This window comes from Rana temporaria, chromosome 4 (genome assembly GCF_905171775.1).
Source record: "Rana temporaria chromosome 4, aRanTem1.1, whole genome shotgun sequence".
Taxonomy (NCBI): domain Eukaryota; kingdom Metazoa; phylum Chordata; class Amphibia; order Anura; family Ranidae; genus Rana; species Rana temporaria.
In genome coordinates this window covers 272,250,827-272,395,005 of record NC_053492.1, presented here as the reverse complement: position 1 = coordinate 272,395,005, position 144,179 = coordinate 272,250,827, and the positions used below count along the sequence as shown (strand labels likewise).

Sequence of the window (144,179 nt, the reverse complement as noted above, 5' to 3'; positions counted from 1 at the left end):
CCATACTTTGGAGCAAAAAAGGCAGCACAGGTATGGGTATTTATTATTGGAAACCTGTTTAAAGACAACAAGGCCAGATTCACAAAGCACTTACGCCAACTTATCTCGAGATGCGCGGCGTAATTGAAAAATGCGCCGTGCGTATCTTTGCGCCGTATCCTCAAAATGAGATACGCCTGAAATCCATTTTTTTCCGTCCTACCTAAAAAAATTACTTCTTCTTCGAGCGCAAAATACGCTAGACACACCGCTGTTTTGATAGGCAAAGATGCAAATGAGGGAGATAAGGCGATCCACAAAATTAAGTGTGTGCGGCGTAGATTACGCCCTGTGCACATCTGCTAGTTTCATGGTGTAAAATTACACTTTATAAAAGGTGCCCTAACTTTACACCAGCCGTGTAAATGTCAGCTAAAGCAACACCATTAAGGAAGAGCTGAGCACACACACTTGCAGGACAACAATCTGAATGCCACCATGCCAGGGGCATCCATGCTCATAGCTATACTAGTGACTTTAGTAACCCAGGGTACCCCCTCTTCTGAGGGCACAGCAGCCAGGAGACGCCTCGCAGAATGCATCTTTGCACAGTAAACACACACATTAATCATGTCACAATGAGAATGCATGCATGCACACCCACTGTGGTCCCTAGCACAGACACATCACATGCACATCTAATTGGATTAGATCCAAGTACTCCCAACGGTACTTGGGAGCAGTAACGCCACGACTCCAATTATGTCACTGTGCATTCATACACCTTTCACACGGACCTGGGATCACTTCTCCCTGGTCCTGGGGATCCCTACTCCACCAAAACTGAGGGTGACACCCCTTTTTTAATCAGGAATGTCACCCCCACATTCATACATCTTTCACAACAAATCATAAGTACAGTATAATAAAAAAAAAAAAAAAAAAAAAAACTCAAAAGTACCCCAAAACTTAACGGCGGCGGCGTGAGCTACGCCTGGGCCGGCCACGGCCAACCAGGGGAGACTCCTGGGGGGGGGGGGTGAAGCAGGGGTAGGAGGAGCCTCCCCTGGTGACTGTCCTCCTGCTGGCCTGCCCTCCAAGGCCACGGCTATCCTGGTCAGACTCAGTGTGTGGGCTGCCGTATTGACCTGGACAGCCCGGGTGTTGTCCTGGACAGCCTGGGTCAGGGCACTCACCTCCTGGGCCACGCCTGTTGTGGCGGTCTGCAGGTCACAACTGCATGTGATGACCGCCAAGGAGTTTGTGGCCACATCAGTGAGTGACTCCTTAATTGAACCCAGGCTGTCCTCTATCTGGGTCAGAGTCTGGTTGATCTGACCCAGATGGCAGGTCTGCCGGGCCTGGTCCCTCTGCAGATTGGCCGGCAGACACTCGGCCACCCCCCTGGTCTTATGGGTAGCCTTCCGGCCTGCAGCTGAGTTTTGTGGCCTGGGAGGAGGGGAGAGAGAGACTCTTGTGGGGGAGGCCTGTTGGGGGAGTAGTGGGAGGGTAGCCTCAGGGTGAAACACATCCGAAGCCAAAAGGATTTCCCTGGCAATGTCCATATCTTCATCCTCATCCTCCCCCCTCATCCTCCTCCTGAGGTGAGGTGTGGCCACTCCCCTCCCCTGGGGACTCCTGCCCTTCTTGGGGCTCTTCTGCAGGCTGTTGTCCTGGGGGTGGTGCAGCCTGGCCTGATGGCCCAGCAATCTCCTGGCCTGATGGCCCAGCAATCTCCTGGCCATCTGTGGAGGACACAAAACATTCAAAGGTTGGAGGATCCACACACTTGGCACATATTCCCTTCCCCCACCCACACATGCTACTCACCAGATAGGAAAACCAAAAAATTACCTGGTCTCACAGGAGCATCAGATTCAAAGCCAGGCAGGCCCACCACCTGCTGTCTGTGGAAGCACCGGGCCACTGCCCATTCCTCCTCAGTCAGCCTGACGGAGCAGGGTGGTCCTCCTCCAGTGCCTGTGGCATGGGCACTTATCTTGGCCATCTTGTCAAGGACCAGGCTCCTAAGATCGTTGATCTTCTTCTGAATCCCACTGGGGGTCCTCGTCTCCCCCCCGCATTGATCTTGTCAGTAATACGCTGAATGATCTCCTTCCTCCTGGCCGGGGTGGTGTCCCGGCTCTCAGGGCCATGCAAATAACGCCCGAAACGGGTGATGGCCCTAGCAAGTATCTGCTTTTCTCTGACAGAAAAATTCAGCTTCCTGCGCTTCGGTGCCATAACACCCAACACTCAGCACCAACAAAAAACAAACACAACAAACAAACACAAATACTCACAGAACAAACAGACACAGATACTCACAGAACAAACAGACACAGATACTCACAGAACAAACACACACAAAAAGACACAGAAGAAACACACACAAAAAGTCACAGAAGAAACACACACAAAAATCAAACCACACAAGCAGACAGCTAATTCAAATTAAAAAACAAACAGAAAAAACACTCAGAAAAAAAACACAGCTACTACACTCTACTACTCCTCCAAATCTTTTATCTAACACTAAACTCACCAACACACACCAACAGACGACAGAGCAAAAGCAACTTGCTTTAGGAAGGGGAAAACAGGGATGTACTTTTGCAAGGGAAGTGTGTTTGTCTGGGGCTATTTAAACACAGGGCGATTCTCAAACTAAGTACGCTTGGCCTTTTACCTATCTCACTGATTGCGCAGAGCCAAGTTCTGAGCATGCCCAGTGAGGTGCAGATTCGTGCGCGCATGCGCAGTACGGCCGGCCCTTCATTTGCATGGGGTCACGGCTCATTTTAATGGAGCACGCCCACTTCCTTCCCACTTGCAATAACCCCGCCTTATGCCTCGGGATTTAAGTTACGCTGGCGCAAATTTGGGCGCAAATGCGCTGTAGATACGGCACTTACGACACAAAATTAAGGCGCCGTAACTTAAATGACATACGTTTGGAGTAACTTAATTTGCGCCGCTCTACGTGAATCTGGCCCAACAGTGTATACCTGTATGTGTCAAAGCTATGTCTAAAAAAGACATATCTGTGGACTTGTAGTGTGATACCCACAGCCAGTGGAGGCTGGTGGTATACTTTTTGTGTGGGGCTGAAAACATACCACCCTTTGCCACCCCCGGTGGGTCAGGTCACAGACACCCCCCAGTCAGTCGGCCGGTCGGTCAATGGCCCCGCTTCTACCCCATCGAGATCGCGGGCAGTGTTTCCTCCAGGCAGCGGGCGGCGTCTTCTCCTCCTGGTGCTTCACAGTGGTTTGTCCTGCGTCTCCTCCCTCTTCCTCTTCAGCTGCCAATAGAATCGCTTCTCCTCTTGGCCAATCAGGTGATGGGTCTCAGGACCGGCTTCCTGATTGGCCAGGAGGAGGATCAGGAAGACAATAGCCAATAATAATTGGCTATTGTCACACAACTGGGTGGGCCTTTCTTTTTATGTGCGTTTAATATTTGGTGTTGTTTAGGCACATTTAGAAATGATTCCAATATATTTTCCTCACTTCACATCTACTTTATATTTACTACTCTTTATTCTCCATATATTTTCTCTGTTATGTTCTGTTGTCATATTTAGAAATAACTGCTTAACCAATTGGTCAAATCTATATAACATATTTGAGATTTGTGTCTTATTATATAATGAGTGTAATCATATATTCTATCATATAGTTAGGCAATTGCAACATAATAAACAGAATGTACTGCAATGGATACATAGACATTCTAGAATTTTGGATTTTATCCACATTTATGCACAGTAATTTGAGTAATTTGACTTTTACCAGTAGAATCTTTTGTTTGCTGTACATGCTGACCAAGGATGTCCTCAACTTTGAGAGCTCTCAACTTGAAGCTGAACCCCCACAATATATATACTGTAGATATATCTATATATACTGTAGATATATAGATATATCTATATATCTGTATATAGATATATCGATATATCGATATATCTATATATAGATATATATCTATATATAGATAGATGTAGCACCCTGGTGTTTAGGCAGGGTTGCTCCTAAATTTACCTGCCAGGCAGGCCCGGACTGGCCATAGGGAAGACCGGGCATATGCCCGGTGGGCCGCGGCGGCGCGCGGGCCATGGGTCACGTCTCTGAAATGTAGGGGGGGTCTTTATGGGCTGTATTGTAGAGGGGGTCTGTAATGTAGGGGGGATCTGTACTGTAGAAAGGGGGTCTGCACTGTAGGGAGGGGGGTCTGTACTGTAGGGAGGGGGTCTGTACTGTAGGGAGGTCTGTGTAACATGCAGGAGGTCCAGAACTGTTAGGGGGCATCTGTGTAACAAACTGTGGGGGGCTGTGTAATGTAAAGAGGTCCAGAGGTGCAGTGCTATGTAATGTAAAGGGGTCCAGAGGTGCAGGGTGCTGTGTAATGTAAAAGGGTCCAGAGGTGCAAGGTGCTTTGTAATGTAAAGGGGTCCAGAGGTGCAGTGTGCTGTGTAATGTAAAGGATCACATAGGTGCAGGGTGCTGTGTAATGTAAACGGGTCCAGAGGTGCAGGAGGCTGTTTAATGTAAAGGGGTCCAGAGGTGCAGGGTGCTGTGGAATGTAAAGGGGCCCAGAGGTGCAGGGTGCTGTGTAATGTAAAGGGGCCCAGAGGTGCAGGGTGCTGTGTAATGTAAAAGGGTCCAGAGGTGTGGTGCTATGTAATGTAAAGGGGTCCAGGGTGCTGTGTAATGTAAAAGGGTCCAGAGGTGCAAGGTGCTGTGTAATGTAAAGGGGTCCAGAGGTGCAGGGTGCTGTGTAATATAAAGGGGTCCAGAGGTACAAGGTGCTGGAACCCCACATCCCATCATTAACCGCCGACGTGAAGCGCCGCCGTGCCCCCCCCCCCCCCCCCGGGCTGCTCAGTCTAAAATGCCCGTGCCTATTTTTTGTCCCAGTCCAGGCCTGCTGCCAGGTATAGCTGCCTTGGCTAATTGTTGAGGGTCAATTGATTTGATTCTAAGTCTGTAATTGCTGCACTTCTTTCTTTTGCTGCTAGATGGCTAGGTACCTGATGGCATTAGATAAGAGAAGGGCAATGCAAGGTCAGATTATGGATATATGGTGTATCTCAGCCAATGGGCAGGGGTTTTCTTGGATCCTTTGGCCTGCTGGGAGACCCTATATATTTGGATGGAGTCAGATGATCAGTGTTCTGTGCCACCTGGACAGCTGTCTGGGTGGACGTGTATTGTATTACCCGGGCTGCTAGGCTGTCTGAGGGCCTATCCAGAAGCAAGAGAGCAGCGCAGGGTTAGGATTGCAGCTTGCAGTCTAAACAGAAGTGATGGTTCTGCCGGCCGGAGAACCTGCCATGGTGGGAGGTAGAGGGGAAACTGTCACCACTAAGGGACCTTATTACCAGGGACCACAGTGAGTAGCTGAAACAAGTACCGGACCAGTATTCTCACCAACCAGGGATGGTGAAGAATTTTGAAACCTCAGTGGGTATCAAGCCAGGGACCCAGCCAGCGGATGTGACGCTTGCAGAGCAGCCATGTGTGTCAAGCCAGGGACCGAGCAGGCCAGTGGGGTGAAGCTTGAGAAGTATCTTGAGTGCCAAGCTTGAGACCCAGCAGCGAGGTGGGGGTAATGCTTGAGGAAGATACTACCGTGAAGATTGGAAGAGATCAAGTGATTCAGTGGCAGTGAATCAACTAGTCTAGTGAGAGAGACTCAGTGGGCTGAAGAACTACAAGAAGTGGATGTACTGAAAGTAAAGGAACTGTTACACTTTGTGTTAGGAACTGTTAAAGACTATTGCCATAGGAGACAGCGAATCTACATGTGCAGATGTGGCATCTTGCTGAGTGCTTTTCCCTGCAAGGCTGTCCTCCTGTCAGTGGCGTTGCTAGAGGGTGTGGGGGGTGCGGTCTGCACCTGGGTGAAACCCTAGAGGGGTGATACCGTCCCGAGGCAGCGGGCTGACAAAAGCCATGGGCATAGTGGCAGCAATTGATGGGCACAGTAGCGGCAATTGATGGGCACACTGGCAGCAATTGATGAGCTCAGTAGAGACAATTTATGGGAACAATGGCAACAATTGATAGGCACAGTAGCGGCAATTGATGGGCACACTGGCAGCAATTGATGGGCACACTGGCAGCAACTGATGGGCACAGTGGTGGCATTTGATGGGCACAATGGCAGCAATTGATGGGCACACTGACAGCAATTGATGGGCACACTGACAGCAATTGATGGACACACTGACAGCAATTGATGAGTACAGTAGCTGCCTTTGATGGCACAGTGGCGGAAATTTATGGGTACAGTGGCTGCGTTTGATGGCACAGTGGCTGTGTTTGATGGCACAGTTGCATGAGATAAGAAAATATCCTGGACTGCTGCACTCCGGAGAATGACGTCTTTATTGAATAAAATCTGGCCCTGGAGGTACTCATTAGACCGAAAGAGGGCTGGGACCTCACATTTTTGTAAATATTTTATTATATCTTTTCATGTGACAACACTGAAGAAATTACACTTTGCTACAATGTAAAGTAGTGAGTGTACAGCTTGTATAACATTGTAAATTTGCTGTCCCCTCAAAATAACTCAACACACAGCCATTAATGTCTAAACTGCTGGCAACAAAAGTGAGTACACTCCTTAGTGAAAATGTCCAAATTGGGCCCAAAGTGTCAATATTCTGTGTGGCCACCATTATTTTCCAGTACTGCCTTAACCCTCTTGGGCATGGAGTTCACCAGAGCTTCACAGGTTGCCACTGGAGTCCTATTTCATGACAACATCACAGAGCTGGTGGACGTTAGAGACCATGCGCTCCTCCACCCACTGTTTAAACATGCCCTACAGATGCTCATTAGGGTTTAGGTCTGGAGACATGTTTAGCCAGTCCATCACCTTTACCCCCAGCTACTTTATCAAGGCAGTGGTCGTCTTGGAGGTGTGTTTGCGGTCATTATCATGTTGGAATACTGCCCTTTGGCCCATTCTCCGAAGGGAGGGGATCATGCTTTTCTTCAGTATGTCCCAGTACATGTTGCCATTCATGGTTCCCTCAATGAACTGTAACTCCCCAGTGCCAGCAGTACTCATGCAGCCCCAGACCATGACACTTCCACCACAATGCTTGACTGTAGGCAAGACACACTTGTCTTTGTACTCCTCACCTGATTGCCGCCACACACTCTTGACACCATTTGAACCAAATAAGTTTATCTTGATCTCCTCAATAGGGATGAGCTGAACATCCCCCGGTTCAGTATGCAGCAGAACATACCATTACAGTCTATGGGACTCGAACGTCAAAAAACAAATAGCTAATATGCAAGTTATTGTCCTAAAAAGTGTGTGGGGACCCGGGTCCTGCCCCAGGGGACATGTATCAATACAAAAAAAAGTTTTAAAAACTGAAATTTTTTCGGGAGCAGTGATTTTAATAATGCTTAAAGTGAAAAAATAAAAGTGAAATATTCCTTGAAATATCGAACCTGGGGGGTGTCTATAGTATGCCTGTAAATTGGCGTGGGTTTCCCATGTTTAGAACAGTCCCTACACAAAATGACATATCTAAAGGATTAAAGTCATTCAAAACTGCTTGAGGCTGTAATGTAATGTTGGGTCCTGGCAATATGGATGAAAATGATTGAGAACAATGTCATAGGTACCCCCCTCTAGCACATTACCAGGCCCTTTGGGTCTTGTATGGATATTATGGAGAACCCCGCACCCAAATAAAAAAAAGAAAAGGCGTGGGGCCCCCAGGCCCTATATACTCTGAGCAGCAGTATACAGGCAGTTAAAACAAGACAGGGACTGTAGGTTTGTTCTTAAGTTGAATCTGTTTGTAATTTGGAACAGGTACATTTTAAGCTTTTTGGATAAAATAGGGAAGGGTTATCATCACCCCTGCAACATTTGTTTTGCTGTTTGTGCCCCTGTTCAGAAAATTTCACCTCACTTTCTGTTCCAATGACAATTGGATTTAGAAAATTTGGAGTTTTTAGGGAAACAAGGATTGGTGATTAAGCATTAGTGGAGACACCTTTTTCCCATATTAACTCTTACAGGAAAGAATTTCCCTTTCCTAGGGGTAGATTTCCTCTCACTTCCTGTTGTCTCTCTCTGTTTATAAGTAGGAGTCGTTTGTAAGTCGGATGGTTGAAAGTAGGGGACCGCCTGTATATACTATATGACCTGCCTTATATACCCTGCAGAAAATTGGGCCTTAGGTGTTGGTGGTACCAGAACACTGTAAGCCCACTCTTGGTGGGCACTGGAACGGGCCCTGCTGTGAAATATTTTAACAAGAATTGTAATCACATGCCCCTGTTGAACAGGGGCAGAAAAATTGGGCCTTAGGCAGTGGTACAACACTGTAAAGCCTCACAGATACTCTTGTTGAGCGCAAGAACGGGTCCTGCTGAGAAATATTAGATCAAAAATTGAAAATTACGCCCCCCTGTTAAAGGGGCAGAAAAATTGGGCCTTAGGCAGTGGTGGTGGCGGTGGCACAACACTGTAAAGCCTCACAGATACTGTTGTTGAGCGCAGGAATAGGCCCTGCTGAGAAATATTAGATTAAAAATTGTAATTACGTGCCCCTGTTAAACGGGGGCAAACAAATTGGGCCTTAGGCACTGGTGGTGGTGCCACAACACTGCAACCCCTCATAGATACTGTAGTTCAGCGCAGGAATGAGCCCTGCTGAGAAAAATTACAGCAAAAAATGTAATTACACGCCCCTGTTAAACAGGGGCAGAAAAATTGGGCCTTAGGCACTGGTGCTGGTGCCACAACACTGCAACCCCTCATAGATACTGTAGTTCAGCGCAGGAACGAGCCCTGATGCGAAATATTACAGCAAAAAAAATAATTACATGCCCCTGTTAAACAAGATCAGAAAAATTGGGCCTTAGGCACCGGTGGTGGTGCCACAACACTGCAACCCCTCAAAGATACTGTAGTTGAGCGCAGAAACAAGCCCTGCTGCAAAATATTACAGCAAAAATTGTAATTAAATGACCCTGTTAAACAGGGGCAGAAAAATTGGGCCTTAGGCAGTGGTGGTGGTGCCACAACACTGCAACCCTTCACAGATACTGTAGTTGAGTGCAGGAACCAGCCCTGATGCAAAATATTACAGCAAAAATTGTAATTACACGCTCATGTTAAACATGGTCAGAAAAATTGGGCCTTAGGGAGTGGTGGTGGTGCCAAAACACTGCAAACCCTCACAGATACTCTAGGTGAACGCAGGAACGAGCCCTGCTGCAAAATTTTACAGCAAAAATTGTAATTACATGCCCCTGTTAAACAGGGGCATAACAATTGGGCCTTAGGCACTGGTGGTGGTGCCCAGAAACAAAAATGTTCTTAGAAGCTATCAACATGAACATTGAGGAGGAATAGGATAGTCACTCAGCATAACAGGATAGTCATTCAGCATCAGCATAGGCAGTCTTCAAGGGATCTCACATTCATAGTAAAATGATTTGGTTACTTCAGCATCAGATGCTTGGTAGCTGGTGATCCAAGACTAATCCATTTTTATGAAGGTGAGCCGATCAACTGAGTCTGTGGACAGGCGCACTCTGTGATCGGTTACAAAGCACCCAGCAGCACTGAATGTGTGTTCGGATAGAATGCTGAATGCAGGACAGGCCAGTAGCTCAATTGCATACTGTGCAAGCTCTGGCCAATGATCAATCCTCAAGACCCAGTGGATTTTCGGTTGGAAAGGCCTCCAAGTCTGATCTTGCCCCTAGGTATTCCTGCACCATGTAAATATGACGCTGGTGATGGTTGCTGGAACCGGTCAGACCTTGGGGCTGCGGACTAAAAAATTGTCTGAACACATCGGTCAGACGGCCACCTTCTCCACCGCTCCTTCTGTGACTGACCGAAGCCTCAGCAACACGTTGTCCAGAAGGACCAATTGGAATTGGAAATTAAAACCTCCCAGGCTCTGGAAACTCATTGCACAAACCTTTCTGCAAGGCCTCCCGAAGATGTTTCATCCTCTGCTCCCTCTGCGAAGGCTGGATAAGTTCTGTAACCTTACCCTTGTAACATGGATCAAGAAGGGTTGCCAGCCAGTAATGATCCCTTTCGCAGGCTTTGCAGGATCAGGGAGGCCTTGCAGCATAGATTTGCTGAGGCATTTGGTCCGGAGTCCTCTGGGTCACTAAGGACGACATGATCCACAGCCACCTCCCAGTCACGTACAAGTCCATGGGTTTCCGGGGACTGAAAACGATCCCTTGAAGACTGCTGCTGATGCTGAGTGCTAGGCTCCACCTCCATGCTGACACAATCCTCATCCTCCTCCTCCTCTTCCTGTGTGATTGGTGGGCCCGCAGGAATACTGTCTGGATAAAGGAAGAGTTCTCCTCTCCCTTCCTCTGTTCTGCCTCAAGTGCCCTGTCCATTATTCCATGCAGTGTGTGCTCCAACAGGAAGACAAGAGGGACAGTACCACTGATGCATGCACTGTCACTGCTCACTATCCTCATGGCCTCCTCAAATGGTAACAGGACAGTTCATGCATCCTTGATCCGTAGCCACTGGCGTGGCAAAAAAAAGCCAAGCTCCCCTGACACTGTCCTGGTGCCATACTCGCACAGGTACTCAATGATGGCCCTCTGCTGCATGTGCAGTTGCTGCAGCATTGCTAACGTTGAGTTCTACCTGGTGGGCATGTCACAGATGAGGCAGTTCTTGGGCAAGTTGCAATCCTTCTAAAGGTCAGCCAGCCGAGCACTGGCATTATATGACAGGCGGAAATGCCCACAGACTTTCCTGGCTTGCCTCAGGAGATCCTGTAAGCCCGGGTACCTGCACAAGAACTGCTGCACCACCAAATGACTGTGGTGACTGTGGAGGTTATTGTGAACTCATTGTCATGTTCAAGAAACTAGTTTAAGATGATTTGAGCTTTGTGACATGGTGTATTATCCTGCTGGAAGTAGCCATCGTTCACTGTAAACATAAAGGGATGGACATGGTCAGCAACAATACTCATGGCCATGGCCAGAAATTGCAGACATTATGCAAGGCATGGCCTGAGACTACAGACATGATACAAGGAATGGCCAGAGACCGCAGACATGATACAGGAGAGAGAGACACAGACAAAGAGAGAGTCCCTGAATACCTACTGCTTGCCTCCCTCCCTCACAAAAAAAACCCAGAGACAAAGTGCAAACTGTAAGGTACATACATACCTCTGCTTGGATGCACACATGCCACAGTTAAGCTCAGGTCAGGCTGCAATATTCTTCTTCACCTCCCAGTGGCTGGCCACACCCCCTCTCTGAGTCACGGGCAATTGTGAGAGGCAAGAAGTCCTCCCCACATATTAATTCATTGGAGAGGAGGAAGAAGGTGGAGGGTCTGAGGAATCTGTCTTTTTAACTTGTGTGTTACCCCGGTTTTTGCAATGCAGAGTTTTGGCTGGCTGCTGCCCGGGAAATAGTTAATTTTTTAAGATTCTCGCAGGGACAAAGGCTCCACGGGAAATCCGTCAGTTTCCCGGGAATGTCCCAGGAAATCCATGACTGTTGGCAGCTATGAATTTGCTGTCAGTCAAGCCCTGATGAAGGGGGCACTTAGACCCCAAAACACTTTGGCTATTTCTTGAATTGTACCCTTGGAATAAAGTTGTATCTGGACCTCTTAGCAGTGGTGTGGCGCTTAAATTTCAACCCCTCTCACATTACACTACAAGCCACAGAGATGGTGGAGTTCCTCTGGGGTGAGAAGCTGCCTGCCCATGAGCCAGATTATTTACACCAATATTAATACCTTAAGCTAACAATACCAGTAAAATAAATCTACGGGTGTAGTGCTATATTTCCCATTCTCTCTTCTGGCCAACATTGTATCCTAGCCTAGGCCAACAAGGTCCAGGCCTAGGGCAGCACTTTGCATGGGGGGCAGCACGGAACGAGTCCCCGCCGGCTTGCGCTACACTGTTAGTGTAGTACCAGTCTTATGGGGTGGACTGGGCATAGAGGCAAATTAGTCTAGCGCCCCCATAAAGCGGCCGCACTGCTTCCGGTATGCAGGTAACACTGCTTCTAATTTCGACTGTCCTATCATCCTGGTCCTGGACCAAAAACCTTCCTCACTGTGCTGTTTTCTACTGCACCATTGGCATGGTTATATCTTCTTAGTCCTCTCCATAAAATTATCAAAAATTTGTGCTTAAAGTAGAACTTTTTTTTTCAATTTGGATAGAGTAAGGGAGGGTTATAGCCCCTGTCAGTTTATTTTTTACCATCCCCGTCCCATTGCAGAGATTTCCCTTAATTTCCTGCACCTTAGCCAAACAGAAAGTGAGAGGAAATCTATGCAAATTAAGGGAATCCATCCCCCCAGGCCCTCAGAACTAGTGTCCCCACTCGAAAATTTCAAGGTGGGTCTTAATCAGAAAGGAGTGTGGCCTTGACAGAAAGAGGTAGGTCATATTTAAATTAGAGGGTGCACGAGTTTAGTCAGGCCTAGGGCAGCACAAAACCTAAATACACTACTGCTTCTGACCCATTTGTCTCTGTCAATCAAAGCAGAGCCAGTACCGTTTAATGGAAAAGCACGTGTTGCTGCTAAAACTATTAAGCCAAGCTAATTGCAAAATAAATAAATTCCACTGCCAAATTTGCACTGCCAGTGTACACTGTTGTTGAGACTATCCATAAAAATCACTACAAAACACACTATTATGTAATACCACGTACAGCTTGAAGACATCCCCCACCATCATTTTTAAAGGGTTTGTGTATTTTCAATGTTGCATTTGAAGCTGCATGAAAAGACCTTCTCCCCATTGTACGGTTTTCTTTTTTTGCATTGTTACATTTCCCCATGGCAGTACCGACCTTCCCTTTCTTTTTTTGATAGCAGTTTGCCTATTATCCTTAGAACTGATCAGAATTTATTAACAACCCCCCCAGACTTCAATGTAATTCACAGATACATTCGGGTTCACTGTATTTCAAACTGCAAATTAAATAATAAGAGTATTCATACCTTTTAAATTTAAAGGTCAACTATGATAGGTGAGCTGCCATCTTCTGTCAATTTGGTGGCGGAGCTTTCGTTTACTTTCACCTGGGATTCACAGAGGAGTTCTTGAGTGAAAATTTGTATTCACCATGTTGTGATGTAGACTAATGCCGCGTACACACGATCATTTTTCGGCAGGAAAAAAAAACTATGTTTTTTCGGCATTTCGAAAAAACAAAGTTTTTCCCACTTCATAATTAAAACGACGTTGCCCACACACCATCATCGTTTTAAAAAAAAATTCTAGCAAAGCTTGGTGACGTACAAAACGTACGACGGCACTATAAAGGGGAAGTTCCATACGGATGACGCCACCCTTGGGGCTGCTTTAGCTGATTCCGTGTTAGTAAAAGACGATTCTTGCTTTTCTGTCTGTTACAGCGTGATGAATGTGCTTACTCCATTATGAATGGTAGTTTTACCAGAACGAGCGCTCCCGTCTCATAACTTGCTTCTGAGCATGCGCAGGTTTTTCAACGTAGTTTTAGCCCACACATACTTTTTTACAACCCGAAAAACTACATTGTTTAAAACGTTGTTAAAAAATGCAGCATGTTCGAATTTTTTTTTGTCGTTTTTCAGAACCCGAAAAATGATGTGAAGCCCACACACACTCATTTTAAATGAAATTTTTTTAAAACAGCGTTTTTTTCATGCCGAAAAATTATCGTGTGTATGCGGCATTACACTTTGATGAACTTTGCACATCTTAGATTTTGGTATTTTATGTGAATATAAAAATTGTATTCTATCACACAAGAGCTGCTAATACTTGTAGTGCCGTCCTCAAAGCCGGAAATGTGTATAATCCCGCTGGTACTAAGAAATAGGGTGCCGGTTGAAAATATCACCATCCAGTAGTGTTAGCATACTAAAAACGCCACAGTCTCTATCCAGTCTGTGAGGTTAAATATGTGAGATGGCTTCATACTTGCACCACTCCACGACCCTCTGACATGTTTTGCCCCACCCACCGGGGCTTAGTCATAGGGGTCCTCTATAGCTAAGCCCCATCTCACACATTTAACCTTACTGACTGGATAGGGAGAGTGGCGATTTTTCTAAATATGCTGTCACACAAGAGGACATTAAATGTATTTGTATTCATATATTGGTTCTGTACATTTGGCATAATAGCGTGGCACTGTTTTAACATTATAGAAACTCTCAATATCTCCTTCTCACTTATTTTCATGTTGCCAAAATGGTGAGTTTTTGCCAAAATGTCCTGATATTCACAACAATTGTGTGTGTATATGAGAATTCTCAGATTTCCTTCTGAGATGATTGAGATCTTCCTGAAATGAGATGCATTTAGCCATTGGTGTGCGCAGACTATTGCATTAGGGTGTGCACCCTAGAGCACAAACACACATGTGTGTATATCAGCAGAACAGTGGACAATGTTAGTTGAGCAGAGATTGGTGTCAGTAGGGCAGTAAAAGGCGTTAGTAGTTTTTATTTTTATTATTTTGTACAATTTATTTATTTATTTATTTTTTATTATTTATTTTAGGATCCCCGTTGGGAGGCTTTGGTGAGATATCAAGGGTCTAAACAGAGAAAAAGGGACTGAGGACAGAGCTTCCCCAGTCTCTTTCCCTGCAGCCTCAGCTGCACTGGACAGTGACATATCCCCCTTAGCAGTCAGAGGGAGAGGAGAAGAGGGAAGCTGGCAGTAATTCAGGGGAGAGACAGGGGAAGCCAGGATACAGGGGGAATCGGCACCGTACAGGGTGATTAGAGTGTGCCCAGCCACACCCAGCACACCCTGTGTGCACGCCCATGAACTTAGCACAATTTTTATTTATACAAAGCTCATCTGAAACTAATGATACATAAGGACAAGTCATTAAAAAGCAATGATAAAATAGACGATGAATCAAAAAGAAGAAAATGGCAACAAGATCAGTGGCAGTTATTTGAAGTGGGTAAAACACTTTAGGCACAGATCTGAAACTAAAAAACATATTCCAGAATGAAAACAACATTAAGGGAACACTAAAGGCAAACTTTCTTTTTTTTTTTTAAATAGCAAACATGTTATACTTACTTCCACTGTGCAGCTTGTTTTGCACAGAGTGTCCCCTAACCCTGTCTTCTGGGGTCCCTCGGCGGCTGTCTCGGCTCCTCCTCGCAAAAGCTTTCCACCTTCATGCGAGCGAGCGAGGATCACATGGACGCGCGTGGGACTTTCGAGGGGTCAGGTAAGTAAAACAGGGGTTCGGGGGGGTCGGTACCGCTGGATGTTTTTTCACCTTAATGCATAGGATGCATTAAGGTGAAAAAACATTTACCTTTACAACCCCTTTAAAGGTATAAAAGCTTTGAAAGATTTTAGGCAGCTGGCACCATAAATTGTTCATACAAAGTCCACAATGAGGATTTTGAAGATAAGACTCAAGTATGGTCATAACAGACTATTAAAAACACTATTAAAGTAGAAGTAAACCGTCTTATTAAAAAAAAAAAAAATTACAATCTATACCACTGTCCTATGTTTATAAATCAAAGAAGTAAAAAAAGCTTATACCTTTCAGAATCAAGTGACCATAGAAACAAAAATCAATTCACACAGGTTTATGGGGGTGATTTTATAATGTGTGCAGAGTAATTGTTTGCTGTACCCATGGAAACCAGTTAGGTTTTATTTGTCATTGTTTGTCTGTGCTGTAATACTGAATGGAGGCTTCTGATTGAGTGCGCTATGCACCTCAGCCCAACTAAGGCTAACAGGAAAGAAGCAGTTTCAGGCCCATTGATTGCTGTGGACAATTTCTAACATAGAAATATAATTATAATTTTTCAAAAGTTATATACAGGGCTTTTTTTCTCAGAGAATAGGTGCAGGAACTCCTCCTTTCTGAGTCACCCCAGTACCCCTAACCCTAAGCCCCCCTACCCACCTCCCAGTACCACCCCTTTTAGAGAATACAGAACCAAGTATCATTTTATAGTGCTAAGTATTTTGTATGTCATTTTGTTAATGATAACAAGAAAAGCAGTAAAAAGGATCTAGCAACAATGGAAACCCCAGTGACAATACACTCCCAGCCAGCATCAATAGACCCTCCAGCAGCCAGAAATATTAGACTCCTCCCTCAACAGCAGATCCCACCAGCAATGATTGACCCCCTGCAACATTAGACCCACCCCAGCAACAATACAACCCCCACTGGCAATGACAGACTTCCACAGCAACAAAAATAAGTCCCCTCCAGCAAAAATTGATTCCCCAGTAGCCAGTATTAATAGACCCTCCAGCAGCCAGCAACAAAGACACCACCTTCAACAGTAAATCCCCCCCAGCAACATAAGGCTCACCCAGCAACAATAGATCCCCCATGAACAACAGAAGACCAACCCAGCAACAATAGATCCCCTGTCCTCAGCAAATAGATTCCCTCCAGCACCAACAGATTCCCCAGCACCAGCATCAATGAATCCTCCAGCACCCCTTGCCATTACATATATTCAGTTCTGAAGGTGCCGGAATTGCGTTCCCCCGCGTTCCCACTGAAAAAAAGCCCTGGTTATATATATGTATATATATTTAGATGTTTCGTTTACACCAACTGTGGAATTCTCTATATTATGCAAGGCATCCAGAGCCATGTAGTCTGTGATGATTTGAGCCATAGGGAACTTATCACAAATATCGCCTATAGGGGTAAGTACGATAGCTGAAACCCAGCCCTTATTCTACCTGTATTAAACCTAAAATACTGCCACTGCTGTTTGGGAAATGGGGTTATAATGAATACTTTGCAGAAACAGGGTCTATTAAGCAAACCGCTATTGGTTTGGTAACATTTTTATTATTTAATTTGTTCCCATTTATTACATATGCCTAATCACCGCTATTATATCTGGTTTATTTTGAAAATGAATCACGCCTTCAGCTTAATTCAGAAGTCTTTTATTTTCTACTTGTTTCTCTAATTTGTTTCCACGGCAAAAGGGATTCAATCTGTGAATTTTATTCATGTCTGTACTGTCTGCCTTACCTTCCAAAATAATTAAGTAACTGAAGAGGCTGTCAATTAAACAGTGATACTAATCAAAGCAGAATAGATCCTTTAAGAATCCCCAGGTTTGTACACATTTCCTAACATTGTTAGCATTGACTTCATTCAGTCCAATTCTTGCACAATGAGTGCTCCACATGTTTATGTGTCATCAAGGCAACATTTGTAACGTGGATGACCCTTTCTATAGCAAAAACAGAATAGAAGTCACCTATTGTGTGTCCATGCTGTATGGCAGAAATAAAATGTGGCTATTTTGATCATTAATTAACGCTAGCTTTTTTAATGAGGACACTGTCAAGGACAGTTAAGAAAATGGCTACAAGTGTCCTTGGCAACTTGAATGTAGCATTGCTGAATTTAACTTACTTCCACTAAGTGTGACATTAATGTCAGTTTCTTTGGTGTATGAGGAGCAGCATTCCTTGGATCACACAATCACAATAAATGGAGGAAGCATCTGTCATCTTCTTCTTCAAAAAGGATATTTTGCCATTCTTTTTCAACAAAATAAAACGTTGTGTTCTTACATTTTTCTTACACACGGTTTAATTGAGATTTTATAGCAGAATGAGGAGGTAATATATGAATTGCAACAAAAAGCAATGTAAATCAACCAATACAATGATTAACAGGTGCATGCACTGTAAAAAAAAAAAAAAAGGAAAAGATAATACAGAGCAAGTATAAAGGATTGCAAGTAATTGGCTATAATAAGTGTTCTGATTTCAAAAGTAACAGACATTTGTACCGAACATGAACAGAATACAACTGATTGGTTGTGCTACTGTATATAAGATACATCAACCCTGTTACATGTTTAGTTGTGTAGCAGATACCATATATTATATGGTCATAATAATATGTTCTCAAAGGTTGTAATGCATAGAATAAAACTTGCTTGGCAATTTAAACAGGTCATATGAAAAGAGTATAAGCAAAGGTTACCTAGTTACCTTTAGTGAAAAATGTATGACAATGATCTTTAGATCCAGAGATAAAAACAGGTGGTGTTATATGCAAATTGTGACTTTTCTTGTAAAGTAGAAATTACCCCTGATGTCTCTGGATTTTCAGAGCTGTTCAGAGTACTGTAGACAAAAAAAAAAAAATGAAATGTGACCCTATATTGTTTTGCGCATGTGTTTAAAGCTGAACTCCAAAGTAAAAGTAAAGATACCCTAGCAGTGGGCTTCCCCCAGGGATGGACTGGCCATTGTTTCCCGGTGGGCCGATGGCTCAGTGGGCCGGTTTCAGTGACAGTCTGTCAAATCAATGGCTGCGCTACTCGTGCAGCCATTATTTTGAGCACCGCTGTACTGCCCATGGCTAGGTATCGAGCTTTGGAAAGAGCCGGCCCACACTCGCCCTTTTCTACCCCCGCTCAGAACTGCACACATCTTCGGCCACCTCTGGCCCACACTCATCATTTTCTGTCACAGTTCGACTTCCCCCGCCCTCCTCCTCTCTGACAGCTCTTCAACTTCGTCCACTCCAGCAACACTCGGCTATCCCTGGCAGCCACTGCGCACCGCGGTAACGGTCGCTGTAAGTTTAAATGAGTCGAACATGCCGACAGGCAGAAGGGTCCCCAGAGCAGACAAGGGAGGCCGGAGGATGACGGTGCTGCATAGCCATTGAATACTGTAGATGGCAAAAGATGTGGCCCTAACTAAAATAAAATAAAATAAAAACATTTTGGTGCAAAAAATTATTCAAACTATATGCAAAATCCAACATAGCTAAAAGTTAATCAAAAGTGTCAATTAATATTGAAGTGTACAAAAAAATATTTTCAGCAAAAAACATATATAAAACATGCTTATTAAAACCATTATATCCAAACTATGTCCATGGTATTAAAGTGCAAAAAGAGTGCAAAAAGAGTGCAAAAAATTAGTTTATATATGATTTTTTTGCTGAAAACTTTTAGCTACGTTGGATTTTGCATATTGTTTGAATCAATATTTGCACCAAATGGATTTTTTATGTTATTTTAGTTAGCGCCACATCCTTTGCTATATATTCAGTTTATCTGTGGGTTTGTGGTAACCTGTTTGATGTTGCGCATTAGTTGTTTATTTTAAAATATATAATACAAAGCCAGGCTTCGGGCCTAGTCCTAGGGGGCAGGTGACTGCTGATGGGGGCTCACCCCTTCACCCGGTCTTCCTTCTGGGTTTGCGTGCTCCTGCTGTGTGGCTAGCTGGGCTATGATGACGGCACTCTCGTGCAACTGCACAGGATACTGTTTTTATGCGTGTTTGCAAAATTAAAGTGGGCCGGTCTGGATGAAGTCCAGGGCCACTTTTTTGTCCAAGTCCAGCCCTGACTTCCCCTGTACTGAAAGAGTTAAACCCTGTTTTTTTCTAGAATAGCTTTAAAATCATGTTTTCCTTGATTACATTATCACTTGCTCCTGCAGGCTTCTTCCTCTTCATGTGAACAGTTCTTCAAAGCGACTTTTCTTGGTGCTTCATTTGGCTGTTGAACTCTGATGTCCTCATGTACCAGCAGTCCTGCATTGTCCCACCAACAACTGGAGGATTCAGGAATGAGGTAAGTAAAAATTGAATTTAAAGGTACCGTAGACAAAAATGGAGCACTGGAAAACCCAATGCAAGGATAATTAACATTTTCCCCAGCTTAAAGAAAATACTGTATTTATCGGCGTATAAGACGCACATTCAAATAACATGCTCCCTAACTTTAAGAGGGAAGTTTCAGGGAAAAAACTTTCCACAGCCCCCTGCGCATAGGCGTGCGCACAGGGTGTGCCAGGTGTGCCCAGGCACACCCTAATCACCCTTCACAGCACAGGTTCCCCCTACTTGCCTGGCTCCCTCCTTCCCCCTGCAGTGCTGCCAGCTTCCCTCCGCTCCCGCCAGCTGTTGCTGCAAGGATGTTTTAGGATGAGTGGAGGAAGGGGCTGGTGAATATGTAATTGGCCACCTCCTTCCATTTCTGAATGAACATCATGAGTGATCAGTAGTGTGTGTTTGAGATTTGGGGTGCACACCCTAATGCCATAGACTGCACAGACCTATGCCCCTGCGTATAACACACAGGCACAGTTTACCCTCTATTTTCAGGGTAAAAAAGTGAGTGTTATACGCCAATAAATACAGTAATTAGAAAAAAAAATGTAAGCAGTCATTGTGGACCTCATTTTGAAAATTCTAGATGCCTGGCTGTCTCTGGCACTAATTCTTTATGAATCACTAACCTGGAACAAATATGTAGCAAGTAATCTCAAAGCAGTGTCAGAAGTATTTTACCTGCACACTTGTTCTGTGTCAGAAACTGTTAAGACCCAGAAAAGTCTTTGGCTAAGCATGACAGTCATGCATTCAGTTTTCAGATGGAGAGATAAGCAATGGCAGTCTATATCCAGTGCCGGCCCAAGACATTGTGCTGCCTGGTACCAAGAATCAAATGCTGCCCCCCCCCCCCCCAAAAAAAAAAATCACGCCCACCAAAATGCCCCCACATCCATTATTTTATATCACGATAACTAGAGTGGACCTGTCATGGCACTCTACATGTTTATAGGAGTATAAAGAGGACCTGTCATGGCCCTATACATGTGTATAGGAGTGTAGAAGGACGTGTCAGGGCTCAAAACATGTATGTAGGAGCATAAAAGGACCTGTGTGTGGCCGGGGGACGCAATGTCAGTCGGCCACCCGCGATCGTTCCACAGAGAGCCAGAACGGGGATCTGTCAATGTAAACAAACAGATTCCCATTCTAACAGGGGCGGAGAGATAGATCTGCTGTTCCTAGTGATTAGTAACAGAGATCTCTCTCCTCCTCCAGTCAGTCCCATCCCCCCGAGTTAGAAACACCTCCCAGGGAACACATTTAACCCCTTTCCTGCCAGTGACATTTAAACAGTAATCAGTGCATTTTTATAGCACAGATCGCTGTATAGATGTCAATGGTCCCAAAAATGTGTCAGAAGTGTCAGATCTGTCCACCGCAATGTCGCAGTCTCGCTAAAAATCACAGATCACTGCTATTACTAGTAAAAAAAAAAAAAATAATAATAAAAATGCTTGAAGCACATTATTTCTATTATTACATTGTTATATAAAATAAAAAAGTTCAACTCACCATAATGCAGAATCAGTGGGAGCCACGAGCGTGTCACTTGCCGCGTCACCTGTCACCAGATGCAGATTGTCACCTGCCACACATTGCAGATTGTCACTAGCCACGATGTCACACATTGCGGATTGTCACTTGCCATGACGTCACCTGCCACACATTGCGGATTGTCACTTGCCACGATGTCACGCGTAGCGGATTGTCACTTGCCACATCACCTACCACACGTAGCAGATTGTCACTTGCCATGATGCCACCTGTCACACGTAGCGGATTGTCACTTGCCACGTCACCTGCCACAAGTTGCATATTGTCACTTGCCACATCACCTGCCACACATTGTGTATTGTCACTTGTCACAACGTCACCTGCCACGCGTAGTTTATTGTCACTTGCAACGTCACCTGCCACACATTGCGGATTGTCACTTGCCACGTCACCTGCCACACATTATGTATTGTCACTTATTACAACGTCACCTGCCACACGTAGTTTATTGTCACTTGCCACGTCACCTGCCACACATTGGGGATTGTCACTTACCATGATGTCACCTGCCACACGTAGCGGATTGCCACTTCCTGAGTAAAGGCAGGCAGAAGAGAGATAATTTAATCTCTCTGCTGCCCGCACATTGGGGGCAGAACTGCAGTAATGCAGGGCGGGCAGTGGGAGATGATCTCATCTTTCTGCTCCCCCACCCGCTGATTGGCCGGCAAGCCTGATCACCTGCCGACTGTCCCGCCCACTCCATTCACCTGGGCCTGGCGCGTGCGGGTGGTGGATCACTGCTGCATGTTATAAAAAAAGAGAGGGAGGGCTGAGAGAGGGGGGGTTGAGAGGGGACGGACTGAGAGAGAGAGAGAGAGAGAGAGAGGGGGGGGAGAGAGAGAGGGAGGGAGAGAGAGGGGGAGGGAGAGAGAGAGGGGGGAGGGAGGGAGAGAGAGAGGGGGGAGGGAGAGAGAGAGGGGGAGGGAGAGAGAGATCCCTTGCCCTGTCCCTATCTGCAGTCCCTCCTCTATCCCATTGTCCCAGTCTCTGTCTGCAGATGGATCTGTGTATGTTTTAACCAGTACGGTACCTTCCATGCCAATGGTTTTTTTTATTAGACCATTACATTCGGCATCGTAGCGCGAGCTACGGTATGCCGGTCTTACATTTTTTATCCCCGTACTCACTGTGCTATGGCTCATTGAAGATTCCGGGGAATGGGCGTTCCTATGGTGAGAGAAGGTGATTGACGGCCGGCCCTGGCACGTCACGCTTCTCCGGAAATAGCCGAAATAGGCTTGGCTATTCACGGCGCCTGCGCATAGCCTGTGCGCACGCGCCGTGAAGAGCCGAGACCTACTCCGGCTGTCTTCGGGGAGCGTGACGTGCCAGAGCCGGCCGTCAATCATCCTCCCTCTCCATAGGCACGCCCATTCCCCGCGGGAGTCGGATTCTTCAATGAGCGATAGCACAGTGAGTACGGGGATTAAAAATTTAAGACCGGCATACCGTAGCTCGCGCTACGATGCCGAATGTAATGGTCTAATGATGTGAAGGAGGGTGAACCACCGCTTTAATATATTATTGCAGGGTTTTGGCGTTTTTTTTTTAAACAGGAAACTTTAAAACAGGTCCCCCTTACCTGTTTCTGAAGCCTTGCAAGTCGCGGCGGCGGCTCTGCGGACGTGTGTCCGGCCTGTGTGGTGAACGCGGCGTGGTCTGGACTCGTCCTTCAGATGCCGCCCGCAGCGGCAGCTCACACACACTGCTGCCCCCCAGGACAAACCACCCCCCCTCCATTAGTACAGACCCCCCTCAGGACAAACCTCCCGCTTCAATTAGTACAGACCCCCCATAAACCACCCCCCATTAGTAGAGACCCCCCATCCATTAGTACAGACCCCCGGACAAACCACCCACTCCATTTGTACAGACCCCCCCACAAGCCATCCCCCACAATTAGTACAGAACCCCCCACAATTAGTACAGACCCCCCCACAAGCCATCCCCCACAATTAGTACAGACCCCCCCTACAAGCCATCCCCCACAATTAGTACAGAGACTCCCACAAGCCATCCCCCACAATTAGTACAGAGCCCCCCCACAAGCCATCCCCCACAATTAGTACAGAGCCCCCCCATAATTAGTACAGAACCCCCCCACAAGCAACCCCCCCCCGCAATTAGTACAGACCCCCCCACAAGCCATCCCCCACAATTTGTACAGAATCCCCCCACAAGCCACCCCCCCACAATTAGTACAGACCCCCCCACAAGCCATCCCCCACAATTAGTGAAGAACCCCCCCACAAACCACCCCCATTAGTACAGACCCCCCCCCACAAACCCACCCCCCTCCATTAGTACAGCCAACCCCTCGGGACAAACCCCACCCGGGCGGCAGCTGGAGAGGACAGTGTGCAGCTGCGCCGCCGGGGTGGAGAAGATGAAGATCGTGACACAGGAGGGAGGACTAGGAAACACCACGGCGGTGGGGAGCGCGGCCTCAGACAAGGAGAGGAGGAAGGAGAGGAGGAGGAAGAGGCGCACTCTGGCGCTTGAGTGCGCTCCACCTCTGTGGCGCCTGGGTGAACTGTACCCCACGCGGCGCACTCAGTCTCGGCCAGACAGTGGAGCGGGAAGCGGAGCTGGCGGGCGGGTGGAAATATGCCGCCCCCTTGAAAGTGCCACCTGGTACCATGGGACCAGCGGGTCCCATGGTAGGGCCGGCCCTGTCTATATCTGCTCTCTTTACTTCCTTTACAAGGTTGTCTGAATAATCCCTTATCATTGCTTCACTATATAGATAAAAAAAAAACGTGTGTACACCCCTTAGAAATGTTTACTATTTCAACATATTTTGGTCAAAAAACTTATGAAAAGGCAGCTCATCAGTGCCACATCCATGCCACAACAGTGTTAAAGCGGTTGTACACCCAATTAAAAAAAAAAAAAACTGCAAGACAAAGGCATAATAAGCTAGTATGACTAGCATACTAGCTCATTATGCATTACTTACCTTAGATCAAAGCCCCCAAAGCCGTCCTCGTCTCCCCCTCCGGCAGCAGACATCTCTCCGCAAAGTTACTTCCGGGTATCGACGCTCCGGCGCTGTGAATGGCCGGTGATGACGTCACTCCGTGCATGCTCGTGGGAGCCGTCAAAGCCGGCAGATCCCATTGAGAAAAACTGCATTCTCAGTGTGCCTGCACCATAGACTACGGCACGCATTCGCCGTAGACAACTGTGTATTCTTTTTGGCAAATATCTCCTAAACCGTGTAGGTTTAGGAGATATTGCAAACACCTACAGGTAAGCCTTAATCTAGACTTACCTGTAGGTACAACTTGGCAGAGAGGGTTTACAACCACTTTAACCTGTGCCTCATCCATGCCACATCAGTGCTCATCCTGACGGTGCTCCCTGCATGTTTGTGTAAAAATAAAATGTGTTTTCATTTTCTTTCCACATTTTCCAAAAACTTGTGGAAATAAATGACATGTTCGAAAGACTCATTATGCCTCATAGAATATATGTTGGGGTCTTTACTTTCCAAAATGGGGTCATTTTGTGGACACCTCTGCTGTCCTGGTGCTCTAGAGCCTTCAAAAGTGTGATAGATTTTCAAGAAATTTTATTTATAATTTATGGGCCAGATTCTCAGAAGAGTTACGACGGTGTATCTCAGGAAACACCGTCGTATCTCTGTTTTTGGCCCCGGGTATCTATGCGTATGATTCATAGAATCATTTTCGCATAGATACGGCCTAGATCCGACAGGTGTAAGTCACTTACACCGTCGGATCTTAGATGTAATTCGACGCCGGCCGCTAGGTGGCGTTTACGTTCAGTTCTCATTTGACTATGCAAATGAGCCTGATACGCCGATTCCCGAAAGAATTTGCGCTGCGTCGCTGTCGTTTACGTCGTTTCCGTTTATGAGGGGTAACCTTACACCAGTCTGCCGTATGCCATGTTAAGTATGGCGTCGGGTCCGCATCGTCTTTTTCCGTCGGTTACGTTGTTTTACTAAGTCGTTCGCGAATACGACTTTACGTCAATGACGCTCACGTCGGCGTCATTGACGTTTTCCGTCGTGAGCTGGAGCATGCGCACTGGGCTTTTTTTCCGCCCAGCGCATGCGCAGTTCGATCGGCGCGGGGGCGCGCTTAATATGAATACAAGCCGCCCCCTTTGAATTACGCGGCCATACGCCGGGCCATTTACACTACGCCGCCGCAAATTACGGAGCAAGTCCTTTGCGAATACGGCACTTGCTCAAGTAATTTGCGGCGGCGTAGTGTAAATGGCTTACACTACGCCAACGCGGTATCTATGAGAATCTGGCCCTATGTCCCTAGAACACCCGATGGTGCTCCCTGCATATTGAGCCTCTGTGGCCTGACATACTAGTTTTGGCCCTGGTGCATGATACTCCAGAACTTTTTATGTGGGTGGAGGGCACAGATGCACCATCTATCCCTGTGCCGTGTAAAACTGGATGCAAAAAGCCCAAGGCCACTTGCATGCTTGGCTTTTAGCACTGGGGCATGAGACTCCAGCGTTTTGGTGTGGGCGAAAAGCATAGGCGCACCACCAAGCCCTGCTGCTGACAGCCTGTAAAGCTTTATGAGAGGTTGGCAGCTTCTGCTCATTTAGGGAAGTATGTGCTCAGGGATGAATCATTGAAATGTAGACTGTGTGCATTCCGGGTATTTGGCCCTGGGTTTGCATACTGCTCTAAATGTCAGTTTACTGTCCAGCCCAGTACAGCTGCTGCAACTGTTTGGCTGCCGTCTTCTCCTCCTCTCCTCCACCTCCTCTCCAGCCCGGGTCATCGCCGATCATGTCCCCCCATCAACAGGCAGCCTTGCAGTGTGACAGGTGGCGGCGCAGAGGCAGAGAAGATGTATGAAAAAAAGGTAAGAGACTCACTCTTTTTTTTTTTTGTTTTGTGTTGTTGCTGGCGGCGGGGGTCGAGTAGATATGGTCTGGGGAGAGGGAGCAGCTGCAGCCAGAAAGTCAGCGTACAGTAGTGTAATGTATAGTGTTGTGGGTAGTGTATAGTGTATTGTGTGTAGTGTATTGGTCTGTGGGTAGAGTATTGTGTAGTGGTCAGTATAGCAATCAGGTGGTCAGTGTGTAGTGGTCAGTGTGTAATGTAGCGGTGTGTAGTGGTCACTGTGTAATGTAGCGGTGTGTAGTAGTCAGTGTGTAGTGTAGCAGTGTAAAGTGTGAACAATCTGCGCTTCCCCCTCCTAAGTAATCAGTGCAACCTGTGCTAATTGATACAAGTGAGGTCTACATATATCACCCAAGACTTATATATAACCCACCACACAATGATTATATACTAATATAAGTTTCCCAACCTAACGAGAGGGAAAATGGTGTTACAAACAGAAAAAATGACCGGTGCTGCAATAATACAAAAAAGCTGGAATACACAGCTATACAAACATGTCAAAAATAGGTAAAAAAAAGCGCAACCAAAATAAACAAACAAACAAAGTGTCCTGTGATGAAGAATAAAAATAAAAAAAATTAGGCGATGGCATAAATAGCATATGGTGAATCCCACGAATAAGGTGCAAGTGGTATTAACAGAAAGTAGTGTCCACTGCAGCTGATGTTGGTTAGGTATAATCGCAGGGAAAAAACGTTATCCAACAATATCATCCAAGAGATTTTCCGCCGTTGATAAACATTCAGACAGAGGTACTGCTTACCAGATCCGATGGACCTCTATTACGGAGGTCTTATGGGCTCATCAAACCAGGGGTCACTCACTGGGATCCTCATTGGCTAGGCATCGGTATAGTAGCGTATCATTCTTCCTTCAAGCTTCACAGAGCTGTAATGGATCCTATTGCAGATGATCTCAACTTCCAGTGGATTGGCGTGGTGTGCGTCTATATTAGAGGAAGAGCAAAAAAAGCTTCATAGTGCAGTATGATTTGGGTAATCAAAAAAAAACCTTTATTGAAAAAGCAGGTTTACTGACATCAGATAAAAGCTAATTCCGCAGAACAGTTTAAAAGCAGATAAAAACTTCCAGCAGCGGCTTCAGCGTGGTGACGTCAGGTATTATTGCTCCGCCCAACGCTGTGTTTCTCCTCACAAGGCATCAACAGGGATAGGAGGCAATACCCCAGACGTCACACACCACGCTATTTATAGCTACTAGCAGGAGAGTGGTACTGGAAAACACAGGCAGCACTCCCGTGTCCCCAGGTAGCCAAGACCCGACTTTTCATTTAAAACATTCCAGCCGTGTATCTGCAAACACAGTTGCATGGATTCCTTTAAAACCGAATCATAGTTGCATCTATACCAACAATAATACCTGACGTCACCACGCCCCAGCTGATCGACTGAAGCCGCTGCTGGAAGTTTTTATCTGCTTTTAAACTGCTCTGCGGAATTAGCTTTTATCTGATGTCAGTAAACCTGCTTTTTCAATAAAGGTTTTTTTTTTTATTACCCAAATCATACTGCACTATGAGGCTTTTTTTTGCTCTTCCTCTAATATATCCGCACACCACGCCTATCCACTGGAAGTTGAGATCATCTGCAATAGGATCCATTACAGCTCTGTGAAGCTTGAAGGAAGAAGGATACGCTACTATACCGATGCCTAGCCAACAAGGATCCCAGTGAGTGACCCCTGGTTTGATGAGCCCATAAGACCTCTGTAATAGAGGTCCATCGGATTGGATCTGGTAAGCAGTACCTCTGTCTGAATGTTTATCAACGGCGGAAAATCTCTTGGATGATATTGTTGGATAAAGTTTTTTCCCTGCGATTATACCTAACCAACATCAGCTGCAGTGGGACACTACTTTTTGCTAATACCACTTGCACCTTATTTGTGGGATTCACCATATGCTATTTATGCCATCACCTATTTTTTTTTTTTATTCTTCATCACAGGACACTTTGTTTGTTTGTTTATTTTGATTGCGCTTTTTTTACCTATTTTTGACATGTAGTGTAGCGGTCAGTGTGCAGTGTAGTGGTCAGTGTGGAAGTGTAGTGGTCAGTGTGCACTGGTCAGTGTGTAGTGTAGTGGTCATTGTGTAATGGTGGTCAGTGTGTAGTGGTGTGTAGTGGTCAGTGTGTAGTGTAGCGTTCAGCGTGTAGTGTAGCGGTCAATGTGCAGTGGTCAGTGTGTAGGGTAGCGGTGTGTAGCGGTCAGCATGTCGTGTAGCGGTCAGTGTGTAGTGTAGCGGTCAGTATGTAGTGCAGTGGTCAGTGTGTAGTGTAGTGGTCAGTGTGTAGTGCAGTGGTCAGCATGTAGTGTAGCGGTCAGTGTGTAGTGTAGCGGTCAGTGTGTAGTGCAGTGGTCAGTGTGTAGTGTAGTGGTCAGTGTGTAGTGGTCAGTGTGCAGTGGTCAGTGTGTAGCGGTCAGTATGTAGTGTAGCGGTCAGTGTGTCGTGCACTAGTCAGTGTGTAGTGGTCAGTGTGTAGTGCACTGGTCAGTGTGCAGTGTAGTGGTCAGTGTGCACTGGTCAGTGTGTAGTGTAGTGGTCAGTGTGTAGTGCAACGGTCAGTGTGTAGTGTAGCGGTGTGTAGCGGTCAGTGTGTAGTGCACTGGTCAGTGTGTAGCGGTCAGTGTGTAGTGGTCAGTGTGGACTGGTCAGTGTGTAGTGTAGTGGTCAGTATAGGAATCAGGTAGTTTGGTGTGGTGCTTAGTGGTCAGTTTATTGTGTAGTGGTGTGTAGTGTTTGATGTAGGAATCAGGTAAGTTAGTGTAAGGATCAGTATAAGAATGAGGTAGGTCAGTGTGGTGTGTAGCGTACAGTGTTTAGTGGTCAGTATAGGAATCAGGTAGGTTAGTGTGGTGTGGTTTGTAGTGTAGTGGTCAGTGGATAGTGTATTGTGTAGTGGTCAGTATAGGAATGAGATAGGTCAGTGTATTGTATAGTGTAATGGTCAGTATAGGAATTGGGTAGATTAGTGGTCAGGTTGGTCAGTACTATTGTAGGAAGGGAAGGGACTAGGGGAGAGCGAAAAGTCCACAAGTTAGGGGGCGCAAATTACTTGCCTTGCCCCGAGCGCTGACAACCCACGCTACGCAACTGAGCGGGGCCACTTGCTGACGTAACCAGTTGACCCCCTCTAACTTCACATGACATCTCATAATGTCAAAGGGGGGCAGGGTCACTTGGTTGCCTATATAACAGCTGTCAAAGCCAAGAGACAGCAGTCACTGGGAGGCCTCCCATTGAGGCAGAGTTGTTTTATTCATTTTTTTCTGTTTTTTGGGTCTATCAACATGGCACCCCAAAGTACCCTCCCCATGTTGAGTTTAAGCCTGGTATGGTTCAGGAGGAGGGGGGCCCTCGCTCATCCCCTCCCTTTCCTGGCCTGCCAGGCTACATGATCAGGTAAGGGTCTCATATGCATTTTGGGGGGACCACATGCCATTTTTTTAAAATTGGCATGGAGTTCCCCTTAAAATCTATGCCAGACCCCACGCTGTTTTCTTTTTAATTTTAGTCTGGAGTTACCCTTAAAATCTATATATACAAAATAGGTGCAGCGCTAGTGCAATGTGACAAATCCTTAAATAAAAAAGAATAATATGTAAAAAATGTGAATCAATCAATAAATAAAACAAATAAAGACTCTCCACAGTGCTTCAGCCCATAGTATGATCAATGAAAACATGAATAGTGACCAAAAAACACTGAGAAAAAATTGTGACAAAAGAAAACTAAGGCAGAGTCCTATTAGTATTTTTATCTGTGTATTAGCAGATAACGAACACCCATTCGTGTGGAGAGATAAAAAACTGCAGGGAAGATGTGCAATTTCGCAACCAGATAAAAAGAATGGCCTGCTTACCAGGCGGAGATCACTACTAAACAGCAGTCTCGCCCAGCATAGGGAAATCGGTCTCCCCAAAACCTGTGCAGTCTCTGGAACAGCCGCTAAACTCTAATGCCGCGTACACACCATCACTTTATGTGATGAAAAAAAATGACGTTTTTAAAAACGTCACTTTAATTGACTGTGTGTGGGGGAAGACGTCGTTTTATGTCTTGTAAAAAACGACCAAAAAAAATTGAAGCATGCTTCAATTTAATGTGTCGTTTTTCAAAAGTGCACTTTTTACTTCACAGAAATTGACCGTGTGTAGCAAAAAACGTCGTTTTCTAAGACGTTTTTTCATCCACGCATGCCCAGAAGCTACTTATGAAGCAAGCTTCAATGGTAAAACGTGGTGGAACGTAACCTCACTTTGCAAGAACATTGTGAGAAAAACGATGGTGTGTAGGCAACTTCGTCTTTGAAAATTGAAGTTTCAAAAACGTCATTTTTTACTTCACAGAAAGTGTCGTTTTTTTTCATCACATAAAGTGATGGTGTGTACGGGGCATAATAGTACTCAAAAACAGAAGAAAGGAAAACTTCCATGGTGGAGTACGTTATGATAAAAAAATGGATTTTAATAAAAATAATCGCACTTACAATGTTGCAGTAAAATCAGGCAATGAACATGAAAAAACAACAAAGCTGCAGTATCCTCCTTAGCTACGCTCCACTTCCTGGTTAGTTATTTTACCTATCCACTTCATGAAAGGAACCACGTGATGACATCACCGCTGCAGACTCCACTCTACGTGGGCCAATGCCCAGACAACGTTATTATTCTTGTTTATTTAAGGATTTGTCATATTGCACTAGCGCTGCATCTATTTTGTATATTTTGATCTTTTTGAGTTTGGTACTGAACTTTAAGGTGCTGGCAGCTTCTTTATATTAATTTTATATCACGTTTTATATATATATATATATATATATATATATATATATATATATATATATATATATATATATATATATATATATTTCTAGTGCATCTTCATCCTTTGGGCTTTTTTTCCCCCCCTTAAAATCTATACTAGACCCGTAGGGCCTAGTATGGATTTTAGGGGGGATCCCATGCCATGTTTTTCTTAATTCTGTCATAGGGTTCCCCTTGACCACTTTGATACACTGTATCATATCATCTTCAATGCTCTATATCCCCTGCACTGTATTATATATACTACACTGACTGCACTATATATTCTCCACTTACTCTGCAATGTATTATATATATATACACTACAATGACTGCACTATATACTCTGAACTGTATTATATATACTACACTGACTTCACTACATACTCTGAGCTGTATTATATATACTACACTGACTGGCTTCCTTTGGCTGTCTGCTAAGAAGGCAGAAGCTCCGGATTGGCACCATGGCGGCTCTTAGACCTCTGATAAACCCCAGAATTGTCAAGAAGCGAACAAAGAAGTTCATAAGCCACCAGTCAGACCGTTATGTTAAGATTAAGCCCAACTGGCGCAAGCTTAGAGATATTGGGCCGGATTCAAGTAGATTTGCGCATTTATTATGGAGGCGCAGGGCAACGATTTTGCCCTGCGCCCCCGTAATTTTTTTGCGCTGCCCTCAATTCACAGAGCAGAAGCTCCGTAAATTGCGCGGGCGCGCCGGCAAAATGCCCGGCGCAAGAGCGCGCAATTTAAATGATACCGTAGGGGGCGGGAATCATTTAAATTAGGCGCGTTCCCGCGCCGATCGTAGAGCGCATGCTCCGTCTGGAAACTTTCTCGATGTGCATTGCGGCAAATGACGTTGCAACGACGTCATTTGCTTCAAAGTGAATGTGAATGGCGTCCAGCGCCATTCACGATTCACTTACGCAAACTACGTAAAATTCTAATTTCGCGACGCGGGAACGACGGGTATACGTAACAGCAGGGGCAGCCTTGCGCGAAAACCGCCGTACGTAAACTACGTAAATTGCGTACGCAGGGCTCGCGCAACGTTGTGAATCGGTGTTAGTATGCAATTTGCATACTATACGCTGAGCACAACGGGAACGCCACCTAGCGGCCATCGCAAGAATGCAGCCTAAGATATGCGGGTATAAGAGCCTTATGCCGCGCAGATCTTAGGCTGCAGTCGGCGTAACGAGGTTCCTGAATCAGGAGCACTCGTTACGCCGGGGCAAGTAAGCAATTGCACTGTGTAACCTATGGTTACACAGGCGCAATTGCTTCTTGAATCCACCCCATTGACAACAGAGCCTGCTGAAGGTTCAAAGATCCTGATTCCCAACATTGGTTACAGTAGCAACAAGAAAACCAAACACATCCTGCCCACCGGCTTTAAGAAGTTCCTTGTACACGACATAAAGGAACTCGAAGTTCTAATGATGAGCAACAAGTCATTCTGCGCTGAAATTGCTCATAACGTCTCCTCTAAGAACCGCAAGACTATTGTGGAAAGAGCAGCACAGCTCGCCATCAAAGTGACAAACCTCAACGCCAGACTGCGCAGTGAGGAGAATGACTCAACCTGTTTAACTTTGTTCAATGAAAGAAAAAAAAAACTACACTGACTACATTATATACTATTATATAAAGTATATACTACACTGACTGACCACACACTACCAGGGATAAGCAATTAACGGACCTCCAGCTGTTGCCAAACTACAAGTCCCATCATGCCTCTGGGTGTCATGCTTGATGCTGTCAGAGTCTCGCTATGCCTCATGGGACTTGTAGTTTGGCAACATCTGGAGGTCCGCTAATTGCTTATCCCTGCACTACACTAACTACCCTGCCTAATCTACATTCATTCACTATATACGGCGGCCGTGTAAGCAGCAGCCTTATATAGTGTGGGGCCAATCTCACAACACATCACGCTGTGATTGGCCAAATCATACAGGTCAGGTGCATGCTTTGGTCAATCGGCAGCTGTCAATAAACTGTGATCTCGCAGTGCATTATGGGACACTCCATGACAGGCGAAGGGAGAACATCCAAACTCCAGGCAGGTAGTGTTGAGGTTGAGATTTTGTTTTAGCCCAGGTTCACACTGGGTACGATTTGATTCGATTTGAGATGCGATTTCTTTTTTTTTTTCACAAAGAGTCTTTATTGGGTGACAAATAAAGCATAATACATCAAACACTTACAGAAGCACAATAACTGTGAAGGATTGTATACATCAAAAAAAATGAACAATCATAAAGAGGTTGCAAATAATCAATTTCATAAAGGCATATATGTAGCAAAAATGCTTTCATTATATAACTAACATGAGGGAATATAGTTGCTTGGTCAAGCAAATTTGTGAAGGGGGGGGGGGGGAATGGGGACAGGAGGGGGAGGGGGGGAGGGATAGAAAAAAAAAAAAAAAAAAAAAAAGTTAGAAGTCCTGAAATGTTTCAATATCTACTCCTATCTATAACTTTATTTTATAATAGATTTGTAATGTTGAGAGTCTTTGAATGTTGACCAGTTAGACCAGGTTGCGTAGAATTTAGTAATTCTTTCTTGGGAAATACTAATGAGTTCCTCAACTTTTTCCATGCTATTTATTCTCCTAAACCACTCAGCTTTTGTTGGAGTGTTAGAAGACCGCCAGTGAGAAGGGATACAGTGCCGTGCTGCATTAATCATGAACATGGGGAGTGATTTCAAATACTGATTGTTATGCAACGAACTGAAATGTAATAGATACTGGGCCAGGGTAAAGCTTAGGTTTGACGATGTTACTAATTTAACTGTTTCATGTACCGATACCCAGAAGGACTGAATTAGAGGACATGACCACCAAATGTGTAGCATAGAGCCCTCCTCTCTTTTACATCTCCAACATCTGTCAGACACCAGGGGTGAAATTTTATGAAGCAATGTAGGGGTTCTGTACCATCTGGTGATGATCTTGAAGCCACTTTCTTGTGTGGCCACATTTAGTGATCCTTTGTGTGCGTAAAGATAAATTGTCTCCCAGTCATCTTCAGTCAATTCTATGTCGAGGTCTCTTTCCCATGCTTTACAGGATGAGCTGGAGAAGTCATTGTCGTCTTCAAATAGAGAGTTGTAAACAGTCGAGATAATATGTCTGTGTGGGGATGTTTTAGTGCAGAGATTTTCTAGCGAAGTGAGGGGTCTTTTCCAGTGAAGGATGTTTTCGTTATTGGTTAAAAAGTGTCTAATTTGAATATAATTCCATTGAGATAAGAGAGACGGATTGATATCTTTTAAGATGTCTTCTCTAGAGAGTAATTTTCCATGTTTAACAAAGTGTTTTGCTAGGATCTCTTTGTATGGCCATTGATGTGTTGGAAACGATTTTTCCATGCCTGGGGGAAAGTCAGGGTTGTGTCGTAGCGGTGTAAGGGGGCTGAGCCATGGAGAGTGATTTTTTGCTTTAAAAGTATTACGGAAGCTTTCGAGTGTAGGTCCAATAAGTGGATGCGTTTTTAGGAAGTTTGGGTGATACTTAGGGTTGATCCATGGTAAAGTTTTTAGCTCATGAGGGTATTGCGCTTGTTCTAGGGATACCCAGTCTTTCACTGTGTGATGTATATTCCAGTCTACAATTCTCGTCAGTAGGGCAGCTTGATGGTATTTCCTAAGGTCAGGTAGGGCAATTCCACCTCTGCTCTTGGGTAAAATTAGTCGCGAGAATTTGATTCTAGGGGGTTTACCCCTCCAAATGAATAAGGAGCAAGTTTTTCTGAATGCGGCGAAAAATGACAAGGGGATTTTGATTGGGATTGTCTGCATAATATAGAGAAACCTTGGTAGAACGGTCATTTTAATCAGGGAGGCTCGACCGAACCAGGATACATTTAGGGCATTCCATCTTTTCAAATCTTCCTGTGTTTCTCTTAGAACGGGCTCGAAGTTGAGGCGGAAGAGGTCTTTCATGTTTGATGAGATTTGTGAAATCGCATCTCAAATCGGCGGCATTTGCCGGCAATTGTCGGAAATGACACCATCCTAATCGGTGCGACGCCGCATCTGCGGCGCTGCACCGATTTCAAAAAGTAGTTCCTGTACTACTTTTTGCGATTTAGGGCCGCGATTTACATAGACATCTGTGCAGAAACCTGCACAGATGTCTCTTAAATCGCGGCCGAAATCGGGACTGCCAGCGGGAGTGAAATTGTGCGAGTTCAGCTCACTCCCGCAGCCCAATGTGAACCAGGTCTTAATCAAACAAATATAACTAAATGTTTTCCATTACATAAGTAAAGACCAAAAGGGAATAAATAAGACAATTAAATTGTTAGAATTTACATATACTTCAGTTTTAGCCTACAATAAATAGGCAACACATGTGTTAAATCTGAATATGTTCATATACATAATATAAATATAGATAACATATGTGTCTTACTATCAGAAAACCATTATTAGTTAGTGATGATGTACAGAAAATAACATATTTTCTGCAGCATGCTCTGTGATGACTTGTTGACTTGGATGTTTTATTGTGTTTGAATAGCTATGTTTATTACAAGTGCTACTTTCATGTCAGGATACAAGTGAATGCGTTTTTACTGTGCCAAAAATGTAGTGAGATTTCTTAGATATTTGCCACCAATGAGAGAAATGCCTTCAATGTCTGTTAGAGGAGTCCACACACAGTATTACATTGACCTTTTGCTCCATGGAAGTTCAGAGGCATGCACTTGTGGAATTCAATGCCTTGGCAATAGCAAAGCTTCATAAAACGATGGTCATGTTCTTCAGAATATTACGTCTTTCCCTGTAAGATGGAGCTCTTTGTACTGTGAATGCAAGTGCAGGCAATAATACTGAGGATGATAAATACATTGTAAGTAACCATTTTCCATTTTATTATTATGAAAAGTCAGAAACCTCTTTGTGAGGGTATTTATTAACTGAGCTCAATGGAGATAAAGGCCATGGCAACAATTGTTCATGTCTTCTATCTTGCTGCCATGCTTAACAGGCTTTAAAATAACAGTGCCGAAAGTATATATATATATATATATATATATATATATATATATATATATATATATATAATATATATATATATATATAGGGCCGGATTCAGATACATTGGTGTATCTATCCGCCCGGCGTAACGTATCTTAGATACGTTACGCCGCTGTAACTTTGGGCGCAAGTTCCATATTCAGAAAGAACTTGCGCCCTAAGTTACGGCGGCGTAACGTATGTGGGCTGGCGTAAGCCCGCCTAATTCAAATGGGGATGTTGGGGGCGTGTTTTATTTAAATTTGCTTTGACCCCGCGTATTTTACGTTTTTTTGAACGGCGCATACTCCGTTCGTGAAAAAATCCCAGTGAGCATGCTCGAAAATCCGCCGCAAAACGTCATTGCTTTTCGACGTGAACGTAAATTACGTCCAGCACTATTCGCCAACGACTTACGCAAACGATGTAACATTTTCAAAACTCGACGCGGGAACGACGGCCATACTTAACATTAGCTACGCCTCATATAGCAGGGGTAACTATACGCCAAAAAAAGCCTAACGTAAACGACGTAAACAAATGCGCCGGCCGGACGTACGTTTCTGAATCGGCGTAACTACCTAATTTGCATATTCCTCGCGCAACTATACGGAAGCGCCACCTAGCGGCCAGCGTGATTATGCAGCCTAAGATACGACGGTGTAAGACACTTACACCAGTCGGATCTTAGGGATATCTATGCGTAACTGATTCTCTGAATCAGGCGCATAGATACGACCGGCCGGACTCAGAGATACGACGGCGTATCAGGAGATACGCCGTCGTATCTTGTTTCTGAATCCGGCCCATAGTCTCCTTCTATAACTTCTTTCAACAATAATTTCAAGGGAAATGTTTGATGTGTAAATTCAGTGGTTTCTCGCTTGTGCACAACTTTGTCAAGTGTTCAAAAAACAGTTACGGTAGTTACATCAAATTGTGGCATCTTTAATAAATCAAAGTCTATGTTGTATACTTTTTTTTTTAAAAAACAGGTCTTTAATAAATCCTGTACTTATTGTAAACCAAAAAAAAAAAAAAAGGAAGTACAATGGAATTTTAGTTTCCCCTTAGTTCCAGCCTAATAAAGAGATTCCATGTGCCAAATAATAATATAGAGCAGTGATGGCGAACCTATGGCACACGTGCCACAGCTGGCACGCAGAGCTCTCTCTGTGGGCACGCAACTTACAAAGCCAGCGCCGCCAGGATAGGGGGATCCCCAGCCAGGCAGTCACTTTTGCGGGGCAGACATGGAGGAGCCGGCTCCCTTCCTTGCATTAGTGCGATCGGGCAGCGGGGCGGCTGATGTGTGTAAATCCCTCCCTGCATGCACTGAGCACAGCCCAGTGGGAAGAACTTATAGTGTGTCTGCTGCTGTATGCAGCACAGCGATGCCTCTGGAAACCAATGAAGGGAATAGTGACTCCTCCTTTCCTGGACTTTAAGAGCCAATAGGAGAGCGGCTGCCTGTGCAAGGGCTCAGGTGCTGAAGCATGACCATGTAGAGGACTGTGTACATACACAGGTATAACACTGCTATGGAAGGGAAGCCAAAGGTCACTGCTATAGGGACAAAGAACACTGCATTGGGAAGGGCCACCCCATAGCAGTGTCCTCTACTGGGCTTCACATCACCCCCATGAATCCTGCATTCTGAGCACAACACATTACTGAACCCTGTATTCTGAGCACAACGCATTTCTGATCCCTGTATTCTGAGCACAACTGTAACGGTCACCACCGTTTACGACCTTCCATCAACCCACGACAGCTTATCTGACACACAGACAAACCAGCAGACACGATCCATATCAATTCCCCAGAAAATGAGACTGACCGCTCTATTCTATGCTTCAAAATGTATGAACACTTTTAATGGTTAGCTCTTAAGTTTATATACAGTTTTCAAGGCATGTTTCAGTGATCACAGGAACAATCAAACTCTCCACCCACACACTGGGGGGGGGGGGTGCTTCAATACACCTTCAGATGGCTAATTGCTAAACATTCCAGACATCTCGGCATCGGTCTATAATTAAAATGACCTAATCACTGCACCTGAGAAGTCACATTTATTCATTAACAGAATTCAAACAAAACACCATCACACAATGAATTCCCCTCAATCCACATCTTTAGACAGACGGTCTGTCTCCGACAGAAAGGTATTCGCACCTGAGCATCAATAGGCTTTAAACAGTGTTATCACACAATGAAAGGCCTTTCAAGAGCCAGCCTCATTTAACATGTCACTAGCCAGGGCTAATCATTAAAAAGAGTCATTATTGACCGGTAGGGTCAAAATATTCTTTACAGACATTAAAGAATATATTGTAGATTACTGTCCATGTTAAAACAATCCAACATCGGGGGCGTGGCCAGGCAGCGGATGTAGCCGGACGCACCTTTCGCTTCTCTCCGCCGAATCTCCTGCAATCCATCCTGATACTTACCCGACGGACCCGTTCTTCACGCCAGCTTGCTGCAGGAAGGTCCCCTGATCGCTCCGGTGTCCCTAGTTCCCTGAAACGAACACGATGGCGGCGGCTAGGAGACAAAATGCGGCCCGTTCCCCGGACAGCATGGGGATCCAAGATGGCGCTCAGGCCCAGCGCACGGCCAAGGAGAAATACAGGGATGGGGCAGAGAAGTTATTCTCCAGGGTGCTGGCCGCCGACCCCAATGCTCGATCGGGAGGCCAGAACGAGATCCCGGGTGCTATGTCTGACGTGGACGATACGGTCCCCCTGGAGGATGGTGGAGGCCCGGACTTTCCATGGAGTACAGTGAGTACCCCTAACGGCAATACCACTAGGCCGCAGGCCCTCACCAGCCCAGCCACTAGTCCTACTACTGACAATGAACCTTCACTAAGAGATATATTTGCAGCCATAACTACATGCAATACCTCCCTAACTGCCCTGACTGCTGATATTAAGGGGGTGAAAGCAGAAATGTCATTTATGAGGCAGGATGCACAGAAACTAAGGGAGAGGACGTCTGCTGTGGAGGGGAGAGTGAGCTCCATAGAGGATGATATGGCCCCCATGCAAAGGGATCTTTCCTACAATAATCATCTCCTTGCACAACATTCCTCGCGTTTAGAGGAATTGGAGAATAGAATGAGACGAAATAACGTGAGGCTGGTGGGTCTACCTGAAAGAGCTGAAGGGAAGAATCCTGTAGAATTTATTGAAAACTGGCTGGTGTCTGCTTTTGGCAAAGAAGCTTTCACTCCATTATTTTCGGTGGAGAGAGCTCACAGGGTGCCTTCCCGACCCCCTCAGCCGGGAGCCCCTCCGAGACCCTTCTTATTTAAACTCCTGCATTACAAAGACAGGGATGCCATACTGCGCAATGCCAGGATCAAACCCGAGGCCATGAAAGTTGATAATGCTAAAATCTCCTGCTTCCCTGATTTTTCTGCCGAGCTGCAAAAGCAACGTGCAAAGTTTCTGGATGTTAAACGTCGCCTCAGAGTATTAGATGTGAAATATGCTATGCTGTACCCCTCCAAGCTAAGAGTGGAAGCACTGGGATCTGTACATTTCTTTGATCTTCCGTCGTCAGCCGCACAATGGCTAGACAGAGAGGAACATTCAATCCGAGAAGATCGCAAGCGTCACCGTGCTCAACAAGACGGGTAATACCTAGATGAACTTATCCTGCCAATTACCTACTATTCCCCTTTACCAAGGCGGAGAAGATGCTGAGATTTTGCTCATACTAGACTTACTGGGCTATTTGTTCTTGCTGTGGAGAAGTTCAGACACTTGGTGCACTTCCACTGTTGCCCCCATGCAGGCCTGGTACAGGCCTCGCACTGCCTGTAGGCAAACAAAGTTGGCCATGTTGGCCTGTTATTTTTTGAATATATCTTTTTTTCTCTTTCTTTTAATATCCCTTTTTTCATCTGCCAATGTGTCTGTGGGTTCATCGTCCTTTACATTCTACCTGCTTTTGGGGTTGACTGTCCCACCTGTGACTGCCTATTCTATTTTGTGATGTTCCTCGGCCTGACCTCATCAACTCGGCTGGACCGTCTAGCCCTGTTATGCGCGCCTCTGCAGGTGACTGAGGACATACTACTGAATCCTCCCCCAAGGGTGTCTGGTTGTCCTGTTTTTTGCCGCTGTGTGCTTGCCATTGACTCCTATGTTTTACTTACCCATAATATGCAATGTCTAAGATAACCAGATTTGTGTCCTGGAATGTGCGGGGATTAAACAATCCTGTTAAACGCTTGGCTGTGCTCCGCACGATCAAGCGTATAGCCGCTGATATTGTCTGCCTGCAGGAGACTCATCTCCCCCCGACCTCCACGCCTCAATTTGCGATTAGGCAATTTAGCCACCAGTATCATTCCACTTTCTCAGTGTACTCGAGGGGGGTGAGCATCCTAGTTAAACAGGGCACGCAATTTACGGCTCTGGAAAAGCTAATTGACCCCGAGGGGCGCTATGTCATTATTCTATGTTGTATATGTGGCACTAAATGTCTACTTGCAGGTATTTATATTCCCCCTCCCTTTTCTTCCAGCATACTGAAAGTACTGTCAGATTTTGTTGCCCGTTTTCCGGGTGTCCCTGTGTTGGTTGTAGGGGATTTTAATAATTGTCTGGACCATACTAGGGACAGGTTGTCTGCCCAAGGGGAAGCTGGAGTACAAAGGGGAAGTGGGCCTACCCCGTTCGCTCGATTACTAATGGAAATGGGCCTAACAGATGTCTGGAGGGTCCGTAACCCGGACGCCAGAATCTATTCGTGTCAATCTGCCTCGGTAGGGGGCCTCTCTAGGATAGACCTAGGACTGGGAAATGCATTACTCCTGTCATTGTTGGAAACCTCTCAGTACCACCCTAGGCAAATTTCTGATCATGCTCCCTTATCAATTGACATCAGGTGTGGGGCTCGCAGGGGTAATACCCTCTGGAAGCTTAACCCCTTTTGGTTATCACTTATTCCGGACCCTGATCCTATCCCAGAACTCCTCCAAAATTTTTTCAGGCAAAACCTAGATACGGCGGCATTAGACATAGTCTGGGACACAGCCAAAGCCTTCCTCAGAGGGCAATTTATTAGAGTAATTTCCAAGATAAAAACCTCTACTAAGGAATGGGAAATGTCGGTCCTAGAGGAAGTACGATCCTCGGAGGCCAGGTATATTGCTGACCCCACAGACGATACGAAACGTTCGTGGCTAGCATCCCAAACCTTACTTAAAGACCTAACTATGCAACTAGCTGAAAATAAGCGTTTTTTCCTACAACAAAGTCATTTTGAGGAGGGAGAGAACACCGGGCACATGTTAGCGCTACTGGCCAAGTCACAACAGCCGTCTTCGCATATCGCATCAATAACAAATACCGAGGGGAATTCCTGCCACTCTACTAGGGAAGTTACTAGGGTATTTAGTCTTTTCTTTCAGGATGTTTATTCCTCCAAGGTTAACCCCACCCGGGATGACATACATTCGTTTCTAGACAAGTATCCTGTGCCATCCTTGTCTGCTTCAGATGTTGCCCTTCTTAATGCTCCTCTGACTGAGGATGAATTACTTGAGGCCCTGGCCCATTCGAAAAATAGTCGGGCACCCAGGGCTGATGGGTTACCCTCTGAGGTATACAAAAGATACTCAACTCAACTCCTCCCCATTCTTCTTAAAATGTATAATCATGCATTCGAAACAGGGTCTCTCCCACCTTCCATGAATGAGGCACTCATTGTGGTCCTGTTGAAGCCCGGAAAGGAACCCTCGTCTCCGGACTCTTACAGACCGATTTCACTTCTAACCTATGATGTCAAGCTGCTGGCCAGGATTTTGGCTAGTAGGTTGGCTAGCTGTATACAAAAAGTGATACACAGAGATCAGTCTGGGTTCATTCCGACGAGATCCACATCTCAGAACTTGCGCAGACTTTTCCTGAATTTACAAATCCCCCCGGACAATGTAGGTAACAGGGCAATACTATCGTTGGACGCCGCTAAGGCGTTCGACAGTGTAGAGTGGCCGTACCTTTGGGAAGTTCTAACCCGATTTGGGGTGGGTCCCTCATTTTTGAAATGGGTGCAGTTATTGTATAGCTCCCCGTCGGCGAGAATGCGTATTAATGGAGAGGTGTCGGAACCCTTCTGTCTGGCTAGGGGCACTCGGCAGGGGTGCCCTTTATCGCCCCTGTTGTTTGCCCTGGCTCTTGAGCCACTGGCCATCCACATTAGAAACAGGCAGGATATAGCGGGGTTTCAGAGAGGTCCCAGAAAAGATGTGGTTTCCCTGTATGCGGATGATACGTTGATATATCTGGGGGACACGGCAAGCTCCCTGCAAAATGTAATGGGCCTGATTGCTGACTTCGGTCGGCTTTCGGGGTTCAGTATTAACTGGAACAAGTCAGTTGTTATGCCTCTAGACCCACTGCCAGGCCCTCTGCCGGACTGTGCAAAGGACATTGCAGTAGTAGATGAATTCCGTTATTTGGGCGTACAGGTCACGCCAAGTCCGTCCCAGTACCTTGACAAAAACAATCCAACATATGTCCCTTTATTTCCTGGCTCAATCTGTGCCCAAGAGTGACTCAGGAAACAGACCCGGCTTGATCCTTTTCGGGTCAACTTGGGGATGTCCGGAACTAACCATCAGCATTGCCATCTGGCTTACCAGGTCGGTAGCTGATGGTGAAGGTGAATAATGGTATTTAGTTCTGGAACAGTCACTTACTTTGTTCTCTCAATGGCTCCCAAAACCTGTTGCTGATGCTCTTGGGAGAGATAAGGCACAACCTGAGCGCAAATCCCATTTAACCTTTCGACAATTTCAGCCTGTTTGTGCATTTCAATGTTCAAGCCACGGGACATCTCATAATACATGACGTAGTGTCGTTGCATCTCCGATTTCTCACTGGCCAACTTGTCACATTCCCATTTTAGACTGTAATATTGTGCCAGATCTACAGTACATGTCGGGGAAGGTAGTCTTACCCGGGTCTCAGCAGCAAGCGAGTTGGTTCCAGCAACGCGGGTCGGGGCACAGGTAGTCACTGTGTGGGCTTCAGCGGGGCACATTGGGGCGTACGCAGAAACAAGGGGGGCCAAATCATTCCCCAGTAGTACATCCGCTGGCAAATCCTTCATCACCCCCACATTCACATGTCCCGAACCAACCCCCCAATCCAGGTGAACCCGTGCAACGGGTAGCCGGAAGACGGTGCCTCTCACTACTCTTACGGCTACAGTGTCTCCGGTGTGCTGGCTCTCTGGGATGAGTTTCTTCTGTAGCAGTGTCATTGTGGCCCCAGTATTGCGTAGCCCATTGGCTACCTTTCCATTGACCCAGACAGTCTGCCTATGTTGCTGCCTGTTGTCCTGGTTAGCTGCTTGTATCGATCTGCCTCGTGCAGAATGCCCCAATGTTCTTCCTCCTCAACGCAGTGGGCCGCAGGCATGGGTGTGCGCGGGTTCCCCCTTTCTGGCTGTCTCCATGACTGTGACTGCCTGGGTGGATTCAATGGACAGTCTAGCTTTCTGTGTCATAGCTGTTTACACCCAAAACACCTGATGGGCTGTGAGTAGTCCTGGGAGTTGAAACTGGGCTGCTGAGGATATGTAGCCGCTGGAGGTGGTGTTGTAGGACGGTCCGACTGGGGTTTGTAGGCAATAGCTGGCGGGGGTGCCGCTGATCGATAATCCACCCGAGCTGTTGTCTTGACCACAGAGTTATCCAGTTTGCGGGCGTCTGTGTATTCGTCCGCCAGGTGAGCTGCTTCAGACAAGGAGAAAGGGTTCCTGTCCCAGGCCCACTCTCTGACTTCCCGGGACAGTTTGTCAAAGAAGTGCTCCAGCAGGAACACCTGCAGCACCTCTTCCCCGGATTCTGCTTGGCATCCATCGACCCAGTGGGATGCTGTGCGGTGTAGGCGGCATGCCCACTCAGTATATGAGTCTCCAGTCTGCTTACTCGTCTCTCGGAACCGCCTGCGGTATGCCTCTGGTGTGACGGCATACCTGGCCAAAAGTGCTTCTTTTACCAGTCCATATTTCATAATATCCTTGTCTGGGATGGCCCTGAACGCTTCACTGGCCCGGCCAGACAATTTCCCAGACAAAATGGTAACCCATTCCTCTGTGGGCACCCGGTGTAGGGCACATTGCCGTTCAAAACCAGCAAGGTACCCATCAATCTCCCCTTCAGTTTCAATGAAGTTCTTAAAAGCAGCAAAATGTATCTTTCTCCTTTCAGTTGGTGCTGCTGTGACTTCTGCTGCTGCAATCCTCAGCAGCTATAACTCGGTCTATGATCTCCGGTGGAGGGTTAGGACCATATTGTGCCAGTCTTAGTTTAAAGAATCACTAAAGGATTTTTTTTTTTTAGCTAAATAGCTTCCTTTACCTTACTGCAGTACTGGTTTCATGTTCTCATTGCTCGTTTTTGCTTTGATGTTGCTGTAAAACTGCTCTGATCTCCACACTTCCTAGTTGCCTGTTTCCTTAAAATCATCATACTGGGAGCTTTTCACTGTAGGTCTAAGCTGTCATTACTGTGTGTCTAAAACTTAACAGAACCAATCAGATTCATTTTAAAAACAAAACACTGCCCTGGATTTGTTTGTTTTTGTTCTGTGTGTCTCTTTACTTCACATAAACATGAAACCAGTTTAAAAGTGAAACTAAACTGCAGGCACATTATATGATTGATTTTAAATTATTTGTAATCATTTTTAAAAGGAATCAGTTAACTTTTATGTCTCTATATCCTGTAAACAGTAATTTCAGCAAAAAAAAATGTTTCCTTTAGTGACCCTTTAACAGCCCGATCAAAACTTGCCTCTTCGGGTGTCCTGTCTGTTACGCTGGGCCTTTCCGTTAAGTTGGGTCTTTCAGCTCCATCCATTTGGACAAGTTCTGTGATCACGTCCATCTTCTTATGGTTGCTGGCCGGTCTGCCACGGTTCTCCAGTAAGTCCTTGTAGCTGTCCTTTAAGCAATGGAATTATCCCACTGCTGTGCCACCACTGTAACGGTCACCACCGTTTACGACCTTCCATCAACCCACGACAGCTTATCCGACACACAGACAAACCAGCAGGCACGATCCATATCAATTCCCCAGAAAATGAGACTGACCGCTCTATTCTCTGCTTCAAAATGTATGAACACTTTTAATGGTTAGCTCTTAAGTTTATATACAGTTTTCAAGGCATGTTTCAGTGATCACAGGAACAATCAAACTCTCCACCCACACACTGGGGGGGGGGGGGGGGCTTCAATACACCTTCAGATGGCTAATTGCCAAACATTCCAGACATCTCGGTGCCGGTCTATAATTAACATGACCTAATCACTGCACCTGAGAGGTCACATTCCTTCATTAACAGAATTCAAACAAAACACCATCACACAATGAATTCTCCTCAATCCACATCTTTAGACAGACGGTCTGTCTCCGACAGAAAGGTATTCACACCTGAGCATCAATAGGCTTTAAACAGTGTTATCACACAATGAAAGGCCTTTCAAGAGCCAGCCTCATTTAACATGTCACTAGCCAGGGCTAATCATTGAAAAGAGTCATTATAACCTATGGATTGGTAACCGATAGGACAAAACCGATCGTTAATAGGCACAACCATCGGTTAAAAATCCATGCATGCTCAGAGTCAAGTCGACGCATGCTTGGAAGCATTGAACTTCGTTTTTTTCAGCACGTCGTTGTGTTTTACGTCACCGCGTTCTGACACGATCGGTTATTTAACCTATGGTGCGTAGGCATGACGGACCATCAGTCAGCTTCATCGGTTAACCTAGGACAATGGTCCTTCAGACCGCTGTCCTTTGGTTAACCTATCGTGTGTACGAGGCTTAAGACCTCTATTGCAGAAGAGACTTTGTCTAGCCTTACATGGATCAACTTGCTGTACCAGTTATAGATGCTTTTAGGGCTTGTGCTGCTGTAAAGATATTCCCAATACACGCTGTATTAAAACGTCTTTCTACAAGGACTGAGAACAACCCATGCTCTTTTGGCTTCCTCCTGTCAATATCATGCAGATTTTTCACTTTGCTAAGGAATTTACTGCTAAATGGTCCCCATGTTCTTACCTTTAGGGATTTCACAGACAGATAGCTCTCTATTGAAGTTTCAGATTGACTTAACAAGAGTTGCTGTCTGTACCCTGTTGGTGGTGACCTTGATTTGTAAAACATGCCACAATGCATTATATCCCTTAAAGTAGATGCTTCCAACGCTAGGCCAAACCTTTGTTTCTTGGATTTTTTTTTTTTACATATATCTTGAGCCCTAATTCGGTGGCCTTTTACAGGCATCTGAGTTTGTTTCTTGAATGGGGATGATGTTTGTTCTAATGTGTAGAGTGCTTTGACTGTGTTTATAGGTTATAGTGGATACATTTAAAGCGGAGGTTCACCCATACATAACTATTTTTCCCCTTAGATGGATGCTCGTTTTGTCTAGGGGAATCGGCTAGTTGTTTTAAAATATGAGCCGTACTTACCGTTTACGAGATGCATCTTCTCCGCCGCTTCCGGGTATGGGCTGCGGGACTGGGCGTTCCTATTTTGATTGACAGTCTTCCGAGAGGCTTCTGACGGTCGCATCCATCGTGTCACGATTTTCCGAAAGAAGCCGAACGTCAGTGCGCAGGCGCAGTATAGAGCCGCACCGACGTTCGGCTTCTTTCAGCTACTAGTGATGCGATGGATGCGACCGTCGGAAGCCTCTCGGAAGACTGTCAATCAAGAAGGAACGCCTGCTCCCGAAGACCCATACCCGGAAGCGACGGAGAAGATGCATCTCGAAAACGGTAAGTACGGCTCATATTTTAAAACAACTAGCCAATTCCCCTAGACAAAACGAGCAGGAATCTAAGGGGAAAAGAGAAAAAAAACTTAATTGGGTGAACTCCCGCTTTAAAGAACTCTTTTTTCACTTACCATTTGATATTTCCTCAGTCATGGCATTTCCAGTCCCGCTAGTGCCTGCACTATGTCCCTTTTTTAAAACTAAGGATCTTTACATGGGGTAGAAGTATCCCAATCTATATATAGTATCTATCAATCTATAGCAGTAGTTAGTTGTAGATGATCAGAGTCTAACTCCCAATGACACCACAAATCTCAAAGCTAGAGGACTTGCTCTTGAAGGTATATCCCTGTTTCCCAGTGGGTTCTTATTTGTTCCTTCTATTAGGTCCTCTGCAAACCACTTTCTCTTTGTTTGGCATCTTGTTTAAAACCCAAACTGCATTGTTTTTACCTTTAAAAATTCTTCTTTAGCTTTTCTCAGCATTCATAAAGTCACCGGTCTGTGGGTGTGGCTTAGTACAGAAGATTTGGGAGACAGAGAAATGATGTCACAAGATGCCCTCAAGCTATACCTGTCCTCCCCAAAAGAGACATGTGCCACTTCAGGAGACTGCACAACACGGCTAACCAGTGTCTGCATCACTATTGACATGTCAGTTAAATCCAGGGCAACACACAGGTACCAGTAGCTGTGTCAGCTCTGCTTTCTGTACTGTACTTATAGCACACACACAGCATTATTGGGAGACTCATGCATGTGTCTCCACTACACATTGGGTAGCTCACTCATTGGCTATTTATTTCCCCTCAGTTTGACTGCTTTCTGATGTCCCATCTTTCTAAAGTAATCCACAATTCCCATGTCCCTCAATGGATGCTAAAAGTTTTTTTTTCTTGAAGTACACTAGTCTTGCCCTCTATGTCATTGACCTGCTTGATGTTATGGCATAATGGTTGGAGGTGAGGTTATACAGGGAATTCTATTTTCTTGCCTCCACTGGAGTAACACACCCCACACTACTCTCTGCTGTTTCCTAATAGAAGGTCATGTAAGGACACAGAATTTAGAATTAAAGAGTAACTCCACTTTTGTTGAGAAAAACAACATTCCCCTCTGAGTGATCTATGTACATTACAAGGATTTTGACAAACTTTATTGCAGATTCCTACCTTTTGTTATTCTGAGGAAATCCCTGTGTATTTGTCTGTGTCCATGGGCACATGTGAGTCTAATGGAAGTGATTTTATAATTATCAATCAGCTGCTGCACCTGCAAAGCTCTAATGAGGAATATTGCTGGACATGCATCCCTTTAGATCTGATTTCCTATTGGGAGAATCTTACCAAAAATGATATTTTTGTTGCGGGGGATGTCTAATATCTGGCTTGTATCTTAGTGCAGACTTCTGGGAAAATAAATTCTAGGAAGATGCAATTACTGATGTATTCATTTTATTTTTAAAGACTACTAGATACACATTATTTATGTTTACATCTAGCTTTAAATCAAGCTAAATGCATTTGTACTTTTGTCATGGCTTGAGATTCGAAAGACAAAATAGAGAAAACTGAGGGCTATTCTTGTTCATTTAGAGACTTCCCAGGTAAAATGTAATGATAAATCTCCCATTTTCTCATGGAATAGTTTGTCAAATGTTTCACTCTCTGCCACAGTCATTACGTTTTTCCAGTCTCCAACTTGGCCTGAAGAGAAAGTAACACAAATCCATCTTACATTATTTAGCTCATTTACTGTACATTATAAAGTAATTCAGAATTATAATGCCTTTAAGTGAGTCAAAGAAAATGTCAATAGATTAGTTGTTATCAAGTGATGCCCACAGATGACAGACATTATAGACATAGACGTTATCTGGGTCTATCGTCAGTTTACAGTAATATTACTTGAGGCACCATACACACGACCGAGTTTCTTGGCAGAATTCAGCCAGAAACTCGATCGGAGCTGAATTCTGCCGAGAAACCCGGCCGTGTGTACACTTTCGGCCGAGGAAGCCGACGAGTTCCTCGTCGAGCCAAATAGAGAACATGTTCTCTATTTCCTTGTTGTTCAATGAGAAAAATTGGCTCGCCGAGATCCTCGGCGGCTTCACACAGAACTCGACGAGCAAAACGATGAGTTTTGCCCGTTGAGTGCCTCGGACGTGTGTACGGGGCCTGAGAGTTCTCTAAGTGATGGGTTCATTTGATGGATGATAGGGATAAATCTAAACTCTAACCTTATACATAAACAGGTACGTAGGTTGATTCATATTATAGACAGAAACAGTTTTTTTTTACTCATCTGGAAATGCCTGTTGCTATGCAGTCCCACAAAATCTGCCTTTGGAATCACCTAGGATCCTGACATCATCTCCCTCTAATGCTCCTGGGAAATGTGTGTCATCATTTCCCAGGATGCAGTGCGCTACCCAATTATCACTCCCCATGCAAGGAAGTAAGTGCTTGTGGGCTTCACAATGCCCTCAAGCAAAATGACAACGGTGTGGACATAGTTTTATAAACTATCTTTTTTGAATAACTATGTGGAGCGGCGGCGGATTGTTAAATAGTAAGTGACCGGATTTATATTATAAAAACGCATGATGAAAGGACATACATTTAAAAAATGCTAATTGTGGTTGGAACCCCGCTTTAAGATGCAAAGGCAGAGAATGGGGGTGTTCACATGTTGCGGTCACAATGCTTTGCTTCTCGCTTGCTGCAAAAATGATCAGTCATGCCTTCAGCAAGGTTTTCTTAAGTTCCTTTGTTTAATTGTTGAATATGCTAATGGTTTGTAAATACATTGTAATATTGCCATCTAGTGGCTCTTTTACATATTTAGTAATTGTGAATAATTTACTGAAGGTAGATAGAGATTGTTGCTTAAAAGCAACCATAGCTTCCCATAATTCCACTGGTCTATACCATGAGGTGTTAGAGACAGCCTCCAGTATCCACCTTTCTTCTGCAGATATGCACGTTCTCCAGAGGACTCCACCGGCCGGATTCAGATACAATGGTGTATCTATCCGGCCGGCGTAACGTATCTTAGATACGTTACGCCGCTGTAACTTTGGGCGCAAGTTCCGTATTCAGAAAGAACTTGCGCCCTAAGTTACGGCGGCGTAACGTATGTGGGCCGGCATAAGCCCGCCTAATTCAAATGGGGATTTTGGGGGCGTGTTTTATTTAAATTTGACTTGACCCAGCGTCTTTTACGTTTTTTTTTAACGGCACATGCGCCGTTCGTGAAAAAATCCCAGTGCTCGAAAATCTGCCGCAAAACGTCATTGCTTTCGACGTGAACGTAAATTACGTCCAGCCCTATTCGCGAACGACTTACGCAAATGACGTAAAATTTTCAAAACTCAACGCGGGAACGACGGCCATACTTAACATTAGCTACGCCTCATAAAGCCTAACGTAAACAACGTAAAAAAATGCGCCGGCCGGACGTATGTTTCTGAATCGCCGTAACTACCTAATTTGCATAGTCCTTGTAAAACTATACAGAAGCGCCACCTAGCGGCCAGCGTGATTATGCAGCCTAAGATACGACGGTGTAAGACACTTACACCAGTCGGATCTTAGAGATATCTATGCATAACTGATTCTCTGAATCAGGCGCATAGATACGACCGGCCGGACTCAGAGATACGACGGCGTATCAGGAGAGGTCAATGAGCAGCGACTTGGTCGCTATCGCCCACGCAAAAGCAGAAGCTGCAAAAGTAAAGGCTGCCTTGCTGAAAAAGAGATGCAAATGAAATTAGAGAAGCTACGCATAGAAGCTGAGTTAGAGAAATTGGCTGCAGAGAATGAAGCAGCAGCTGCAGTCGTTGAGGCAGACATCTTAGAGGAACTTGCCATCCCCACCTGTGAGAGACTCAGCAACATACTTGAAATTAAACCTGATTAGCATAACAATTCACAGCGTACTTCAGACTATGTGCTGCAACATGCCAAGACCGATGACTGCCTGCATTCAGCTCCAAGAGTCAACTCCTGCCGTCCATACACCCTACATTAAACAAGAAATGAATCCCATACTCAGTCAACCTTCAGCGCAACTTGCATCCAAGCTATCAAACCCATATGATGCAGTCACCCACTTCAGAAAGGAAGGGTCGTTGGGTAGAAATCCATTTTTTTTTTTGGCACAGGGTTCCCCTTAAAATCCATACCAGACCTGAAGGGTCTGGTAATGGAATTTGGGGGGGCCCCCAAGCATTTTTTTTGGTTCGGGGTTCCCCTTAATATTCATACCATACCCAAAGGGCCTGGTAATGGATGGGGGGGGGGGGGCATGTTGTTTTTTTCAATTACTTTTATCTGTATTGCTGGGACCCGACAATTCATTATAGCCGCAAAAAGTTTTAAATTACTTTTTTTCCTTTAGAAATTTCATTTTGTGCAGGGACTGTTATAAACATGGGAAACATGCACTACTTTACAGGCATACTATAGACACCCCCCAGGTACGAAATTTAAAGGAACATTTTTATTGTTTCACTTTAAGCATCATTAAAATTATTGCTCACGAAAAAAACTGCAATGTTTAAAACTTTTTTTGCATTGATACATGTCCCCTGGGGCCCGGGTCCCCAAACACTTTTTTATGACAATAACTTAAAATTAGCACTTTTGATTTTTCATGTTCGTGTACCATAGACTTTAACGGTGTTCGCATGTTCAAACAAATTGTTAGCCTGTTCGCATGTTCTGCTGCGAACTGAACCGGGGAGTGTTCATCCCTATTGAAAATACACTTTCAAGTGCAGTCGCTGTAGATCTAAGGGGGACATGCAAGGAAAATAAAAAACAGCATTTTAGCTTTCACATGATTAGATGATAAAATCAGCAGAGCTTCCCCTCAGATCTACAGTGACTGCACTTACAAGTGCACTTTAAGTGCACTTACAAGTGTACTTGCAGTGCACTTGTAGTGCAAAGTGGATTTGCCTTTCGTAAAAAAGAAAAAACAATGTTTTAAGAGGAATATTGAGCTGTGAATTCCTGCCATGCACTCCCAATGACCAGGCCTTTATGCATCGCTATTATATGCCCCATGTTGGGGAGTTCAGATCATTAAGGGTTATGGACCACACCTTACCGAGGTGCCTTCATAGGCAATGCAACAAAAAAACGTTTTTTACCTAAAACACACACACATACATACACACACACACACACACACACACACACATATATATATATATATATATATATATATATACACACAGTCATGCTCGAAATTGTTGGCGCCCCAGGAATTTTTCCAGAAAATCAAGTATTTCTCACAGAAAAGTATTGCAGTAACACATGTTTTGCTATACACATGTTTATTCCCTTTGTGTGTATTGGAACAAAACAAAAAAGGGAGGAAAAAAAGCTAATTGGACATAATGTCACACAAAACTCCAAAAATGGGCTGGTCAAAATTCTTGGCACCCTTAACCTAATATTTGGTTGCACACCCTTTGGAAAAAATAACTGAAATCAGTCGCTTCCTATAACCATCAATACGCTTCTTACACCTCTCACCTGGAATTTTGGACCACTCTTCCTTTGCAAACTGCTCCAGGTCTCTCTTATTGGAAGGGAGCCTTTTCCCAACAGTAATTTTAAGATCTCTCCACAGGTGTTCAATGGGATTTAGATCTGAACTCATTGCTGGCCACTTTAGAACTCTCCAGCGATTTGTTGCCATCCATTTCTGGGTGCTTTTTGACCTATGTTTGGGGCCATTGTCCTGCTGGAATACCCAAGATCTCGGACACAAACCCAGCTTTCTGACACTGGGCTCTACAGTGCGACCCAAAATCCTTTGGTAATCCTCAGATTTCATGATCCCTTGCACACATTCAAGGCACCCAGTGCCAGAGGCATCAAAACAACCCCAAAACATCATTGAACCTCCACCATATTTTACTGTAGGTACTGTGTTCTTTTTTTTTTTTTTAACCTTTCGGTAAACAGTAGAATGATGTGCTTTACCAAAAAGCTCAATCTTGCTCTCTTCTGTCCACAAGACGTTTTCCCAGAAGGAGTTTGGCTTACTCAAGTACATTTTGGCAAACTGTAGTCTTACTTTTTTGTGTCAGCAGTGGGGTCCTCCTGGGTCTCCTGCCATAGTGTTTTATTTCATTTAAATGTCGACGGATAGTTGGCGCTGACACTGATGCTCCCTGAGCCTGCAGGACAGCTTGAATTTCTTTGGAACTTGTTTGGGGCTGCTTATCCACCATCCAGACTATCATGCGTTGCAACATTTCATCAATTTTTCTCTTCCGTCCACCCCCAGAGAGATTAGCTACAGTGCCATGGGTTGCAAACTTCTTGATAATGTTGCACACTGTGGACAAAGGCAAATCTAGATCTCTGGTGATGGACTTGTAACCTTGAGATTGTTGATATTTTTCCACAATTTTGGTTCTCTAGTCCTCAGACAGTTCTCTTCTCCTCTTTCTGTTGTCCATGCTTAGTGTGGCACACACAGACACACAATGCAAAGACTAAGTGAACATCTCTCCTTTTTATCTGCTTTCGGGTGTGATTTTTATATTACCCACACCTGTTACTTGCCCCAGGTGAGTTTAAAGGAGCATCACATGCTTGAAACAATCTTATTTATCCACAATTTTGAAAGGGTGCCAAGAATTTTGACCAGACCATTTTTGGAGTTTTGTGTGACATTATGTCCAATTTGCCTTTTCCCTCCCTTTTTTGTTCAAATACACACAAAGGGAATTAACATGTGTTACTGCAATACTTTTCTGTGAGAAATACTTGATTTCTGGAAAAATTCCTGGGGTGTCAACAATTTCGAGCATGACTATATATATATATATATATATATATATATATATATATATATATATATATACACATACATATATATATATATATATATATATATATATATATATATATATACATACATATATATATATACACACACACATACATACATACATATACACTGTTTTAAAGTTTTAGGTTAAAAACAGATTTTTGTTGCATGCACTTGTGGCATTGCCTATCAAGGCACCTCGGTAAGGTGTAGTCCATAACCCTTAATCATCTGGACTCCCCAACATGGGGCATATAATAGTGATGCATAGATAGCGATGCATATATATATATATATATATATATATATATATATATATATATATATATATATAAATATACATACATACATACACACAGTATCTCACAAAAGTGAGTACACTTCCTCACATTTTTGTAAATATATTTCTATATCTTTTCATTTGACAACGCTGAAGAAATTAAACTTTGCTACAATGTAAAGGCTACAGCTTGTATAACAGTGTAAATTTGCTGTCTCCTCAAAATAACTCAACACAGCCATTAATGCATAAACCGCTGGCAACAAAAGTGAGTACACCCCTAAGTGAAAATGTCCAAATTGGGACAAGATAACCATTTTCCCTCTGCGGTGTAATGTGACTTAATAGTGTTACAAGGTCTCAGGTGTGAATGGGCAGCAGGTGTGTTATATTTGGTGTTATCATACTCACTCTCTCATACTGGTCACTGGAAGTTCAACATGGCACCTCATGGCAAAGAACTCTCTGAGGATCTGAAAAAAATAATTGTTGCTCTACATAAAGATGGCCTAGGCTATAAGAAGATTGCCAAGACCCTGAAACTGAGCTGCAGCACGGTGGCCAAGACCATACAGCGATTTAACAGGACAGGCTCCACTCAGAACAGGCCTCGCCATGGTCTACCAAAGGAGTGCAAGTGCTCAGCATCACATCCAGGGTTTGTCTTTGGGAAAAAGATTTATAAGTGTTGCCAGCATTGCTGCAGAGGTTGAAGGGGTGGGGAGTCAGCCTGTCAGTGCTCAGACCATATGCAGAAACACTGCATCAAATTGGTCTGCATGGCTTTCGTCACAGAAGGAAGCCTCTTCTAAAGATGATGCACAAGAAAGCCCGCAAACAGTACAAAGACAAGTGTGTCTTGCCTACAGTCAAGCATGGTGGTGGGAGTGTCATGGTCTGGGGCTGCATGAGTGCTGCTGACATTGGGGAGGTACAGTTCATTGAGGGAACCCTGAATGCCACCATGTACTGTGACATACAGAAGCAGAGCATGACCCCCTCCCTTCAGAGACTGGGGCAGTATTCCAACATAAGGACCCCAAACACACCTCCAAGGTGACCACTGCCTTGCTAAAGAAGCTGAGGGTAAAGGTGATGGACAAGCATGTCTCCAGACCTAAACCCTATTGAGCATCTGTGGGGCATCCTCAAACTGAAGGTGGAGGAGGTCAAGGTCTCTAACATACACCAGCTCCATGATGTCGTCATGGAGGAATGGAAGAGGACTCCAGTGGTAACCTGTGAAGCTCTGGTGAACTCCATGCCCAAAAGGGTTAAGGCAGTGCTGGAAAACAATGGTGGCCACACAAAATATTGACACTTTGGGCCCAATTTGGACATTTTCACTTAGGGGGTGTACTCACTTTTGTTGTTAGCTGTTTAGAGATAAATGGCTGTGTGTTGAGTTATTTTTTGGGGACAGCAATTTTACACTGTTATACAAACTGTACACCCACTACTTTACATTGTAACAGTGTAATTTCTTCAGTGTTGTCACATGAAAAGATATAATAAAACATTTACAAAAATGTGAGGGGTGTACTCATTTTTGTGAGATACTGGGGCAGATTCATAAAGCACTTACACCGTTTTTTTGGTAGATGCACGGCGTAAGTGCAGATTTGCGCCGGCGGATCGCTGCGCCTTACCCAGAGAACCATATTACGCCTCCAAATAGACTTCATCGCCTCGGTGTAACCTTTCCACGCCGGCGCGGCGTTGGTGCAGATTTACGCTGGTCCGATCTGGCTTGGCCATGTTTTTTTGGTTTTAAATATGCAAATTAGGTTTTTGGGCCAATTCATAAACTTAAGCTTGTCCGGCGCAGGCTACTCCCGGTGAGCGTAAGAGAAAATTCCGGCGCCAAGTTACCCCTCATAAAAGCAGGGGTAGCTTTGCACCAGACTTGCACAGGTCAGCTGGAGAGCAGCTAAAGCAGCAGCGTTACACACAACCTGAGCAACAACACTTGCTGGACAACACATCTGTGTGCCAACATGCCAGGGGCAGCCGTGGTCCTTGCACTATTGCGTCGACGGGCACGTAGGAGGGCACGGGAGAGAGTATTCCGCACGCGCATTGACGTCTTTGACATGGGGGAATTGGAGGTGTTTCGCATCTACAGATTCAGCCGTGAAGTCATCCTGGAAATAACCAGAACCCTGCAGGATGACATCACCAGCAAGACACACCGCGTACATGCAGTGCAGCCACTGGTGAAGGTCATGGCAACACTGCATTTCCTGGCCACTGGATCTTTTCAAAGAACAAGTGGATTGTCGGCTGGGATGTCACAATCCACCATGAGCAGATGTGTGCACCAGGTTATCCCTGCAATCCTGAGACGCATGGCCAACCAAATCATAAAACCCACCCAGGAGGTCCAGCGGCTGAAGACAATGACAGATTTCTACCAAATTGACAGATTCCCACGCACTGTGGGGGCCATTGATTGCACCCATGTGGCACTACAGCCCCCCCGTGACATCGAGCACATATACTGCAATCGCAAGCATTGGCATTCCATCAATGTACAGGTGATTGCCGATGCCCAATGCCTCATATGGCACGTCCGTGCCAAACACCCAGGATCCAGCCATGACAGCTTCATCTACCGGCAAAGCAACATCCCTACAGAATTTGAACAGAATGTGTACGGGAACAGCTGGCTGGTTGGTGAGTGACATGGGTGTCAGGTATGACTGTCCCCCCCCATGATGCAGACATCACGAGGGGCACATGCATGACTAACATCCTCCTGTCTTTTCCCTTCCAGGTGACGCGGCATATGCACTGGGACCCCATATGATGACCCCATTCCGGAACCCCCAGACCCCAGGAGAGAGAAGATACAATGAAGCACACGCACGTACCCGTGGAGTGGTGGAACGCACATTTGGCCTCCTAAAGTCCCGTTTCCGATGCCTGGATAAGTCTGGGGGTACCCTGTTGTATTCCCCAGACTTTGTGTGCCAGATCATCGGGGCATGTTGCATGCTGCACAACCTCGCAGTGAGAAGGGGCCTGGAGATTGACATACGTGATGACCTGAGCCCCCAACCACATAATCCCCCCTGCCAGAGGCTATCCCGTCTGCTGATGGAAGAGCCGTCAGGACACGCCTCGTGGAACGCTTCTTTTCTCGTTAAACACACACATTAATCATGGCACTATGAGAATGCACGCATGCATACCACTGTGGTCCCTAGCACACACACCCCACATCCACAATGAATTGGATTAGACCGAAGTACCCCCATGGTACTAGGGAGCAGCAACGCCGCGCCAAGGCTCCAATTATGTTGCTGTCCATTCATACACCTTTCACACGGGTCGTGGGGATCACTTCTCCCCAACGACTGAGGGTGACAAACCTTAAAGGCAGGATTGTCGCCCCCCCACATTCACACACCATTCACACTGAAAGCTGCACTACTCCCCGTGTGCAGGGAAATAAATTAAATTGACTCATAACCTGAGTATCAAAAAAATAAATAAGACTCATAACCTGAGTGCACAAAAAATAAACCAAAAAAATCAACGTCCCTTGCGTGGGCTCTTTCTTGTCCCTAAGGTTTTGGGCCGCTGTTGCCTGGTGCGAGCCGGGGCTGGGGGGGCTGGGGGGGCTGGTGGAGCTGGGGGGGCTGGTGGTGGAACCTCCCCCAGTCTCTCCATAGCTGCCTGCTTGCCCTTCATTGCCACGGCTAGCCGGTGGAGGTAGCTATTCGTGGCAGCCTGCATCCGCAGCCGGCGGGTGATATTGCTGCGCTGCTGGCGCCTTGTCAGCCTCCCCTCCTCTCTGACAGCACCTGCCAGGCTCCGGACCTCAGTAACCAGCTCGGATGTGGTGTCCTGCAGGTCACCCATACAGGACAAAAGGGCTGCCCCGTTACCCACAACATCCTGCAGGCTCTCGTTTAGGAGCCGACTGTCCCCAGCCTGCTGCATAACGGCCTCCTTCAATGCCACAGTGCAGGCAGCATGGCTCTCGGCAGAGGATGCCAGGCTACCTGCGACCCGGGTCAGATCCCCCGCAAGAGTCCCAATGTGGCGGGTCTGCCTGCTTTGGTCCCTTGCAAGACTTAACTCCAGCTCTGCAGGGACTCCCCTTGTTTTTTTTAATGCCTTCCTCTGGGCAGGAGCGGATTGAGGCCGGGTGGAAGGGCTGGCCCTGAAGGGGCTGGGGTCCTGTGAGGGGCTTGCCCTTGAGGGGCTGGGGTCCTGTGAGGGGCTGGCCCTGGAGGGGCTGGGGTCCTGTGAGGGGCTGGCCCTGGAGGGGCTGGGGTCCTGTGAGGGGCTGGCCCTGGAGGGGCTGGGGTCCCGTGAGGGGGAATCCCTGATAGGGATAGCAAGCCCTGAGGGGCTAAGTCTAATGAGGGGAGAGGTTTGGGAGGGGCCAGCAATGGGGGTCTCCACCAATAAATAAACAGTCTCCTCCTCTAACATGACCTTCTCCTCCTCCACTTCCTCCATCACATATGTAGGGGCAGTCTCCACCCTGGATGTGGTGGGTCGGTCTGCAGCCGATGATGGCCCAGCTCCATCCTGCACATCTGTGGAGGACACAAAACATTCAGATGTTGGTGGTCCCACACACTTGACACTTGTCCCCCCCCCCCCACACACATGCAACACACCCGAAAGAAGATAAAACACACTTACCTATCCTCAAGGGCTGATCCCCAGAATCAAAGCCCTCCAGGCCCTCCACCAGCTCCCTAGCCAGGAACCTGGCCACAACAAGGTCCTCCGCTGTCAGGATGATCTTTTTGGCTGGTCCTCCTCCAGTTCCACTGGCATGTTTTTTTTTGGACATCAATTTCTCTTTCACTAATCGACGCAAGTCATTAATTTTCTTGCGGATATGCTTGGGCTCCCTGTCTGCCACCCCCAAAGCATTCACCTGTGTTGTGATCTCCGCAAAAATTCTCACTTTATCAGCCTTGCCAGTGTAGGCACTCTGTGGCCCATAGAGGCGGTCCCCATGTTGGGAGAGGCCCTCAATAATCACAGCCCTCTCCTCAGGGCTGAAGTTGGTCATTCGCCCACCTGATTCCTCATCAGCCATAACTGACCAACACACTGCAAACTACCTAGCTTACAAAAAAAAAGCTTCAGTACATTTGCACCTGTAGGGCGGAAGTCTGGGCTGATTTATGGACTGGGCGTTGGTAGTGGGCCGGCGGAGCTCAGGGCTCACGCCGGGGTGCAGTTCTGAGCATGTGCAGATTGGGGCATTTACCCCTGGATGTCACTGAGCATGTGCGGTCTAAAATGCGCCCCGGCGTGACCCCTGCGCCACGGTTGGCACTTCATTAGCATACGGTGACTCCCATTTGGCTTTACCCCGCCTTACGCCGTCTAACATCCGCCCCGCTGGGGCATCGTAGACAAAAAAAGGTTATTGAATCACCTAACTGCCGCTCCGCGCTGGACCGGTGTAGTCTAAAAATGATGCACCACGCCGGTGCAAATCTGCACCATTGTATCTGAATCTGCCCCACTGTGTATATGTATGTGTGTGTGTATATATATATATATATATATATATATATATATATATATATAGCAAATAACTAAACAGCAGACAATATGATAAATATTGAAGCACACTAAATGTAAGAACTAACCATATACCATATAACTGAAATATTTTACCTTTACGCATAAATGACCCACACTTTTTGTCTATAATATTCTCAGGCATAGTTTCTTTATTTGCGAGAGGATCCTTTTTCATCTCTTCGAACGATGCTTTTTTTACCACAATATCCATTGACTCATCATCTAATTTTATTCCTAAAAATTCGGAGATTTGCTTGACAACAGACCGAAGGTCCTACACACAAGAAAAATTGATTTTAGTAAAAAAAGAAATAAAAATTACAGTTAATATTATCTGAATAAATTGTTTTGGCAGCTTTGTAAAATACTTTGCAAAGATAGTTGTTATCTCTTCAAAAGATGCGCTTTTAATATATCATACTACTATATACTGTAGAAACATTCATTTTGAGGCAGGAAACATTCTGGTTATAATAAGGGGGCAACCATTATTATTTTCCATCACTTCCAGTGCAGTACCACAAGCTCCTGTCTCCTCCTCTTCAGCAAATGCCACCATAGCAAGCTGCTTGGGGGCACTCATGTAGGCTCGATCTATAAACACAGACAGTGAGGCTCAGCCGCGCCTCCTGCTCACTCATCACAGGATTTGACTGAAAGCCAATTGTTCTTACTGCTGCTCCCAAACGCAGTATTGGATCAAGATTGAGCTTAAGTAAGTATTTAAAGGGGCTAGGGGGGATCCTGATCACAGAAGTTTTTTTACCTTAAAGGGTCACTAAAGGAAAAATTATTTTTTGCTGAAATGACTGTTTACAGGGTATAGCGACATAATAGTTAACTGATTCCTTTTAAAAACAATTAAAAATAGATAAAAAACAATCATATAATGTACCTACAGTTTAGTTTAGTTTTTGCTGTTGTTTCCTGGTTCTCTGATGTACAGAGACAAAGAGCCAATAGAGGGCAGCGATGCTTTGTCTAAAACCCCTCAGCACCAATCCAGTTTAGTTTTACAAACAGTAATCACACCTCCTTGATTAGTCACCACAGTGAGAAATCTCCCAGTACTGTGGTTATCAGGAAACAGACAACCAGGAAGTGTCCAGAACAGAGAGGAATTACAGCCACATCAAAGCAAAAATGAACAATAAGGACATGAAACCAGGACTGCAGTAAGGTAAAGGAAGCTATTTAGCTAAAAAAAATCCTTTAGTGACCCTTTAAGCAAGATAATGCATTAAATAAAAGAAACCTTAAGCTTTAGAAGCACTTTAATACTGCACGTGGTATTACAGAATAGTATGATTTTCAGTGACAGTATTAGTGGCAGCATAACCTGGCAGTGAATATGTGTCTGTGCAATTCATATTGTTTTACTTTGACAGTTAGGCCTTGTACTCACGGCAGGACATGTCCGATGAAAACGGTCTGCAGACCGTTTCCATCGGACATGTCTGGCCGGGGACTGCCCGGGGACTTCTGTTCGATGGCTATACACACCATCGAACAGAAGCCCGCGCGTAAACATTACGCGGGGCGTGTCCGCGGTGTCGCCGCGTCGATGACGCGGTGTCGCCGCGACAATGACGCGGCGACGTGGGCGGGCCGCCTTAAATATGCTTCCACGCATGCGTCTAAGTCATTCGACGCATGCGAGGGATGCGGGCGGCAGGACATGTACGGTAGGTCTGTACAGACGGCCGTACATGTCCGGGCGGACAGGTTTCCAGCGGACTGTTTTAAAACAAGTCCGGGAAACAGTTGTCCGCTGGAAACCTGTCCGATCCGTCCCAAAATGGTCCGCTCGGGCCAACACACGGCCAAACATGTCTGCTGAAACTGGTCTGCGGACCAGTTTCAGCAGACATGTTTGGTCGTGAGTACGGGGCCTTAGATTTACTTCCGGACAGCAGCAGCATCACAATCCTCTTTTTATTTGAATAATATAAGTTAAAAAGTATTTTTCCATGAAGTGTTAGCAGTGACATCATGTTTTGATCAAGCTGTACTAGTTTTACTCTGACCTGCACAGTAAAAGCCACCACGGGGAAACCGCCGGAAACCCCCGTTGCATCAGAGGGGGGCAGGGTCACCCATTCACGTCACGGGTGGCCCTGTCCTTTGTTTATAAAACACCTGTCAGACGGGTCGCGCGTCATTCGGCCAGGAGCCTTCTATGGATGCGGTATCGTTTGTAGTGGCGGGTTGGACTTGTAGAAGAATTACGGCGCTGGATTTGAATTTTTTTTTATTAAAAGACTTGTCCCAACTTTGTGTGTGTGTTTTTTTTCTCACTTTTTTGGGTGAAATGGTAGGGGTACAATGTTACCAATACACACGGGGGGGGGGGGCGGTATATGGTATTTGTTAAAGGGGGCATTTAGATTCTGATAAGCCCCCCGCCTGCAGACCCCCACAACCACTGGGCAAGGGTTGTGGGGATGATGCCCTTGTCCCCATCAACATGGGGACATCCCATGTTGAGGGCATGTGGCCTGGTACGGCACTCTTGTCCCCCCTCTTTTCCTGTGGCCTGCCAGGTTGCGTGCTCGGATAAGGGTCTGGTATGTATTTTTGGGGGGAACCCCATGCCATTTTTTCTATTCTGGCACGGGGTTCTCCTTAAAATCCATACCAGGTCTGAAGGATCTGGTATGGATTTTTGGGGGGAACCCCACTCCATGCCATGGATTTGTGGGGGGAATGCCACGCCATTTTTCTTTTTAAATTTGGTGCAGGGTTCCCCTTAATATCCATACCAGACCTGAAGGGCCTGGTAATGGATTTTGGGGGGACCCCCACGCATTTTATTTTGGTTCCGGGTTCCTCTTAATATTCATACCAGACCCAAAGGGCCTGGTAATGGACTGGGGGGGGGGGGGCCCATTTTGTTTTTTTTCAATTACTTTTATCTGTATTGCCGGGACCCGAAAATTCATTATAGTAGTTTTAAATTTCTTTTTTTCCTTTAGAAATGTCATTTTGTGCAAGGACTGTTATAAACACGGGAAAAATGCGCTAAATTTACCGGCATACTACAGACACCCCCCAGGTATGAAATTTAAAGGAATATTTCAGTTTTATTGTTTCATTGCTCCCGAAAAAATTGAAGTTTTTAAAGCTTTTTTTTGTATTAATACATGTACCCTGGGGCAAGACACAGGTCCCCAAACACTTTTTATGACAATAACTTGCATATTAGCCTTTAAAATTAGCACTTTTGATTTCTCCCATAGACATTCAGAGGGTGTTTTTCTGCGGCTTTTGAATTTGTAGCGAACATCCCAAATTGTTTGCTATTCACGAACGGGCAAACAGCCAATGTTCGGATCAAAGTCATGTTCGACCCAAACATAAAGCTCATCCATATTGGCCAATTACACCACAGTTTAACATAGTGAGGGTAAAAACAATGTAAAAACTCTTTGCACCACCATCTCCCATTCTCTGCACCCACTTATTCCCCATATTCTAATTTAACCTCTTGCCGACCGCCCACCTCAGTTTTATGGCGGGAGGTCGACTCGGCTGCGCAAAATCACGTAATATAACGGCCACTAGTGGCGCGCGCGCCCCCCTGCTCGACCCTGGTGCTGATGCGAGTGCCCGCCAGGCACGATCACCGCCAGGCACCCGCAATCGCTCGTGCCAGAGCGAGAACCGGGAGTTGTGTGTGTAAACAGGTGGAGAAATGACTGTTCGTATGTTCATACAATGTATGAACAGCGATCTGTCATTTACCCTAGTCAGTCCCACCCCCCCTTCAGTTATAACACACTTTAGGAACATAATTAACCTCTTGATCGCCCCCTAGTGTTAACCCCTTCCCTGCCAGTGACATTTTTACATTAATCAATGCATTTTTATTGCACTGATCGCTATAAAAATGCCAATGGTCCCAAAACTGTGTCAAAAGTGTCCGATGTGTCCACCATAAGGTCGCAGTACCGATAAAAATCGCAGATCGCCGGCATTACTAGTAAAAAAAAAATATTAATAAAAATGCCATAAAACTATCCCCTATTTTGTAGACGCTATAACTTATGCGCAAATCAATCAATAAACGCTTATTGCAATTTTTTTTTACGAAAAATATGTAGAATAATACGTATCGGCCTAAACTGAGGAAAAATTTTTTTTTTATATATATTTTTGGGGATATTCATTATAGCAAAAAATATAATTTTTTTTTCAAAATTGTTGCTCTATTTTTGTTAATAGCGCAAAAAATAAAAAACGCAGAGGTAATCAAATCCCACCAAAAGAAAGCTCTATTTGTGGGAAAAAAAAGGACGTTAATTTTGTTTGGGAGCCACATGCAATTGTCAGTTAAAGCGGCGCAGTGCCGAATTGCAAAAAGTGGCCCGGTCATTGACCAGCAAAATGGTCCGGGGCTGAAGTGGTTTTAAATCAAATGATTAAGAGCTTCAGCCCCCAGGTATGGTTTGAAAGAAATTAAACAGTGGTAGGAAAGTTTTACATCCACTAGAACTGTTAAGTTAAGCTTGGGCGTATAGTTGGGGGGCACATGCTTCACCTTGCGGCCATAGCAAAATCTACTCAACATGTAGCATTTAGCAGCCAGCAAGCCCATCAAACACAACACATTCAGTCAAAAAGGGAAGCGCAGCAAATACTCAGCAACCACGTACAATGTTGGCAAAAATAGGGCAGAGAGGAGGAGCCACATTGCTTCTTCATCACCTGTCAATAGCCACTGAAGCACTATCCAAACATGAATCAAGTTTCAGAGGACAGGTAGATTTAGGCGCACGTCTAAATCTACTCTTAAAGATGAATTCCACCTTTAGGGCCATGTTACAAAACATAATCAGGGAGTGTATACTGTATACCGCGCTAATGATATAAGAAGTTAAGAAACTAAATATTCCTGTGAAAAAAGAGCAGCGACACCAACATGATCATGAAAAACGAAATGGGTAAAGAAAATAGTCACGCTAATAAGGACATAAGTTTAAATCCTATGATACCCTTAAATTAATACAGTGCAATACCTATGTCAATTCAAGTGTATAAATGTGAATAAAGTGACTTATTGAAATCCAGCCACTGAAAAGTAAAACAATGACTTCAAAGGACAATGTCCATGTATAGTGATAAGTAAGTCCAAAATTAAAACAATATCAAGCTGAGAAAGATGGAAAGATGTTCTACATTTCTTTCACCACCACAGGAAAAAATGGGGTAAGCCTCTTCCTGGGACCGGGAGAAATGAACACTCTTACCGGATAAAGTGGGCCTCCTATTTGTAGGGAGGTCACCAGCACCTGCAGATATAGCCCTCTGCGGGGTCTAAGATGGGTCCGAGATTTTGATGTGACTGGACTCCTATCACTCTGCTCACTCGATGGCTGACTTCCTCGTACCGGAAGTACGGGTGTTTGTTTGGAATTTGAAATTTTATTGCCGGCAAGCATTTTTTACGATGTATATTCAACTGGAACATTTTTGATAAACAATAAAAGAGTTGCGTTTTAAAACTATAACACACTATTTGGAACATTTGTCCTTCTACATGCTCCATTTCCACCTTGGAGATCGTACCTCAAAGCACAGTGGATGGGAAGCGGTTCTTGAGCGAGGAAGGTGGCCATTAGGTGAGCGGAGTGATCGGAGTCCAGTAACATCAACATCTCGGACCCATCTCAGACCCCGCAGAGGGCTATATCTGCAGGCGCTGGTGACCTTGCTACAAGAAGGAGGTCCACTTTATCCGGTAAGAGTCTTCATTTCTCCCGGTATGTGTCCCAAAGAGAGGCTTACCCCATTTTTCCTTATGGTGGTGGTGGAAATTTAGAACATCATCCCATGTTACACAATGTATACCCCTCTGACAGCTTTCCGGGATTCTTTTCCCTGCCGCAGCTGTCAGATTTGAAATTGGTGTGACTGAGGCATCATTCATTCACAGAGATCTGTGAATAAATTAACTATAGGTCCTTTCTGGCACAGTCACAGTTCTCAATGGAATACAAGCACAAGTGCAGTTATCACTGCACTTGTCCACTGACACTTTCTGCAGCTTTTCAACTGAAAATCCATACCTCAGTTTGGGCATAGAGCTGGAGATATTGGCCCAGATTCACGTAGGAGAGCACATCTTTGTGCGGGCGTAACGTATCCTATTTACGTTACGCCTCCGCAACTTTGACAGGCAAATGCAGTATTCACAAAGCAAAGTTGCGGCGGCATAGCATAAATAGGCCGGCGTAAACCCGCCTAATTCAAATGTGGAATATGTGGGCGTGTGTTATGTAAATGTATTGTGACCCACGTAAATGACGCTTTTTACGAACGGCGCATGCGCCGTCCATGAAAGTATCCAGTGCACATGTTCCAAATTAACCCGCAAAAAGCCAATGCTTTCGACGTGAACGTAAATGACGCCCAGCCCTATTCGCGAACGACTTACGCAAACGACGTAAAACGTAAAAAATTTGACGCTGTTCCGATGTCCATACCTAACATTGGTACGCATCATCTACGCCTCATAGAGCAGGGGTAACTTTACGCTGGAAAAAGCCTTACGTAAACGGCATATCTGTACTGCGGCGGCCGGGCGTACGTTCGTGAATAGGCGTATCTAGCTGATTTACATATTTCTAGGCGTAAATCAGCGTACACGCCCCTAGCGGCCAGCGTAAATATGCAGTTAAGATACGACGGCGTAGGAGACTTACGCTGGTCGTATCTTATACAAATTCTGGCGTATCTGATTTTTTGAATCAGGCGCCAAGATACGACGCCTCAGACTCAGAGATACGACGGCGTATCTGGAGATACGCCGTCGTATCTGGAGATACGCCGTCGTATCTCCTACGTGAATCTGGGCCATTGTCTACAGAAGCCTGGAATTGCACCTGGAATTGCAGTGGTTCTCAACCTTAGTCCTCAATTAACCCCAGACAGGCCATGTTTTTGGAATTTATCTTAGATAAAATAGCTATCCAAAATACCAAGTCATTGACTCTTATTTATTTTCCGTTATTATACTACGGCAGGTTGACACGGCTGCACAAATCGCCATGGCCGTTTTAGGAGCTATAGGGGGCGCATGTGAGCCCACGGTGCGATGCCAGAGCCAATGCGCTTGGTTGCCGGCCACAATGTCTGCCGGCGTCCTGCAATTTCTCCTCAGAGAGCCAGAACGGTGATCTGTCAATGTAAACAGACAGATCCCCGTTCTGTCAGGGAAGTAGAGAGAGATCTGCTGTTCCTAGTGATCAGGAACAATCTCTCTCTACTCCCAGTCAGTTAACCCCCCCCCCCCACAATTAGAAACACCTCCCTAGGGAACACATAATCCCTTGATCGCCCTCTATTGTTAACCTCTTCCCTGCCAGTGACATTTATACAGTAATCAGTGGCTATTTTTTAGCTCTAAACGATGTATAAATGTTAATGGTCCCAAAAAAGTGCCAAAAGTTTCCGAGCTGTCTGCCACAATGTTGCAGTCCCACTAAAAATCACTGCCATTACTAGTAAAAAAATTATAATTATAAAAAAAATGCCATAAATATATCCCCTATTTTGTAGACACTAGGGGCCAGATTCATAAAAGAGATACAACGGCGTATCTCCTGATACGCTGTCGTATCTCTGAGATACGAAGGTCGTATCTATGCGCCTGATTCATCCATTGCGGTCGGCGTAGAATATGCAAATGACTAGTTACACCGATTCACGAACGTACGCTTTGCCCGTCGCAGTAAATGTACGCCGTTTCCGTAGAGATACGCGGCGTAAAGATAAAGCTGCCCTCTAGGTGGTCTAGCCAATGTTAAGTATGGCCGTCGTTCCCGCGTCGAAATTTGAAATTTAACGTCGTTTGCGTAAGTCGTCCGTGAATGGCGCTGGACGCCATTTACGTTAACGTCTAAACCAATGACGTCCTTGCGACGTCATTTAGCGCAATGCACGTTGGGAAATTTTAGGGACGGAGCATGCGCAGTATGTTCGGCGCGGGAACGCGCCTAATTGAAATGGTCCCCGCCCCATTTGAATTAGGCGGGCTTGTCCCGGGCGGATTTACGCTACGCCGCCGCAACTTTACAGGCAAGTGCTTTGTGAATCAAGCACTTGCCCGTAAAACTTGCGGTGGTGTAACGTAAATGTGATACGTTACGCCGCCGCTACGTTACGCCATTCTACCTGAATCTGGCCCTATAACTTTTGCGCAAACCCATTAATATATGCTTATTGGTGATTTTTTTTTTACCAAAAATATGTAGAAGAATACATATTGGCCAAAACCAATGAAGAAATGTTTATTTATTGATATATTTTTTTTTGGATATTTAATATAGCAAAAAGTAAAAAATATATATTTTTTTCAAAATGTACACTATTTTTTTGTTTATAGCGCAAAAAATAAAAGCTGCAGAGGTGATCAAATAACATCAGAAGAACGCTCTATTTGTGGTGAAAAAGGCACATCAATTTCAACGGCGCACGACCGCGCAATTGTTAGTTAAAGCGACGGAGTGCTGTATCGCAAAAAATATCCTGGTCAGGAAGTGGGTAAATCCTTACGGGGCTGAAGTGGTTAAAGCACCTGCGCAAGATAAAGGAAAACCTGCAAATATGGCCTTTTGGGAGTAATTGAGGACTGAGGCCTCGTACACACGACAGAGTTTCTCGGCAGAATTCGGCGAGAAACTCGGTCAGAGCCGGATTCTGCCGAGAAACTCTGTCGTGTGTACACTTTCGGCCCGATGGAGCCGCCGAGGAACTCGTCGAGAAAATAGAGAACATGTTCTCTATTTTCTCGTTGTTCTATGGGAGCTCTCGGCTCGTTCTATGGGAGCTCTCGGCCCGCCGAGCTCCTCGGCGGCTTCAGGGCTGAACTGGCCGAGGAACTCGATGTGTTTGGCACGTCGAGTTCCTCGGCCGTGTGTACGAGGCCTGAGGTTGAGAACCATTGCTCTACAGCAGCTTTGATACACTGACACTTTGAGGTTGATTTACTGGAGAGTGACAACATGTGGTGAAGCTGCACATGGTAGCCAATCAGCTTCTAACTTCAGCTTGTTCAATTAAACTTTGACAAAAAAAATAATCATGGAAGCTGATTGGTTTTTGCACTTTTCAGTTTTAGTAATTCAACTTCTATGGTTGCAAGTTGTATTGTTTATATGCAAGTTGCAGTATCCACTATGTATTTCACTACTTGAAGAGAAATGTCTAAAGCACAATCTTATTCAGTCGTGAATATCATGCCTAGGTTATCTAATAATTTAATTACTTAGAAAAAAAAAACTCTATAAACAATTGTTTTATTTTTTTCATATTAAAACTCATATCCTTTACCTTTATCATGTCTTCATATTTTAAGAAAAGGATATTGTATTCATCCTTATGAGTGTACCATCCTCGAATGTGATCAAACCATTTGCCTGCAAAAACTGTGAAAATAAATCACAATACATATCAAGCAACATAATTATTAAAAATATCTCTAATGCATCTTAGATGATGATAGATGATAGTAGTTATATGACTGAACTGTATATGAGATATCCCACAAACTAAACTTGTATATCACTATTGAATAAGGTGACCAGATTTTTAAAATGAAATCCGAGGACATATTTTAATTTTTTACTAGTAATGGTGGCAATCAGCGACTCTCTGCCTGCCGCCACCGCCGCCCGCCTCACAGCCTGTCAAGTCTTACTCTCTGGGCCCGACTACTACTGGGTGGAGAGCGGAGGAAGATCACTAAGCCAGGGAAGGCAAAGTCGGCTGGCAGGGACTTGAGCAAAGGCAGAAAAACATGCGAGTGGGAGCAGAACGGGCATGCACCCGAAACCTCCGCTCCAACACACGATCATCAGAAAGGAGCACAGATGATGAAAAAAAGTACACCCCCCAAGCTAGTAGGAGTGGTGTGCAATTCAGAATTTTTTTTTTATTCTGCACTGATTGTCTTTGAAATTGCCCCAGTCCCTGTTCAAATCCAATCCGGGGACAAAACCGGGGACAGACTTGGTCCGGGGACAGTTTCCTCAATCCAGAGACTGTCCCCGGAAACCAGGGATGTCTGGTCACCCTACTATTGAAGCATTAACTTTACCCAGGAAGACCTTAGGTTTCCTGAGGTTCTTTGCTGAGGAATCTTCTACCAACTACCATCATACTTTTACCTCTGTAATCTGTACATTTTGAGGTTCCAGGCAGTGGAGGCTGGTGCTCAATTTTTTTTTGGGGGGGGGGGCACAAACAAACTGAACAAAAAAACATCAATTGCAGCCTCACTGTGCCCATAAAATGCAGCCACTTTGCTATCAATTGCAGCCACTGTGCCCATCAATTGCAGCCACTGTGCACATCAAATGCAGCCACCCTGCTCATCAAATGCAGCCACTGTGCCCATCAAATGCAGACGCCAGCGCCAAGCAGAAAGAACACAGTTCACAAGTAGACTGAGAGACAGAAGATCCTTTGGAACAAACTGAAACGCCAGGAGAGGTTGGAAAAAACCCCAGACGTCGGTAGCATGTGTGAACAAAGCAAAACAAGGTGCTCCGCAGAAACCCCTGTGAAGGTCCCTCTATCCAGACTGGCAGAGTTGGTACCCAACTACGCCAATTTGTGCGAGTCTGGGCAGAGCAAGTCGAAGACCCTTGGGCCATGAGGGTAATCCAGGAGGGTCATAATTGGGAGTTTCTGACCCCTCTGGAGTTGCCCCGATTTACCCGCGTGAAACTTCCCAGATGTCAACACAAGACTCGGATAGTCTTTGAGTATGTCCAGTCACTCTTACAAAAGTGAGCGATAGAGCAAGTTCCGAGTCAAGAAAGATATCAAGGGTTCTATTCTCCTTATTTCTTAATCAAGAAAAAAACAGGTGATCTAAGAACAGCATTAGACCTTCGGGAGTTGAACAGGTACATATGGGTACAGAAGTTCCGGATGGAGTCATTACAGTCGGTAATACAAACCATTGGACAGGAGGAGTGGATGTTATCCTTAGACTTGAAAGATGCTTATTTACATGTCCCAGTCCATCAGCAATTTCAGGCAAGAAAGCTGCTGGGAAAGCTTTTTGCAGAGAAAACTGTGCGTGTGTATGGTCTCTCGTCGGGAAAACTGGTGGAAATCTCGACGAGAAAAATAGAGAACCTGCTCTCTATTTTCTCGTTGGGATTCTCTGCAGTGTTTTCCTGCCGAGAAAAATGAGCGTGTGTATATGCTTACCTGTCCCCAGTAAGCATGCACATGCTCGATGAGACTCCGACGCATGCGCAGTAGCTTACAAGGGCAGTGTAGGGTGTAGCAAGATGGTGGTGACGGCATCAAATGTGACGAGCGCATGCTCGTCGTAGTCGATGATGTCACCGCGTTCTTGCCATTCAAAAGAACGCGGTTCTTTTGAATGGCTACGTGTGTACACTCGGCGAGCAGGAAAGCTTGCAAGGAATCTCGTCATCAAAACCAATGTTTTTTTCCTGACGAGATTCCCGGCCGTGTGTACAGGACTTCACAAATATTTACGCTTTGCGATAATGAAAGACCATTTTTTATTTGTCTGCTTGCCGTTCGGCCTATCAACGTTCCCGAGAACATTCTCCAAGGTTCTACTCCTGGTCATAGCCCTGTTACGCAAAAAGAACCTGCAAGGGAGATGGTCCTACATACAAACACACTCAGGATGCAAATCTCAGCACTATCTGCATTGACAGGGGTAAGATGGGCTACCCAGCAGTTAGTATGACAGTTCTTGAAGGCCTGCTACAGAGTACGACCTCAAACAAGGTTATTTGTCCCTCCATGGGACTTAGAGGTAGTACTGGAGATGTTGGAGCCATCTTCTTTTTCAGAGACCCAAGCAACCTCGTTATGGAATCTAATAATGAAAGCAGTTTTTCTCACTGCCATATAATCAGGTAAAAGAATATCAGATATTCAAGCCTTTGGATAAAATAAACCTTACTGTTGCCACCTACCAGACAGGGTGGTATTATGAAAATTGCCACAAGGTAAAGTAAACAAAACAGTTCATAGAAAACAGGACATTGTCCTCCTAACAATTCAGAAGGATGCATCTAGTCAAACACATGAATTAGATGTCAGAACTATTCTGGAAGCATACATACAAAGCACAGCCTCTTTTAGAATAGCGGAGAACCTGTTCATCATCCCAGCTGGGATAAGAAAAGGGCTAGCTGCATCACTGGCATTGTGGCTGGTTAAGACCATTAAAGTGGTTGTAAACCCACTCTTGTAACTTGAACCTACAGGTAAGCCTAGATTAAGGCTTACCTGTAGGTGCAAGAAATATCTCCTTAACCTACACGGTTAAGGAGATATTTACACAGAAACGGCCACCAGTGACGTCATCGCCGCTCCAGCCAATCACAGCGCCGGAGCGGCGATAACAGGAAATAGAGTCGAGGGGACATGGCGGCGGTGGTGGACGGGACTTTGGGGGCTTCGATCTCAGGTAAGTGACACATAATGAGCTAGTATGCTATGCATACTAGCTCATTATGACTTTCTCTTGCAGGAGGGTTTTAAAAAATAAGGCAAAACAGAGGGTTTACTTCCTCTTTAAGAGAACTTATGAAGCAAGAGGTCTGGAACCTCCTTTAAATGTGAGAGCGCACTCGACAAGAAGACTGGCCATGTCCCAGAGCCACACCAAGCTCTGGAAGGATCCCATGCTGTTGGGAGCCTGAGATAGCTGCTCCTGCCCTCAGGCTCTCCCCAGCCTGGCGCTCCAGTGGGCACCGGAGCCGCAAAGCAGATAGCGTACAGCATACTCTAGGTGCGGCCTGACCAGAGTCTTGTGGAGTTGGAGAATCATTGTTTTATCTCTGGTGTTAACCCCATTTTTAATGCATGCCAATATTCTGTTGGCTTTGTTTGCAGCACCATTGCATGCTATTGCTGAGCCTGTCATCTACTAGAACCCCCAGGTCATTTTCCATTCTAGATTCCCCCAGAGGTTCTTCCCCCAGTGAGTAGATTACATTCATATTTTTGCCACCCAAATGCATTATTTTTTCATTTTTCTACATTAAACCTCATTTGCCATGTAGATGCCCACCACATTAATTTGTTCAGATCTTCTTGCAAGGTTTCCACATCCTGTAGAGAAATGATTGCCCTGCTTAGCTTAGTATCGTCCACAAATACTGAGATTGAGCAGTTTATCCCATCCTCCAGGTCGTTAATGAATACATTAAATAGGATTGGTCCCAGGACAGAACACCGGGGGACCCTGCTTTCCACACCGGACCATTCCAAGTATTTCTCATTTATCACCATTTTTTAAATCCATGTACTCACCCTTTGGTCCATGCCAACAGACCTTAGTTTGTACAGTAAATGTTTATGGGGAACTGTATCAAATGCCTTTGCAAAATCCAGATACACCACATCTACGGGCATTCCTTTATCTAGATGGCAGCTCAACTCATCATAGAAGGTTAATAGGTTGGTTCGGCAAGAACGATTCTTCATGAATCCATGCTGATTACTGCTAATGATACAGTTTTCATTACTAAAAGCTTGTATAGAGTGCCTTATCATCCCCTCCAAGAGCTTGAATACAATTAATGTTAGGTTAACTGGTCTGTAATCCCCAGGGATGTATCTTGGCCATTTTTTAAATATTGGTGCTACATTGGCTTTTCTTCCATCAGCTGGTACCATTTCAGTTAGTAGACGGTTTGTAAAAATTAGGAACAATGATCTGGCAATTACTTGATTGAGTTCCTTAACCACTTAAGGACCGCCTCCTGCACATATATGTCGGCAGAATGGCACGGCTGGGCATAAGCACGTACCTGTACGTTCTCTTTAAGGCTCGATTCACACCTATGCATGTTGCTTTTGAGCGTTTTTGCAGTGCCTTTTGCGGTGCTTGGTGCATTTTTTTGACATGCCTTTTTACTGCGATTTTACCGCGATTTGCGTTTTGCTGCTTTTTGCGGGAAAAAGTCCCCGACCCTTTCCAAAAACGCAGAGGCACAAAAAAGCATTGATGTTCCATAGGAACCCATGTTAAAAAATGTCCCTGCTTTTCTGCAAAATGCACCAAAAAACGCATTAATGGGAATCGAGCCTTAGTGCCCAGCCGAAGCTCCGTGACCGCGGCCGCGGGACCCCCAGAGCTGAAGAACGGGGAGAGCTGTGTGTAAACACAGCTTCATTGTTCTTCACTGTGGCGCTGTCATTGATTGTCTGTTCCCTGATATAGAGAAAGGCGATCAATGATGTCACACATCCAGCCCAGCCACCCTACAGTTAGAAACATATATGAGGTCACACTTAACTTCTTCAGCGCCCCCTAGTGGTTAACTCCCAAACTGCAATTGTAATTTTTACAGTAAACAATGCATTTTTATAGCATTTTTTGCTGTGAAAATGACAATGGTCCCAAAAATGTGTCAAAATTGTCCGATGTATCCGCCATAATCACATCACGAAAAAAAAAAAAACGCTGATCGCTGCCATTAGTAGTAATTAGTAGTAAAAAAAAAAATATTAATAAAAATGCAATAAAACTATCCCCTATTTTGTAAACGCTATAAATTTTGCGCAAACCAATCGATGAACGCTTATTGCGACTTTTTTTACCAAAAATATGTACAAGAATACGTATCGGCCTAAACTTTTTTGGGGGTATTTATTATAGCAAAAAGTAAAAAATATTCATTTTTTTTCAAAATTGTTGATCTATTTTTATTTATAGCGCAAAAAATAAAAACTGCAGAGGTGATCAAATACCACCAAAAGAAAGCTCTATTTGTGGGAAAAAAAGCACACCAATTTTGTTTGGGAGCCACATCGCACGACCGCGCAATTGTCAGTAAAGCGACGTAGTGCCGAATTCGCAAAAAATGGCAAGGTCCTTATCCTGCGTAATGGTCCGGGTCTTAAGTGGTTAAAGACCCTCGGGTGCAAGCCATCTGGTCTGGTGACTTAATAATGTTATGTTTTTCAAGTCTATTTCTAATTCTATCTTCTCTTAGTCATGAGGGTGCTTCCTGTGATGTGTCATGAGGATAAACATTGCAGTTTTGGTTAATGAAGCCCCCCGTTTCCCTCGTGAAGACTGAGGAGAAGAATAAATTCAATACCTTGGGCCTCTCTCCATCCTTAGAAACCAGATTCCCTTCATCATTCTTTATGGAGCCAATATGATCTGACCTCCCTTTCTCACTATTTACAGTTGTGCTCATAAGTTTCCATACAGAATTCATGATTTCTTGGCCATTTTTCAGAGAATATGAATGATAACACAACAACTTTTCTTTCACTCATGGTTAGTATTTGGCTGAATCTATTTATTATCAATCAACTGTGTTTACTCTTTTTAAATCATAATTAAAACAGAAACTACCCAAATGTCCAAGATCAAAAGTTTACATACCCTGTGCATTGATACATGTCCCCTGGGACAGTACCCGGGTCCCCAAACACTTTTCATGGCAATAACTTGCATATAAGCTTTTAAAATTAACACTTTTGATTTTTCATGTTTGTGTTGTGTCCCATAGACTTTAATAGTGTTTACATTTTCACAATACACACTCACAATACAAAGATACTCACAATACTCACAATAAATGCCATACATGGGTACTCACAATTAGGGATGAGCCGAACACCCCCCCGTTCGGTTCGCACCAGAACCTTCGAACGGACCGACCGTTCGCGCGAACATTTAGAACCCCATTGACGTATATGGGACTCAAACGTTCGAATTCAAATGTGCTCATTTTAAAGCCTAATATGCAAGTTATTGTCGTAAAACGTCTTTGAGAACCTGGGTCTTGCCCCAGGGAACATGTATCAATGGAAAAAAAGTTTGAGCCCTGGTTCACACTGGGTACGATTTGGAACGATTTGAGATGCGATTTGACATGTCAAATCGCATCTCAAATCGGCGGCAATTGTCGGCAATGGCACTGTCCTAATCAGTGCGACGCCGCATCTGCGATTTCAAAAAGTAGTTCCTGTACTACTTTTTGCGATTTCGGGCCGCGATTTACATTAAATTGCGGCCAAAATCGCGGCAAAATCGCGGCAAAATCGCGGTAAAATCGCGCATTTTACCGCAATTTTGAATTCGCAGCAGTGTGAACCTAGGCTTAAAAACGGTTGTTTTTTCTGTAGAAGTGATTTTAATGATGCTTAAATAAAAAAAAACAATGAAAAATTCCTTTAAATATTGTACCTGCTGGGTGTCTATAGTATGCCTGTGAAAACGTCTTTGAGAACCCGGGTCTTGCCCCAGGGAACATGTATCAATGGAAAAAAAGTTTTAAAAACTGTTGTTTTTTCTGGTGCAGTAATTTTAATGATGCTTAAATAAAAAATAAAAAAAATGAAAAATTCCTTTAAATATCGTACCTGCTGGGTGTCTATAGTATGCCTGTGAAGTGGCACGTGTTTAGAACTGTCCCTGCACAAAATGAGATTACTATAAGAAAAAAGTTCATTTAAAACTGCTTGCGGCTTTGTTGTAATGTCTGGTCCCTGCAATATGGATGAAAATCATTGAGAAAAATAGCACAGACACAGAGGGGCAGATCCACAGACAGAGTACACCAGCGTATCTACTGATACGCCGGCGTACTTTCAAATTACCCACGTCGTATCTTTGGTTTGAATCCTCAAACCAAGATACGACGGCATCTGGGTTAGATCCGACAGGTATACGTCCTTGTACGCCTTTCGGATCTAAGATGCAATACTTCGGCATCCGCTGGGTGGCGTTCACGTCGTTTTCCGCATCGGGTATGCAAATTAGCTATTTCTGACGATCCACGAACGTACGAGCGGCCGGCGCATTTTTTTCCGGCGTCTCTAGTCGGCTTTTTCCAGCGTATAGTTAAAGCTGGTATTTTGCGGCGTATAGTTAGACTTGCCATGTTAAGTATGGCCGTCGTTCCCGTGTCGAAATTTGAATTTTTTTTTTTTTTTGCGTAAGTCGTCCGTGAATCGGGATGGACGTAATTCACGTCTAAGTAAAAAAAAATTACGTTGTTGCGATGTCATTTAGCGCAATGCACGGCGGGAAATTTAGAAACGGAGCATGCGCAGTTCATTTGGCGCGGGGACACGCTTCATTTAAACGCCCCCTAATCGCCGATTTGAATTCCGCCGCCAGAGATACACTACACCGACGTAACTTACGGCGCAAAATCTTTAAGGATTTGAAATTACACCAGGTAAGGTACGGCGGCGTAGCGTATCTCCGATGCGCTGCGCCGATCTATTTCTATGTGGATCTGGCCCAGAGAGTACACACACCACGTAGCTTTAGGTGCACATTGCAAAGGACACGGGGCAGTACACACTACGTAGCTTTAGGTGCAATCTGCAGAGGACACGGGCAGTACACGCCAAGTAGCTTTAGGTGCAAACTGCAGAGGACAAAGGCAGTACACACACTACGTAGCTTTAGGTGCAAACTGCAGAGGACACAGGCAGTACACACCACGTAGCATTAGGTGCAAACTACAGAGGACAAAAGCAGTACACACACCACGTAGCTTTATGGTGCACACTGCCGAGGACACAGGCAATACACCACGTGAGAATACTGCAGCTAGCACAATCACCTGCCTGCCAGTAAATTAGGAAGAGCTGATCTAGCTAAACTATACAGTGTATAAATATATATACAACACCTGGGATGCATATATATCCTCTACACACTGTGGCCCGGATTCAGAAACAACTTACGACGGCGTATCTCCAGATACGCCGTCGTAAGTCTGAATGTGAGGCGTCGTATCTTGGCGCCTGATTCAAAGAATCAGATACGCCTCACTGTTACCAAGATACGAGCGGCGTAAGTCTCCTACGCCGTCCTATCTTGGGGTGCATATTTACCCTGGCCGCTAGGGGCGCTTCCGTATATTTCCGTGTCGAATATGCAAATGAGCTAGATACGCTGATTCACGAACGTACTTGCGCCCGGCTTATTAAAATACGCTGTTTACGTAAGGCGTACGACCGGCGTAACTTTACCCCTCATAAAGCAGGGGTAAGTCATGTTAAGGTAGGACGTCGGAAACGTCAGAACAGCGTCGTATTTTACGTTGTTTGCGTAAGTCGTACGTGAATGGGGATGGGCGTAGGTTACGTTCACTTCGACTAACCATTGAGCCGGCGTAATTTACGGAGAAAATTCGACGTGATACTGAGCATGCGCGCGCGTTCATTAATGTGGGGTCACGATTCATTTCCATACAACACGCCCCCTACCAGCCTACTTTGAATTACGCGGGCTTACGCCGGCCCATTTACGCTACGCCGCCGCAACTTACGGAGCAAGTGCTTTGTGAATACTGCACTTGCCTGTCTAAGTTGCGGCGGCGTAGCGTAAATAGGATATTACACCCTGGCTTTGGCCAATTATGGCTCTCCGTTTTTTTGCAAGCTGTGATTGGCCAAGCATGCAGGTCATAGTGCAAGCTTGGCCAATCATTAGCCAGCAATGCACTGCGATGCCGCAGTGAATTATGGGCTGTGAAACGTAACTCAAATTTTGCGCGAACGGCCCAAAACGTTCATAATTCAACGAACGATCGAACATACGATGTTCGAGTCGAACATGAGTTCGACTCGAATACGAAGCTCATCCCTACTCACAATACACACAATACTCTGGTACTCATAATCCACAGGTACTCACAATACACATAATGATCAGCTGTCATGTAATTGCTCAGTTCTCTGACTTAGAGCTGGCAAGGGACAGCTGCAGCATCACAGCAATTCTGCAGCTGTAGAGATGAGTGTGTATGTGTTTTTTTAAGTGGTTAAAGTGGTTCTACACTCAAAAGTTTTTTTTTTACCTTAATGCATCTCTGCACTTAAGTAAAAATACTTCCAATGCCTATCCCCTCAATCCTTACTAATTCACTCATGCTCTCCAGCGATGTCCTGGCTGCGGTGCTGCTGCTCTCTCTTCCTGGTCTCATAGGAGTTTCTGAGAACAGCGGGAGCCATAGGCTTCTGCTGCTACCAGTCACACACACACCAATATGACAGGAAAAATGTGAAAACCTCTTCCTCGGAGTTACAGATAGGATATGCAAAAAGGAATAAGAAAGTCCATCGCATTAAAACTGTTTATTAAAGAAATTAAAAATGATATAAAAAAGCCAAATGGCCTCTTACATTAAGATGTGCCTACCTGGCACCGGGGCGGCAAGCTTCTCTGTGTACCGCTCCACTTCCACCTCCGTGGTGGCGTGCGTTCCACCCAGCGTCAACAGCAACCACAGCACCGGAAGTGACGTTGGACAAACACGTGACGAGGTACCGACGACGACGTACGTTGCGTTGTTAACGTCTTCAGGGGGTCGTACCTGGTCACTAAAGGATCATGGTATTTGTAGTCTAATGCACATCCCATTACGAACCAGACGGGGATGTCTTGGCCAATTGTAATGCAGCCTCAGTGCCGGTCAGCATACCAATTAGTTTACAACATATTCGTTACTCAAACATACATAATTATACATAGTACAATTAGTACCTAATGGATGTGATTATCCCAATGGATGAGTCTTAGGATTGCTGCATCGCCCTTCCCCCCACCCTATGGGAGTGAAACGTGCCGCCAAAAACTCCACTAAAAAACGCTATCCACTATCTTAATGCTTGCCCTGGAGGGGGTAGCCAATATAAAAACTATAAAAAATATTGCCCTGCAGTCCATGCTAGGTATTTATTTAACTATGGACATAAAGATGGTAGGAGCTCATGGCCAGGCTCCTAGCTAAAATTTGGTCGGTTATATCACTATAGGGATAAAAAAAAGGGGGAGTAGAAAGAGAGAAAAGTAATTAAAGAAGAGACATAGAATGAGATTGGCATGGAAAAGGAGCAAAAGAGGGCGGAGAAGTGAAGGATAGCATTAAAGAATAGAGAATAGTGGGGACCGTTCCTCATCTCTGGCCCCTGGACCAGTCTAGAGTGCGGGTAGAATTTCAATGAGCAGTCTAGACGACTTAACGTTGTGTTGGGAAGAAGGATTTGTAGTAAACCGTAGTCCTAAAATGTATCCAACAGGCCCAAGTCAATGTGAACTTCTAAATACGTTCTTGGGATGTATATATCAATTCCTCCATCTGCTCTATCTTGGCAACTCTGATCAGCCATTCTCTAATGGTTGGGATATCCGTTGATTGCCAATGTGTAGGAATGCAGAGTATGGTTGCATTAACCATGTGCAAGGACAATGATCTCTGGTAGGTTTGTTTGGGTAGGGTAGTGTGATGTAAGAGGTATTGAGCAGGATTATAATCTAGGGTGAACGTGGTAACCTGTGTAATTATGGAGTGAACCCCCCTCCAAAAAGGTTGGAGCAAGGCACACTCCCACCAAATGTGGATCATGGATCCTACCGCTCCTTTGCATCTCCAACATGTATTTGGAATTGAGGGCGAGAATTTATGTAAACGAGCTGGAGTTCTATACCATTTCATAATGATTTTGTATCCATTTTCTTGGATCGCTACATTCATTGATCCTTTGTGAGCGAGTGAATAAATAGATTCCCAATCATCGTCTTCAAGTGTCATCTTTTTCCCAAGAGATATGTGCAAGAGAGATATCGATGTGGTGTGGTACGTGAGCATAATGCTTCGAATGATGCAAGTTATCTATGCCATGTGACATTCGAATCTCTAGAGGTGAGAAAGTGTCAGCTGTCTAAAAGACCAAAAAGGAAAAGTGTTTGTACGTGATTTAGAGACCAACTCTTCATAGGATCGTCTACGGCTCTTGTGAAAGACGTGGCAAGCCAGAACTTCCTCATGTGGCCATAACATATGGAGGAATGTGTTAGATTCTCCTGGAGGGAACTCAGGGTTACCTCTCAAAGAGGTCAGTGGACCTGGTTGTGAGGATAGGTTAAAGAGAGTGACTGCTTTCCTAAAGGCCAATAGCAAGGGGGTGATGAGTGGGTGTATCTTAAGGGTCAGGGGCCAGGATCATGGTGACAGCCAAGGGAGTGTGTGAATTGGGGTACGCGTGAGAGGGTTATAGATAATTCCGCCTGTAGCTTTGGAGCATGTCAGTCTTGAGGATTTGATTCGTGGGGCTGTATTCTTCCATATGAAGTTTGTGCAGGCTTTTTTATATGACGCAAAAAAAGTAGGGAGTAGGTGAATTGGAATCGTCTGCATCAGGTACAGTAGGCGGGGGAGAACAACCATCTTAATGAGGGCCGAGCAACCAAACCATGAAACGTTGAGATTGGCCCAGTCCTTCAGATGTGCTTGAATTTTAGAGAGGTAGGAAGTTGCGACTATAAAGATCTGTTAATTTCCTGGTAATTTGAATGCCTTGATAGGTAATGGCTTCTTTTTGCCATTGAAAGGGGAAGGATTCTTGGCAGTGTGTGACTTCCTGAGGGGTAATGATACATTTAGGGCATGTGATTTGGAAAAATTAATTTCAAGATTCGATAACTCACCAAAGTGTTTTATGTCTTTCAAAAGGTTAGGTAATGACAGCCGAGGGATTGGTAAGGAAAGCAAGATATCAACGACAAAAGCCTCTACTTTAAACTCTCTGTGTTCAATGGAGATTCCCTTGATATCTATGTTGGCCGTAGTCTGTTCAGGAGGGGCTCCAGAGTCAAGACAAGGGAGACAGAGGGCAGCCTTGACGGGTACCATTGCTTATTGAGAAGGTGTCTGACAGGAGGCCATTAGCCCTCACCCTTGCGGTGGGATTAGTATAGAGGGTGTTGATGTGTGCAAGCATGCGGGGCAGAAGGCCTATGCCCTCCAATACCGCCTGCATGTAATCCCATGCCACCCTGTCAAATGCCTTCTCAGCGTTGAGGGAAAGGAGTAATCCCTTGGTCTACAACGAGGTGAGCCAATGGTGTACATTTAGAGTGCAAATGGTATTGTCCCTCGCCTCCCTACCCGGGATAAAGCCCACTTGGTCAGACGATATGAGGCCAGGGATTAAGGGCAGCAACCTATTTGCATAGAGTTTTATATCCACATTAAGCAGAGAGATCGGCCTATAGTTGGAGACTTGTGAGGTATCCTTGCCTTCTTTCGGGATAACCGCTATGTGGGCTTCTAATAATCTGCCTAAGGAAGTGTGAGGGCTTGATAGTGAATTAAATGTTTGTAGCATTTTGTCCTGAAATCATTTATAGTATATCAAAGGGAGGCCATCGGGTCCTGGGCTTTTACCTACTTTCATCTGTTTAATTGCTAAGTGAAGCTCTTCCATGGAAAACGCTCTCTCCATGGCTTCAGCCTGCTGTGAAGTGATAGGTTGAGGGCAGTATTGAGCTAGGAAGTCTGTTATTTGGGAGAATCGTCTGGCCATATTGATCAATTCTCCCTTTTCTTGCGCTAGGTTATAGAGCTTTGAATATAATTTTTCAAAGTGTTTTGCTATTTCTTCATTCTTCGAGAGGAGTGTATCTTGATTATCTCGAATGTGATGAATAACAGACGAGGTCTTAGCTGCCTGTAATCTCCCGCCTTTATTACCGTGTTCATATAATACTTTCTGTTTAAGAACATACCGCCTTCTGGTGCGTTTCCCCAACTCATCTACCAATGTATAACATGCATGCAAAAGATCCTGCAGTGTAGCTTGCATGGATGACTGTTTATGGGCTATTTCCAGATGGTTAATTGTTTCAATTAGTGATTTGATATACTCCTGATGTGTTTTTTTGCGATCGTAAATAACGATATAAATTTCCCCCTTAGAACACATTTATGCGCTTCACAAAGTGTGATGGGTGCTACGTCTGGTCTGAGTTTTCTTGAAAATATAGTTGGATTCGAGTACGTAATTGTCTAAGATTTTCGGGGTCTTTTAACAGGGATGGATTTAGTCTCCAGGTTTTCGTTGTTTTATTCAATTCTGGGAACGTAAGAGTTACCGTTATGGGATGGTGGTCTGATAAAAACATTGACTTGTGGCATGTGAAAGAAAAGATAAGTCTGTCTGTGAAAGAAAAAAATAATCTATCCTGGAATATTTTTGGTGTAGGGAAGAGAAGAAAGTGTAATCTTTGTCGGTGGGAAACATGGTACGCCATGTGTCATGGAGCGTTAAATTTTGTATTTGAAGTTTGATTTGGCGAAGGGCCCGGTATGAAAGAGTAGATGCGCCCGTGGAGGAATCTAGAGTTGGGTTTAGTGGAACATTAAAGTCTACTCCCAAGATGACAATACCCTCTAGACAGGGCCGTCTTTAATATGGTTTGGGCCCTGGGCAAACATTTTTTTGGGCCCCCCTCCAGCTTATTTTGGGCCTGGCTGGTTTACATGCATGTGTTTTGGCGGCCCTCATTTGTGCAGGCACAGCAGCCCATTGATTTGAATGGGCTGCCATGCCTTTGTTTCCTGCAGAAAAAAGGTGCATTCAGCATTTTAAAAATACAGTTGCCATGAAATCCATTCTGCTTTTGCACCATGCTACTTACCTGCAGTTCTTGCACACAACAAATGCACTGTGTTTTTAAAAGTGTGACCCAAACGTCTAAAAATGCAGCAAGTTTGACAGTGCGTAAACTGCAGATACGTCACAGCAGACAGCAGAATGGACAGACAGTGCTGTATTTCAGTGCTTGATGGGCATAGGTGTGCCGTGTGCGCAGCCTATTACATGAGGCATGCGCTTTTCTTTGCGGGAAACGCAGGCATGGCGGCCCATTCAAATGAATGGGCTGCTGTGCCTGCGCAAATGTGGGACGCCAAAACACATACATGTGAACCAGCCAGGCCCAAAATAAGCCCATCAAGCAGTTAAATACAGACAGTAATGCCATGTGCTCTGAGGCCTTACTCAGCCTGGACTGCAGGTCTGGTCTGCAATTTAAAGAGTTCCTCTATTTTACACATGGCATGGCATGGGGGTCCCATGGTGCTAAAGCAGAATGGACAGACGGTGCTGTGACCCAATGCCATGCCATGTGTAAAATAGAGGAACTTTTAAAAACACTGACCACCAGACCTGCAGTGAATCATCAAATATTATAAAGACTTTGGGCACACTCTACAGAAAACTTCTATTTGTAATATAGATGAGCAAACAGTGACATAATACCTTGAGGTGCAGGACATAAAGAATAAGTCAGCCTTGTGTAGATCAAACTGTATCTAAAATCACATTCTAAATCACTTTTATATACAAGCAGCACCCAGTGGCAGGAAGGGAGAAGTGCACATCTAAAGGGAAGCCAGGGGTGCTGTACATTTTATAACACTGGGAAGGGAAGCAGTACTGCGTGCCGCTGATGATTTTCAGCGCTGATTTGTGGGCAGCACAGGGCCCTGGGCAGCTGTCCCTGTTTGCCCTATGGTAAAGACGGCCCTGCCTCTAGAAATGTACCAAGCAGATCGCAGACTTTCCTGAAGAATGACACTTGGTGCTCGTTAGGACAGTACACATTGGCCAACATGATTGGTTTGGAAGCAAACATACCTTTAATAAAGATGTATCTGCCCTCAGGGTCAATTATTGAATCCGATAATTGAAAATCAGCATGCTTAAAGACTAGTATTGAAACCCCTTTTGTTTTGGAGTCTGGGTTTGTAGAATGTAGTGCCTTTTTGTACACAGGGTTCTCGTTTTGTGGAACATTTATGCATTTAGCGGGTACAGCTAATGCATTCACACAGCATATGCAACTACCCTGATTATCGCAAACAATGTGCTCATCATAAGGAATTAATATTTTTAATATCCCTGTTTCTATCTATGCGACTGATTCATAGAATCAGTTACGCATAGATATCCCTAAGATCCGACAGGTGTAATAGTTTTACACTGTCGGATCTTAGGATGCAGTACCGCGGCCACCGCTGGGGGGAGTTTGCGTCGTAAACCAGCGTCGGGTATGCAAATTAGCAGTTAGGGCGATCCACGAAACATTTTCCCGTTGTTACGTCGCCGCAAGTGTTAGTTTGCCGTCGCAAAGATAGGGCACCTTTTACAAAGTGTAAAATTAGTACACCATGTAAAAGTATACCCGTCTTTCCCGCGTCGCTTTTAAATTTTTTTTACATTTTTTTTTTCCCGGCGCAAGTCTTTTTTTCGCGTCGCGATTCACAAAACGTTGGCGCGTCGTAATTTCGCGCAAAGCACGTCGGGAAATTTGCATCGGGAGCATACGCAGTACGTCCGGCGCAGGAGCGCGCCTAATTTAAATGGTACCCGCCCCATTTGAATTGGCCCGCCTTGCGCCGGACGGATTTAGGATACAACGCCGCAAATTTCCAGGTAAGTGCTTTGTGGATCGGGCACTTAGCCAGAAAATTTGCGGTGGTGTAACCTAAATCGGTTAAGTTACGTTGCGCCCGGGCTACGTGAATCTGGCCCTATGTGTTCATGCAATAAGATTGCATTCTGTAATTCCTAAGTAAAGGCAATGAACCTAGGAAAATGTGTTAGAATTATATTTTACGTGAATATAAATTAATGTGTCAAACTATGACTCAGAATGTTAACCTTTGTAAGCTTTAAACAACCGTGCTAAGGAAGCCTAACGACCTAAATAAAAGGTGGGACTTTTAAGACACCACAGAAAATGTTCACAAATGTTAATACATACATTTTTTTGTGCAAAAAAAAAAAAAAAGGGTTCCATTACTAATGGAACCCTTTGGTTCTTTTTCATTTTTGAAAAATAAAGTTTACGTATTTAAATTTATGAAAAAATTTCTGTGATGCCTTTAAAGTCCCACTCATTATTGAGGTCTTGAAGCTATAGTACTTTGGGGGACATGGCACTGCAGTAAAATGAAGCTGCATGGCTGACATAGTTAAACATTTTAAGGAAGGTAAAACAATGTTCATGTCCTTCACCTTATTACTGTATTTTCTGTGTAGCAAATACCCAGTCAAAATGAGGTGATTTGAAAAAAATAAATCATTTGTTGTGAGCCCAAAGACTCAATGGAGACAAACAACGGTTTCTGCACATCTAGTGAAAACTACTTTGCTAAATCAGCAATAACATGAACAGTTAGGACACACATAGTTACCCTCTCCATCCAAAAATTTCTCAAAAAAATTATGGAAATCTTGTGACTTTTCTGATAAAACAGCAATGTCCTCAAAACGATAAAATGAGTTCATCACATCTTTTGGATTCCTCATTAAGTAGATAACCTGAAATAAGGGATAAACTATTAATTGTGTAGAGATGGATTTATGGATGTCTATCAGTTTTACTAAAACAGCCAGCATACCCTATACTTATTTTGTAATTGGTGTTTGTTGACGTATCTAATAGGGTAATATAATTAAGCTAATGCATAAGGTTTGCTGTGAAGTCGCGCTACATATACAGAAAAATTATTAGTTAAACACACAACTATTCCATTTTATTGGTTTTTGTTTTTTTTTACAAATGCAGCAATATAGAAATTGGATGAAAGGTTTAGCACTGGGAAACACATTTTAAAAGATAAAATCATGCATGTTATATACAACTATATAGATAAGGCCAAAATGAGGGACAAATGAGGAGAAAGGAGGGGCAGAGGGATTTTGTTCCAAATCAGGGACAGTCCCTCAAAATCAGAGACAGTTGGGACCTAACTAGAGGGTGCTACACATAGAACAACTAATGAGGTATTTCCTTTCCTCTTCTCTTTATCCAATCCTTTCTCACTCAGGCTCACAGTGCCATGAAATATGTCAGTAAGACAACACTGCAAAATTTAACAGATCATGAATATCTCACAGTAGGGGCAGAGTGCAATGGGATGTTTAAAGTTATTTTTCAGTTGTCTACACTAATTATTGATAATTGTTTTGAATGATCGATACCTAGGTTTAAAAGTGTATATCTTTATATACCTGGAATCCTGCATTAAAGTGGCTTTAAAATCTCAAGGCGTTTTACCTTCAGTCTCTCCTCTCATAGAACACAACAATCCTTTGTGGCTCTCCCCACCACCCTATCTCTGCTATGAGCACAGCTCTAAAGTCAAATTTCACTGCTTGCTGCAGCCTAGATTGGTCTTCCCAGCTGCGGGGTCTTTTGCAGGTAAAAAAAATGTGCATGTTTTATATTTTGTTTGTAAGAAAGAAAAGGAGGGGGAGTTCCACCGGAGTGTTGTATTAATGTAGGACTTTAATAAACATAGGGTTAAAAACACTCACAAGAAATAAGTAACTGTGCTCATCATGAAGTATTTATCCCTAAGAAGTCCCGCCGTCCTGCAGGCTCCGCAATTTGTTGTCACCGTTCACTTTAAGGAGTGCGGTAGAAGCTGTAAGTCTAGAAAGTCTCACGCTGACCAGCATGTAACGCACAGGTGGAAATTACATCACTGGAAGGGAAGCAGCTCGGGGCCGGAACTGGAAATTGCAGGCTATGCGTTCAGAGCTCACAGCTTTCCGCTGATATAGGGATGTCAAGTAGTAGATATGTTGCCGGATTATCTCCTAGCGGTTCTCCTGTTATTGTGACCCCTTTTCAACGGAGAGCGGTATGAAGTCCACACTCTGCTGACGTCACTGCCATCAGTTGAGGCAGCGCGTCATCCCGACTTTCCAAGTCTGGATCCGCCAGCTGCCTTGACTGATGGCAGTCTCAGTGAGCCGCTGAGACGGCTGCTCCCTGCCCCTCCACAGCTCAGTGCTCTAATGAGCATGGAGGATCAGAGCAGGAGAGATGCTGACTAACAGTCTTCAGTCCTTGTCTCTGGGATCTGTGAGAACCGAGCCATCTGCGATGGTTTGAAAAGGATCGCTACAGGCAGAGGGTTCTCATTTTTACTTTGGGACAAATAACGTCTGTTTATTTATTTTTGGTCTATAAACATTAGCTAATACATTGCAGTAACATTATCAGCCCAAAATGATAAAACTTACCTTTGCCTTTGTATTTTTCAGTCCTCGGGGAATAAACGTTTCTGACAAATGGGATCCAAACAGACGAGGTGAAGGACAACTGTTGTAATCTACATCCGGATTTAGTGCTCGGAACTCAAGCCATGGCACTCTTTCAGTAGTTTCAATCTTTTCAGTACCATTTCGATGCCCTTCGCTGCATATTAAGCTTAATATTTGCTGAGACCAGATGGTTCCTATTATTGTGAAAAGGAAAAAAATGCATTCATTTGTACACATGCAATAACATGGCCTTAGCTGTATCTCTCCATGACTAGGGTATAACCGATCCCTCTATTTTCCACAACCCTCTTTATCCCCAATACCCAACCAATCCCACGTACTTAGTATTAACTGAGACCACACCAAAATTGGGGAAAATATATAGGCCGTAGCAGCCTTCCTTTATTAACAACTCTTAAATGAACATAAATATTAGAACTCTGTTATCCATTCCACCTCGTGTTGATCTCTGCAGGCACCTATCCCATATATCTAAAAGTATGCATTGCCCTGCGGTCTCAAACTCAAACTGATTGGCCTCAAGCCAACAGGCTGGCTCAGAGATGAAACTGGTGACCGCAGGGCCCCGAACCAATATTCTTGTGATAACCTCCTCTCTCTGGAACTCCCAATATCCGGACCCATCTCACCGACAGGTCCTAACTTCTGTTACGCAGGTACCAATCCTCACCTGCAGAGACCAAACACCCGCTGCCACGACAACTCTCCATCGATTCCTGTGCAGTGAAACAAAGCAGACACAGACTACACCGAAGACACACGCACACACGCACACACACAAAAAAAACATAACCATAACCATAGGGGAGGGTGGGTGGGAACTTCTCCTACTCCGTGTGGTCACGAGGGCGGGCTCCTCCCCCTTTTATGACCTCCCCTTCTTCCCCCACCTGCTCCCAACCAATCCTGCTGTTTGTAACAAAACAGCTACTCAACCCCGGGAAAACACCATCCCCTCCTGCTGCTTGTAACAAAGCAGCCCAGCTCACCAGTGAAACACCGTTCCTGTTAACCCCGTCATGCCAGCCCTTCACCCATTACACTGTGTTTCATTGCTCCGGGCTTTTCTGTATGCTCTATGATAGGGTGCATAGTTGCCAACATTTCAAAACAATTTCCAGAGACACCTATTTTTGCTGTGTTTCCAGCAAGCCATTGTAGGTTGAGGATGTACTCTAATTAGGGGAGGGGCATTCATTTAAAATGGGTGTGGTTTTACAAGAGTCATATTGTTAACCTAATGCCATATTTTAATTAAATATTAAATTTTTTTACTGCCCCAACCACTTCCCCTTAACCACTTCAGCCCGGATCATTTGGCTGGCCAAAGACCAGAGCACTTTTTGCAATTTGGCACTGTGTCACTTTAACTGCCAATTGCGCGGTCGTGCGACATGATTCCCAAACAAAATTGACGTCCTTTTTTTCCCACAAATAGAGCTTTCTTTTGGTGGTATTTGATTACCTCTGCAGTTTTTATTTTTTGCTCTATAAGCAAAAATAGAGTGACAATTTTGGAAAAAAAACAATATTTTGTACTTTTTGCTATAATAAATATCCCCAATTTATTTTTATTTTTTTTAAAGTCGCATATTGATTGGTTTGCACAAAAGTTATAGGCCCGGATTCACAAAGCACTTACGCCGACGTATCTCAAGATACGCCGATGTAAGTACAAATGTGCGCCGTCGTATCTATGCGCCGACCCACATAGTAAGATACGCCTAAAAATAGGCTTCCTACGACCGACGTAACTTGCCTACGCCGTCGTATCGTCGGGGGTGCATATTTACGCTGGGCGCATTTGCCGCTCCCATTGATTTTCTATGCACATATGCAAATGAGGGAGATACGCGATTCACGAACGTACTTGCGCCCGGTGCATAATATACGCGGTTTGCGTAAGTCGTACGTCCGGCGTAAAGTTATTCCCCATATAGGAGGCGCAACCCATGCAAAGGTATGGACCAGGGAACACAGCCGTCGTATTTTACGTTGTTTACGTAGTACGTGAATAGGGCTGGGCGTAGGTTACGTTCACGTCGTAGGCAGTGATCCGTCGTATCTTAGGGAGTAGTTCCGACGTGATTGTGAGCATGCGCACTGGGATACGTCCACGGGACGGCACATGCGCCGTTCGTTTTAAGTACTTGTACAGCACTCGGCCCATCATTTGCATGGGGTCACGCCTCATTAGTATGGCTCACGCCCACTTCCACCTACGACAGCTTACGCCGAGGGAACCCAGCGCAGTTTGGGAGGCAAGTGCTTTGTGAATTCGGTGCTTGCCTCTCTGCGCTACGTCGGCGTATCGTATATTAGACACGATATGCCGGCATAAATATGCGCCAATGTATGTGAATCTGGGCCATAGCGTCTACAAAATAGGGGGTCGTTTTATGTCATTTTTATTATTATTATCTTTTTAATTTTTAATGGCGGCGATCTGCGATTTTTTTTTTCGTGACTGCGTCATTATAGCGGACACATCGGACACTTTTGACACTATTTTAGGACCATTCACATTTATACAGCGATCAGTGCTATAAAAATGCACTGATTACCATATAAATGTAACTGGCAGTGAAGGGGTTTTACCACTAAGGGGCGGGAAGGGGTTAAGTGTGTCCTAGGTAGTGATTCTAACTGTTAGGGGGCGTGGCTTACTGTGACATCACTGATCGCTGCTTCCGATGAGAGGAGACAGACGATCAGTGACATGTCACCAGGCAGAACAGGGAGATGCCTTGTTTACAAAGGCATCCCCCGTTCTGCCGTTCCAATACTCCGATTGCGGGACACCGGCGGATATCGATATGCATTGCTTTGCCTGCCTGTGCCATTCTGCCGGCGTATATCTACGTGAGGCAGTCGCAAGCGGTTAAGAGGCAAAAATAATCCCCCCTGTTGCATTCAGTGGGCAGTATCACTGCTGAAAATTACTTATTCAAGTGAATGAGGCCAGGCTGCAACAGTGAGACAATTATAGTCTTACAGTTGTGATGCAGTATTTCCATTCAAAAAGACCCTTCAGCAGTCAAAAATAAAAGAGGCATTTAAGAGGTGCCAGTATTGTCTCCTGAATGCCTGTCAGTCTAGTCTGCAACATTCTCTAAAAAGAGCTGTCCAATGGATAATAATAGTAATAATAGTAATAGATTACTCAGCCAGTGAGCTGATGCATGAAAAATTAATGTATTCTTCCATCCACACAATTGAGGTGGATGGAGGACTCTTCCTTGCTGAGAGACTGGGGTTGATTTACTAAAGGCAAGTAGACTGTGCTCTTTGCAAAGTGCAGTTGTACACTGCAAGAGCAGTTGCTCCAGAGCTTAATATAGAGCTGATAGAGCTGAAGTTCTGCTGACTTCCATCATCCAATCACTTGCAAGCAAAAATGCATGTCTTTAAAATTTTCCTTGCACGTTTGGATATTCTTTGCAAGGTAAAGCTTTACCTCATTTACTAAGCTCTCGAGCAATTGCACCTGAAAGTGCACTATTTGCCTTTAGTAAATTAACCCCACTGTATTTTGACAGCAGGGACCCTCCACTGTCAGAATACACTGACATTCCCAGTGGCCACACATGGATCGAAATCCAGCCAGTCCCTGCTAAACTGGCCAAATTTCAATCCATCTATGGTCAGCTTTTAGCTGCCCATAAATGGTTAACTTTTTTTCAGCCGGTGGGCTGATCGAAAAAAAAAAAAAACAAACGGATTACCTGATCCACACAAGCAAGGTGGATGGAGGAATCCTCCCCGCTATGCCATTGTGTTTTGACAGCGGGACTCCACTTCTGTCAGAATACACTAATCAGCCAATCTACTGCAGCCGACTAATCGAGAAAATTCCCGTTTGACAGAAGTTGATCGTTAGATCGATTTCTACCAATTGGGTACAGCCATAGATGGATCACAATTTGGCTAGTTCAGCAGGGGATTTTGATCCATCTATAACCAGCTTTAACTGCTTGCCGAGCCGCCGCAGTTTTACGGCGGCAGGTCGGCTCTGCTGGGCGAGATCACATAGATCTACGTCATCTCTCCCAGCAGCCAATAGGGGCATGCGCGCCCCCGCTCGCTCCTGACTCCCGCGCGCGTGCCCGGCGGTCGCGATCACCACCGGGCACCTGCGATCGCTCATTACAGAGCGAGAACCGGGAGCTGTGTGTGTAAAAACACAGCTCCCGGTCCTGTCAGGGGAGAAATGCCTGACCGTCTGTTCATACAATGTACGAACAGCGATCAGTCATTTCCCCAAGTGAGTCCCACCCCCTACAGTTAGAACACACCCAGGGAACATACTTAACCCCTTCCCCGCCCCCTAGTGTTAACCCCTTCCCTGCCAGTGGCATTTTTATAGTAATCAATGCATTTTTATAGCACTGATCGCTATAAAAATACCAATGGTCCCAAAAATGTGTCAAAAGTGTCTGAAGTGTCCGCCATAATGTCGCAGTACCAAAAAGAAATCGCTGATCGCCGCCATTACTAGTAAAAAAAAAAATGTATAAAAATGCCAGAAAACTACCCCCTATTTTGTAAACGCTATAACATTTGCGCAAACCAATCAATAAACGCTTATTGCGATTTTTATTTAGGAAAAATATGTAGAAGAATACGTATCGGCCTAAACTGAGGAAAAAAATAGTTTTTTTTATATATATTTGGGGGATATTTATTATGGTAAAAAGTAAAAAATATTTTTTTTTTTCAAAATTGTCACTATATTTTTGTTTATAGCGCAAAAACTAAAAACCGCAGAGGTAATCAAATACCACCAAAAGAAAGCTCTATTTGTGGGAAAAAAAGGACGCCAATTTTGTTTGGGAGCACCGTCGCACGACCACGCAATTGTCAGTTAAAGCGACGCAGTGCCGAATCGCAAAAAGTGCTCTGATCTTTGACCAGCAATATGGTCCAGGGCTTAAGTGGTTAAGTGGGGTACACACTATAAGAAAATCGGGTTAACGATCGTCCAATTTTCCTCAATGTTTCACAGCACATCGGAACCGATGAATGAAAATGCATATGAAAATTCTCGAACATCAAAGTTGGTTTTTTTTGCGGTTTATTGTTTCTGATTATGCGTAGTCTTTCTTTTCAGAGTTTTCTTGTATGAAAATCATACAAAATCGGTACACAATAAACAAATATCATTCGTTCTGTTCCTGTACGAGAAATAATTAGGAGTTTATTCATTTGGGAAAATTCAGAATCGGCTGTTGAAAAGTTGTGTATATACTATACGAAAATTGTACGAAAACTATTTGGACGAAAATGTTCTCCCAATTTTTTTATCAAGGCTAAAGAAAAACAATAGTAAAACACTGGTAGTAACAGTAAAAAAGTAAACAGACAACCAGGCTCAGTAAAGTATAAATGCTCATGCGCATGCAGACACGGTGCATTATGGTTCCGGGTACCTGGCTGCTATGAGCATGATCACAATGTGTACACAACTTTTATGAATGAGTTTCAGCCATATAAGCTGTGCTGAGGTGCTGTGATTGGCCCACAGCTATCACATGATACCTGGGCCAATCACACCATGTGATTAACTGTAGCCAATCATGATAGTTCAAAAACGATTGCTGTTACAGAGTTCATCACTATAACAGCAATCACTGTGTAATGCAAAACATTCTCTTGGACATTGTGGGGAGGTAGGGTGGTGACGTCAATGCAGAAAGGCAACCACTCAGTGCAGGACCTGGAGACAAGTGGAGATCAATGGAGTAGCAGTGTCTACTACAGTGATTTCCAGTGATCAGGTACAGTATAAACCTAGTAACATTGGTCTGAGCTAGAATTGCCCCTGAGTTCCAGCACTGCAGAGGCCACTGGAAAAAATTGTCAATAGGTATCCTCTGCTAGTGCTAAACTACCAGTGATAATGTGAAAATTAAAAATAAACCCAAAAATATATATTTTCAACATATAAAGTTGCTGCTTACATTGTCATGTGTATTTCCACACCCACAAAAATATAAGATAGAAAAAGTGCTGTGCAACACAATAATGAACAGCAACGCATGTAAGGGTTAATGCGTTAAATTGCATAAAATATGGGACAACTCTATAACTATGGAGGAAAAAAAATACTAGCGTTTGTAATTTATGATGAGCATATAAATAAACTGTCACGACATATATAAACATCAAAAGCATAAAGAAAGTGACATGATATATATAAATTACTATTAAACAAAAAGAGAAAGAAAAAAATGTTCAATAATGCAGTCCCTTAAACATTTAAACAACTAGATGCTGTGCTTTGTGCAGTCTTCAAATATCCTTCATAATGAATCAAGTGCAGTCCCACCACTATTCACACTCTGCTCTCACCTTACTGCTTGGACCTATTTGGTTAAAAATAGGTTAGACACAACAATAACAACCGATGAGTCATCAGCTGTCAGCGGTTAAAAAAAAATATGGTCTGGGATGGATTTGGTGGGAGCACCCCACGACAATTTTTTTTAAAGAAAATGGAATAGGGTCCCCCCAAAGTCCATGCCAGACCCTTATTCGAGCATGTATCCTGGCAGGTCAGGAAAGGGAGGGGACAAGCGAGCGCCCCCCCTCCTGAACCATACCAGGCCGCATGCCCTCAACATGGGGGGGTGCTTTGGGGCAAGTGGACTCTGCCCCCATCCCAAAGCAAGGGCATCTTCCCTCAACCCTGGCAGGTGGTTGTGGGGGGGTCTGCGGACGGGGGCCCCAAATCCTGCCTTCCCCTATGTGAATGAGTATGGGGTACATTGTACCCCTACTCATTCACCAAAAAAAAGTATTGTAGTGTGACAAAAGACAAGAGACAGTTTTTGACAAGTTTTAATAAAAGCAGGAGAGTTCAGAGGGAGTCCGTGAGTGCAAGCCAAGGTCAAGGGGCAGGAGACAACAGCAATCCAGGTAACGTTAGCCAAAGGGTCAAAGGTTCCAGGTGAGAGGAGAGTCGTCAGGAAGTCCGGGTCAAAAACAGGCAGGTATGGCAACAGGTAAACACATAGGAGCTGAAGACAAGCCAGCAACTTGTTCAGGGGATGAGGCCAGTTTAAATAGGAGAGTCAGTCCTCTGATTGGCCACAGAGCTGTCACGTGCACGCCCGTGCGCGCGTCCACGCACACGGGGCGCCGCTGTACCGCGCATGCGCACGCGCATATTGCCCCTGGACGTGCGCCAGAGCCCAGTTCCCCAGTGCATGCGCGGGAGCTCAACGGAGACGGGAATGGAGCCCTGACAGTGCCCCCCCCAAGGGGCGAACTCCGGACGCCCAAACTGTCCATCACCTCAGGGTGCTCCGCATGAAAGGCCCGAATCAGACGAGGGGCATGGAGATTTCGGGAAGACTCCCAGGAGTTATCTTCAGGGGGACACCCCTTCCATTTAATGAGGTATTGTAATTGTCTTCCTCTCTTCCTACAATTCAAGATGGCTTCCACCTCAAATTCCTTCTCCCCCTCAATCTCCACTGGTGGTGGCGGCAGTTCTTCTCTACCGTTGAAGGGATCAGACACAACGGGCTTAAGCAGGGAGGCGTGAAACACAGAATGGATCTTGTAGGACCTGGGTAAGGCCAACTCAAAAGCCACTGGGTTGATTTCTCGCCTGATCTCAAATGGCCCGATGAACCTCGGACCCAGCTTCCGAGAGGGAATAGGTAACTTGAGGTTGATGGCGGATAGCCAGACCTTCTCACCCACTTTGAAGACAGGGCAATCCTTCCTCCCCTTGTCATGGAACCTCTTATAGTCCTGCTGAGCTTGCTGAATGCTTTCCTGTAACTTCTGAAAGTTTTGCTGGATGCAGGTTACACGTTCCTGGACCGCTGGCACAGATGTTTCCGGGATGGAGTCCGGAAGAAAGGAAGGGTGGAAACCGAAGTTAGCCCAGAACGGGGTTTGGTTTGTGGAAGAATGTATGGAATTATTTTAGGCGAACTCGGCTGTAGATAACAAGGAGGACCAATCGTCTTGGGAGACTGAGCAAAAGCATCGTAGGTATTGTTCTAGCGTTTGATTAGTGCGCTCTGTCTGGCCATTACTTTGAGGGTGATAGGCCGAGGACAGACAGATCTCCACTTCCAAAGCTCTGCAAAGTTCCTTCCAAAATTTGGATGTGAATTGAGTACCTCTGTCAGATACTATGCTTTTGGGCACTCCATGAAGCCTGATAATTTCTTTAAAAAAGATTTTGGCTGTGTCTGCCGCGGAAGGCGAACCAACCATAGGCAAAAAATGCACCATCTTGGACAGACGGTCCACCACGACTAGGATCGTGGTAAACCCCGCTGACGGAGGCAGATCGACAATAAAGTCCATGGAGATGTCAATCCAGGGCCGTTCTGGAATAGGAAGGGGTTTCAGCAGCCCCAAGGTCTTTGTGTTTGGCCCCTTATTCCGCTGGCAGCGAATGCAGGAAGAGACATAATCCTTGCAGTCGGACCTCCATTTAGGCCACCAGGAGGAGCGAGAGATCAGTTCGGAAGTTTTACGAGCACCAAAATGGCCAGCCAATTTACGATCATGGAAGGAGCTGAGGATTAACTGTCTTGCCTCTGTTGGAACAAAAATCTTCCCACGAGACCACAGCAGGTCGTCCTTTTTCTCCAAGGAGGAAACCTCATGATCTGGGCACCGTTGGCATGCAGTCCTTAGAGTAGTCAACAAATCTGTTTGAGGGAGAAGCAAAAAATTTTGAGGTGACAGGATAGTGCTGGGCTCAGAAGTATCGGGCGTCTCAGGAAACATCCTGGAGAGGGCATCAGCTTTTCCATTTCTTGCGCCAGGACGATAGGTAATATGGAAATTGAAGCGAGCAAAAAAAAGAGCCCAACGGGCTTGTCTGGGCCTAAGGCGTTTTGCAGACCGTAAGTATTCTAGGTTCCTGTGGTCCGTGAAAATGATAATGGGATGAGCTGCCCCCTCCAGCAGGTACCTCCACTCCTCCAGTGCGAATTTTATGGCCAGTAGTTCTCTATCGCCTACGTCGTAATTGCGCTCAGGAGGACTTAGTTTCCGAGAGGCGTAGGCTACTGGGTGAAGAAGCGACTTTGGTCCCTGTCTCTGGGAAAGAATAGCGCCTGTAGCAGATTCCGAGGCGTCCACTTCTAGAACAAAAGGTAGCGTAGAATCCGGATGACAAAGTACAGGTGCCGAGGTAAAAGCTGTTTTGAGTTTGATAAAGGCCTCCTAAGCCTCTTGTGGCCACTGAAAGCGGTGCCCCTGGCGGGTCAACTTGGTGATGGGAGAAACAATTGATGAAAAACCGATGATGAATCGTCTATAAAAATTGGCGAAGCCAATGAAGCGCTGAACACCCTTTTTGTCTGTTGGAGGTGACCACTCTTGAATAGCACTGATTTTCTGGGGATCCATGGCTACCCCATTCACAGAAATGATGAATTCTAAAAATTGCACTGATGTCTTTTCGAACTCGCATTTTTCTGATTTGAGATAAAGCCTGTGTTGTCTCAAGATGGCGAGAACCTGCCTGACATGTTGCCGATGTTATTCTTTTGTGGCTGAAAAGATGAGAATATCGTCTAAGTAGACTACGAGGAAGTCATCCAAAAATTGTCGAAAAATGTCATTGACTAGGTGCTGAAAGGTGGCGGGAGCATTACAAAGCCCAAAGGGCATGACCAGATACTCGAAGTGCCCGAATCTGGACCTGAACGCTGTCTTCCACTCATCCCCTGCCCTTATTTGGACCAAATTGTAGGCGCCCCGGAGGTCCAATTTAGAAAAAACCTGGGCTGATCGGAACCTTTGGAAGAGCTCGGGGATTAGAGGCAGCGGGTATTGGTTCTTGATGGTAATTTTGTTTAACTCCCTATAGTCGATGCAGGGTCTAAGCGATCCATCTTTTTTTTAGACAAAGAAGATCCCCGCCCCAGCTGGCGAGGAGGAAGGACGGATGAACTTCTTTCTTAAATTTTCTTCAATATAGACCTTGAGGGCCTTCAACTCAGTCTCTGACAAGGGGAATATGCGCCCAAAGGGAATTTCAGATCCGGGCAAGAGGTCGATGGGGCAGTCATATGACCGATGTGGTGGGAGACAATCGGCTTGTTTTTTGTCAAAGACATCTTTGAAGTCTAGGTAGGCTGAGGGAACATGCTGTAGGTCTTCAGGTGGAGAAGCTAACGTGGAACAGGAGGCTGAAACTGGTGCAAGGCAGTGCTGGGAACAGTAGGCGGAAGAAAAACTGACTTCTTTCTTGAGCCAGTCAATGCAGGGCAGATGAACTTGTAGCCAAGGGAGACCCAGGATAATAGGGAACATGGGGGACGGAATCAAGTCCAAACTCCTGGTGCCCAGAATCTGAGATGGCACAAAGAGGAAGGGTCTCCTGGGTAATCAATCCAGAACGGGGGAGAGAGCCGTCAGCCAGATGAACTTGCAGCTGAAAATCCTTGGTACTGCAGGGGATACGCAGCTTTTGGGCCAAGGATGAGTCCAAGAAGCAGCTGCGGGCCCCAGAATCAATTATCGCCGGCAGACATGTTGCCCCTTCCGGGAGCTGTAAGGAAAGAAAGAGGATAACATAAGTCTGAGGCAAACTGGTAACAGGATAATTGATAGCAGGTGGAGGTTTCGACTTACAAGGCCTTACTGGGCAGGTGCGCAAGAAGTGGCCGGCGGCTCCGCAGTACAGACAGAGGTTAGATTGACGCCTCCGGAGTCTCTCTTCTGGAGTCAGAGGGGCCCGTACTAGGCCAAGCTGCATCGGCTCTGGTTCGGGTAATGAGGTGTTTGGTGGAGCTGGGTGAGGAGGAGGTACTGGAGCATATCTTGGTGGGACCCAGTTAGGCCGGTTGGACTGGAACCTCTCCGAACGACGTTCTCGAAGGCGCCTATCCAGCTGAGTGGCGGTTTGGATTAAATCCTCCAGAGAGGCAGGGGGTTCCGACCTTGCAAGCTCATCCTTTAGGTTCTCAGAGAGGCCTTGGCGGTATTGGTACCTGAGGGCCACCTCGTTCCAGCCTGTGTCAGCAGACCACTTTCTAAATTCGGCGGTATAATCTTCCACCGGCCGTCTCCCTTGATTCAAGTTGTGCAGAGTACCCTCTGCTGTGGCTGCACGCAGAGGATCGTCGTATAATTTCGCCATGTGGGTGAAGAAGGTGTCAATAGAGTCAAGTATTGGACTGCGTTGTTCCATTAAGGAGTGTGCCCATGCTTGAGGCTCATCAGAAAGGAGGGACATGACGAATCCAACCTTAACAGCTTCGGTCACAAAAGTTCTGGGTTGCAAGGCCAGATAAAGAGAACAGGCATTCTTGAAAGCCCGGTATTTCCGGCGATCACCTGAAAATCGCTCGGGCATGGGGACCCGAGTTTCGGGATTACTCCCCATCATGGCAGGGCTTGCAGGAGCTTGGGCAGCAGAAGGTCCGGGTGAAGAGGCTAGGGCTGCAGCGGATGGACCAGGGGAACCGGCCAGTTATTGGAGGCGGCCATCAATCTGGAGGTAGCCTTCCTGAAGCTTCTGGACTGCCTCTGTTAAGGCGGAGACCTGTTGGCACAGCGTCTCAAAGGGTGAGCATGCCCTGTCGGTCTCAGACATCTGGCTGGCTTGTACTATCAGAACCTGTACTCACCGAGACCGAGATGCTGAGGGCGGCTCACCTTTGCGACCCTGTGCAGACCACTCCCTGGAGTTGGAACAGAGGAGGGACGGCACAAGGAGGCACCGGTGCCGAGAACTGGTAGGCAGACTTGGTGCAGCTGACAGAAGCAGGGCTGGTGCAGAAGACTGGAGACGAGCGTTGGTCAGGCAGGAACTGGTAGGTAAGTCCGGTGGGGTCCACAGGAAACAAAGGCAAATCCGGGTCACAGGCCGTGGGTCAAGAGCAGGAGAGTTCAGAGGGAGTCCGTGAGTGCAAGCCAAGGTCAAGGGGCAAGAGACAACAGCAATCCAGGTAACGTTAGCCAAAGGGTCAAAGGTTCCAGGTGAGAGGAGAGTCGTCAGGAAGTCCGGGTCAAAAACAGGCAGGTATGGCAACAGGTAAACACATAGGAGCTGAAGACAAGCCAGCAACTTGTTCAGGGGATGAGGCCAGTTTAAATAGGAGAGTCAGTCCTCTGATTGGCCACAGTGCTGTCACGTGCACGCCCGTGCGCGTGTCCACGCACACGGTGCGCCGCTGTACCGCGCATGCGCGCGCATATTGCGCCCGGACGTGCACCAGAGCCCAGTTGCCCCGCGCATGCGCGGGAGCTCAACGGAGACGGGAATGGAGCCCTGACATTCTTAGGCATGAATAGACATTGGGCCAGATCCATAGCCAGCCGCCGTAACTTAAATATTGCCATTTAAGTTACACGGCCGGAAAATTTCTACCTAAGTGCCCAATCCACAAAGCACTTACCTAGAAATTTTCGGCTGTGTAACTTAAATCCGGCCGGCGCAAGGCGTTCCTATTCAAATGGGGGGAGTCCCATTTAAATTAGGCGCGCTCCCGCGCCAGCCGTACTGCGCATGCTCGCGACGTCATTTTCCCGACGTGCATTGCGCGGTTTTACGTTACGCCGAGTTTTGTGAATTGTGCCGGGTAAAAAAAGTTGCGTCGGGAAAAAAAAAAGATACGGCGAAAAAAATAAAAATAAATAACAGCGTCACGGGAAAGAAGGGTCTACTTTTACAAGGTGTACTAACTTTACACTTTGTAAAAGCAGCCCTAATTTTGCGTTTGAAAACTAATACTTACGGAGAAAAAACGAAGCTGAAAAGCATTGTGGATTTCCGTAAGTGCTAATTTGCATACCCGACGCGGCATTTCGACTCGAAATGCCCCCAGCGGCGGATGCGGTACTGCATCCTAAGATCCGGCAGTGTAAGTCCCTTACACATGTCGGATCTTCTCCCTATCTTTTGGAAACTGATTCTGTGGATCAGTTCCAAAGATAGAAACAGGGATACGGCGGCGTATCAGTAGATACGCCGGCGTATCCCTTTTGAGGATCTGGCCCATTGTTCTTAGGTTGTAAGGAGTCTGGCTGTGTCATCTCCCAGGTTGTAACTCAAAAGTTTTTGGACTCCCAGTAAGATAAACAAGATAAAAGGCCTTGCACAGCATAACACAAAAAACAACTGGTATTCTCTATATAATCAGGCCATAGGGCTAATTCATATTCCTGTGGTATTGTCTATCTTAAATAATTGTTTCGTTCTAATATCTTAACAATAAATGTGTATTATCAATTCATATATCAACTCGTTAATACATATATATTATTATACTTACAAAAGTGAGTTTCTAGCCGTATTGACATTGAGAATCTGTATTTGGGATATAAAGGGTTTTGCTTTGAAAAGTACTTCTAAGGATTTCACTTTCCTTAGGAATTCAACAAATAGTCTAATCTAAGGTGGGTAAACATTGCCAGTCTATAAAGTGGTAAGAAATGCCAGGATGTCTGACAATTTTTTAACCACTTCCCGACCGCCGCATGTATATGTACGTCCACAGAATGGCACGTACAGGCAAATGGGCGTACATGTACGTCCTCGCCTTTCCCGGGGTCGGGGGTCCGATCGGGACCCCCTCCGGTACATGCGACGGCCGGGAACGGTGTAGGAGCGATCCGGGATGAGGGGGCGGCTATTGGTTTTCAGCCACCCCCTCGCGATCGCTCCCTGCGAATCAGCTTCCTCCTGAGCCCGCCCTGCCTGTGTAACTGTAAACACAGGCAGGGAGGAAGTGACGTTTTCTCTTCTCTGGCGGTCTTTTCAGTCCGGTTCCAGAGGAGAGAAGACGTCTGTACTGTGAGTTGCACCAACACAACACTAACACAGCACACATAGGCACATAACCCCCCCCCCCCCCCCCCCCGATCACCCCCCGATATCCCCCAGATCACCCCCCTGTCATAGTGTCACTGATTGCAGTGATCATTTATTTAATGAAGTCACGTGTCGTGACGTAATGCATAAGGTTATACGTGACCGGAAGTGACGCGACACCCTGACCGTCCACCGGAAGTGCCGCTGTTTGGCGTTTTATTCGTTTTTTCAATGTAAGCACATTTTTACCTTTATTAAATTTTAAAGTGCATGCATACTTCACCATGAGAGCTTTTTATTTCTACATTTGCTCCTGATACACCTTGTGGCTATCCTGTGGAGTCGACTTCGCTGCGCCTGGACCTATACTGGTATTGGATACAGAGAACGCCCCTCGACTCTATCTCAGCACTGGGAAGATTCCGTGCAACACGAGTTACCCACTGTTTGGATTCTGTTCCAGTTTTGGGAGGATTTCGTTGACACGCATGACCTAGTGTCTGGAGGTAAGCGCTCTGTGAGCCCAGGCTAAGCAAAGAGTTATCAAGATTGTTCACATTGATGCCCGAAGTGCAGAAGTTTTGTTTATCACTGGCACACCAGATTGATTTATCCAAACTTTGATTTATATATTTGGACTTTTATTTTTGGATTTATTATCAGTTTTGGGTTATTTCACTAATTTTGAATTCACTGCATATCTTTATTGATTGTTATCAGTCCCCTATGGACTGTCTTTATATTCACTTTTAGATTTTTAGTTTGCGCTCATCATTCTTTATTCGGACATTTATTTTCTGATCACTGCATTTAGTGTCATTTGTGACAGAAAAAAGTGTTAGGGCAGTTAGCTTTGGGCCCCTTTAGGTCCAGGGTAGCCCCCTACCCCCCCCTAATAAAGGTTTAACCCCTTGATCACCGCCCTAGTTAACCCTTTCACCCCCTATTGCCAGTGTCACTAAGCGATCGGTTTTCTGATCGCTGTATTAGTGTCACTGTTGCCGCTAGGTAGCTAGTTTTTTTTGAGGTTCGCCGCCAGGTTTCTATAGCGTTAGGTACCCCCATAAATAAAGGTTTTAACCCCTGATTGCTCCTAGAGTTAACCCTTTCACCAGTGATCACCGTATAAGTGTCACTGGTGACACGGGTTAGCCAGTTAGTTATTTAGTTATTTTAGGTTAGCCAGGTTTTTATAAAGCGTCAGGTACCCCCCATATATTACCTAATTAAGGTTTTAACCCCCTGATTGCCCCCTAGTTAACCCTTTCAACAGTGATCACCGTATAAGTGTTACGGTTGATGCTGGTTGGTTAGTTTGCTGTTTATAGCATCAGGGCACCCGCCGTATATAACCCAATAAAGGTTTAACCCCCTGATCGCCCGGCGGGTGATATAAATTAAATTTTAGCGTCAGTCAGGGTCTGCGTCGCCCCAGGCAGCGTTAGGTTAGTGCCAGTAACGCTTACACCCACGCGCAAAGCATACACCCCCCTTAGTGGTATAGTATCTGAATGGATCGATACCTGATCTGATCAGATCTATACTACCGTACCCAGCAGTTTAGGGTACCCCAAAAATGCATTGTTAGTGGAATCAGCCCAGATACCCGCTAGCACCTGCGTTTTCCAGCCCAGCCCAGCCCACCCAAGTGCAGTATCGATCGATCACTGTCACTTCAAAAACACAACACACATAACTGCAGCGTTCGCAGAGACAGGCCTGATCCCTGCGATCGCTAACAGTTTTTTTTTAAGCGTTTTCTACATTTGCTTTTCTACAGATCAGGTGCTTTTTTTACCTGTGAATCATCACCAGTGTACGACTAAATTTAGAGCCCAAAATGGCAAAGAGAATGTACACTGATGAACAGGCCTACTTGTTCATGAGCTTGACAGATAGTGAAGAGGAGGTCACGCATCTGTCAGAATCTGGCTCAGAATATGAACCCGTTTACGACAGCGGCTCCATGTCAGATAGCTCTCACGACGAAGTTGAGGTCCCTGCTAAGGCCAGGCGTACCCGATCCCGTTCTAATGTTGTTGAGCAGCAAGAACCGCAGGACCCTTGTATGGAGCAGAGAAGTACTAGCGCCGCTATTCCTTCTGGTGGATTGGCAAGCACCAGCGGCCTAGTACACCCTGGTCGTTCATCCAGCACTGCAGTAAGACGTGGTGACGTGGCGAGTCCCATAAGTGCAGTTCAAGCTGGCGAGGTGGCAAGCACAAGCCACCAAGAAGAAGACAGAGACAGGCCCGTCGTGCCCGTCGTGCCCTTCCTGCAGAATTCGCCTATCCTCATTGGGTACCCGCCACTTCTGTAGAACCCGTACTTCCCCCATTCACTGGCCAACCCGGTATTCAGGTGGATACAGCGAATTTTATGCCACTTGATTTTTATTCGCTGTATTTCACGGAAGATCTCTATAGATCTATTGTGGACCAGACTAATTTATATGCTGGTACCTACATTGCCGCTAATCCCCACTCTCTCCTTGCCAAAGAATGGAAACCTCTTGAGGTTTCCGAATTTAGGACCTTTCTGGCCCTTACCCTCAACATTGGCATACACAAATTTCCGGAGTTGCGGATGTATTGGTCCACACATCCCATTCACAATATGCCCATATTCTCTGCTCACATGGCCAGGAGTCGATACGAGGCGATCCTGCGGTTCCTGCATTTCAGTGACAATGCACTTTGTCGTCCACGTGGAGACCCTGAATTTGACCGGCTCTACAAAATTCGGCCCCTCATAATCCATTTCAATGAACGTTATGCAGCCTTGTTTAATCCCCAGCAGGTTGTATGCGTTGATGAGTCCCTGATTAAATTTTCTGGCCGCTTGTCTTTCAAACAGTTCCTTCCCAGCAAGCTTGCCAGATACAGGGTCAAGCTCTATAAGCTTTGTGACAGGGCAACAGGCTACACATGGAGCTTTAGGATTTATGAGGGCAAAGATAGTGAGGTAGAGCCGGAAGGATGCCCAGATTACATGGGGAGCGCTGGCAAGATCGTTTGGGACTTGGTGTCACCCTTATTCGGAAAGGGGTACCACTTGTATGTAGACAATTTTTACAGCAGTGTGCCACTTTTTAGTCACTTGTTTTATCATCAGATTGGAGCATGTGGCACTGTGCGACCTAATCGCCGGGGCTTTCCCCAGCGGCTTGTAGATGCCCGTATTAGGCTGGGGGCGAGAGCCTGCTGCAGATGTAAAAATGTGCTCACTGTGAAGTGGCGGGACAATAGGAATGTTTTCGTTCTTACCACCCTTCACGCAGACACGACAGTACAAATTCGTACGGCGACTGGTGTTGTGGAGAAACCCCTCTGTGTCCATGAATATAACCTTAACATGGGAGGGGTGGACCTCAACGACCAGTTGATGGCGCCGTATCATATTGTCCGTAAGACGAGACGCTGGTACAAAAAAGTGCCTCTACATTTATTTCAATTGACTCTACTGAATGCTTTTGTCTTATAGCTTCAGGACATACTTTATCCTTCCTTCAATTCCAGGAGGATATCATCACAGAACTCCTGTATCCATGCGGTACTGTACCTCACCATCCCCTACCAAATGCAGTAAGCCGACTGCATGAGAGGTGTTTTTCATATGCCCTCGAGAGTACCCCTACCCAACGAGCCCCCCAAAGAAAATGTTGTGTCTGTACCAAGCGCGGATTTAGGCGTGACTCCCGTTATTTTTGTCCCCAATGTCCTGCCGATCCTGGTCTTTGTATTGGTGAATGTTTTGAACGTTTCCACACACGAGTGAAGTATTAGCGTAGGGTAAAACATTTCACAGGCTAGGCACACTTACACAGGGTCTCCCAAGATGCCATCGCATTTTTAGAGATCCAAACCTGGAACCGAAAAGTTCAACAGTTACAGTTACAAAAAAAAGTGTTAAGAAAAATTGTTGTCGTTTTATTGTTCTCTCCCTCTCTATTCTCTCTCTATTGTTCTGCTCTTTTTTACTGTATTCTATTCTGCAAAGTTTTATTGTTGTTATGTTTTTTCATGCTTGCACGGACTTATTTATCTTGACAGCAACAGCGTTTGCTCCCACGATATATAAAGCCGTGACTCCAGTGCTGTAGGAGGTGATTTCACCACCACAGTTAAAAAAAGAGCATATATGCCGAAGCATGGGGGCATTAGGGGCGGAGGAGCGATTTTGCTCCTAATGCCGCGTATATACGGTCGACATTCCTACGGAGGCTTGCCCGTGGAAAAGTCTGACCGTGTGTATGCGGCATAACTTTTTATGCTGCGTACATACGGTCGAAATTCCGACGTAGGCTTGCCCGTGGAAAAGTCCAACCGTGTGTACGCAGCATAACTTTTTTGCGGGAGGATGCCCCCATGCTTCGGCATATATATATTTTAGGTACAGGTTGCGTTAAATGTTTTATTTTTTACTATGTTTTTTTGGTATTTGCTTTGCAGGTATGGTATGATCTTACTGTTATACTGTAATGTTACTTTGTTTTAATGTTAACCATCATTTGCTTAGCAGGTACGCCATTCAGTTGCAGCGCGGATTTATTTAGCATGACAGCAACAGCGTTTGCTCCCACGATATATAAAGCCGCGACTCCAACGCTGTAGGAGGTGATTTCACCACCACAGTTAAAAAAAAAAAGATTACAATACATGTCCAACAAGAACCATCAACATACTGGTATGTTGCTGGACTTTGAATGGTTATACCAGAATGATGCCTGCGGGTTTAGGCATCATCTTGGTATCATTATTTTCAGCCAGCGGTCGGCTTTCATGAAAAAGCAGTCCTAGCGGCTAATTAGCCTCTAGACTGCTTTTACATTCAGTGGGAGGGAATGTCCCCCCCCCCTGGATATAAACAGCGCCATTGGGAAAATGGGAAAGCATTTTATCACACCGATCTTGGTGTGGTCAGATGCTTTGAGGGCAGAGGAAAGATCTAGGGTCCAATAGACCCCATTTTTTGAAACAAAGAGTACCTGTCACTAACTATTGCTATCATAAGGGATATTTACATTCCCTGAGATAACAATAAAAATGGTAAAAAAATAAATAAAATGGAAGGAACAGTTTACAAATAAAATATAAAAAGCTAAATAAATAAATAAATAATAATAAAAAAAAAGCATCCCTGTCCCCCCCTGCTCTTGTGCAAAGGCGAACGCAAGCGTCGGTCTGGAGTCATATGTAAACAGCAATTGCACCATGCATGTGAGGTATCACTGCGAAGGACAGATCGAGGACAGTCATTTTAGCAGTAGACCTCCTCTGTAAATCTAATGTGGTAAACTGTAAAGGCTTTTAAAGGCTTTTCAAAATGTATGTAGTTTGTCGCCACTGCGCGTTTGTGCGCAATTTTAAAGTATGTCGTGTTTGGTATCCATGTACTCGGCCTAAGATCATAATTTTTATTTCATAAATAATTTGGGCAATATAGTGTGTTTTAGTGCTTTAAAATAAAAAAAGTGTATTTTTTCCCCAAAAAATGCGTTTGAAAAAACGCTGCGCAAATACTGTGTGGAAAAAAAAATTGCAACACCCACCATTTTAATCTTTAGGGCCTTTGCTTTAAAAAAATATATAATGTTTGGGGGTTCAACTTAACTTTCTTGCAACAAAAAAAAATGTTTTTATGTAAACAATCAGTGTCAGAAAGGGCTTTTTCTTCAAGTGGTTAGAAGAGTGATGTGTGGGTGATGTGTGTCATAAGCTTCTAAATGTTGTGCATAAAATGCCAGGACAATTCAAAACCCCCCCAAATGACCCTATTTTGGAAAGTAGACACCCCAAGCTATTTGCTGAGAGGCATCTCGAGTCCATGGAATATTTTATATTTTGACCCAAGTTGTGGGAAAAACATATATATTTTTTTTTTTGCGCAAAGTTGTCACTAAATGATATTATGCTCAAACATGCCATGGGCATATGTGAAATTACACCCCAAAATACATTCTGCTGCTTCTCTTGAGTACGGGGATACCACATGTGTGAGACTTTTTGGGACCCTAGCCGCGTACGGGACCCCAAAATCCAATCACCGCCTTCAGGCTTTCTAAGGGTGTAAACTTTAGATTTCACTCCTCACTACCTATCACAGTTTCGAAGGCCATAAAATGCCAAAATAGCACAAAAAAACCCAAATGACCCCATTTTGGAAAGTAGACACCCCAAGCTATTTGCTGAGAGGCATCTCGAGTCCGTGGAATATTTTATATTTTGACACAAGTTGCGAGAATATGACAAACTGATTTTTTTTTGCACAAAGTTGTCACTAAATGATATATTGCTCACACATGCCATGGTTATATGTGGAATTGCACCCCAAAATACATTCTGCTGCTTCTCCTGAGTACGGGGATACCACATGTGTGGGACTTTTTGTGAGCCTAGCCCATACGGGGCCCCGAAAACCAAGCACCGCCTTCAAGATTTCTAACGGCATACAATTTTGATTTCCCTCCTCACTAGCTATCACTACCTACTGTATTACTGTTTTGAAGGCCATAAAATGCCAAGATGGCACACAACCCCCCCAAATGACCCCATTTTGGAAAGAAGACACCCCAAGCTATTTGCTGAGAGGCATGTTGAGTCCATGGAATATTTAATTTTTTGGCCCCAAGTGATTGAATAATGACCAAAAAAAAAAAAATTTACAAAACGTTGTCACTAAATGATATATTTCTCACACATGCCATGGGCATATGTGAAATTTCACCCAAAAATACATTCTGCTGCTTCTCCTGAGTACGGGGATACCACATGTGTGGGACTTTTTGGGAGCCTAGCCGCGTACGGGACCCCGAAAACCAATCACCACCAATCACCACCACGTTCACGTCGAAAGCATTGACTCTTTGCGACGTGATTTCGAGCATGCGCACTGGGATACCCCCACGGACGGCGCATGCGCCGTTAAAAAAAAACATAATTTACGTGGGGTCAAGATGCATTAACATAAAACACGCCCACATCTTAGTCATTTGAATTCCGCGCCCTTACGCCGACACATTTACACAACGCCGCCGTAACTTACGGCGCAAATTCTTTCTGGATACTGAAACTACGCTGTAAGTTACGGCGGCGTAGTGTATCTGAGATACGATACGCCTGCCTAAAGATAGGCAGATCTTTATGGATCTGGCCCAAGCTATTTACTAGAGTCCGTGGAAATCACGGGAAGGTTATTTTACAAGTTACCAGTTATTAAATATACCAGGATGATTTAAATGAGAGCTGTGAATTTACCTTGTCATATAATGAAAATATTATCTGAACATTTAACCATCATGTATCTCTGATTGTAGAAGTATATCAATTATTTGTTTTATCACGAATTGTACCTGATTTTAATTTTTGCACTATATCTTTAGTTAATAAATATATATATTTTAAATATTCATTTGTGTTACTTGTCTTCAAAATAGCACAAATAAAATAATTTTGGATATTGTAGGAAATTGTAATTCTCCCAAAGCACTGATTTACATATTTCCATAAATACAATAATATTTTGTATTTCAGTATAAACATTCTGACAGTATATGTAGGCATTATGCCGAGATACGTCAATGGTTCTGACAATACCTCTATAAGGTTATGGGGTGAAGGCACCATCAACACCAAAGACCAATTTGTCTGCAATTGTGTGACAGGAGCGTCAATTATTATTTATTTTTTTACAGCAAAGCCAATTCTTGCTTTCATCAAGTAAAAGAAAATCACATATTTTGAGTTGTACATCTAGAAGGTTACGGGCTAAAGGCACCACCAATACCCAATGGCTAATTTTTCTGTTTGTTTGACAGGGGCATCAAATCAAATAAAATAATTTTGAGTTATCCCCAGAAAAGTAACAGAGAGTTCTAGTGACCTGGGTGTCCCTAAGGAATTCTCTTGATTTGCATGATTTCCTCTCACTTCCTGTTTGGCTACGAGACAGGAAGTGAAGGAAAATCTCTGCAATGGGACACAGATGGGGAAACAAAATCATCCGGTGCCTGTGATAGGTCAAGCATTTGCACTTGCATTACATCCCACAGCCCAGAAGATTTTTAGGTAGATTCAGGTAGATGGGCGCATCTTTGGGCCGGCCTAACGCAACGTATTTGCGCTACGCCGGCATAAGCTAGAGAGCAAAGTTGATGATTCACAAAGCATTTGCGCGCCAATGTGCGCCGGCCGAACCTAAAGCTGGAGGCTTAAGCCAGTGTAAGTGGAAGTGGGTGTGAAATTATGCAAATGATTGTCTGAGCGTGGTGAGGTGGTTTACGCCCGGCCTAACTTCAACGGAGCATGCGCAGTGATGTTTTAGCCGGAGCGCTTTCTTGTGCGCATGCGCGCATCTAGGTCGGCCGAACTTCCTGTTCTACGCCGGCCTATTGGCCTGCGTCGAGCGTATAAATATGCCCAGACATGCGTCCGTCCGATGCAAAATTACATCCTGCTTTCCCCCCCCTGAGCTTGATAATTTTGCCCCTGGCTTCTAAATTTGGATTTAGGATGTCTGCTCCTGTGGCTGCTCCAGTGGCTGCTCCAGTGGCTGCTCCTGTGGCGGCTCCTGTCACCCATAGGCAAAAAAAATGTACTGCCCAGGAGAGGGCTATTATCATCACAGGGATGGAGGAGATTCATGAGTCCCTCCATGGCCCTGAAAGCCGCAATACCACGCGTGCCAGGAAGCAGGAGAGGAGGAGGAGAGGATCGCCCGGTGTCTGCACAGGGAGCAGGTGGAGGGTATTGAGGGGTTTGATTCCCGGCAAGAGGGCTTGAGGACAGGTAAGTGTGTTTTATATTTCCTATCTGGTGTGTAGCATGTGTGGGTGGGGGAAGGGAACATGTGACAAGTGTGTTGGTCCCCCAACATGTGACTGCTTTAGGTCATCCACAGATGTTCAAGAGGGGGCGGGCCCATCTGGGGTTGTTGGCTGTCCCACCACATCTTCTGAGGAGCCTCCTGAAGAACCCCAAGATACTGTGGTGGAGGGGACTGTCCACACCACGCCTATAGCGGTGGTGCTGGATGAGAAAGTGGACCTTGCCCAGATTGGGCTGATTATCAAAGAGACCATGGTGATGGTTGGGCCCTCTACCACCTCCACCCCCATGATAGGAAGCCCCTCTCCCTCACCCACCAGCAGGGCAACCACCTCCAGGGCCTCCCCATACACCCGCTCTGTCGCCTCTTCTGGCCCCAGGAAGGCGACCAGGGGCATTGTCCAGGACCAGCTGGCCCAGGATCAAAGTATGCAGACCCGGCATATGGGGGATATTGCTGGGGATCTGCAGAAGATTTCAGAGGATGCTGGTCATCTGAGGGAGGCAGTAGAAGAGATGAGCTGTAACAGCTTGGCAGTAGCCACCTGCATGGTAGACCTGCAGGCCACCACGGCCAACCTTGTAACCAAGGTGGATTGCCATTGTGATGCAGTAAAGGCAAATACCACTGCGGTACAGGCTGCCATACAGGAGGAGGGGAGATGGAGGCAGCGGAGTGAGATGGCTAACCTCACAAGACAATTGAGGATGCAGGCCCAGACAAACCTGGTCCTCACCAGGATAGCCGCTGCCTTGGAGGCCAGGCAGCCGTCACCTGGCAGGAGTGGCCCACCTGCAGATGAGCCTCCTTCCGAACAACCACCCCCCCCCACCACCCCAGGCACCGCCCAGGCAGCTGAGGAGCCAATCATCTGCCACCAGGCGCAGCCAAAGGAAAGCAAAATAAAAGCCTTTTTTTGGCTCAGGTGATGAGCTTTTTGATTTATTTATTACTTTGCTCAGGTGATGAGCTTTTTGATTTATTTATTTTTCCTCAGGTGATGAGTTCCTTTCCTTTGTGCAAGAACACGTGAGGAGTTCTGCTACAGTGTGACTGGTGTGTGAATGGGGGGGTGTCACTCCTGCTGGCAAAGGGGTGTCACCCTCTGCCGTGTGAAAGGTGTATGAATGTACAGTGACATAATTGGAGCCTTGCCGTGGTGTTGCTGCTCCAAAATCCCGTGGGGTGTACTTTGGTCTAATCCAATTAGATGAGGATGAAATGTGTCTGTGCTAGGGACCCCAGTGGTGTGCATGCATGCATTCTCATTGTGCCATGAATAATGTGTGTTTTTAACGTGTAAAGATGTCTTTTGTGAGGCGTCTTCTGATTGCAGCTCCCACAGCAGACGGGTTATCCTCAGTTAGGGGGGGGATTGCGTGGTTCGGGGGTCAGGTCATCACGTATGTCAATCTGCAGGCCCTTTTTCACGGCGTAGTTGTGCAGAATGCAACATGCCCCGATGATCTGGCACACAAAGTTTGGGGCATACAACAGGGTACCCCCTGACTTATCCAGGCATCGTAAACGGGACTTCAGGAGGCCAAAGGTGCGTTCCACCACTCCACGGGTACGTGCATGTGCTTCATTGTATCTTCTCTCTCCTGGGGTTTGGGGATTCCGGTATGGAGTCATGAGACGGGGCCCAAGTGCATATGCAGAGTCACCTGGAAGGGAAAAGACAGGAGGATGTTAGTCATGCATCTGCCCCTCGTGATGTCTGCATCATGGGGGGGACACTCATACCTGACACCCATGTCACTCACCAACCAGCCAGGTGTCCCCATACATGTTCTGGTCAAAATCTGTTGGGATGTCGCTTTGGCGGTATATGAAGCTGTCATGGCTGGATCCTGGGTGTTTGGCACGGACGTGCCATATGAGGCATTGGGCATCGGCTATCAGCTGAACATTGATTGAATGCCAGTGCTTCCTATTGCGGTATATGTGCTCTGTCTCATCGGGGGGCCGTAGTGCCACATGTGTGCAATCAATGGCCCCCACGGTGCGTGGGAATCTGTCAATTCTGTAGAAATCCTCCATTGCCTTCTGCTGCAGATGCTGCTAGGTGGGTCTGATGAAGTGGTGGGACATGCATCTGAGGATTGCAGGGACAACCTGGTGCACACATCTGCTCATGGTGGTTTGTGACATCCCAGCCGACAATCCACTTGTGCGCTGAAAAGATCCACTGGCAAGGAAATGCAGTGTTGCTAATACCTTGACCAGTGGCTGCACTGCATGTGCACAATGTGTCTGGCTGGTGATGTCATCCTGCAGGATTGTGGTTAAATCCAGGATGGCTTCACGGCTGAATCTGTAGATGCGATACACCTCTGATTCACCCATGGCAAAGACGTTCATGCGCGTTCGGTAGATCCACTCCCGTGCCCTCCTACGAGTCCGTGGACCCATTAGTAGTGCAAGGACCATGCCTGCCCCTGGCATGTTGGCACACAGATGTGTTGTCCTGCAAGTGTGGGTGCTTGGCTTGCTCAGCTCGTCCGTAACGCTGCTGCTGTAGCTGCTCTCCAGCTGACTTGTGTCCGTCTGGTGCAAAGTTATTCCACCTTTTTGGTGGAATAACTTTAGGCCTGACGTAACACTTGCGCGCACCGGGCTTAGCCTACGTCGGACGCACTTTCATTCGCGAATCGCCGTATCTCCGTAATTTGCATATTTAAATAGGAAAACAATGCAAGCGGAAGATGCGTCGCGCCTAAATATGCGCCCGGCTTAGAAAAGTTGCGTCGGTCGGAGGAAGCCTATTTTCAGGCGTATCTTGTTCTGTGGGTACGGAACAAAAGCGTGCCGGCGCATAGTTACACCTACGCCGCGTATCTGGAGATAAGCCGGCCTAACTCTTAGGCCGGGTACACACGGGCAAACATGTACGATGAAACCGGTCCGTCGGACCGTTTTCACCGTACATGTCTGCCCGGGGACTTCTGTACGATGGCTGTACTAACCATCGGTCAGAAGTCCACGCGTAAACAATACGCGGGGCGTGTCCGCGCCGTCGCCGCGGCGATGACGCGGCGATGACGTGGCGACATGGGCGGGCCTGCCTTTTAAATGCTTCCACGCATGCGTCAAAGTCATTCGACACATGCGAGGGACGGCGGGTGCTCGGACATGTACGGTAGGTCTGTACTGACGACCATACATGTCCGAGCGGGCAGGATTCCAGCGGACGGTTTTAAAACAAGTCCAGGAATATTTGCCCGCTGGGAAAAGGCACGGCGGGCAAATGTTTGCTGGAATTCTGCCCGCTCGCGCCTACACACGACCGAATATGTATGCTGAAACATACATGTTTGGTCGTGTGTACGGGGCCTTACTGAATCTACCTATTTGGCTACGGGGGTATAGAGGGGGTATAGAGGAGGCAAAAGACTGGATTTCAGCTATTTTAATTTTACCTAAAGTTAGACTCAGGAAATGTTGTTATAACAATTTGATATGCAGTATTACTAATAATGTAACTATCACTAATTTGATTTATAGATTTTTCTCAAAAAAAAATATTGTAAAAATTATTCTAATCATTTTTATTTGCTTTAATGAGTTTGTGTGTTTCAGAATTGTATCAAAGTGTGGACTGATATCTGATTAAAAAAGCCAGTGAAAATGGCTCTATTTCAAAACACATTTCTTTATTTGGTTAACCACTTCCATACAGGGCACCTACGCACCTTCCTGCCCAAGCCAATTTTCAGCTTTCAGCACTGTCGCACTTTGAATGGCAATTGCGCGGTCGTGCTACACTGTACCCAAACAAAATTGGCGTCCTTTTTTTCCCACAAATAGAGCTTTCTTTTGGTGGTATTTGATCACCTCTGCGATTTTTTTTTTTTGCGCAACAACTAAAAAAAGACTGAAAATTTTGAAAAAAAAATTAAATTTTTATTTTTTTCTGTAAATTTTTTTGTAAATAAGTAAGATTTCTCTTTCAATTACGGGCACTGATATGGCGGCACTGATGGGCACCGATGAGGTAGTACTGACGGGCACAGATGAGGTGGCACTGATTGGCGGCGCTGGTATGCGGCACTGATGGGCACACATAGGCGGCACTGATGGGCACACATAGGCGGCACTGATGGGCACACATAGGCGGCACTGATGGGCACACATGGGCGGCACTGATGGGCACACATGGGCGGCACTCATGGGCACACATGGGCGGCACTGATGGGCACTCATGGGCGGCACTGGGCACTCGTAGGTGGCACAGATGGGCACTCATGGGCGGCACTGATGGATAATTATGGGTGGCACAGATGGGCACTGATAGGTGGGCACTGGGCATGGATGGGCACTGTGGGGTGGCACTGATGGACACTGTGGGGTGGCACTGATGGACACTGTGGTGTGGCACTGATGGACACTGTGGGGCGGCACTGATTTACACATGTTGCCAATCAGTGCCCATTTGTGGGCACTGATTGGCATCTTTTTTTATTGCTTTTTTTTCAGACTTTTTTTTTTTTTCCAAGACTTTTTTTTTTTTTAAGACTTTTTTTTTTTTTTGCCCGCTTCCCTGGTGGTCCAGGGTGGGCTTCCCTGGTGGTCCATGTGGCGATCCGAGGGGGGGCTGCGCTGATAAACAATCAGCGCAAACCCCCCCTGTCAGGAGAGCCGCCGATCTGCTCTCCTCTACTCGCGTCTGTCAGACGCGAGTGAGGAAGAGCCGTCGGCGGCTCTTCCTGTTTACATCGTGATCAGCCGTGGTTGGACACGGCTGATCACGTGGTAAAGAGTCTCCGTGAGAGACTCTTTACCGAGATCGGTGTTGCGGGGTGTCAGACTGACACCCCGCAACAACGATCGCCGCGATGCGCGCCCCCGGGGGCGCGCAGCGGCTGAGAATCCTGAGGACGTCATATGACGTCCGGTCAGGATTCTACAACCACTTTGCCGACGTCAATTTGTCATTGGCGGGCGGCAAGTGGTTAAACAACATGGCCATTTGAAATATTTGGGTTTAATCCAAAAAGTGAAAGAAAGAAGAACAAAGCACAGAGACTCCTTAGGACTAAATGCAAAATGTACCAATCCATATGAACATTCTGACAAGTGACTTAGTGGCATTGTGGACTGGATTAGTGACAAACAAGTATAAGACTTGCAGGGGGACTGGGGGATGGGCAAAAGTACATTAAATGAGTAACTGCAAATATAGTGAAGTTACACTGTAAGGCAGGGCTCCATTTCACCTTGCAAGTAGAGGTGACAAAAAGAGAATTGTATCATAATAACGCAACAGTTATCCGAGGGTCCTTCTGAAAACAGTGTTAATAGAATGGACTTTTAAAGTGGTTCTAAAGAATTAAGCCACGTACACACGCACGGTTTTCTCGGCAAGAGCCAAGTAAACTGTGCGTGTATACGAGGCTTTGAGGTTTCTCGTCAAGAAAACTGCCCAGAATCCAGATGAGAAAAATAGAGAACCTGTTCTCTATTTTCTCGTCGTGAGATTCTCAGCAGTGTTTTCCTGCCGAGAAACCCGAGTGTGTGTATACTTACCTCTCCATGGAAACCCGCGCATGCTTGAAATGACTTTGACGCATGCGCGGTAGCTTCCAAGGCATAGGTAGGGTGAAGCAAGATGGCGGCGACGGCATCGAATGTGACGAGCGCATGCTCGTCGTAGTCGATGACATCACTGAGTTCGTGCCATTCAAAAGAACAGTGGTTCTTTTGAATGGCCCGTGTGTACACTCGGCCGGCAAGAGAATCTTGGCAACAATCTTGTCAGGAAAAACAAAGTTTTTTTTCCTGACGAGAATCTGGGCCGTGTGTACATGGCTTTAAGGTAAAAACCTTTCTGTGCCATAGTGTAACGCTTCTGCCGTTTCCCTATGCAGATCGAGCGTGCCTCTATCTAATTCATGCAGCCGCGCTCCGTCCGCGTCACTTCCGGTGCGCGGACGTTTGCGCTCCACGCTGGAACGCGGAAGTGCGACCCAGCGTGGAGCTGCGCTTTTCCCCGCGAATTCGGGGCTATTTAAACTCCCAGAGATGTCGGCAGGGTGTTCCGATATTCTAGTTGGACACCTGCCGCCATCTGGGATCGCAGAACCTCTCGCTACAAACCCTCAGTCCATTACAGCCTGTGACTCCTGGAGGCCATCTCTCAGCAACGCTACAGAAACCTGGACTCACCTCCCTGAATACACTGGCAGACCTGATAACAACTCAACACCTCTGCATCCGATTCATAGCCTGCATCTACAGCTCCCAACAGCCTGGTGACTCCTGGATAAGGATCTGAGCGTACTCCCCTCATTCAACCACCTCTTAAACTACAGAACCGCAAGTATCTTGTCAGCAGTGTACAATCTGTCATAGTCTACTATCTGCTCACTGTTTCAAGGGACTGTCTTTATATGACTCACCACTACACATGCAAACTATATTCAACTGTGCAATGAACTGTGTCCTATGCTAACAACTTGATATACTGAAGTATTCATACAATACTAACTAACTAACCATAGAACCACGTTATTCAATAGTACTGCTATAGCATATCCTTACAGAGACTATTCCCTCCTCAAGAGACTGTTTATGTAGGATATATGATAGGATAACCTTATGAAGTAATAAGTTGTCCCCTATTTATGTTTTGGTCTTACATGGAGGATATGATGACCTAACCCCATATTCTCAGTTCAGTTTTGAGAGTTAATTGGTGGTTCAGACCTGATAAGCCTCCGCAGCTGAGATCCAGACCTATTAATAAATTTAGATAAAACAGGGTCTTTACACATAGAAACCCCCTCAGTCCCCCTCCCAAAACTGCTGGAGCCCAATTTCTATCCAGTGCTCTGCCCAAGAGCAGTAGCCCTCTCCATTCTCCTCCTTACTGGGCAGATTGATAGTCAATCAAATTCTATGACGACAGAGCGGGGGGTGGGGACAAGCCATGCTGTTTGTGTCTATAGACATAGGCAGCACAGCTTGAGATTGAGCCTGCAAGAGTGCCCCCATAGAAAGTAGCTTTCTATGGGGGCACTTGCCGAAGAGAAGGAACCAGATACGTCCGCAGAGGACCCCAGAAGGAGAAGCTTGGGTTTGCACTGTGCAGAACCATTACACAGTCCAGGCAAGTATGACATTTTTACATTTTTTTTTATTAAACAAAAAATAATAAAAATAAAGATTTACAATCACTTTACTAGGTTCTGCTTTCTTTAAATACAATTAATTATATTTGACTATTTCTGAACTAATTGGGTAAACCCACCTGATTTTGGATATGTAATCAAGAAAACATCATCATCTCTTATTTTAAAATCCTGTAGGGAGTCTATAAACTCTGGTGACATCATTTCCTTCAAGAAACAGAATCCTTTATACCAGTACAAATTACTGTTACGTGGCACAGAAGTGATTGCAGCCATTGTTAGTAATGTTACCTGTAATATAAATAAATGAATAAGTGGAGTATTGGAATAACTAATGTTACAGTAAATATAATAAAAATAAATTAATGAGTGAAATATGGGAAAGACTAATGCTAAATGTATATTATTTTCTTAGAAACTGTAATGTTTGACATTTAAAGCAGTGATCTCCAGACTGTAACCCACATGCATTATGCGGCCCTTTGCTTGCCTTTATCCAGGCATTGAGGCACCATTTCTCCCACTGATACAAGGCAGTGAGGCACTATTCCTCCTACTGGAGCCAACTATTCCTTCACTTGACACCAACTGTGGGGCATAATGTTTTCCATTGATACCACTGATTGGGCACTATTCCCCCCCCCCCCCCAGACATACCAAGGATGGGAAACTATTCCTTCCATTGACACCAATGATGGGACACAATTTTTTTCACTCCCACTGGTGCCGGGACATTTTCTACTCCCACTGCTCATAGTCTAGCCCGCCTAAAATCTAAGGACAATGAACTGGCCCTTTATTTGAACAGTTTGAAGACCCCTGATTTAAAGGATAAGGGGTCTGTAAATGTGTCTTCCATGAAAGCCCTCCTTCAGAACTTAGTAAGAACACCATAGGCCCATTTAACTTTCTGTTAAATTTTTTTTTTTTTTTTTTTAGTGGGGACAAATTGATATTCGTTTTTTTTTAACTTATTGATGTGAAAATTTGATAGAGCAGGATTAAATTATTTTTTTGGAGTGCCTACTAGTGTATGGCTAAATTAAGCGTGCTGCACCTTGCATTCCTTTTCAGCTAAATTCAGAGCAGAACTAACATACACTGAAGTGATAAGAGAAAGTACTGTAACAAATAATATAAGTCCCTATTAGCTCCTCAGTGTATTGACTGGTGGACACATAATATACTCCATAGCAGATTCTGTCTTGTATAAGAATCATATAACGGGAAAACATGTTTTTGGCAATTTATTTTATTTTTAAGTTATAGGTTTTAAATTATTTAATTACTTTTTTTTCTACCATGTACAGTATGTAAAACCACTACTTTATTTAAGGAAACACAGGGGAATGCAGTTCCGGCTCTCCAGCTCTCTCCACTTTATGTATGTATTGGCAAGGATGCTGGAGTGTGCTGGAGGGTTTATTGTAGTTGGTTGGGGGAGGATCTATTTTTGTGGGGGGGGACTATTGTTGCTGGGGAGGGGGCTATTGTTCTCTAAATGGGGCTGTACTGGGAGTTGGGTAGGGGGTGGAACTGTGGGATGGTGATCTAAAATGGGTAAGGAGCAGAGACAAAGTGTGACTCATAAGGGGGGAGTGCCTGCACCTATTTTCTGAGAAAAAAAGCCCTGTGTAAAACCATTATTTATACAAATAAACATTTATTATTGGGTGCACTCATGACACCGGTGTCATTATACATTATAGGTTTTTAAAGAGACAGCACCATAGAAGCTGTTTTTATCAGATTTTTTTTTTCCGTCTCTGAGTATAATTTTGCATAAAGTCTTACAGAGCAGACAATGATTGACTAAAAACAAAATGTACAGTATATATTGTAACATTGGTGGTTGTTAGCTCAAGTGGGATAAGCGGCTTTAAGTGATTCACGCCAGCCAGGAACTATGTTTAACCACTTAACCACCAGCCGCCGTCATATAACGGCGGCAAGGTGGTTGCTTAACTGGGGGTGGACGTTATGTAACGTCCTCCCAGAAATCGCGCTCCCGCGCGCCCCCTGGGGCGCGCACACGGGAATTTTCGTGACCGGATTACGGTGCGATCACAGGTAAACAAACCGGCGTAATTTGATGACGATCGGTACAGTGTGAGAGGAGAGCGCGGATGGCAGCAGCAGTGTGGGATGGATCTGTGACTATTGCAGTCACAGATCCATCCATCCCTGCTCAGCCATCCCTGCATTAACCCCTGCAATACTCTGCCTTCCCTGTGCAATACTCTGCAATACTCTGCCTTCCCTGCGCAATACTCTGCAATACCCCCTGCGCAATACTCTGCAATACCCCCTGCGCAATACTCTGCAAAACCCCCGCGCAATACTCTGCAAAACCTCCGAGCAATACTCTGCAAAACCCCCGCGCAATACTCTGCAAAACCCCCGCGCAATACTCTGCAATACCCCCTGCGCAATACTCTGCAATACCCCCGCGCAATACTCTGCAATACCCCCGCGCAATACTCTGCAATACCCCCGCGCAATACTCTGCAGTACCCCCTGCCCAATACTCTGCAGTACCCCCTGCCCAATACTCTGCAGTACCCCCTGCGCAAAACTCTGCGCAATACTCTGCAATACCCCCGCGCGATACTCTGCAATACCCCCCGCGATACTCTGCAATACCCCCGCGCGATACTCTGCAATACCCCCGCGCGATACTCTGCAATACCCCCGCGCGATACTCTGCAATACCCCCGCGCGATACTCTGCAATACCCCCGCGCGATACTCTGCAGTACCCCCGCGCGATATTCTGCAGTACCCCCACGCAATACTCTGCAGTACCCCTTGCGCAATACTCTGCAGTACCCCCGCGCAATACTCTGCAATACCCCCGCGCAAAACTCTGCAGTACCCCTTGCGCAATACTCTGCAATACCCCCCGCACAATACTCTGCAATACCCCCGCACAATACTCTGCAATACCCCCCGCACAATACTCTGCAGTACCCCCGCGCAATACTCTGCAATACCCCCGCACAATACTCTGCAGTACCCCTTGCACAATACTCTGCAATACCCCCGCACAATACTCTGCAATACCCCCGCACAATACTCTGCAATACCCCCGCACAATACTCTGCAATACCCCCCGCACAATACTCTGCAATACCCCCTGCACAATACTCTGCAATACCCCCGCACAATACTCTGCAATACCCCCCGCACCAATACTCTGCAATACCCCCGCACAATACTCTGCAATACCCCACGCGCAATACTCTGCAAAACCCGACCAATACTTTGCAATACCCCGGCCAATACTTTGCAATAACCACGCACCAATACTCTGCAATACCTCGGCCAATACTCTGCAATACCCAGAAAATACTCTGGGGAAAAAAATGCGTCTTAACCACTTCCCGCCCACGTCATATGAGGTCCTTGACTTTGTGCAGGGATATCTAAATGATGCCTGCAGCTACAGGCATCATTCAGATATCATTTTTTTCAGCCAGCGATTCTCTACACCATAAGAATGATCATGGCGGCTGTTCCGCCTCTTGATCGTTCTTACGGGAGGCAAAAGGGGACGTCCCCACTCCCTTCGCCCACCGGTGCTTCTTCCGACTCACCGCTGCGATCGAAGCCAGGATAGTTTTTTTTTTTTTTTTTTCTTCAGGCTTCCCAGCCTAGAGGTGAGATGTGGGGTCTTATTGACCCCATATCTCACTGTAAAGAGGACCTGTCATGCTATATTCCTATTACAAGGAATGTTTACATTCCTTGTAATTGGAATAAAAGTGATCAAAACATTTATTTTTGGGGAAAAACGTGTCAAACTAAAATAAATAAAGTAAAATGAACAATAAAAAAAAAAAAAAAATTTAACGCGCCCCTGTTCCCGCGTGCTCGTATACAGAAGCGAACGTGCACGTAAGTCCCGCCCACATATGAAAACGGTGTTCAAACCACACATGTGAGGTATCGCTGCGAACGTTAGAGCGAGAGCAATAATTTTGGCCCTAGACCTCTTCTCCAACTAAAAACATGTAACCAGTAAAAACATTTAAAATGTCACCTATGGGGATTTTTAAGTAGCGAAGTTTGGCGCCATTCCACAAGCGTGTGCAATATTGAAGGGTGACATGTTGGGTATCTATTTACTCGGCGTAACTTCATCTTTCATATTATGCAAAAACATTGGGCTAACTTTAATGTATTTTTTTTTAAAAAGCACAAAACTGTTTTATTTCCCAAAAAAATGCGTTCGAAAAATTGCTGTGCAAATACCATGCGCGATAAAAAGTTGCAACGACCGCCATTGTATTCTCTAGGGTCTTTGCTAAAAAAGCATATATAATGTTTTGGGGTTCTATGTAATTTTCTAGCAAATAAATGATGATTTTTCCATGTAGGAGAGAAATGTCAGAATTGGTCTGGGTGTTCCAGAACGCCTGATGGTGCTCCCTACATGTTGGGCCTCTGTATGTGGCCACGCTGTGTAAAAGTCTCACACATGTGGTATCGCCATACTCTGGAGGAATAGCAGAATGTGTTTTGGGGTGTAATTTGTGGTATGCATATGCTGTGTGTGAGAAATAACCTGCTAATATGAAACTTTTGTGGAAAAAAAATAAAAATAAAAAAAACCTTGATTTTGCAAAGAATTGTGGGAAAAAATTACAACTTCAAAAAACTCACAATGCCTCTTTCTAAATACCTTGGAATGTCTTCTTTCCAAAAAAGGGTCATTTGGGGGGTATTTGTACTTTTCTGGCATGTTAGGGTCTCAAGAAATGAGAGAGGCCGTCAGTACTTCAGATGTAATCAAATTGATCAATTTTCAGTAATTGGTACCATAGCTTGTAGACCTTATAACTTTCACCCAGACTAAATAATATCCCCAAAAAATTTTTTAACCAAAGATATGTAGCAGTATACATTTTAGGCCAAATTTATGAAGAAAAATTCATTTTTTGCAAAATTTTATAATAGAAATGAAGAAAATTTCATTTTTTTACAAAATTTTCGTTCTTTTTTCATTTATAGCGAAAAAAATAAAAACCGCAGAGGTGATCAAATGCCACCAAAAGAAAGCTCTATTTGTGGGAAAAAAAGGACAAAAATTTCATTTGGTTACAGTTTTGTATGACTGAGTTATTGTCATTCAAAATGTGAGAGCACCGAAAGCTGAAAATTGGTCTGGTTATTAAGTGGGTTTAAGTGCCCAGTTGTCAAGTGGTTAAGGGCCTGGTACCCCATTTTTATTAAAAAGGCAAAAAAATTAAAGTCCAAACAAAATAATGACTTCAGCCTCCTGGCTCACACATGCAAAAGGAAATGCCAAGCCACCTGGCTCTCTTCGGCAGTAGCACCACTGCTCAGCATAAAGCCCTCCTGACGCCTGTCAGCAACCTCAGATTTAGGTCTCTGGGTTTCACAGTGCACAACTGCACTCTACAGCTCTCTAGCTACTTCCGTGCACACCTGCACTCTCTGAGTTCTCCCTTCCAAGCCTGGACTCCTCGGGAGGGTGGAGCCCAGAATGCTGGTCCTGAGTCTCCTATCAGGCCCACACACACACCTGCACAATCAGTGTGCTGATCAGCTTTAAAGCCTGAATCCAGGACTGGGGATTTCATCCCACCCGGATCTCTACGAAATCCCCAGTCTCCAGATCAGAAAGTGGATTTTAGTAAATACAGAGGAAACTGAAAAGCCAGTTTCCTCTCAAACCGGAAAATACCCTGGAGCCCCTCAACCTGCCTGGTTGAGAATCCTGGGTCACCACACCCCTGGGGTACCACACTACTACATATGTCCCCCCCTTGTTTCGACCCAGAGGGCAGAACACACCAGTACAACCTCCTCACTTTGGCATGACCATGCAAGCTACCACCCACATGGGCCAAACCTTGTCCCATCAGGTGACTTTCTCCACATCCGCCTGCTACATTTACTCGGGGTCTGCAAAGACACTCCAATGCCTTTTTACGTGTACGCTTCCAAAAGCGCTGTCTTCCCATTTCCCTTGGACCTACACTAGCCACCTTATCAGTAGGGAGTTTACTACTATTGGCACCTTTTTGCACCCAAGGCTGATTTCTGAACTTTGAGGGTCCGATACCATTAAGGCTACCAAGGGCTCCCTCAATTTCCAATAGACCACCCCTTTTCCCTTTATTTAATTTGGAAGGGATCAGATTTTTATACACTTGTTTAGTAATAAGCGGGGGCTCTTTTATTGGGGTGACACTGGTCCCTCTCTGAGCTCTATGTACGGGCACCCCCTTACTGTCCAAACTTGGCATCACTTGTTTCCCCATGTACACTGCATGCTTCATTCTGTCAGTTTCATCACTAACACTCTCATATGACTGCGGCCTCGTCCCAGTCTCCCTCTGAAGGACATCCTGACTGTCTCGCCACTCTGAGGTTTTTAAGTCATGTGACACCTTGATAAGCTTTGGGCTATTTCCCTCCAACCCTTGTTTACCAGGATCCTTCTCAGATCCTAGAAGTTCCTCGAACCTCAGGAAACCTTCCCCAGAATTACCCTCCTGAACCTGTAGCGGGCCTAATTCTGCTATACCCTTGACCTCTGTGTCAAACCTCCCTGTCTCACTACAATTTTCAGGGTTTGCTACAACCAGATCAACTTGACCAAGACCATCAGGTCTACCATTATTTTTGATGTCACCCATGGTAACCAAACCATCAAAAATCGCCAACATGCTGCATTTTTCATCATGGTCAGAAATATCAATGCATTTGTCATATTTCACTTCACCCATGTTTGGCAGGGCAGTGTCTGGAGAGGAACTGCACCCAGCGGAGTGGTTGTCTCTGGCAGCTTCACTATACACAAACTCCATTGGCATAAGATCCTCTGCCAGAAACTGTCCCGACCGCTGAACATCATCGCATAACACAACATTTGGACCTTTGACTACAATCACTTCATTTATTGCTGTGCCATCTGGCACTTCCACCAACATTAGCTCATTTGGCACTGCACCATCCATTACCACATCATTTGAACCTTTGTTGATCACAGACATGACCTCTTCTGTGCGTTCGCCGTTACTTGGCGCTTCCATCTTGTGAGCAACATCACCTGCAGCGGCAAATGCACCATTGCATACAAGTTGCTCTGCAGGTCCTTCATCTGGCACTACAGAAATCATGTCTGCTACACTTTTACCAACAGAGGCCTTTTCCAACAGAGCCAACAGGCTTTTTGCCCATCTGTCCCAGTCTGTTATCTCTGCGCTACCAGAGGGACAGCGTGGCTCAGTAACAGACACATTACAAACGTCACTTTTGGTTAAACCAGACTGTGGTAATACATTTTTAACCATCGCAGGCTGCAATACCACACCCTCACCACCTTGCTCTGGTGGCGCTTCATTAAACACATGAACACCTTCACACCTCTCATTGCCAGACTGCAATAACAATAACCACTTGTAACATTGGGGGTTGTTAGCTCAAGTGGGATAAGCGGTTTTAAGTGATTTACGCCAGCCAGGAACTATGTTTAAGGGCCTGGTAGCCCATTTTTATTAAAAAGGCAAAAAAATTAAAGTCCAAACAAAATAATGACTTCAGCCTCCTGGCTCACACATGCAAAAGGAAATGCCAAGCCACCTGGCTCTCTTCGGCAGTAGCACCACTGCTCAGCATAAAGCCCTCCTGACGCCTGTCAGCAACCTCAGATTTAGGTCTCTGGGTTTCACAGTGCACAACTGCACTCTACAGCTCTCTAGCTACTTCCGTGCACACCTGCACTCTCTGAATTCTCCCTTCCAAGCCTGGATTCCTCGGGAGGGTGGAGCCCAGAATGCTGGTCCTGAGTCTCCTATCAGGCCCACACACACACCTGCACAATCAGTGTGCTGATCAGCTTTAAAGCCTGAACCCAGGACTGGGAATTTCATCCCACCCGGATCTCTACGAAATCCCCGGTCTCCAGATCCCAAAGTGGATTTTAGTAAATACAGAGGAAACTGAAAAGCCAGTTTCCTCTCAAACCGGAAAATACCCTGGAGCCCCTCAACCTGCCTGATTGGGAATCCTGGGTCACCACACCCCTGGGGTACCACACTACTACAATATATATATATATATATATATATATATATATATATATATATATATATATATATATATATACTGTATATCATTCAGTCAGCAAAAAAAGTATATATACATTCCCTTTAAAGTATACATATCCTACTGGGCTTGGATACTAGGCAGCTTTTCACATAAAGACATCACAGGATGCAAGAGCACCGAACTAACTGTACCTAATAAAACACCTAGTTTCTTATCCTTATTGTCAACCCTTGTATGCAAACTGTCACAATGACAAAACACTTTAGATTTATTTTCTCAAGGCAGAACCGTGTTATATCAAAAACTTGTACACCCAGAATAATATTTTTTGCCAGAACAATTTTCTTATTTGGGCAAAAATAACTACTGTGGATCTATTTTTCAACAAAATTATTACATCTCACAATTATTTTTTCTATATTTTATATAGTTATAAAAGTCAGTTTAAGTACTAAACAAAACATTGATAACAGTGCATGTTATTGTGAACTACACATTTACTTCTTAGAATACATTAAGGATAAAAATGTGAATATTATAAACAATCAAATATGCATAACATCTGTTAATACATGAAGATAAAAAACAGCATTGTTAATAAGACTGACCTTTCTATGTACACCTGTTTTTAGCTCCAAGATTCGTAGCTTGTACTAAACTCACAGGATTTCAAAGAAGCGATTTTTATTAATCTCTCCAAATGAATTGTATCTGGAACTTGGCCAAACAATTACGACATTATAAAGTCCACCCCCATTTCTCATGGTTACAGTGCCAGGGCTTTAACTAATGAGCTCCTGGCACTTTCAGTAGTAGAAAGAGTGTGTACAGTTTACTGCAGATTTTAACTCCTAACATTTATACACTTTGTAGGGAATCAGGCTCAAGGTAGGAACATGCTCACAGTTTTTTTAACAAAAGTGACATGTTTAATCCAAAGGATAGTCAAAAACAAAGGAAAAGTCTTCTTGTCATAACTTAGCAGAAAGTAAACTTCTGCTCTACTGTGCGTTTCTGTTTTCGTGGTTTGACAAAGTCCTTGGTTAAAGGTAAGTGTCCTTTACAAAACAAATCATTACAGCCATGTTCAGCTTTAAGCAGCCATGCTCCTAGTTGCCTTATCCATGGAGACACTCTCTCCCCTAGAGCTAGGACCAGCTGCCTTAATAAAGACCTAGGCAGAAAACATGCAGTCCACAGAATTGGGCATCTGTCCCTCCGAGAGCTCTATCAGACTCCTAGTAAAACAAACCCCAGAACGGGCTTTACTAGCATAGTGTAAAGAATTATGTTTCTTTACAATTAAATCATTGCTGCTACCTTATATTGCAAATCTAACAATCCGTGGAGGAACATATATACCATTGTTCACTTTTCCTGCCACTCTAACCAGTTTCACAGGCACCACGCTACATATACCCCCACCCTGCTCAAACCCATGGAGTTGAGCACCTTGGGCAAACAAACTGTAAACTCTGGAGATGACATCAGTGTTTAGCTTGTTGGCTACCTGGTGTTCTACTATACATTTGAAATTCTGTAAGAGCCAAGTACCATCTGGTAACTCTTGCATTTTTCTCCTTATTTTTGGCCATCCACTCGAGAGGGACATGGTCAGTTAAGAGCCTAAACTGTCACCCAAACAGATCGTATTTTAAACTCTAAAGAGCCAGTTTGATGGCTAGACATTCCGATTCTATAAAAGTGTATCTTCGTTCAGTGGGAGTCAGTCTTCTGCTTAGGAATACTATAGGGTGTTCCTCCCCATTCACAACTCGGGACTACACTGCACCTAATCCCACTTCCAATGCATCTGTTTACACCACAAATTCCTGTGTTAAATCCAGGGTAATTAAGACAGGGCTGTTACACATGTCTGTTTTTAGGTTCTGGAAAGCTTTCTCAGCTTCTTGGGTCTAAGTTATCACCCCCCTTTGTTAAGATCTGTAAGGGGAGCAGCCAATGTATCAAAATTGGGGACAGACCTTCTATAATAGCCTATTAACCCCAAAAGGCTCTCAAAAGACTTGGAGCTTTACCATCTACCTGCCAATAATGTACCCCATATATGGGGCCTCCTCTAATACCACAGCACACTTCCCGGGCTCAGTCGGAAATGGACAATCCAGTCTAAAAAGGAAAAACCGAGAGGAACCAGGGGTGGTCGACGAGTCCAAAAGGCAAAGGCCGTATTAGGTACAGGCATCTTTAATTTGAGTGGTGTCCCTCTCTCTGATGGGGGATTATGTCGTTGGAAAGTAGAAACAATATAGTTATTCGACCTGCGGATAAGGGTGGGGGGTTAGTGGTCCTCAGTAAGGTCTATTATCAAGAAGAGATGAATAGACTTCTGAGTGACCTCAATACTTACCTATTATTGACAGGTGATCCTATGGTGAAATTTAAGAATGAGTTGCACTCTTTAATAGAGGCGGGCAAAAGTAAAGGGACCCTTAATGACAAGGAGGCCGCATACTTGGATCCCTTTTATTGTCACACACCTATTATTTATTTTTTGCCCAAATTACATAAAGATTCGGAACGGCCACCTGGCCGTCCAATTGTCAACGGAATTGATTCAGTGACATTGCGGTTGGGTCAGTATCTGGATTTTTTCTTACAACCTTTGGTATGTAAGATGGAAGCATATCTTTGTGATACCAAACAAATTATCCAGATACTTGATGTAACGGAACCCCAAATAGGACAGGGGTTAAATCCGTTCACGATATTCCATTCCATCCAAGACAGCTTATCGACACTCCAACCAAAAGGGCCCTCCTTTTCCCCCTCCCCCCTCCCTTTTTTTCCCTTTCCCCTTCCCTCTCCCTCCCTCCTTCCCTCCCTCCCTCCCGCCCTCCCTCCCTCTTCCTTTCCCCTCTTACTATGATAGATGGGTATGGGAACATAAACTAATACGGATATGTCAGGTTAGAAGACTGGTAGATAGGATTACTCTACCACCAAGAGGCCCGTTAATAACAAAAGAGATAGAATAGGAAATAAAAAGGTGCTAAGATATAACATAAGCCCCATAATAGATCTAGGATTATAAGGATGGATCTAGCCCTGTACCCACAAAAATACCTTTTGTATGTATTATGTTGTATGTATGTATATGTTAAAGTATATGTTTTTATGTATGAAGAATCTATGAACTATATACGAGATGTTGATTTTAAAAAAAGTTTGTAAAGATTTTTTCTATGAGAAAAGAATAAAAACAATTTAAACACAACCAACAGGGCCCGACCCATGCCATTTCCCAGAACAAGACGAGACACACAGCTCTGTGCTTTTGGTTTCAAATGTATTGACAACTTTAATGGTTTCTTAGCTTGCTTATATGCAGTACACAGGTTACAGAAATCACAGGAACAATCAAACTGTCCCCCCCCTTATCACACCATGGGGGGGCTTCAATCACATTCTTTTACATAATGATATTCAGAGTTAATTATCCCCCAGACGTTGCGTCTCCGACAAGTACATTCCACACATAAACAGTATACATAATGAAAGGTCTGGTAGCCAGGCTGACTCTCAGTTTCAATCCACAGAAGCAGTCTTAGTTAGCATCTCAACAGCCTCACACAATGGAAGGCCTTTCAAGAGCCAGGCTCATTTAACAACTCACTAGCCAGGGCTAATCATAGAAATGAGTCACTATTGACTGGTTGGGTCACAATATTCTTTACAGACATTTAAAGAATATATGGTAGATTACTGTCCATGTTAAAACAATCCAATATATGTCTCTTTATTTCCTGGCTCAATCTGTGCCCAAAAGTGACTCCTGTTACATGGCTCCCTCCTTGTGGAACACTCCGGCAGACCCGGCTTGATCCTTTTTGAGTCAACTTGGGGATGTCCGGAACTAGGAGGCCGGGATGACGTCTGTTTGCCGGGATAAACCATCAGCATTGCCATTTGGCTTACCAGGTCGGTAGCTGATGGTGAAGGTGAATAATGGAATTCAGTTCTGGAATTTGCTTTGCTCTCTCAATGGCTCCCAAAACCTGTTGCTGATGCTCTTGGGAGAGACAAGGCACCACCTGGATGCAAATCCCATTTAATCTTTTGACAATTTCAGCCTGTTTGTGCATTTCAATGTTCAAGCCACGGGACATCTCATAATACATGACGTAGTGTCGTTGCATCTCTGATTTCTCACTGGCCAACTTGTCACATTCCCATTTTAGACTGTGATATTGTGCCAGATCTACAGTACATGTCGGGGAAGGTAGTCTTACCCGGGTCTCAGCAGCAAGTGAGTTGGTTCCAGCAACGCGGGTTGGGGCACAGGTAGTCACTGTGTGGGCTTCAGCGGGGCACATCGGGGCGTACGCAGAAATAAGGGGGGCCAAATCATTCCCCAGTAGTACATCTGCTGGCAAATCCTTCATCACCCCCACATTCATGTTCCGAACCAACCCCCCAATCCAGGTGAACCCGGGCAACAGGTAGCCAGAAGACGGTGCCTCCCGCTACTCTTACGGCTACGGTGTCTCCGGTGTGCTGGCTCTCTGGGATGAGTTTCTTCTGTAGCAGGGTCATCGTGGCCCCAGTATCACGTAGCCCATTGGCTACCTTTCCATTGACCCAGACAGTCTGCCTGTGTTTCTGCCTGTTGTCCTGGTTAGCTGCTTGTATCGGATCTGCCTCGTGCAGAATGCCCCAATGTTCTTCCTCCTCAACTCAGTGGGCCGCAGGCATGGATGTGTGGGGGTTCCCCCTTTCTGGCTGTCTCCATGACTGTGACTGCCTGGGTGGATTAAATGGACAGTCTAGCTTTCTGTGTCCTAGCTTTTGACACCCAAAACACCTGATGGGCTGTGAGTAGTCCTGGGATTTGAACCTAGGCATCTGAGGATAAGTGGCCGCTGGAGGTGGTGTTGTAGGACGGTCGGACTGGGGTTTGTAGGCAATAGCCGGCAGGGGTGCCGCTGATCGATAATCAACCCAAGCTGTGGTCTTGACCACAGAGTTGTCCAGTTTGCGGGCGTCTGTGTATTCATCCGCCAGGCGAGCTGCTTCAGACAAGGAGAAAGGGTTTCTGTCCCGGACCCATTCTCTGACTTCCCGGGACAGTTTGTCAAAGAAGTGCTCCAGCAGGAACACCTGCAGCACCTCTTCCCCAGGTTCTGCTTGGCATCCATCGACCCAGTGGGATGCTGTGCGGTGTAGGCGGCATGCCCACTCGGTATATGAGTCTCCAGTCTGCTTGCTCGTCTCTCGGAACCGCCTCCGGTGTGACGGCATACCTGGCCAAAAGTGCTTCTTTTACCAGTCCATAGTTCATAATATCCTTGTCTAGGATGGCCCTGAATGCTTCACTGGCCCGGCCGGACAATTTCCCAGACAAAATGGTAACCCATTCCTCTGTGGGCACCCGGTGTAGGGCACATTGCCGTTCAAAATCAGCAAGGTACCCATCAATCTCCCCTTCAGTTTCAATGAAGTTCTTAAAAGCAGCAAAATGTATCTTTCTCCTTTCAGTTGGTGCTGCTGTGACTTCTGCTTCTGCAGAACGTCTTTGCCGTAGCCAATTTGCTTCCACAGCAGCTATAACTTGGTCTATGATCTCCGGTGGATGGTTAGGACCATAGTGTGCCAGTCTTAGTTTGACAGCCCAATCAAAACTTGACTCCTCCGGGGTCCTGTCTGTTACGCTGGGCCTTTCCGTTAAGTCTGGTCTTTCCGCTCCATCCATTTGGACAAGTTCTGTGATCACGTCCATCTTCTTATGGTTGCTGGCTGGTCTGCCACGGTTCTCCAGTAGTCCTTGTAGCTGTCCTTTAAAAGCGATGGAATTATCCCGCTGCTAGCCACCAATTGTAACGGAACCCCAAATGGGACAGGGGTTAAATCCGTTCACGATATTCCATTCCATCCAAGACAGCTTATCAACACTCCAACCAACAGGGCCCGATCCATCCCATTTCCCAGAATAAGACGAGACACACAGCTCTGTGCTTGTGGTTTCAAATGTATTGACAACTTTAATGGTTTCTTAGCTTGCTTATTAGATATGTGCATTCCCGTTCGTACGAATGTTATTTTCGTACGAAAATGTTCATTTTCGTACCCGCAGAATAATGTGTACATACGAAAAAAATAAAGCACCAAAATACGAAAATGACAGGATTACGAATGAGCTGCATAACGAACAACCGCAAATGCGAACGAACGATCTGACGAAAATACGACAAAACGAAAACGGCAAAAGAACAAAAATTACATCTATAACAAAAGATTTGCATTCTGTATCCTGTTTGAATCCCCTCTCTGTTCGTATCCTCAGCCGTATGTTCACGCGACATCCACAACAAAAGACCCGCACCCTGTATTTTGAATTCCTTTTTTCTGTTTGTATTTTGGATTCAACAGAATGCAAATCTTTTGCCACAGATGTCACCCGAACACACGACCGAAAACACCAAAAGAAAAAGGACCCAAAATACAGAATAGAAATCTTTTGTTATAGATGTAATTTTCGTTTTTTTGAATGGGCAGTGAGTGTAGTTAGTGAAGCAGCTTCTCTTTTGTGCTGAGTAGTAAAGTAAAGCAAAATAAACTTTTCTGTGGATTTTCATCTGAAGGGAGATCAGTTGGCCAGACTTTTGAACCCAAAAATGGTTTTCTGATGGAGTTTAAAAACGAACAAATTTTCTGAGAACGAACGGAAAACGATCGTTTTTATGTTTGTTGTTAAAAAAGTCTGACCAAGTGTATGGGGCTTAACAATCGTTAATATGGATGAGCCGCGTGTTGAAAGTGCCGCGAATCCCCGCGATATATTTACGAAACTACAAAATGACGAAAATCCTTTTTCTGTTCGTATCTTCAGTCGCATGCCCACATGACATCCACAACAAATTGTCATAGATGTCACACGAACACCCGACCGAAAACACGAACAGAAAAAGGAATCCAAAACACAGAATGCAAATCATTGACGAAAATTCACGAAAATTATTGTCTAACAAGTAAAGAACATGAATTAAACAGAATAACGAACTATCCCGCATGTACGAAAATAAAACGGTAACGAAAATACGAAACGATCGGAATACGAAAAAATCTCGTCGTACGATAAACGAACAAGAAAACGGGCGTCTTACGAAAAACGAACGGAAACGAACCTACGGAACGATACAAAACAGAACAAAAAAAAACGAAAAAAAATTCTGTGCACATGTCTATTGCTTATATGCAGTACACAGGTTACAGAAATCACAGGAACAATCAAACTGTCCCCCCCCCCTCATCACACCATGGGGGGGCTTCAATCACATTCTTTTACATAATGATATTCAGAGTTAATTATCCCCCAGACGTTGCGTCTCCGACAAGTACATTCCACACATAAACAGTATACATAATGAAAGGTCTGGTAGCCAGGCTGACTCTCAGTTTCAATCCACAGAAGCAGTCTTAGTTAGCATCTCGACAGCCTCACACAATGGAAGGCATTTCAAGAGCCAAGCTCATTTAACAACTCACTAGCCAGGGCTAATCATAGAAATGAGTCACTATTGACTGGTTGGGTCACTATATTCTTTACAGACATTTAAAGAATATATGGTAGATTACTGTCCATGTTAAAACAATCCAATATATGTCTCTTTATTTCCTGGCTCAATCTGTGCCCAAAAGTGACTCCTGTTACACTTGACATCCTACCTTGCACATCAAATACCATTTTGATTACCGCGGATGTCAGATCTTTATATACAATCATTGACCATGAGGCAGCTTTAGCCTCAGCCACTTGGGCATTGGCAGCCACTGATCTTAGTGGTGAACATGTTCAGTTTCTGTTAGACAGCCTTAGGTTCTGTCTCTTCAAAAACTATTTTTGGTTCAATAGGGATTTCTATTTGCAGCGTTGCGGTGTAGCGATGGGTGCTCGTTTTGCTCCCAGTGTGGCCAATTTATTTATGGCCCACTGCGAGGAAGATGTAGTTTTCCACCATCATCCACCGCAACTTCTCTGTTACAAGAGATATATAGATGATCTGGTGATGGTATGAGAGGGCGACATGCCCAGTCTCCAGTCGTTCATGGACAGGCTTAATGGTAACAACAAGAATATTGGGCCAGATTCACAAAGGAGATACGACAGAGTATCTCAGATACTCCGTCGTATCTCTCAGAGTATCTATGCGACTGATTCATAGAATCAGTTACGCATAGATAGCCCTAAGATCCGACAGGTGTAATTGTTTTACACTGTCGGATCTTAGGATGCAGTACCACGGCCGCCGCTGGGGGGAGTTTGCGGCGTAAACCAGCATCGGGTATGCAAATTAGGAGTTACGGCGATCCACAACGGTTTTTCACGTTCGCTAAAAAGTCGTGGATTCTACTAATAAGGAGATTGGTAGTAACTATAAGATGGTTATGGATTTCAGCATCAAAAATACCACCCCTGTATGTCTTCAGCGTCCCTGAACATCCCCTGTATGTTCGCACAGTCCCTGACCACCCCCTGTATGTCCGCACAGTCCCTGGCCACCCCTGTATTTCTGCACAGTCCCTGACCACCCCTGTATGTCCACTAATTTTGTTTAGTTGTTTGTTCAGAATCATGATCTCTATTTTTATTCTCAGTTTATCCAGAAATGTGTAGCTCTAATACATAGCTTGTGTATGTATCATTTTGTTCTATTTAAAGTAATGTATAGAAGGTAGGGCCCGAAAGTGACTCAAGCCCAGGGGCCCCCACCACCCTAAGTCCTGCCCTGCGCACAGTCCCTGACCACCCCCTTTATGTCTGCACAGTCCCTGACCACCCCCTGTATGTCCGCACAGTCCCTGACCACCCCTGTATGTCCGCACAGTCCTTGACCACCCCTGTATGTCCGCTAATTTTGTTTAGTTGTGTGTTCAGAATCGTGATTTATATTTCTATTCTCAGTTTATCCAGAATTTTGTAGCTCTAATACATAGCTTGTGTATGTATCATTTTGTTCTATTTAAAGTAATGTATAGAAGGTAGGGCCCGAAAGTGACTCACCACCCTAAGTCTTGCCCTATCCACAGGTCATCATGTCCAGTTCTTTTGGCAGCCACAATGTCCTGGGATGTCAGGGGAGCAGCAGGCATCGGTATCAGGTGAATTTGGGCGTCAATCGCGGCGAGGAAAGGATCTTTTTCAGGATGATTAGTGGGAGCTTCGTGGAACAGGTCTGTTCACATGCCTTGTCAGGCCACGCCCCCTAACTTTTTTTTAAAAACAACAAACATCTCTATACTTACCTGCTCTGTGTAATCAAATTTCGTGCTGCTGGCTCCTACTCTCTGTCCAATGCCCCCACAGGATGCCGCTTCCAATGGGGCACTCATGCGTGCTGGCTCCCAAGCCCCACTGATGCATCCATTGACACAGACAGCGGGACTCGCTTTGATTGACAGCGTGGGAGCCAATGGCTCCTCGTGCCCCAGCAAAGCCAGTGAGACACAGAAATTAGGGGAGAGAAGAGTTGCAGACATGCACAGTGGCTCATCCAATGAGGGCTCAGGTAAGTATTAGGGGGAGTGAGGGGAATGCATTAAGGTAAAAACTGTTAAGGCTTTAGAACCACTTTAATTGTACATAGGGTTGAGTGAACCCGAACTGTAAAGTTCGGGTTCGGTACGGACTTTTGTTTTTTTTTGTACCCGAACCCGGACAATTTGCTGTAAGTTTGGGTTCGGGTCCAGTTTTCGGCAATGTAATGGCACACTGCAGGGCAGCCAATCACCATTTGTTTTACTCCTGTGACCTAGAAGCCATCACAGCCATGCCTACTAATGGCATGGCTGTGATTGGCCAGTGCAGCATGTGACCCAGCATGTGACCCAGACTCTATATAAGCTAGAGGGACATAGCACAGCTTGTCACTCTGCTTTAGATAGGGTAGGGAAAGGCTGCTGCTGATCTGATCTGAGGGAGAGAATTAGATAGGAGTCAGACTGTCCTGCTACAGAAATCATATTACACCAGCGCTGCATATGTTCCTGTGAGATACTCTGCATTAGATACTTTAGGGAAAGGTTCCTGATTGTTCTTATAGGGAGAGAAATATATAGGAGTCAGTCCTGCTTCACAAATCAAATTGCAGCAGCACTGCATATGTTCCTGTGAGATACTCTGCATATTGCACCAGCACTGCATATGTTCCTGTGAGATACTCTGCATTAGATACTTTAGGGAAAGGTTCCTGATTGTTCTTATAGGGAGAGAAATATATAGGAGTCAGTCTGTCAGGTCACCCGTGGCCAGGTGACAAGTGCACCCCGTTGGGGTCAGGGATGCACCACAGGGTAGTGAACCCTATAGCCGACTGCTGCTAACAGAGGAAGCGTGAACCCAAGATCACCCAGGGTGCGGAGTCTAAGACCCAGTTTTGTTTTCACCAGAGCCTCTGATGGTGAGGATGGTCTTGGCCGCAACTGGATCCAGGTCGCGACCCCCGAGATCCCCTAGGCCACACTCCGCAGGGAGAGAGGGGAAGCAGCCAGCAGAACAAATGGTGGTGATGAGTAGGCCGAGGTCAGGGCAACAGGCAGACAGGGGTAACCAAGGACAGGCAAAAGGTCAGGGGCACAGGCAAACAGGAGAAGTCAGAGACAAGCCAAAAACGGTACACAGGAAGAAGATCGTAGCACACTTGCAGACAGGAACTAGCAAATTACATTGTTGAACAGCACTGCAGACCTGTATTGCAACAGTTAATATAGACTTCCTGGGATGGTCTGGGTGGAGCCATACAGGAAGAGGAAGTGATAAAAAGGGAACCAGAACAGGGTCAGGCCTCTAAAGAACAGATGAAAAACACAGGTAAGCTGCCAGGCTATTGCATATCCATGACAGTACCCTCCCTCTTACGAGGCCTCCCCCTTCCCCGCCTGGGTCCGGGTTTAGAGGGAAACTTCAGATGAAACTTCTTCAATAGACGAGATGCAAAGACCTCTGAGCGGAGATTAGGCCACCAATAGTGACGACTGATAAGTAAGAAGGACCGGAGGAAACCAGCGTGGCCCGCCACCTTGGAGTTATGTCCCCAACAAAGGATCTTAGCTCTTAGCTCGGTGGGGACAAAGGTCTTGCCAGGAGGAATGAAGTTGGAATGATCGTCTCAGGTTCAAGAGTAGGCTCCTCGTCCAAAGTGTCAAAGGACCTAGAGAACGCATCAGCCCGACCGTTGCAGGAACCAGGTTTGTACGTAATCGTGAAATTAAAATGGGAAAAGAAGAGACTCCACCTGGCCTGTCTGGGATTCAGACGTTTAGCATTCTGTAAGTACTGTAGATTCTTGTGATCAGTGAAGATCGTTATGGAGTGAGGGGAACCCTCCAAAAGATGACGCCACTCTTGTAGCGCCAATTTGATTGCGAGAAGTTCCCAGACGCCGATGGCATAGTTTCTCTCTGCCTGGGATTTTTTTTTGGAAAAGAACGAACATTGTTGTCGTCTCTTCTCAAAAAGTTGAAGAAGCACCGCTCCCACCCCCACAGAAGAAGCGTCCACTTCAATAAAGAATGCCTCCTCAGGACTGGGTCTCCTCAAGAGAGGTCCAGAGACAAAGGCCTGTTTCAGATCGTGAAACGCTGAGACAGCTTCGGGGGGCCAGTCTTTGGCATTAGCACCCTTCTTGGTCAGAGCGATAATAGGCGCGGCAATGGAGGAGTAATTCCTGATGAACTGCCTATAATAATTTGTGAAGCCAAGAAAGCGCTGTGTGGCCTTGAGGCTAGCAGGAAGAGGCTAGTTGGTAATGGCTAAGACCTTCCCGGCATCCATACGAAGACCCAAGCATCCTAGAAACAGGACCTCAGAACATTCAAAGGAGCATTTCTCCAGCTTGGCATAGAGATTATTCTCTCTAAGGCGCTGGAGTACAGTGCGGACATGGTTTCTGTGGAAACACAGATTTTCTGAAAAGATAAGAATGTCATCCAGATAGATGAAAACAAACTGGTACAGCAGATCCCTGAAGATTTCGTTGACAAAGTTTTGAAACACGGCTGGGGCATTACACAACCAAAAAGGCATGACCAGCTTTTCGTAATGGCCGTCTCGAGTGTTAAACGCAGTCTTGCATTCATCACCTTCTCGTATTCGAATGAGGTTGTACGCTCCTCTGAGATCCAACTTAGTGAAAATGGAGGCACCCCTCAACCTATCGAACAATTCCGATATTAAGGGTAAGGGGTAACGATTCTTAATAGTAACAGCGTTTAAACCTCGATAATCAATGCAGGGTCTCAAGGTACCATCCTTCTTGGCAACAAAAAAGAACCCTGCTCCTGCAGGCGATGACGATTTCCGGATGAAACCTCTCTCAAGATTTCCTGCGACATACTCCGACATGGCCTGGGTCTCCGGGATGGACAAAGGGTATGTACGACCCCTGGGCAGAGTTGCTCCAGGAACAAGGTCAATGGCACAGTCAAAAGATCTGTGGGGAGGAAGCACCTCAGACGATTTCTTACAAAACACATCCCGGTAATCGCTGTATGCAGTGGGAAGATCAGAAGATACCGATGTGGTAGCAACCGGAAGTCTCTCCTTGGGAGTCACCTTGGAAAGACATGACGAGAAACATGAAGGGCCCCAAGCCAGGATCTGCCCAGAAACCCAGTCCACATGGGGAGAGTGGAGCTGTAGCCAAGGAAGGCCCAACACAATGGGGGTAGAGGCTTTGGATAGGATGAGAAAGGATATCCACTCCTGGTGGAGAATCCCTATCGACATCCTAATAGGTACATAATTGTCCAGCAAGAGGACAGTTCTGGAGGATGACGAGGTGGAGGATGAGGAGGAGGAGATGGAGGAGGAAGCATGTTCACAGCAGGGTGGCACCCAGACCAGCTCATGGCCATCACTGGTGCGTGGCTGGGGGGGGATACAGAGGACACAGATGATATACCTCCCACAAAGGACAGCTTTTCGTTGCCTCTGGGCAGCCTGGCACACATGAGCGATTACATGCTGCAGTGTCTCCGCAACGACCGCCGTGTTTCTCACATTTTAACAGGTGCTGATTACTGGGTGGCCATGCTGCTGGATCCCCGTTACAAGGACAATGTACCATCCTTAATTCCCTCACTGGAGCGTGATCGCAAGATGCGCGAATACAAGCGCACACTGGTAGACGCGCTGCTGGTGGAATTCCCACCTGACAGCGGGGGCACAGTGGAAGCACAAGGCGAAGGCAGAGGAGGAGGAAGAGGTCGCCAACGCAGCCGGGGCACCGCCAGCACCTCAGAAGGCAGGGTTAGCATGGCCAAAATGTGGAAAAGCTTTGTCAGCACGCCACAACAAACAGCACCACCAGCTGATATGGAACGCTTTAGCAGGAGGCAGCATTTCACCAACATGGTGGAGCAGTATCTGTGCACACGCCTACACGTACTAAATGCCGGGTCTGCCCCCTTAAACTTCTTGGTCTCCAAATTGGGCACATGGCCTGAGCTTGCCCTTTACGCCTTGGAGGTGCTGGCCTGCCCTGCAGCTAGTGTATTATCTGAATGTGTATTTATCACGGCAGGGGTCGTTTTCACAGACAAGAGCAGCCGCCTGTCCAGAGACAATGTGGACAAGCTCACGTTCATTAAAATGAACCAGGCATGGATCCCACAGGATTTGTCCGTACCTTGTGCAGAATAGACACGTATACCGGGCCGGCCTTACCCAGCCATTGTTGTTTTTCTGATCTTTCTAGGGTTGCCACCTCATCCCTTTAAAAGCAAAAACATATTAATTACACAGGTTCTCTGGCTGATGAAGGTGCTGCTAATTAAACTCACTTGGTGCCTTATCGACATTAAATTAGCCCCAGAACCTGTGTAATTACTATGGGCCGGATTCAGGTACAGCGGCGTATCTTTAGAGCGGCGTAGTGCATCTCATATGCGCTACGCCGACGTAACATAGAGAGGCAAGAACAGTATTCACAGAGCACTTGCTCCCTAAGTTACGTCCGGGTAGCGTAAATGGGCCGGCGTAAGCCCGCCTAATTCAAAGTAGCAAGGCAGTGGGCGTGTAGTATTATAATGAAGCGTGACCCCATGTAAATGCATGGCCGAACGAACGGCGCATGGGCGCGCATGCTCGGAATCACGTTGCAAATACTCCCTAAGATACGTCGGCTCAATGCTTTCGACGTGAACGTAACATACGCCAAGCCCCATTCACATACGACTTATGCAAACAACGTAAAATCCGACGGCAGTTTCGACGTCCATACCCTAAACGACTTTGACCAGCTTTTTGGTGGTTTAACTTTAAGCCGGAAAAACGCCTTACTCAAACAACGTAGATTACAGCGACGGGCGAAAGTACGCTCGTGAATCGGCGTATCTCGCTCATTTACATATTCAATGCGTAAATCAACGGAAGCGCCCCTAGCGGCCAGCGTAAATATGCACCCAAGATACGACAATTCAGGTGTATCTGATTTAGAGAATCAGCGCATAGATACGACGGCCCACATTTGGACTTACGACGGCGTATCAGTAGATACGTCGGCGTAAGTCTTTGTGAATCCGGCTCTATGTGTTCGGGTTTAAAGGGATGAGGTGGCAACCCTAGATCTTTCTCACTCTTTTGGGGTGTACCCTAATTTAAAAAATAAATAAATTAAAAACAAAAACCTGTGTTGGCTACCTCGTCCTCCTCCACCGCCGCTTCCACCTTCACCGCCACATCCACCGTCACCTCAACCTCCTACTCCATATGGACTTCGTCCTGCTAGGTCAAGATTATTTTAATTTTTTTTTATTTTTTTTAGGTTATTTTAAGTTATTTCCCGATCCACATTTATTTGCAGAGTACTTGCCATGCTCTTACCAACAGTTTGCTGCCATTTGCAGCCCTCTAGCCCTTTCCATTTGTTTTTTTAGAGACATTTTAGTAGTCAAAAGTCTGGGTCCCCATTGACTTCAATGGGGTTCGGGGTCAAGTTTGGGTCCCGAACTCTGACTTTTTTCCGAAGTTCGGCCGAACCCGTCGAACCCGAACATCCAGGTGTCCGCTCAACTCTAATTGTACATCTTCAAGGATTGCTTAGATTTTCCTAAACTCTTGAACCTCTGTTTTATATGTCAACAGGAGCCTATCTTTGGATTCCTGTCCAACTCTTGCTCCCACTGTTACCCCTGTAAGAAATATTGTAACCTTAAGAATGACTGCACTCCTTGCGGTACTTAACCCCCACTTAACCCCCTCAGCCCTGTCTTATTCCTGGGAGATGTTTCAACCTACTATGTTGATGAATATCAGTCCTGGCTACTTTTTTCATGACTAAGGAAGTGACTATATTGAGTTCTTTAGTGAATCTGGACTCTATTTACAGCATTAATAATCACAGCCACCTAAACTTTTTTTTACTGGTTTCCTCTCTGTGAAACTCCTAGAATTTTCTGCTCTTCAGAAGATCGTGTTCCCTATGAGCTTTAAAAACAAGTCAACTTTCTCTGGACTGTTGGCCCTTCCTAAAATGAATTTCCCTATTACCGCTTCAGGATTTATGGGGTTATTGTGAATCTTCCATGGGTATACTCCCTCTTTTTGAAATATTTTTCTACACTTAAATTGATGAGCCTGGTTTTTGGACCAGTTGTTTACCTTGGCCCAGATTCAAGAAGCACTTGCGCCCGCGCAACCATAGGTTACGCAGCGCAAGTGCTTACTTGCTCCGGTGTAACGAGTGCTCCTGATTCAGGAACCTCGTTACACCGACTGCAGGCTAAAATCTGCGCGGCATAAGGCACTTATGCCTCGCAGATTTTAGGCTGCATTCTTGCGGGGGCCGCTAGGGGGCGCTCCCATTGTGTATCAGCGTGTAGTATGCAAATTGCATACTACCACTGATTCACAAGCTTGGTACGGATTTTCCGTACGGCTACTTTTAGCGCAAGGCTGCCCCTTCTAATAGTAGGGGCAGCCAATGCTAAAGTATAGCCGGCCTTCCCGCACCGTGAAATTTGAATTTCACAGCGTTTGCGTAAGTGAAACATGAATGGCGCTGGACGCCATTCACGTTCACTTAGAAGCAAATGACGTCCTTGCGACGTCATTTGCGGCAATGCACGTCGGGAAAGTTTCCCGACGGAGGATGCGCTGTACGCTCGGCGCGGGAGCGCACCTAATTTAAATGATTCCCGCCCCCGGCGGGATCATTTAACTTGCGCGCGCTTACGCTACTGCTCCGTGAATCGAGGGCAGCGCAAAATATTTGCGGGGGCGCAGGGCAAAATCGTTGCCCTGCTCCCCCGCAAATATCGCGCAATTCTACTTGAATCTGGGCCCTTGTCTTTTCAGACTATAAAGTCTTAGCTGTTACTGATGGACTTTCAAAGATTGTACATGCTCTCTCTTTATCCTGATGGGCTACTATATTTTAAAGTTTCCATAACTATGATTCACCAAACAGTTCTTGTATCACTTTTGACCTGACTTCCCCTGTACATCTCTGTAAGCTGTATTTTGCTACAATCTTATGAAGAAGACTCCATAGATTCTTCCCTTCTACCTTTTACGTGAATATTCCTAGTGGTAGCCAGAGGATTATTATCCTCTGACACTCAGCACAGGTTTTAACATTTAAGGTATTTTTGTAGCTCTCCAAATAACTTTTTGCTATTGGACAAATATTATATTTTCTGCTGCTATTGAAGTTGCTACTTGGTCTGTTTTTCCTGTAAAATATATATTAAGATTTCCACATTGGATGGATCTCTCAGTGGCTTTTTATTGAAGTATGCAAGTCTCAACCAACTATATTATTGCAATGCTTGCTGATATAGCATAATTGTTGGAGGTAGGATTATACAGGGCACTGGCTCAACACTTTGTTGTTTGCTAATGTCCCAACCCTCTGTAGGCAGCAGTATAACCTGTTTGTCTAAAGCTGGCCATACATTATACAATTTTTTTATTATATTTATTTGGGTTTACCTTCAACTATGTAGTCCAAAGGCCTACTCAGTTGCATAAAAATTAAGGGCCAGATTCTCAGAGGAGATACGACGGCGTATCTCCAGATACACCGTCGTATCTCTGAGTTGTGCAGTCGTATCTATGCGCCTGATTCTTAGAATCAGTTACGCATAGATTTCCCGTAGATCCGACTGGCGTAACTGTGTTACACCGTCGTATCGTAACTGCATATCCACTTCAGATCCGTAGGACGTCCTGGGACGTCCTGGACTTTGAGTGGTGATATCTGAATGATGCCTGCAGCTGCAGGCATCATTCAGATATCTCTGTCTTCAGCCGGCGATTCTGTGCACCAGAAGAATGATCAAACGAACGTTCCGCCGCTCGATCGTTCTTCTAGGCAGCGGGAGGGGACGTCCCCCCCCTCCCGCCGCCATCCAGTGCTTCTCCGGGCTCTCCCGTGCCATCGGGGGCCCGGAGAGCGAATCGGCCGGCGCGCGTTGCTGAACCATAGAGATGACTGGTGACCAGACGGTCACAGTCATCTCTATGACCGTCGGAGGGCCAGGCGCGACGTTATGACGTCACGCCCGGTACCCGAAAGTAAACAAAGCCGCAATCGCGGCTGTCGGCATGTAACCGGTGAAATGTAGGAGAGATGTGGGGTCTTATTGACCCCACATCTCTCCATAAAGAGGACCTGTCACACTGATTCCTATTACAAGGGATGTGTACATTCCTTGTAAATGGAATAAAAGTGATCAAAAAAATAAAAATTTCAAAAAAAGTGTAAAAATAAAAAAATGAAGTAAAAAAATAAAATAAAATAATAAAAAAAAAAATTTAAAACGCCCCTGTCCCGGTCGCTCGCGTGCAGAAGCGAACGCGCATGCAAGTCCCGCCCACATATGTAAACACCGTTCAAACCCCACATGTGAGGTATCATCGCGTGCGTTAGAGCGTGTGCAACAATTCTATCACTAGAGCTACTCTAACTCAAAAATAGTAACCTGTAAAAAAATTTAAAGCGTCGCCTATGGAGATTTTTAAGTACCGAAGTTTGGCGCCATTCCATGAGTGTGCGCAATTTTAAAGCGTGACATGTTAGGTATCTATTTACTCGGCGTAACATCGTCTTTCACATTATACAAAAAAATTGGGCTAACTTTACTGTTTTGTTATTTTTTAATTAATGAAACTGTTTTTTTCCCTAAAAAAAGGCGTTTGAAAAATTATTGCGCAAATACCGTGCGAGAAAAAAAGTTGCAATGACCGCCATTTTATTCCCTAGGGTGTCTGCTAAAAAAAATATATATAATGTTTGGGGGTTCTGATTAATTTTCTAGCAAAAACATTGTGATTTTTACATAAAGGAGAACAGTGCCAAAATAGGCCCGGTAACGAAGTGGATATTTACGCTGGCCGCTAGGTGGCGCTTCCGTCGAATTCCGCGTTGAGTATGCAAATTAGCTAGATACGCGAATTCACGAACGTATGCCCGGCCGACAAAGTACAGTTACGCCGTTTACATTAGGCTTTTCCTGCCGTAAAGTTGCCCCTGCTATATGGTGGCGTAAGTGCGGCGTACCAATGTTAAGTACGGCCGTCTTTCCCGCGATGAAATTTGAAAATTTTACGCCGTTTGCTTAACTCGTCCGTGAATGGGGCTGGACGTAATTTACGTTCACGTCAAAACCAATACGTCCTTGCGGCGTATTAGGAGCAATGCACACTGGGAGATTTCCACGGACGGCGCATGCGCCGTTCAAGAAAAACGTCAATCAAGTCGGGTCACAGAAGATTTACATAAAACACGCCCCCTGATCCAAATTTGAATTAGGCGGGCTTACGCCGGCCGATTTACGCTACGCCGCCGCAACTTACGGAGCAAGTGCTTTGAGAATACAGCACTTGCCCGTCTAAGTTGCGGAGGCGTAACATAAATCGGATACGTTACGCCGCCGCAAAGATACAC

General features: G+C 45.3%; 2 protein-coding genes across 2 annotated transcripts; one reads left to right on the top strand and one right to left on the bottom strand.

Annotated features, from left to right (window-relative positions):
• Positions 1 to 31,420: 31,420 nt before the first annotated feature.
• LOC120935714 (60S ribosomal protein L32-like) lies at positions 31,421 to 32,587 on the top strand. Its single transcript, XM_040347773.1, has 2 exons — positions 31,421 to 31,556; positions 32,271 to 32,587. Exons 1-2 carry the CDS (start codon positions 31,421 to 31,423, stop codon positions 32,585 to 32,587), a joined length of 453 nt encoding a protein of 150 aa, XP_040203707.1.
• A 15,665-nt stretch (positions 32,588 to 48,252) lies between these two features.
• On the bottom strand, positions 48,253 to 125,977 carry LOC120937245 (amine sulfotransferase-like). Its single transcript, XM_040350294.1, has 7 exons — positions 125,880 to 125,977; positions 117,310 to 117,481; positions 87,392 to 87,606; positions 85,552 to 85,678; positions 68,855 to 68,949; positions 59,615 to 59,795; positions 48,253 to 48,521 (listed from the first exon to the last, which is right to left on the bottom strand). The coding sequence occupies exons 2-7, from the start codon at positions 117,464 to 117,466 to the stop codon at positions 48,403 to 48,405; spliced, it is 894 nt and encodes a 297-aa protein (XP_040206228.1). The 5' UTR covers positions 117,467 to 117,481; positions 125,880 to 125,977; the 3' UTR covers positions 48,253 to 48,402.
• Positions 125,978 to 144,179: the final 18,202 nt, after the last annotated feature.

Excerpts from the sequence above, each read along its gene's own strand:
- LOC120937245 (XM_040350294.1), bottom strand. The coding sequence starts at position 117,466 with ATGGCTGCAATCACTTCTGTGCCACGTAACAGTAATTTGTACTGGTAT. Across the intron at positions 59,796-68,854 it reads AATATGAAGACATGATAAAG|GACCTTCGGTCTGTTGTCAA; the intron begins GTAAAGGATATG and ends TCTTGTGTGTAG. Across the intron at positions 48,522-59,614 it reads TGGGTCATTTATGCGTAAAG|GCCAAGTTGGAGACTGGAAA; the intron begins GTAAAATATTTC and ends CTTTCTCTTCAG.
- LOC120935714 (XM_040347773.1), top strand. The coding sequence starts at position 31,421 with ATGGCGGCTCTTAGACCTCTGATAAACCCCAGAATTGTCAAGAAGCGA. Across the intron at positions 31,557-32,270 it reads AGATATTGGGCCGGATTCAA|AGCCTGCTGAAGGTTCAAAG; the intron begins GTAGATTTGCGC and ends CATTGACAACAG.